The following is a 115933-nucleotide window of genomic DNA, read 5'->3' as shown; positions in this document are numbered from 1 at the left end:
TATTCTCTTCTCACCCTTATAGGAATTCAAAAGGACCCCAGGGAGATGTATGTGTGTGTATATTATATATATGTACATATATGTGTGCTTGTATGTATGTATGAGAACTGATGATTCAATATATCCATTCTATTATTCTACTGGTTTTGGGGAAAATCAGTTCCCATGGTCCCGAGGAAGCAGATCGACTCAGACCCTCTGGTTTAAATATTTTGTAGGACTATAAATTCATATTTGTTTTTTAAAATAATTCTCCCATTTGTACTTAAGAATGATACATACGATTTGAATAGCTGAATATTGGCAGCTTGGATGGTCTCTGTTGGGCATTCTGTGGTAAGATGATAAATACACAGCACAATAAAAGAAATGAATTCTGCTTGAGGCATAAGGTTAGAGGGAGATCAGTTACCACACTCTCATGTCTCCCATGGTTACTATCAAATGCCATTCTCCCAATTACACAAGGACTCAGTTTACCTTCTGCATTCCAAAAGTATCAAGGGGGTGGCCTAAAGTGCTACATATTTCCAGAGCATCATAAGAAGAAACATGTATCCTTTTATTGCATATTTGAAATGAATAAATCCCATATATCTCCTCACTCTTCCAGGCATAAGGATCATTTATCAGTTAAGCTAGCTCACCTGATAGAATTAGAGGCCCCCCTTTGCCTAACTTAGATAAATGGGGGTCCTTAACATTTTTTTGTGTCTTAGACCCTTTTGGCAGCCTGGTGAAGTCTGGGGACCCTTCTCAGAGTCATATTTTGGTAAGCATAAAATAAAATAAGATTACAAAGCAAATTGGTTATATTGAAACACTCATCAAAATATTTTTAGAAAAACATTTGTGGATCTCCTGAAAGCTACCAATGGGTCCCTTGAGGTTTTGTGTACAACAGGTTCAGCATTCTTGTTCTTGAATGTCCCTATAAACATCAACTCTTTTCCCTGATGATGTGATCCGGGTTGCTTCAATTTATCCCTTGGACTTCTGCCTCCAACATCAAACTTGCTCTATCCAAGGTGACAGTTACTTGGTGGTGTTCTTCCCTCTACCTGAGATTAAAGTAGATACTACTAACTACTTGGTAACAGTAATAGCAGTTACCATTTAGTGGGAGATTGAAGGCTTCATAGGTGATTTATATACATTATATCACGTGTTTCTTGCAACCTGGGAGGGAGGCACTACAATCATTTCTATTTTACAGATTAAGAAATTGAGATTCCATGGGCATACAGCTGGTAAATGTCAGGAAATCTTTGCTTCACTTTTCCCACTACTTAGATCAAGAGTTTGCTTTGTTCAGCTCATGTACCATAACAATGTGTGATGTAATGGGGAGGGTGGGAATTGGGGTTAGGAAGACTTGGGTTTGAATCCTGCCTCTGACACTAGCCGTGGGACATTGGCCATCTCATTTCCTCTTTGGCCAACGTATTTTTGGAGCCTGTTTCCTAATCTTCAAAGTATGGATAATATGAGTAGTATCTACCTCATGGTATTGTTAATGAGGTTCCAAAAATGTTAGGTGCTTGGAAAGCCTTAACTCACTATACTGATTTCAGTTATATCTAGCAGCTTGTTAACAAAGGTGGAGCTTCCTTGAAGTGGAATTTGTAACGTTTTCATGGGTTCCACTGTCACGAACACAGGCTCCCCTACATTCTTGATTTCTAATAATCCCAAACCTGGAGTATAAATTAATTATATTGGGAACAATTGGGGAAAAATTCCATCGAGTTTCCAATTATATTCAATTGACCTTTAAGGTGTAATTTGTCCAGTCTGGATCTCCTAGGACTTCTGATCTGACACAAGAACAACTCTGGGACTTGGTGAATCTACAGGGAATAATGGATACATTTTGTTGTGGTACATATTGATACTGGTGGGTGATCCATCATGCAGATAATAGAATTGGAGTTGGAAGGGACCTCAAGAGGCCATTTAGCCTAATGTCCTTATTTTACAGACCAAGAAACTGAGACCTGGGGAGTGACTTTTCCTGAGGTCACACAGGCAGTAGGCATGAGAGCATCTGACTACAGAGCTCATTTTCTTCCCACTGTATACTGTCTTCCAACAGGAGCCACTAGAAACATCAAAGTGTTAGTAAGCTGAAACATTTATTGTCATACAAGGCACATTGGAATTGGTCTGAGCATAAGTTATCAGGGCAAACATCTTTGCTTGTTTATATGAAATGTGATGTAGACACCCCCCCCCCCCCCAGTTTAATTCCCCTTTCTTCCCCTACCTCTTTCTTAGAATGACTAGTAGTTTCCATGCATTTCAGAATTTTTCACCAATCCTTAGAATCACAGAATTCTAATAGATTTCTAACATTTTCCATCACATTCAATCAGGTAGAATCCTTCACTATCCTTTCCAAGGAGAGCCAAGGAGTTGTATCATGACCTCCCCTTCAATAGTCCCAAAGCATTTACAGCAGCCACATTCTCCTTTAGAGTCAGTAAGAACAGGTCAGGCATCTTGAAACATCAGGTTGAATGTATAAACCAGGTCATCACCTCAACTCTCATCAGTGCTGTTCAAGCAAATGATGGCAGAACTCCTCTAAGTATTTTTTCTTTTTTAAAAAGTTATTTATTTTAAGTTTTCAACATTCATTCCCACAAAATTTTGAAAATTCCAAATTTTTCCCTATCTCTAACCTCCCCCCACCCCAAAACACTATGCATTCTGATTACCCCTTCCCCCAATCTGCCTTCCCTTCTATCATACCCCTCCCTTCCCTTATCCTCATCTTCTCTGGATCTCTCTCTTGTCCTTTTCTTGTAGGACAAGATAGATTTCTATACCCCATTATCTGTATTTCTTATTTCCCAGTTGCATGCAAAAATAATCCTCAACATTCATTCTTAAAACTTTGAGTTTCAACTTCTCTCCCTTCCTCCCTCCCCACCTATGCCCATTGAGAAGGTAAGCAATTCAATATAGGCTATATATGTGTAGCTTTGCAAAAGACTTCCATAATAGTCATGCTGTGTAACACTAACTATATTTCCCTCCATCCTATCCTGCCCCCTATTTATTCTATTCTCTCTTTTGACCTTGTCCCTCCTCAAAAGTGTTTACTTCTAATTACTCCCTCTTCCCATTTGCCTTCTCTTCTATTATTCCCCCATCCCACTTCTCCCCTTCTCCCCTACTTTCCTGTAGTGTAAGATAGATTTTCATACCAAATTGAGTGTGCATATTATTCCCTCCTTAAGCCAAATGTGATGAGAGTAAGCTTCACTTTTTCCCCTCTCACTTCACCCCTTTTCCCCTCCACTGAAAAAGCTTTTTCTTGCCTCTGTTATGAGAGATAGTTTGCCTTATTCCATTTTTCCCTTTCTCCTCCTAATATATTACTCTGTCACCCCTTAATTTTATTTTTTTAGATATCATTCCTTCCTATTCAACTCACCCTGTGCCCTCTGTCTATATATATGTGTATAATCCCTCCAACTACCCAAATACTCAGAAAAGTTTGAAGAGTTACAAATATGATCTTTCCATGTAGGAATGTAGACAGTTCAACTCTAGTAAGTCCCTTAGGATTTCTCTTTTCTGTTTACCTTTTCATGCTTCTCTTGATTCTTGTGTTTGAAAGTCAAATTTTCTATTCAGCTCTGGTCTTTTCATCAAGAATGCTTGAAAGTCCTCTATTTCATTGAATGACCATCTTTTCCCCTGAAGTATTATACTCAGTTTTGCTGAGTAGGTGATTCTTCATCTTGATCCTAATACCTTTAACTTCTGGAATATCATATTCCAAGCCCTTTGATCCCTTAATGTAGAAGCTGCTGGATCTTGTGTTATTCTGATTGTATTTCCACAGTACTTGAATTATTTCTTTCTACCTGCCTGCAATATTTTCTCCTTGACCAGGGAATTCTGGAATTTGGTTACAATATTTCTAGGAGTTTTTCCTTTTGGATCTCTTTCAGGAAGTGATGAGTGGATTCTTTCAATATTTATTTTACCCTCTGGTTCTAGAATATCAGGGCAATTTTCCTTGATAATTTTATGAAAGATGATGTCTAGGCTCTTTTTTTGATCATGGCTTTCAGGTAGTCCCATAATTTTTTAAATTGTCTTTCCTGGATCTATTTTCCAGGTCAGTTGTGTTTCCAAAGCGATTTTTAATGTTATCTTCTATTTTTTCATTCTTTTGGTTTTGTTTCGCAATTTCTTGGTTTTTCATAAAGTCATTAGCTTTCATTTGCTCCATTCTAATTTTTAAAGAACTATTTTCCTCAGTGAGCTTTTGAACCTCCTTTTCCATTTGGCTAATTCTGCTTTTTTAAAGTATTCTTCTCCTCATCAGTTTTTTGGACCTTTTTTGCCAATTGAGTTAGCCTATTTTCAAAGGTGTTATTTTCTTCAATATTTTTTTGGGGTCTCCTTTAGCAAGCTGTTGACTGATTTTTCATGATTTTCTTGCATTACCCTCATTTCTCTTCCCAGTTTTTCCTCCACCTCTCTTACTTGATTTTCAAAATCCTTTTTGAGCCCTTCTATGGCCTGAGACCATTGCATATTTATTTTGGAGGCTGTGGATGCAGAAGCCTTGACTTTTATGTCTTTTTCTAATAGTATGCATTGTTCTTCCTCATCCAAAAGGATGGGAGAAAACACCTATTCACCAAGAAAGTAACCTTATATAGTCTTATTTTTTCCCCCTTTTTTGGGCATTTTCCCAGCCAGTTACTTGACTTTTGAGTCCTTTGTCAAGAGGAGGGTATACTCTAGGGACCTGTAAGTTTGCAGTTCCTCCAAGGTGGCACAATCAAGGGCCTGTGCACTGGTCTGGGAGCAACCAAAAACTTTTCTGCCCAGGATCTGTAAGTAGAATTCCCTCTTCACAACTGCCTCCAGCTCCACCATGTCAATGCTCCTCCTCACCCCAGGGCAACCACTCAGGGCTGAGACCCAGATCAGCTGCTCAATTCCTCCAGAGTCTTTAGGCAGAGGGCTCCAAAATGGATGCTGCTGCTGCAGTGTTTACTGCCAGTGGGGCCAGATGGTGTTCCCTTCTCACCCAGGTGAAAGAGTTTTCTCACTGACCTTTGAAGCTATCTTTGATGTTTGTGGGTTGAGTAATCTGAGAACTACAGCTACTGCCCAGGATTCCACCCCCTGAGATCTGCTCCAGTCCTGTAGTCCTGCAGCGCCACGTGGCCAAGGCTGGGCTGTGCTCCACACTGCGCCCTGTGCGATAGACCTTTCCTGTCAGCCTTCCAGGCTCTGTTCTCCTCTAAGTATTAATGAAAAATGAGATGAAATCGGCATGGCCACTGTCAGGAAGCCCAAGATTATACAGTATAAAATCAAAGCAAATTATGTAACCTCTCCAAGGGGACCAAAAGAGAATTCAGATAGTTTGGAGATAGTTAAGGTCACAATCCCTGTGTCACAAATGGGGATATTAAAGCCACTGAGAACTCCCCATGGGACCCACTCAATCCATGTTATCCTCCCTTTAAATCATAATATCTGCAGGAAAACAGCATTTCCTCTGGAGATCCAAACTCTACTGAGCCCCTGCTTGGGTCAGAATGAGGTTCTCTGTTAACCATTAGGTGCTGTGGTAGTATCAGGAACTGTCCTGACTGGTGAAGAAAGCAGGGTGGACATTTGTGAATTACTTTATATATCAATGTCAGTTACAAAATCAGGTATGAGGAATCAATCACTGGGTTAACCGAAGATCCCAATGGGCCAATATCTTGTTTACAGAATCAAAGGGAACTGTAGTTAGTTGCTCCCCTGTATTAGTCTGAGGGTTCAGGGGTTTGTTGGAGGGAGGTGAGGTAATCAGATTCTTTTGTCCGTTTCCCCCACTCTATAGCTGTGACAGGAAGAAGGGACTACTAAAATGTCCATTTTACAGATTAGAGAATTGAGGTTCAAGGAACTAAGGCTTTCTCAATGGATGTTTTTGTGGTAAGCCAGTGGCTGCACTAGAGAGATAGAAGATAACTCAAGCACAAAATGTATCTTAGCAGAGTTTATTAAAGGTTACAAAGTAACAGATGACCTGGAAACAGATGGCAAACAAAGCTAAGAACAGGCTGCTGTTTCTTTGTGCTTCCTTCAATGAGGATTCCTTAACCTGCCTGCAGATTTCCCAAGTCCTATCCAACTAGACATGCCTGGCACATTGGATGAGAACAGCAAAACTCCCTCCTGGACTCTCCCTTATTGACAACTTGCAGTATCCTAGCAATCTCCACCAAAGGGTCATTTTCCAACGTGGGCTCAAAGCCCAACTTTGACTTTAGAATTCAAGGGCAGTGAGAATAAAGGGATTTTTGGAAGACTGAACAGAAATAAGGTATTAAAATCATCCAATGCACGTGGTTCCTAATTCTGCTATTCAAATGCCTCATTAAAAATACAGAAGCTTGTCCATTTAATAACTTTGCAAATTTCCTTTATCTACTTTAGCAGTTTCACATTAGTCAGAAAGCAGGGAGAAAGAAACTTTTGAGCAAGGAAGGTACTATTTCAGGAGAAATGAATAAAGACACTTTTAACTTTCATAAAGATTTATAATATTAATATAAAATTTATAGATATATGCATTTTATTATATAAACCTATATATATCCACAGATGTATGAATATATTTGTACACACTTATTTTCTAACTCATAATGATGCCCCCATTTTACTTTTGAAAATCAAGCAAAAAGATAATTTTTAAAAATTCTTCTGTCTTGTAGGAAATGTTGTGTTTTCACCCCCCTTCTATAAGGCAAGGGTTTTCCGTGGAAATAAACATCTCAGAGAAGACAGAACAGGCACAGGGGCTTAGAACTTGCTCCCTTTTCAATAAATCTGTGCTTGTAATAAGGAAGGCTACTTGGGCAAGCCATCTATATACCTCTGTATTAACCAATTCACAATGATGCCTCACAATTCTATTTGGAGTGGGTAACTGGTACAAGTATTATCTGGGGGAAAGATGTCTCTTCTGTGTAGTCATAGAGAACCATGGTTTCTTCAAAGTATGACAGGGTGCTGGAAATATAGCAGCAGGTCTCATGTTAATATAGAGCTGCTTCTCATCTTGAGAAAAATTTCCCCTGAAATGGAGGGTAAACAATAATGGAGAGAGGGAAGGAGTCCTTGACATGTAATACACTCAAAGGACAAAGGAACCACTGCAATGAGAACAAAAACCTAGAGAGCCTTTATTTCCCTGCTCTGCAAAAATGATCAGCTCCTTCACTTTTATCCCCTGTTTTCCAAAGCCATTTCCTGAGTTCTGAGGTAGGGAATGATAGGCTTTGCTCAGTAAAAAGAAGTAAACACTTTCACATTAAAGCACGCTGTGTTTGTGAAGTGGGCTAACCAGATACATAACATGAAGCACAATAGGCACCTCAATGTACTCATATGCCTCAGTTTACCAGCATATTCCTGAAATAGCATTGACCTTCCTGGAATAAAGACAATTTCTGATTCAGTGGTTGGCTGACCGTGAAAGGCAGCACGATTGTCTTGCCTCATATAGAGTTATTGGAATAAATAACCACTGATCCATTAGGGAATTAGAAGGAGGAAAAAATTGACCACCTATACATATGCCTCTATTTCCCCAGAGGGTTAACAGCCATCCTGCTAATAAGTGGGCTCAGCTTCTTCAATTAGCTCAAATTAAGATATTTCCCCTCCCCCCCAGGTTGCCTGAAACAGTTCCTACTTACACCCTTTGTTTTTTGATGATACAGATCTAAAGGTCTTTCCTTGGTACTGTAATATCCTTAGAAACTCCAAGATTAAAGAAGCTACCAATCATTTATTAAGCCATTATGATGTGCCAGATACTTGGCTAAGAGCTGGGAATAACAAATACAAAGAGAATGTTGACTCCGGTCCTCAAGGAACTAGCATTCTAATGGGGGATGACAATATACGTGTGTGTTTGTCCATTGTTGCCGAAGAAGACCATGCCATCAGAGAAATGATGACATGACTTGCACTTGACTTTGTTTTGAGTGAGGAAGGACTGTGCAGGTCACCAGCCTTACTTCTCCTCCAGAGCCATCTGAATCCAATGACCAGATATTCATCAGGATGACTGGGGATGATCCAGAATGAGGCAGTTGGGGTTAAGTGACTTGCCCAAGGTCATGCAGCTAGTGAGTGTCAAGTGTCTGAGATGAGATTTGAACTCAGGTCCTCCTAACTCCTGCACTGGTGCTATCCACTGCACCACCTAGCTGCCCTGACAATACACAAAAGGAAGCTGAAAATTGGAGGTGGGCTGGGGAGAGGTTGGACCCAAAGGGACAGATCTCTAGGAGTCATTTGAGATTCCTCTGCAAGAGTTTGAGGCCCTTCTTTCCATCTATCCTGACCCCTCACTGGTCCACAATAACCCTATTTCCAACCTGTTTGGATTCTCTGAAGTCAAAGCAAGTCAGCCTCTTCATCTGGGGACAGCCCACTGTCCTTTCTGGGAAAACTGAGGCCAACTCCATTTTCAGTTGATCAGGGGCTCCTCTAGTTACCCTTCTTTCTATGCAGCAACTGGCCAGTCAGTCAATAAGTATCTTCTAGTAAGCCAGGCATATTACTAAGTGCTGGGGATACATAAGGGAGAGGAATATGTGCTTGACATGCTCCTATTATCACTGGAAAGGGAATTTGGAGGAATATGATTATATACAAGTAGCCATTCAATTTCCCTCATAAGGAACTGCAAAATTTAGCTACTCTATGATCCTGCATTAATAGAATATGAAACACAATACTGAAACTATTAGCTTTTGTTATATAGCTATATATCAGAATATATACATAAGAGCATAATAGACTATGGGAGCCACTTGCTGCTAGACATATGAAGGAGAAAAGTAAATATGCCATCTGTCATTCCAAACAATGATTTACTGGTCACTTTCTCATAAGACCCAAGGGACAGGATAAAAATTAGTCCTCCTAAGACTTCTTTATTTTGTTATTCTATTTATATTATAGCATTAGGGGATACTTCCTGGAAGGAGATGAGCTCAGGGAAAAGAAGAAAGAATTGGGATGGTTGGTTGGGCAAGTGGCAGTGGCCTGGGATTTATTGATGGGAAAACATTCCCCAATTCCTTCTCCCAGATAGCATCGTCATCTATCACAAATATCTTCCTCACAACCCCCACACTTAGCAGAACCTTCATTCCAGGGAACGGTGCTTTAGAATCACATTCTCCCTAAATACTTGTGCTTCTGTCTCTGTCTCTGTCTCTGTCTCTCTTCCCCCGCTCCCAGCTTTGATAAGATATTACAAGGCAACGCAGGAATGAAAGACATATTTCGGTGCAGTAACAGCGAGCCAGCGAAGGTCTGTGCATCCTTGGTGACAATTTGCACATGAATGTACAACCTTCTTTCAAGTTTGGAAACAATTTGAGGTCGAATTGAGAAATGGAAAGAATATGTTGCACATAGTCCCTCCAAAAGGACTACATGTTTGACTATAGGGCAGCTAGGTGGTGCAGCCAAGTCAGGAGTCAGGAGGACCTGAGTTCAAATCTCATCTCAGACACTTGACATTCACTAGTTGTGTGACCTTGGGCAAGTCACTTAACCCCAATTGCCTCATCCTGGGTCATCTCCAGTCATCCTGATGAATATCTAGTCACTGGGTTCAGATGGCTCTGGAGGAGAAGTGAGGCTGGTGACCTTCACAGCCCTTCCTCACTCCAAACAAAGTCAAGTGCAAGTCATGTCATTATTTCTGTCATGGCATGGTCTTCTTCGGCAACGAAGGACGAACACAGATCCCCTCCCAGCAATAATCATCCCTCCCTAATCATAATTTGGGGTAGATGCACAGGAGCTGGACACAGGGTCATCAACCCTGGAGGAAGAGAAAAGGTCTTATTATCTTGCGGCCTCCAGGGTTGGAATAAGTAAGGAAAGATGTAACCAAAGCCCCGGAGGGACAGGTCAGAGGAGGGCAATAAGAACTTCCGAGTGCTGGATGACCCAGAAGACCCGGTTCACCTGACCGGCACCTTCTTTGCCTCGAACGTAAAGTTCAGTCCCCACATCTATAATGGTCAGTGACTGCAGGAATACTCCCCCCAATTTTTGTTTTCTTCAACCAGCATTTATTTTCTCTCCCTTCCATCCACCTCCCACTGGGGGAAAGGAGGAAAAGCCAACGCTGGTGAAGAAGGCAGAAAGCAGCGCACGCCCCGTGCTACATCCTGAACCCCTCCCTTTCGTGCGGGGGGGGGGGGGGGGGAGGCGGGGTGGGGGAGGGGGAGGCTTCACCCCGGCCCCCCGGCCCCGCCTTGGGGCACGTGCCTGACGTCACCGCATCCGTTCAGCACCGGCGGGCTCTGATGGGGACGAACAAAGCCGGCCGTCTGTCCGTCCGCTCTTTCTCGGATCTCTCCAGGGCTCGAAGGCCGGAGAGCCGCTCGTTAAACATGACGTCACGGTGCGAGGAGGGGCAGCCCCGCTTCTCCCCCTTCCGTCTGTCCCTATGGCCGTCACTCCCGCGTCTTCCTGTATTTCTGCCTCCCTGTTTTCGGCCTCTTTCCCCACCTTTGGGCTCCGCCTCCACGTGTACGTCTTCGGCTGCATTTCTCGGCTTTGGGCCTGTTTTTTTCTTCCACCTTTGAAAGTTTCTCTCTGTTTTCCTGCTTCTGCTCCCCTCCCCCTCCATCACGTGATCGCGAGAGACGTCACGTGGGCTTCTAAAAAAAAGGTCGTTGTGCGCATGCCCTGGCCCCGCCTCCAGGCTCTCCCAGACTGGCAGTCTCTCCGTCGTCTCCAGGTGTCTCTTCTCTCCTCGGCCTCGCCCCTCCTGGGCCAGGCTAGAATCACCGTTATCTCCGGAAGCTTCGTTGTAGAGAGGCTACGTCATCGCGCGGCGTGGTCACGCAAGTCAAGGGGCGGGGCTCTCCTCCTCCGAGCCCCAGGGCTTCCTGGGAAATGAAGTCTTGGCACCGTATCCCTTAGTGACTCTCTGAGGAGGGGGGCGTGGCCTGGGAGCTGATGTCGGACGCTAGGATTGGTGGGGAAACGTGCCCCACGTGATTACCGAACTCCGCCCCCAGTAGGAGAGCCCAGGCAGTGATGTGCTGGGCTTGGAGCCTGAAGACCTGGGTTCAAATTCTGCTTCTGACGCTGGTTGCGTGACCCTGGGTGATTCATTTAACCTTTCTGAGGCTTGGTTGAAATACTATGGCTACTACTTCTACTACTACTACTACTACTACTACTACTACTACTAGCGGCTAGCACTTATATAGCATTTTAAGATTTGCAAAATGTTTTATAAATATTTGATTCTAAGAACCCTGCTTGTCATCCTTATTTTATAGAGGAATAAACTGAATCAGGCAGAAGTTAAGTGACTTGCCCAGGGTCACACTGCTGGTAACCATCTCAGGCTAGATTTGAACTCGGATCCAGAGGGATCCGGTGTCAGATGGCACAGTAGATAGTGCACTGGGTTTGGAATCAGGAAGACTCATCTTGAGGAGTTCAGATGTAGTCTCAGACACTTCCTAGCTGTGTGACCCTGGGCAGGTCACTCAACCCTGTTTGCCTCAGTTTCCCCATCTGTAAAATGAGCTGGAGAAGGAGATGGCAAACCACTCCAATATCTTTGCCAAGAAAATTTTAAAATGGGGTCACAGAGTTGAATCAACAGCTAAAAAGTGCTCCCAATGTGCCCATACCTGCTTCAGACTTAGAAGAAATTATTTGTAGGTATGATTATTACCCAGGGCTCAGGAGGCCCCTTTCCAAAAGGAACTTGGCTCTGCACTCAGACCAGCTTCGGTTCCAGGAGAGGGCTACCCTCCCCCAAAAAAGAAAGGGGTCCCGTAATTTCTGGGTCAGCATACCCTACTGTCTCAGGGACAATTTGTATGTAAAACTTAGATTTGACTCCTGTCCCGGGGTCCCTTTCAGGAAAGTCACCAATAACTTGTAATAGGTATCAGGTATGGGGCAGCTATTTATTTCTTCCACTATGGAAGAAATTACTCAAGAATATTTTGGAATACGACCCGAGTTTCCAGTTAAGCTTGTAGTGTTTTCATGTTTTTTCTAGTTGTGGAGAGAATGCTGACTCATGATATGCTTGTTTGAGTGGCAGAGAGTCATTCTTCTTTCCTTCTTGGAGACTGAACACATAGTTCCAGACTCTTCAGTACTAATTTCAAGGAGGAGAAAGAAAAAAACTCTGGAATTGGCAAACATGTAGGGGAAATCAGTGCTTTAACATGTCCAGGATTTGGGGGATTTTTCCCTTGAGTGAGATTGGGTCCTTTCTCTCTCTTGATTGAGTGAGATCTCAGCTCTCTTCTATGTAAACAGCTTACTTTTGTGCATATTCTGGTATATTCTAATCTGTAGAATTTAGCAGATATTTGTTTGCTATCTACTTGGACAAATGGTTATACTTCTCTCTGTCTCTACTTGTGATGATCTTTTGTGTATTTGGTAGGAAGGAGTCAAGTGGGTAGGAAGGAATAAGCTTAATATGCCTTCTTTCTATAAGAAATAGTGTCTAGGAAACAGGCTTGAACTTAAAAATCTGCATTTTTTAGGAGGTTGAGTGAAGATAGTTATAATGATAGTCTGCTATCCCTTTTTCTCTGAGAAGAACCAAGCAGCCACCCTTGTGGCACCTGATCCTGCTCCTCTCCAGGCGGAAATCATAGTATCTCTTGGAGAGCATCAGGAAAGATGCGTATCTATGTCTGTCCTTGCGTCCCTGGTCTGTTTCTGTTTAGACTTCTCATTTGGACATAGGCATATCTAATGCAGGCAGAACACACCCTATGCACAAATACTGAACATGTAAAACAGTAACACTTTCCTTCTATTGTACTCTCCTAGGAGTTAAAGATTCCCAGGACTCTTGTGAAACTACTAAATAGATATTTCACCTTCACTTGGGATCTGTATTGTCTGGGCAGCAACTCAAAGTCCGTATCTTTTGGCTAGACAGCCGTGCCTGCAGGCATTTTCCTGAAATGGTAGGGTGTAGTAGCAACAAGTCTGTCCTGGGGCAACCAGCCTCTGATACAAGGATCCAATAGATGCTTGACTTCAGAGACTAGGAGCTGGGGCTAGAAGCAGCCATCTCTGGACTGAAGTTCAGTGAGTCACTTGTTCTTATGGAAAGAAATATGAATAGTTCCTGCTCACACTAAGTGCTTAAATGCGTCTTGACTTAAATCTTGGTCTTACGGTCCAGTTTAGGGATCGCCTGGGTCAACATATACATTTATCGCCTTGTTCATATACATGCTATAGTGGGGGTTGAGAGGGAAAGAAATCACCTCCTTACCCCTTCACTGTAAGACCAAGAACCGATGGTGACCTGTCCCAACAATGAGACTGCTTTGAAAGAAGGAGGAACATTCTTTCCTCAATCTTTTATCTCTCCTGCTTGGAGGGTGCTTCTTCCTTGCATGGCCATCATTTGCTTTCAGCACAGCACTGCCTCAACCATCCTAGGGACCAAGGTGAGCCTTGATGAAGCTAGCCAAGAGGCTGAGAGGCTTGTTAAGAGTCATCTAGTTTAGAATGTCTGGTATAGGCAACAGTGAGTGGGCCAGTTGGCTTGGAATGTAGAGGCTGTGACAGGGAGTTGTAAGTGATAAGGCTGGAAAGGAAAGCTGGAGGCAGCCTTTTATTTCAGGGGCAATGGGGAGTCATTGGGGCTTCTTGAGCCCCAGTGTGGAAAGGATCAGTGTGGCAGCGGTGGGGAGAATGGGTTGGAGTGGGGAGGGACTTGAGGCAGAGGCTCTTGTAGCCATCCAGAAGAGAGGTGAAGATTCCCTTAACTGGAGTCATGGTGGAGAGAAGGTGATGGAGATGAGAAATAGGGAGGTGAAGCTGATCAGATGTGGAGAAGGGAGCAGGGAGGAAAGAGAAGAGCTGAGCTTGGCTCCATGACTGTGAGCCTCAGGGAAATGTAGGATGAGCATTTTGGAGGAAAGAAAGTGAATTCTGCTTTGCACATGTGGTGTTTGAGATGCCTCTGTGACACCTGTTAGAAATGTCCACTAGGCAGTGAGTGAAGTAAGATTGAAGCTCAGGAGAGAGACCAGGGCTAGATAGATAGACCTTGGAGTCATCTGCATCCAGATGGTAATTGAACCCATGGGAGGTGATGAGCTCACTAGCAGAGTGGGTAGAAAGAGAAGAAAAGATGCCATGACTGGAACCTTGGTGAGTACCCAGAGCTAGTGAGTATGACAGGGCTGATGACACAGGAAAGGAAGGAGTGGACCAGCAGGTAAGTGGAGAACTAAGAGAGATCAGGGTCAGGAAAATTTAGGAGGAGAGGGTCTATCAGATATTGTACAGAGGTCAAGAAGGATGAGGATTGAGCAAAGACCCTTAGATCTGGTGATTCAAAGATTATGGTAATTCTGGGGTTGAATGATGAGGTCAAGAGCCATACTGTAGAGGATTTGGAAGAGAGTGAGATAGAAGTGGAGGGAACGTGTATAATCAGCTTTTTCTAGGACTTTGATGGAGAAAGCTAGGGGAGATACAAGAAGATAGCTGAAGGGGATTTTTTTAAAAAAACGTGCCCATGACTTGGGCATGTTTATGGTGACCAGGATAGAATCACCAGATAAGAAGAGACTGAAAATTAAAGCTGGGGATGATTGTGGGAGATGATGTCTGGAAGAGAAGGGAAAGGATGGAATGGTCTCTCTGTCTACTGACTGCTTCTCCATTACCTACAGACATATTCCTATCTCTCTTGTCCTTGCAGATCCCTCCCTTGGTCTTCCATCCTCATTAGCTGTCATCTTGTATCCCTTTTTCCTTTCAGAGCTAAGCTCCTTGAATTCTATATTTACATCTACAAAACCCTCCATAATTAGTGCCTCCACTTCCTTTCCTGTGTTGTTGGGCTCAAAATCTGCATGGGTGTGGGTGTTTTCCATCATCGCCATATTTAGCCCCACTTTGGAAGAACTTGGGAAGCTATTGTTACAAGTGTTTCACGAGGTGTGCCATATTTCATACGGAGTGATAATATGATCACAGGATTTTAAGCTGGAAGGGACCTTAGAGGCAATCAAGTTCATGTTCCTGAGAGAAAACTGAGGCCCAGAGAAGGGGCATGCCTTACTCAGAGGCCGCTTACTAGTCACTTACTAAATAAGTGACTCTTACCCATGAATTGGGCAGTGCTACCAACTGGGCTAAATAGATAAACAGCAGTAACATTATCTCCCCAGTGCAGCCAGAGCCAATGGCACCTCTTCCCATAACCATCCTCTGCTTAGTTAAATTTCATCTGCTTTTGAGTTAACCAAACAGTGGAACTAGGCAAGAAATTTTGAAATAGAATAGTATGTGTTGGGTGATTAAACTACCAGGTCCAATCTGGGACTCCCAAAGTGGTGATTGACGGAATGGACACAAAAGAGGAGTGTTCACATTTTCTAGAATTCTGTCTCCCTATAGTCCTTCTGTCAGGTCCGGGCTTTCTTTTGGGGAGTGGTCATTTAAGAATCTTTGGGTTGGTGATAAGCTTCAGTTCTTCAGGATGAGGTGTCAGGGTCTAAAAATAATGCAAAGGCATATGCACATTCAGAGCATTAGAAATACAAGAAGTTGAGTCTTTTCCACCCCTGCATTCCTTATCACTGGATTTGGGGAAGGAATCATCATAAGATGTTGGTGTTCCTCCTGCCCCAGTCAGACAAATTTGCTGTTAAAGGAGGTTCATAGAGGTTATAACATTAAAATTGTTCTGTCAGGCCTGTACCTGAAAGTCACGGATGGACCTTCATATCATGCATAGGATGGCTCAAGAGGCAGGCAGACAACAGGCATTTATTAAGCACTTAGCAGGAGCCAGAAATAACAGAAATACAAACAGGGCTCTGCCCTGGAGGAGCGTACAGTCTGACAGGGGAAGGACTGAGCTGTCATGGGGTGAGGTCCAAGGGTCAAAAGGTCATCTGGGAAGAGGATGGAGCTCGGTGAGCCTGGGCCCAGCCCCAGTGTAGAGGCCCTTGGAAGGAGCTTAACCGTGGGAGAAGGGGGCTGGCTTGGCACAGGGACAAGTTTCCAGGAAGATGTTTTAGACACTTTCTGCAATGGTCACTTCATACATCACAGTGCCATGTCTTTTAAGGGGTGTCATTGCTAATTGCACATTCTAACAGGTGGGAAATTTTCTCAGTTAAAAGTCACAATAGAGAAATGGATTCAGGAAGATACTATTACCTCCATACAATCAGCTTCTCAACTTTTTTGACAACTGATGCCTGCCTGCCTCCCACCTTTCCAATCTTCTTATACCCTAAACTCCCCTCCCCTGTCACCCTCTAGTCTTCAGTCCAGTGACACTGGCCTCCTGGCTGCTCTTTGCATCAGACCTCCAGCTTTTGGCTCCAGGCATTTTCTCTAGCGGCCATCATGCCTGGAATGCTCTCCCTCCTCATGGTTGCCTCTTGGCCTCCCTGGCTTCCTTGAAGACCTGGTTAAAATCCCTTCTTCTACAAGATGCTTTTCCCGAACCCCCTTGAGGTGGATTATTGATTCAGCAGCATAAGTGCTTTTACCTACATCCAATCAGAAATCAGATCAGTCCTGTGGTATCAAGAGTTTCTACTTCATGGAGTAAATGCCACTGCTTGTCGTCTCTCAAGTTAGTACCAAGAAGTTCATAGCTGTAGCATAACACAAGGCAGTCTTTGAAGACATCTAGATCTTATATCCATCAAGCCTCTCTTCCTCCTTAGCTCATTGGGATGCAGATCATAATGGTACAGATTAATAGGGCCAGGGACTGAAGCTGTGATTTTATTAGCCTGGGGAATTTCCAGGCTCGGAATCTGCTTCCCAATGGAGGTTGGCATGGGATGAGAACCTTCTCACGTGTCTCATGGCAGTTGTGAAACTTATTATACAGAAAGATGTAAAGTGAATTTGCCACTTCATATGGCATTGAGGAATGGGTATGGGAAGTAAGAGACTTTGGAGTGTAACAGTCATTTTACAATTTGTGATGTGAAAAGAGGAAAATAGTGATCTCCAATGCCCAATGAGTACACCATAACTGTCTGGTTATTCTCCAAGGTTCTACAACCTGTAACTGATAATAGTGTTTGTGAGGGGCATGGTTTTCAATCATTGTTCAGAGTAAACTGCTGCAGAATTTACCAAACAATATTTGTCAGGATAAGGAGAGCTGGGCTCTGGGTAGGTGAGGGGCACGTTAATTCTTCTCTATGGAGAGAAATACGCAAATTTATAAATTTCATTTAGCATGCTATCATATAACATGCCAATGTGCAGCTTTAAAAATCCAAAGGCCAAATGCCTAAGGACTGTGTTTTTTATTAATCAGGGCTGATCAGACCAAGAGAAGTCAAGGTATCCTGCCCAAATCAGCAAACACAAGGTACAAACAAATTTCTGACAGCATATACTTGCCCTGCGTGAAGAAGTCAAAATTTCCTCCTTAGGAAAGAATCAGAGCAGCAGATTAAAGGGTTCAGTTCTTGTTTCAAAAGCACTGGGAGTGCTTTTGACTTCTGTGTTGGGGGTCAGTGTGGGGATATTGGGAGTGAGGGGGACATTAATACTAAAAGTAAATGAAGGAAAGAAGAAAAGAAGTCCAGAAAAAAAAGAGTCCAATGAATCATTAAAAATAAATTGAGGAAAGAAGAAGGAAATTCAGATGGGTAAGGACAATTTGGACAGTAGTAAAACTGCCACAGAAAATTGGAATTATCCCTGTCCCCAAACCCCACTAAACTGTATATAGCAGAAAAAAAAAACTGTACATAAAAGAAATTCAGTTTCAGTTAAAGTCCCCCTTTTCTGTGTATATTGAAATGATTATATTTGTTGAGGCTTAGTAAGTTTGTAATAAAAAAGATAGAAATTTTAAAAAGATTCTAAGGAAAGAGAGGGTCCCAGCTTGGGGCATCCCCAGAATCAAGGGATTCTAGATTCGGAGTAGAAGGAAGCTTTGAGGCCATCTGGTCCCCTTCTTTATTTTATAGAGGAGCAAACGAAGACCACGAGAGACTAAATGATAGGAATATAGATCTTCTCTGAACTAAAGGAAATTTACTGTCAGCAGATGTTTGCTGGTGGGTCTCATTGTCTTTGGAGCAGCTGTTGGAAGGGGCGTGATGAAGGTTGAGAGGATTGCTGTCTGACTGGGAGATGCTGGATAGCAGGAAGGTGGTGCCCCTTAGCATGGCTTCCTGCCATCCTGCAGCAGCAGTCAGAGGCTGTACATTGGAAGGGGAATGGGGGAGGCGGGGGCCCAAAGTTGGGGACTGGTGGAGTTGTAACTTCTAAACGACAAGGGGATGTCATGTTAAGGTGGGAGGGCAGTATTTTGTCGAATTGCTTAATTAGAGGGAGAACATTTGGAAGGGAAAAAAGTATGGGATGGACCAGGAAAACAGGAAGAACTTAGAATACGTTTAGAAGGCAGGACTTGTTTAGGAGAAATGATAGGACAAGAGACTGTGAGTTTCAGAGTCCTGATTTTTGGAGCAGTTTCACCTGATGCTAAAATGTAAAGCATACTTTCAAGACCTGGGTTGCACTGACCCTGTCTGGGACTCAGTTTCCTTTTCTGTAAATATAGGGAGTTGGATTGTTCATTAATAGAGCTTCTTACAGCTATGAAGTTCTATGGTTCCATGATTTTGAGACTGTGGGATAGAGCCACTGTCCCTGCCCTCAGGTCTGAGCCTGTCCTTCTCCAGAAGCTGCTGGGGCCCCAGTTTCTTCCTTACCCACCTTCCATCTAAATCTCAGATCTACTTTCAGATTTGCTTACTTCCCCAAGGTGGCAAACCCCATGGGAAAGTCCCCAGCACAGTGACCTTTCATGTCCTGGGACTTATTCACTTACCGTGAAATAACCTTTCAGAGATTGGGTTATTGAAGAGTGGATGAATGGATTGAGGCAGGTGGGGTATGTGTGTGTGTGTGTGTGTGTGTGTATGTGTGTGTGTGAGAGAGAGAGACAGACAGACAGACAGACAGAGGGATAGACAGACTAATGAAACCTCCCATGTGAATCCAGAAGTCTGAGGCCAGTCTTAGGATGCTGCTTTGGAGACTGTGGTCCAGAAGTTTGAATTAACGCAACAACAAAGAGTGTGGGTCTGTGGGGCTTGGCTAGTAAGGGCATATAATGAGGTCCAGGCAGAGAAACTGAGGCATGAACAGGAGATGGTATTGTCCCTGATTTGTGGGTAGGACCTTTTTCTATGAACAGGGTTTAGGTACAGTGAAAAGAACCTTGGATTTGGAACTGAGGACCTGAATTCAAATCTCAACTCTGTTTATAAGTGGTGTGACCTTAGCCAAGTCCCATCACTTTCCATCTCTGGGATTCAAGATCTTTTCTTTTTAAAATGACCAACTTGACAAGCATCAACAGACTTGAATGTTTCCATATACGTAGATCAGGACAAGAGGATTGTAGGTCAAACATAAATCTTCTTTATGTATGGCGTGGGTTTTTTTTTTTAAGACTATATTAAATTTGACATGGAGTACTCACATTGCCCTGCTTGCAGTGTTAGTTAGAGCAACACCTTCTGTTCTACTCTTTCCATTTTAAAATATTTCATTAATATTCTTTTCTTTTTCTTTTTAGCATCATTATCATTTCCTTCCCTAGTCAGGAAGACCCTCACTGGGGTTCCATGTGCTATTGACATCCTAGGTCTGGTTCAAATAAGAGGGAAAGGGGTAAGACAGGCTTGGGTCCCTGGTCATCGAGGAGCGTTTGGGGGGCTCAGAGCCTTTCTCAGCTGGAGCCTTGCCCAAACGATTTTTTGGGGACCTTGTCCTGACTTGGAGGGACTGGATGGAGCTTCTCTCTATCTTGCTCTCAGAGTTTCAGGACATTTGGTGTGTGTCTCTGTTCCTTAGTGAACTCTCCTTCCTCCTCCCCTGTGGTGTTCTGGCCAGAGGAGGAGAAGGCAGCTTCTGTCTTCAGTGCCCTTCCCTTCCACTTCTGTCTCAGTCTCTGGGACCTACTCTGGGTCACAGATTAGAGGCTCCTCACCATCCTGGTGGATCCTGTGGATACGTCGGCTTATCAATATCCTCCTTAGACTGTGGGGCCCAAACTGGACACAATATTCCAGCATCTACAACTGTCACCCTGGTTCAGACTCTCACAACAGGACTAGTGTAGTGCTGCTTGGTGGGTCAGCCTGCCTCATGCCTCTTTCCACTCCAGTCTGTCTACCTAGCTGCTAAAATGATCTAAAAGTGCAGCTCTGACTATGACACCCCTTTCCTTAATAAACTCTGGTGGTTCCCCATTGCCTCTCCTCTTTGTCATTCAAAGTTCATCATAACCTGGTCCCTCTTACCCTTTCAGTCGTTTTATATCAAGTGCCATTCCATTCTACCAATTACAGGAGGCGTTGATCTGCCCTCTGAATTCTGTGTTTATCAGAGGTGCCAGTCCAACACTTTATGTTTCCTGAAGACAGCAAGAGTAAACAGGTCCTTATCTATTTCGTTCTTGGAATGAGCCAAATCCCACATTGCTGGGTTTTCCATATATATTCATCATGTTGGTAATTTCACTTGTTAGAAATAGAAGCCATGTTTTTATCCAATTCAGCCCCTGGCCTGGGGATTCTTCAACTGTTTTGTCCTGCATGCCTTGGGTAGTCAGTCTGGTGGACACCTTCCATCTCAGACTTATGTTTTCAAACCCATAAAATAAAATGCTTACTATTACAAAGGAAACAAACCAGAAGTTAGACAGAATGTGTAGCTATGGAAACAAAAGTGACTCACTCAGTTGTCAGTGAGCTAATGGGTGTCAGTGCCTGGATTTCGACTCAAGCCTTTTCTGGTTTCAGGTTCCCCTTCACCTTTCCCATGACTCAGACACCGAGTAGCATTATATTAGATAGTAGGATGGGAGAGTGGACAGAGTGTTCATTTTAGAGTCAAGGAGGCCTAGGTTCAAATCCTGCTTCTCACATTTAACCAGCTCTGTGACTGCAGGCAAGTCACTAAACTTTTCCAAACCTACATTTCCTCATCTGCAAAGCTGAAACAATAAAATCTTCAGGATTTAAGCTTGAAAGATGGTTGTGATGAGACACTCATTACCACCAGCTTCCCCCCTCTCCCCAAAGGCTCAACCTTTTTAATTGAGATCATTCCACTGACTTCATTAACTGTTTATTAGACCAGCCTCTCCCCGTCCCAGTCGTGCTTTCTGATAGTTCCATACCTGCAGGGTAGGCCAAACATGTTGAGAACAAATGGGGAGAATGCTGTCAAATTTCCACCTACGTTTATTGACCTTTAAGGCATGCCACCCAGGCATGCCACCCAGTTTTGAGCCTCCTAGCTGTCTCATACTTGATCCAAGAAGAACTCCAGGAGATTAGTCCCCAGGATGTGGCATTTTGCTGATGTATAAATTTGTCCTTGAAGGGGAGGCCCATTGTGGGAAGACCAACAGGACCCAACAGAAACACAAGTATTCAGAAGCTGAATGTAGGAGATGTTTTCCTAGACATTGAGGCACAAGTGAATTGATAGGAACACAGGTGCCAGAATCTCTACATTTCCAAATAATGGCTAAGGAACAAGGCACATAATGAAGCTTTTTCCCTTATTGATCTGAAGTGTGTTGCCACAGAGACTTCTAGGGTCAATCAGAGTTCTCTTCCTCTTTCTTCTCCTACCTCTATCTGGTACAGGTTGGTGATCTCCATGAATTTCAGTGTTTCCCACCAATCGTTATTGAGTTGCAGACCACAGATACTTCCCATCCCATTCAAACTAGAGGAATCTTCTACCATCAATCATCTGAAAATGGCCATGGTGAGTTGTGCTGTGAACTCCACTCTTGATTGTCTTGAAACATTTGTAACACTCACAAATCCAGTTTTGTCAGCGTGAACACCTATGTTATCTCAAAAGGCAAAGTTAGAGGCATAAAGATCAGCATTCCCCCAACCCCCAACCACCATGGGATAGTCCAAGGAATTAGCAGCAAAACTGCTGCAAGGGTCACTGGAGAATGAGACAACACCAGCACAGCCACCATCCTTGCTCAGTTCATCACAGAAAAGAAATAAGAACAGGAAAACATGCTTACATAGCATAAAATATGAATATGTATATCTTTTTAATCAGAAGTCAAGCTCTGAGGTCCCTGTTTGAATTTTGAAAAGTGAATAAAGACATAGTGTTATTAATTGAAGGTGAGGTTGTTGTTTTTTCCTTTTTGTTAAGCAGGCATCTTCAAGAAAACCATTTTTCTCAGAAGGGAAAAGGAGATATGGACTTGAACAAAGGGGTTTTTAAAATACTTGCTTCCTCACTAATAATTCTGTGCACATAATAGGGGAGGCTACTTGGAAAGCCAGGGCACATAGGTGCATTTTAAATGATACCTTCCAGAGAGCAGTAAGTGATAGAAGCAGGGGTGTGCTGGTAAATGTTTAACAACCAGTCTTTCCCTTTCCCAGTGTATCACTGTATACTTTTCAGTTTAATCAGCATTATTAAAACATTATCACTTTCTTAAGAATAGACAGTCAACAAAACATCAAGCTCTGTGTTTGTAGTGTTTGCTGATTTATGAGGTGTAAATGCTTATATGAAAAGAAATCTGCTCCTGAGAATTTCCCTGGCACAGGTCTGGTAAAAGTCATGTGGGAGGAGAGGGGGATGGCAGCCTCCTTTCCCACAGATTTAAGGGTAGAGCTGAAAATAAAGTAGATGCCTCTTTAGTAGGACAGGACACTAGAAGTTTGGCATCAAGAGGGTTAAAGTTATTTGTTGGGGGCTCAGACTTGAAGTGTTTGCCATGGAAGCTTGGAGACCTTGGGCTCTGATGGCGCAGAATTCGGAGAACCCAGTCGATTCCATGCGGTGATGCGATGACTACATATGACAGGTGTTTAGTAACTTCGTCAGTGAAAAAAAGAGAATGTCCTTGCCTGGAGAGACACCTCAAGCACTTAATGACTCCCCTTATTTTCTTCTAACTACTCCCCCTCCCCATCCTCACTCCTTAACTTGCACTTTCATTTCCCCCAAATTAAGGAAAGGGGGAGTCTGGAGCTCCTAGAGAATTAGGGTTTGTAAGTGGTCTAAGATTCAGATGCAAATGAGCACTAGGAGAACCCTGGCAAACAGGAGTATAGATAGGTTTGCACGTTATTTCTCCCATTATTTTAAGTTGCTTGAAGCCAGGGCCTGTTTTTTCCCCTCTTTTTGTATCCCCAGCACTAAGCACAATGCCTGGTACTTAGGAGGTGATTACTAAACATTCATTGATTGATTTGCCAAGCTTCACACACCTGTGTACTCTCCTTAAGCAATAGGATTTTTAATAAAAGATAGTAGCTGAAGTTAGCCGGGTAGGGAACTCTTCTCTGACATCTTTCTTCTCCATTTTCCCCTCCCTGCTGGTAACCAAGGGAAAAGAGGGAGAGACTTGGCCTCTAGGGAAGCTAGCTCCAGCTTTCCTTATTTGTCGGAAGGAGAGGAAGTGAAGTGGAGGGGAGGGGGAACAGAAGTCTGGGGGTAGAGCTACCCAAAGCGATTGGCTGGAGGGAGATGCAGGTGGAGTTTAGAAAGGGTGGTGGTGGCCATCAGTGTGTGGTCCTAGAACTAGGGCTAGGGAGAGGTCAGTGGAGGGAGCGGTGCTTGGGTATAAAGCGTGGTCCCACCGAGGTGTCAGTGCTGAGGGTGGGGTCCAGGTGCAACCCTAGAGCAGCGAGTCCGAGGTGTCAGAGGCGTCAGTCGGGCCTGGGCTGGGGGGCGGGGCCTGGTGCAAGGTCTCTCGGGGGTAGAACTCTTCTATGACGCTCTGAGGGATCCGTTTGAGCATCTCTTTGGGGAAGATCCGCAGCAGCTGCCAGCCGAGGTCCAGGGACTCAAACACGCTGCGGTTTTCGTAGGGGCCTGGGGAAGAGAAGGAGAAACCGAGAAAGGGGCTGACCCAGGCTCAGGCAGATGTTCCCTCTCCTTGTGATCAATCCTTCCTCCCCCCGTGTCTTCCTACCCTGGTTGATGAAATTCTTCTCAAACTTCTGCAGAAACTCAAGGTACAGCAGGTCCTCTGAGGTCAAAGCCTCCTCCCCCACCACCGCCTTCATGGCTTGAACGTCCTTCCCAATGGCGTAGCAAGCGTACTGTGGGGAAGGAGCAGATGGATGGGATTTGGGGGTTGGGCTCCAGCCTCTTAGGGAGGCTTGGACACTGGCTTCAGTGCTTTGGCTGTTCTCCTTCCCCATTCCCAACATCCTACCCTCCCTGTAACCTCACCTTAGGTTTCATAGAATTTCAGAATTTGATCTCCCCTCATGAGTCATCTAATCACAGGACTGAGAGCTGGAAGGAGCCTTGGAGAGGTGCCATCCTGCAGTCAGGAAAACCTGGTTTCCAATCTTGCCTCAGACACTAGCTTGTGTGACCCCTGGGCCAGTCACAGACTCTCTAGGTCTCATATGTCAAATGGGGGATTGGATTCCATGACATCTAAGGATCCTTCCAGCTCTAACTCAATGTTCCTGGCTGATCTAGCCCAACTCACCTGAATTTTCAGATGAAAAAGTTGAGACCCAGAGAACAGAACAGCTCAGAGTCAACAAACATTTAAGTATTTAAGTTGTGCTAAGCCCTGGAGTTATGAAGAAAGGTATGTACCTTGAACAACGTATTTCAGCTCGGGGGCTACGTAATTTAAGTTAATCATTATCCCCAGCTTACAGAAGATGAAACTAAAGCTCCAAGAAGTCGGTCATTTACTCAATAAACACTTATTGTGATGCCCAGGCTTACACGGTGACCAAGCACTGGAATAGTCAAGTCCCCTGACTTTGTGTTCTGGGAATCTTTCCATTACACTGTGTGGTCTTTCCCTTCTGTTCTATTCTATCCAGTCAAGGATAGAATCATTTCTATGATCATATGCTCATTTGCCTATGATCATATGCATCATGTGCTCAAATGATCATAGCTCATTTACCTCACCAGAGAATATTACCAACTCTACAGAGTTGGAGGTGAGTTGGCCCAACTTTCAATGTGCCCTAAGTCATCCATACACGTGTCTATGTGTATGTCCTCCATGGAGGTATCCTAGATGCATGCATTCCTGGCAAGAGTCCATCAGTCACACAGTAAGTCAATAAGTATGAGGTGCCGGGCAGGTGTGCGCCCTGTCTATTTTCAGGTCACAGGTGCTTATGTAAATACCTTCCATCCATATTCCCTGGCAATATATGTACTCTGCATACATGATGGTAGGTTCTAGGTGTGGAATGAATGACTTCTATTATCTGCAGACCTAGTCAGTTTATTGGTTTGTTGAACTTAACCAAACTTGTGTTAGAAGAGAAGGTTTTATTTGGGTTAGTTATTGGGAAGAGATAGTGATGTTTTAAAAAAGATCATCAGTCAAACATTGTTTTTAAAAAAGAAAAGATAGAGGTCTATCTCTATAGATACACCCATTTTGCCTGGGGGTGGAATTGACTGAAAGGGGAAGTGATTTGCTTATGCTCACCCAGGTACTTAGAAGCAAATCTGATATTCAAATCTAGTTTCTTAAAAAAGAAATGATTTCAAATGAGAGTTGTAGAGGAGTAGGAGGAGTAGGAGGTGGAGAGCTGGCCTCAAGGACAGGAAGACTTGGGTTTAAGTCATGTTTCTAATACATACTAGCTGTGTAATCCTGGACAGGTCACAGCCTCTCAGTGCTCTGGGCAGGTGTCTTAGATTGTAAGTTGAAGAGAAGGTGCTAAGGGGCACTGACAGGGGAAATTTGTTCACATGGGAATTCCTTAGACCAGTGAAATCATAGGTCTGGTCCTTATCCTCTCTGTATGAAAAGGGGGCACATAAGTAACACATAGGACATGGCTCCATTTCCTTTGAAACCTCATTGTAGTGATGGTGGTGGTGGGGTCACCCTGGGACTTCAAAATCTATTCCAGCAAAGCACAAATCTCAGCAGATACAATTGAACAGAAAAGACCTCTTGTCCAGTCTTTGGGTCTGTCACCCCCTTGCCATCCTTGTTAGGTTCCATGGGCAGCTTGCCACCAAAGGGCCCCATTTGTTAAATTGTGGAGAGTTCATGATTGACTCAGTGGAGGGAATGCCCACGCTGATGAAATATCATGTCTTTCTTGGGATTTTCTTGGCAAAGTTGCTAGAGAGGTTTGCCATCTCCTTCTGCAGCTCATTTTACAGGTGAGGAAATGGAGGCAAACAGGGTGAAATGACTTGCCCAGGGTCACATAGCTAGTAAGAGCCTGAGTTTGGGTTTGAACTCAGGAGGATGAGTCTTCTTGACCTTTGTCCCCACACTGGCACTCTATTCAGTATCCACTTAGCTGCCCCTACTGACCCTCTTAGCCAGTCCCATTTATGAATATCATGGCTGACCTCTGAGATGGCTGATGGGGTTAGATGTGCTCCTTCATCATTTTTCAGTCATGGATCCCTTCAACAGACTTGTCTTTTCAGAATAGTGCATAAAATTCATTAAATGCATTAAATACATAGGAATATAAAAGAAACCAATTATGTTGACATGTGATGTGTCAAAATATTGACAAAACAAGTTCAAGGAGCCCAGGGTTAAGAATACATGAGCTAGGGGGGTCAGTCTTGCCCTTGTGAGTCCCTGGTTTCCAATATTTAATGGATCTGTAATAAAGTCACTGTGTGAGTAGTCCCTCTACTGAGCTAGATTGCAGCTCTTCTATAGATTAGCAGATGGTCTAAAAGCAGTAGTTTGAGCTAATCTGGTGGTTTAAAAATTTTAACAAGCATTTATTAAATAGCTACTATATGCTGAGAGTTTTATAAATATTATTTCATCCTCACAACTATTTTGTGCAGTAGGTGCTATTACTATCCCCATCTTACAGATGAGGAAACTGAGGCACACAGAGAATAAGTGACTTGCCCAGGGTCATACAGCTAGTAAGTGTCTGAGGCAGGATTTGAATTGAAGTCTCCCTGACTCTAAGTATTGGACTCTCCCCTTCACTACCTCTCTGCCCTTGACCAGTCTTTCTGAAGTTAGCTGGGCTGATGCTTGGACACATGCTCTTTTTCCAGGTCAGTATTAGAGGCTAGTCCAGATTGTGTTGTGCTGGTGCAGCCTTTAAGAACTCAGAGTCACCACCAGAGCGATAGCCATGATGGGATCTCAGAGGAAGAAGGCATCAGTGAAGGGTCAACTCCACATCCTAAACAAATGGATGACTTTGGAAAGGGGCTGAACAGGTAGTGGAGCTGAGCTTCCTGTACTCTGAAAAATGTAATCAATGACTCTGCACCTGGCCCACTCCCCAGCATCCTTTCCTTACCAGCTGGTTTGAGACATCACCGTGGTCCTTCCTTGTCATGCCCTCACCTATGGCTGACTTCATCAGACGGGAGAGGGAGGGAAGCACGTTGATGGGAGGATAGATCTGAGGAAGTAGAAAGGGATAACAGGAGTTAGGGGAGGGAAGAAAAGGAAGTGGGGAAAAATGTTCAGCACCAGTGAGCAGGGGTCACCCTCCTGGGTCCTCCAGGTCTGGTGATGCCACTGCTGGTTCCTCCTCTATCCACTCTGGATAGATCCTGAGTGTACAATGTTGTTGACATGCCATCTCCCCCTTTAGAAGAGGGGAGCTCCTTGAGTCTGACCCTGGTTTTGCCATTCTTTTTATTTCCAGAATTTAGCACAGCTAGTGGCATACAGTCAGTGCTTAATGAATGCTTATTGATTGGCTGATAGCTCTATGAATGCCTTCTCTCCATTAGTCAAAGATAAAAAACCAACAGGACAGATTATAACTGTTTTTTTTTTTTTTGTTTCAGGATTCTCTTTTTTCTAATCAGGATGAGGTTGGGAAGGTGAGGAAAAAGAGAAAGGAAATCCGGCTTTATTCCTAGATTCTAATCTATTAAAACACATTGATGTTTCTGGGAGCTAGGAGAAGGCCATTTTCAGGAGTAGAGGAAGTGCTGGATTTGAAGTCAGAGGCCCTGGGTTTGAATTCCAACTCTGCTATTTACTAACTGTGGCCTCAGTTTCTCCACTTGTAAAAGGAGAGAGTGTCAAGTCCTCCCTATTACTGCATGCAATCTCTTAACTGACTGTGGAAATGAGGCAGCTATTTGTATTTCTCTGTTTGAGATCTGGGCTGGGAGAGAAAGTAGCATTGAGCAGGAAGAATGAAGGGGAGGGAAAATGGCGGTACCTGTCTGTTGTGCAGTTGTCTGTCCACATAGATCTGTCCCTCTGTAATGAAGCCAGTCAGGTCAGGGATGGGGTGGGTGATATCTGGAATAGAGAGTTTGGACTTGAATGGGACTGAGAACCCATCAGACCAAAAAACCACATGAATATCAGAGGATCATAGATTCATGAGAATCATCACAAATGAGAAACCAATGCACAAAATGGTTAAGGGACTTCTCAGTGGTCATGTAGATGCTCAGGCATTCTTGGAGACATTTGACTCTGAGTAGGAGTGGGGGATGGGACTGAAGCAAGGGGAGAGATGGCAAGGGAAGTTGTTGGGGGTGGGGAGGAAGCTTGCAGGGGAATCCTCACCATCATTGGGCATCGTGAGAATGGGGATCTGTGTGATGGAACCTGCCCGGCCTTCCACTCGGCCTGCCCGCTCATAGATGGTGGCTAGATCCGTGTACATGTACCCAGGGAAACCTCGTCGGCCAGGTACTTCTTCCCTGGCGGCTGAGACCTGGGTGTGCCCACCAGGGGCATCAGGGAAAGAAATAGAGACTCAGAGAGAGTCACCCAGAAACAAAGCAGACAGAAATTGCAGTAGAGACACAGGAAGATAGACCAAGGCAGATACAAAAGAAAAGTAGAAAGAGAACCAGGGATAGAAAAATTCATCATAGGCATTGAGGTCCACCATCTCTCTTTTCCCAGAGTTCCTGAGTCCAAGGATGGATTGGAATGGTTTACTGCCTCCCTGCCCATTCCCTTCCCCCCATCCCTGGTCTTTCCCCTGGCCCCCAGCCATACCTCTCTCAGGGCCTCTGCATAGGAACTCATGTCTGTTAGTATGACTAACACATGCTTCTCACACTGATAGGCAAGGAACTCAGCTGTAGTCAGGGCTAGGCGGGGTGTAATGATCCGTTCAATCCTGGGGGTATAAGGGATGGAGAAAGGAGTTAATGAACCCAGGTTTAACCTGAGCTTCTGGGCATGTGCAGTTCAGGTCAGAGAACTGGGTGAAGTTACCTTCTTAGTTCTAATTCGATTCAATTCAGTTGAACAGAATAAGCACCTACTATGTTCCAGGCACAGGACACATAGACAAAAACATAACTGACTTAAAGAACGTTGCCTTGGTGGTGGGGATACAACATTGCAAAGAAATGTTTTTCTCCATTGGATGGGATTTTCTTTTGCATATGTTTTCATTGGTGGAGGACCATGTTAACTGGCCTCTGCTCTGCAGCGTACAATCTTAGCAAGCTGCTTGAGCCATTGAGAGTTTGGGTGATGTGTGTGGAGTCACACAGCCTTCTCTATCAGAAGTGGAACTTGAACCCAGGTGGGCAGCTAAGTGGATAGAGTGCTGGATTTGGAGTTAGACCTGAGTTAAAATCCCACTTACTAGCTGTGTGACCCTGGGCAAGTTACTTAACCTCTGTCTGTTTCAGTTTCCTCATCTCTAAAATGGGGACATAATAGTACCTACCTCCCAGGGTTTTTGTGAGATCAATAAAGTAATATACGTAAAACCTTTTGTGAACCTTAAAGTATTTATATAAGTGGTAGCCATCACTGTTTCTTGTTCTGGGTTGGCTCTGTTCCTTTTGCCATGGTGACTCTCTAGATAAAGAAAGGCTCCATGTAGGAAGAGGGAAGAAAGGGGGGGATATGCTGCAGACATGGGGGCCCATCTGAGTCAGGACATGGAGTTTGATGATGGAGTCTTATATGGGCTAAAGGTCAGCTTGATGGTTTGAACATGCCCTTTCCCCAACCCCCAAATTGGGGTATCTGAGAAATGGGAAGTTGGTTGAAATATAGTGTTCCCCTCACAGTGAAGCATGCTACCACCTCCAGATAGGGAGCTGAGGCACTCATCAGACAGACTGAAGCAGATTTTCTTCCTTTTTCTCCCTCCTTCCCTTTTCTGGACATGGCTAATGCAGGAATTTGTTTTTCAGGATTGTACATATAGGTAATGGCCTTTGTTTTTCTTGCCTCTCCAATGGGTGAAGGAGGGTGAGGGAGGAAGAGAGAATTTGGAACTAAAAATAAAAATGAATCTATAGTAGAGCAAGGCACAGAGGTTTTGTGGCTTGCTCCAGCAGCATTCAGAGCCTCGGGAGTAATAATGATGCCTGGAACTTACAACTTTATACATTTGACTTCATTCCAGCCTCACAATAACCCTGTGAGGCAGGGCTGTACTACTGCCCCCACTTTACAGATAAGAGAATGGAGGCTTAGTCACTGTGTCACACTGCCTGTCACCAATAGATGGTGGAGAGTGGGGATGACGTAGAGTTGAGGATCAGCAAGGCTAGAAGGTCCAAAGGACAAGGAAACTCGTATTCAGAGGTGAGGAGGAGTGTCTTTTCTGACTGTCAAGGGAGGGGAGAAACGAGACAAGCATTTATATGGTGCCTACTGTGTGCCGGGCACTGTACTGTATACATAGGATCTCACAGTAGCTCTGGGAAGTAGGTGTTTTAGTATTCTCATTTTAGGACACTGAAGCTGACAGAGGTTAAGTGACTCTCCCGGGGTTACACAGTTAGTAAGGATCTGGGAATGGATTTGAACTTGTCCTCCTGATTCAAGGGCCAGCTTAATAAATGCTTGTTTGGTTGACAGGAAATTGTAATCAAAGAAGGACATTTAAGAGTTCTGGATAGTAACAACTCACATTTATACAGTATTTTAAGGTTTGCAAAATGCTTTCCATATATTAAATCATTTGCTCCTTAACCTTGTTATTATTGTAGCACAATGGATGATACTATTAATGGAATTTCATAGATAAGGAAGCTTAGGCTGAGAGAGGCTGTGACTTGCCCAGCGACACAGTCACTAAATGACTGACTCTGGGGCTTCAGCCATCATTCCATCTGGGAGCTACTTCAGGTGCTGGTAGCACAGCTAAGTCACGGCCACTTGCAGGACCTGGGCTTGAGTCTAGCTTTGTCCCTGACTCAATGGATGATTTGGGGGCCTCATTTTTCTCCTGTGTAAAATGAGAGACTTCAACTTGATGGCATCTGATGTTCCTACCAGCTCTCCATCTGTCATCCTATGATCCCTGGAGGCAGCGCCATGTCATGGAAGGAGAGCCAGCCTCAGTGTCAGAAAGACCCAGATCCAAGGTCTACCTCTGACCCATGCAGATGGGGGTGGTGGTGGGGAACCCTTGGCAAGACTCGTTCTCTCTCAATGGTCTGGGCAGTTCTCTGAGACAACAAGCTTCTCTACAATTGTAGAGGGACTTTTCTCATCTGGGACTTCCCTTTGTCGATGCTTCAGTCCTAAGCCCAGACTCTCTCACTACCTAGGGTCTCTAAGGTTCCCTCTAACATGTACATGCTATGGTTCCGTGATGCACATGATGCTCGTGGACACCAGAATTCATAGCCCAAGTCTTGTCTTTGGAAGCGACTTCTCCCTCCTCCAGCCTCCCTCAAAAGGAAAGTGCTAACCTCCTCAGGAAATGCCTCCTGGCATTTTCAACTTGACTTTGTATGTCGGTCTTAGTTCTGTCAAGGGATTTTTAGCTCCTGAGGACAGGGACCCAGTCTTCTTTAAATTTTGTATTCCTTTGTTGTGCTGAGAGCATAGGAGACATTAAATGAATGGATTTTGAGAGAGAGAGAGAGAGAGAGAGAGAGAGAGAGAGAGAGAGAGAGAGAGACAGACAGACAGACAGACAGACAGACAGACAGACAGACAAAGTGAGAGACAGAGACAGACAGAGACAGACACACAGGCATACACAGACAGGCAGATACAGACAGGCAGACAGACAGACACAGACACAGACAGAGACAAGACACCAAAGACACAGAGACCAAGACACATACACACACACACACACGAAGACAGAGAGAGAGAGACAGAGAGACAGAGAGACAGAGAAACAAACAGAGAGAGAAACAGAGACAGAGATACAGAGACAGACAGAGATAGAGACAGAGACAGACAGAGAGACAGACAGAGAGAAGAAACAGAGAGATGAGAGAGAGAAAGCATCAGAATGTGGAAGACCAAGTTCCATTCTAAGAGACTTCAGAGAGCCAGAGTCTTTTAATACGCGTGGGCAAGGTGGGAGAAAGGGTTCCAAGGAGCTAGGGGGCTCACGTGGGATCATTGGCCAGATTCAGGAACAGGCAGACATTGCCCATGGTGCCATTCTGCTCAAAGTCGGACTTGAAGAATCGAGCTGTCTCCATGTTTACCTGGTCATTGAGTGGGGAAAGGTCGCAAGTGAGGTGAAGACATGAGAGTCAATAGCTCCCTCCCTCCTCACTGGATGGAAAGAAAGAGAGAATGTCTTTTTTCAACTGGGACTGTTAAGCTAAGATGATGATTTTCTGAAGGTCAGGGGCTGGATCTGCATTTTCCTCTGGTTTCGTCAGAGGGAAGCTGAACCTGCCTTGAAGCAGATGTGGGGTTTGGAAGGTGAGAAAGGAGCTGGGGTGTGTGAAGTGGGGGTGGGGCAGTGCTTGCCCAGCTATCCCCCTGGTCCTTAGCCAAGCCTTGGTGTTTAAACTGAGAGCTCGAGCTATAATGTCACCCAGGGACCCTTGCCCACCAATTTTCCTTGCTGATTAGATGCTAAACTCTGTGGTTTCTGTGCTGCCGAAGGAAGCCATTCCCAGCTAACTTCCCTGAGCTCCAAGACCTTTCCTCCTCCCTTTTTCTCTTTCCTTCTAAACAGTCTGGAGCCATCCATCACAGAGCCTCCCTCCCCACTGATCCCTCCAGGCATCCCACCCTTATTCCTATCCTGTCCCATGAAAGTCTCAGACCCAGTTTCTGATTTGCTCACCCCCATGGCTGCAAACACAATGGCAAAGTTATCCTCATGATAATCAATGACATCCTTGGACTTTTTCACCAGCCCCGCCTGGCGGCAAATCTGTGCAGCGATCTATTAGGGAGGAGAGAGAGAGAGAGAGAGAATTAGCATCACAATGTTGGAAGTCCGAGTTCCATCCTAAGAGATTTCAGAGTTCAGAGTCCTTTTTGTATCATGTCCCTTCACCTTTGGTGGGAAGACTGAAGCTTAGGGTGAAGTCAAGGGTCATAAACAACACAATAAAACACGTGTGTGTGTTGGCATTTGGGAAATAAGAATGACTAAATGATCAGATGGAGAAACTGAGGCACACCCAAAGGGTGGAATGGATCCTGCCTTGTGGGAAGTTAAAGAACCAGCTGCTAGTGGGGGAGGGGAGAGTGAGCTCTGGCTTAGAGCTGAGGACCTGGACCCAAACCTTAGCTCTACTACATATGAGGTATATGATCTCGGGAAGGTCACTTTTCCTCTCTGAGTTTCAATCTGTACATTGAGAGATTAGGTCCTTAAAAATAGTAGGTAAAACTCATAGGGAGCTAGGTGGCAGAGTGGGTATCTGCTGGAGTTGGAGTTGGGAAGACCTGAGTTAAAATCCTGCCTTAGACACTTACTAGCTGTGTGACCCTGGGCAAGTCACTTAACTTCTGCCTATCTCAGTTTCCCCCTCTGTAAAGTGGCAGAAAATAATAACACCAACTTCACAGCATGCTGTTTCAAGGATCAAATGAAGTGACATAAAGTGCTTCGCCAACCTTGAAGCACAGTATAAATATGAGTTATAATTACAATAGCAAATAATAATAATAAAAAGTTAGTTATGATAGTAATTGCTTCCTGACTCCTGGCCAGCTCTCTAGCCACAGTAATATAAGATACAGGTTATTATGTGATGTAAAGTAATACATTTAATACATGTAAAACATGCTATAGTAATGCTAGCTCTTATTATGTGGCATTTTAAAGCTCATCAAATGCTTCTGTGCATTTTCTCAGTTTATTTTCACAGTAACCCAGTTAGGTCAGTACCATAGGTATTATTGTACCCACTTCATATATGTGGAAACAGGATGAAAGAGAATAGATGACCTCCACAGAATCACTCAGGTAAAAGGAGTGGGAGGCAGGATTTGAACCCAGGTCTTCCAGGCTCTCAACAACCTATTTTTCACTGTGCAGCATGTATACATGGGTAAACCTAAGGACCTGTATTGGAACTCAGGAAGCATCCAGGGCTCTTGTGCATCCTAGAGGACAGGGAGGTGAAGACACCAGTCTTGGCCAGGATCAGACAGGCTGTACCAGCCTTTGGGTTCCCCCAGCAGTGCCAGGCTTGCCCAAATGGACACTAGTCCAGCTCTTTTCTTCTTACCTCATTGTGGGGGAGTCCAGCTGCAGAGAAGATGGGGATCTTCTGGCCACGGGCAATGCTGTTCATGATGTCAATGGGTGAGATGCCTGTCTGGATCATCTCCTCAGGGTAGATTCGGTTATGGGGGTTGATTGGCTGACCTGGGGTGAGAAGGAGGGGGAACACAGGGAGGGGGAACACATTATGAGATTGGTTTCGGATGGGACTTGCTATGTCTACAAGGCTCTGAACCTCCCATTTCCTTAAAACTAAAGTCCCCAGACCCATGAGTGAGGGTAGGAAAAGCAAAGGAAGGGAGGCCAGCCTGAAGATGATGAAATAATCCCTAGAAGACACTCACATATCTGGGGATGCAGTCGTTTGATACACATTGGTTTAGTAACAGAAATGTCATTGCCTTGCACTGGGCTTGTATCATTAACTCATCGTACAATACTGGAAAAATATTTCCTCTTTCTCAGCCTCCTCATTTGTAAAATGGTGTTATAAAGACCTGTTCGGCTCCAACATTGTGTTTAAGACCCCTTTCAGCCCCGATGTGTTCTCAGATCTCTCCTCAATCTGACATCTTATGTTCTAAGGCCCCTCCTAAATCTGACATTTTATGTTCTAAGATCTGTCCTCTGATGTTCTGTTCTAAGGTCCTTCACAGATAGACTTGACATTCTCAGGACCTTTCTTGATCTGACAGTCTATATTCTAAGGTCTCCTTCAGTATTGACATTTTATATTCTAAGGCCCTTCTGTGTCTGGATTCAATATTTTGCTGTGTTGTTATAAACACCAATGATAGTCCTAGAGAAGAGTGAAAGAATGATTCCCCCTCCCTTCTTTGCCAAGGTTGGAGGTGGGGAGATCTATGGTGAGACTGGAACAACAGACTCTGTATGAATGACCACATTTTAATCTGCATTGTTAATGGTTTCTCCATCACTCTCTTAAATCTGGACCAGGAGTGGGGAACCTGCAGCCTCAAGGCCACATGTGACCCTCTAGGTCCTCAAGTGCTTCCCTTTGACTGAATTCAAACTTCACAGAATAAATCTCCTTCATAAAAGGATTTGTTCTGTAAAATTTCGACTCAGTCTAAAGGCTGCAAATGTGGAATCTAGGTTGCAGGTTCCCCACCCCTGATCTAGACAATCAACAGAACAAAGTTCTAAGGTATAAAAGCTCACACCTAGAACTGAACAACTGACTCTGACAAGCTGGTGTAAACTGGCTCCAGCACATCCTGAATGCTTCTAGACATGGCTGATACTTCAGAGTGCTGAACTGACCTTTTTTCTCTCTTCCTTTCCTATTTTATGTTACAGTGATAGATTGTTGGGCAGAGAGAGATATTTGGATATGAAGAGGATCTAGAGGGCTGTTGGATATAGTAACTAGGGATGAGAAAAGGGGTCCTGAAGCCCACTCACAGTCACTGGTCACTCACCATTGATGTCCAGAAAGTCTTCAGCCATAACCTCTGGCCCTTGGTCAATGGGTTTGCCGGAACCATTGAAAACTCGACCTAAGAGGAAGGAAGTAGGAAAAAGTCAGGGAATAAGAGATATGTTTGAATCTCAGAAAAAATTAGGGCATAAGTTAATTGTTAGTTAACTGTTATTTATTTAATTAAAACAGTTAATTAACTGTTAATTATTTAATTGTCCATTGCCCTGTCTTGACACCCTCCAGCTATCCAGAGATTGTTCCAATAGTTTTCTCTCCCAATCCCTGTCCCATTTTCTACAGGGGCTTCTGAGGACAATGTTCTCACCTTTGCCATCTAAACCAAGGAAACCAACTCTGACAGAGAGGAATTCCTGGCTATGGAAGAGGAAAAGATGGGGCCATGGAAGGGTGGTAGAGAAGTCCTCTGGGAAGAAATAAAGTCTTGAGGTGCCTTTCATAAGAGGCATCTTATGAGAGTGAGAAGAGCACATGACTCAAATTCAGAAGACTTGGATTCTAAACCCAGCTCTGCTAATTACTAGCTGGGTGATCTTAGGTAAGTCACTTTCTCTATGAGCATGTTTCCTTATCTATTAAATGGGAAATAGTGATGGTCTTGGTTCTTCTAGCTCTAACATTTTATATTCTAAGGTTCTTCCTTATATTTGTATACAAATATATTTGTATATTAGTGTTCCAAGGGACCTTCCAGTTCTGACATTCTGTATTCTAAGGTCCTTCCTCAATTTGACATTCTAGGTTGGAAGGGACCTTAGAGGTCATCTAGTTCTTCAATTTACAGATGAGGAAGCAGGACCAGAGAAATTAGGTGAATTTCCCAAGGTGATGCAGGTCATGAGTGTGAGATTTGAAACCATGTCCTCAGCCTCCAATTCTGACTTTCTTTCCACCAAACTATGATGTCTTTACAGCATCTTATGAGATGATTGACAATTTTGCTAGGTGTGGAGTTGTCCTTTCCTCACCCCATTCCTTACCTAGCATGTCTTCTGATACAGGAGTTCGGAGGATGTCACCAGTAAACTCACAGGTTGTCTTTTGGGCATCTATTCCTGAAGTCCCTTCAAATACCTGCAGTGACAAGAAGGTTATGATGAGTGGGGTGGTGGTGGTGATGGTGATAACTGACAGTTATACAGGCTGTCCCCAAAGTCATTGTACAGTTTTAAGCTATAAAAGCTTAAATGTCAAATATAGCTTTAATAGCTTAAAACTGCACCATAGTACTTTGGAACGCCCTGTATAACTGTCAGTTATCATCATCACCACTACGATATGTATTTCATATATTTGTATATTGTTGTATAGATATAGTATTATCATAGCTTTAACCTTTCCCAGTTGCTTCTGATACATTTTCCCATTTGATCTTCAAACAACCCTGTGAGATGCCTGTTCTAGGTACTGTACCTCCCATTTTATAGATGAGAGAACTGAGGCTGGGAGAGATTAAGTCACTTGGTCAAGGTTGAACAATGAGGAAGTATCTAGGCTGGACTTTGAACCCAGCTGTGTCAAAGGCAGGACCCAAACCCAGGTGTCTCCTGATTCTGGGGCTAGTATTCTTTCTGGTAGTGTCATTGGTCAAAATGTCAAGGGTCCATGATTTTCTGAGGTGGGGGCTCTTTTCACTCGTGAAGATCTCAAATTGTTCTATGTCTGTTACTCAATAGAAAGGTCCTAAGAGTTGCTGTGGGACCAGAGAGATTAAGGGATGTTTTTTGGTTATCCAGTGGCTGACTGTGAGAACCAGGATCCAATTCAGTCATTTCATCCCATAAATATTTATTAATTGGTTCCTCTATCCAATACTGGGGGGCTAGAAAGACAAAAATGAAGCTCCTTCCTCAAGGAGCTTTGCAATCTGACTCCAGCCTACCTTTCCAGCCTTATAACTATGCATGCTTCATGTTCATGAAGTCCGTGGTCCAGTCAAACTGGTCATCTTACTCTTCTTCATACATGATATTCCATTTCCTACCTCTGGGCCTTTGCCCAAGCTGTGCCCCCAGCCGGGAATGCTCTCTGTCCTTACCTCTGCCTCTTAGAATTCTTAATTTGTTTCAGAGCTCAGCTGAAATGTCACCTTCACTAATCCTCTAGCCACTAGTCCTTCCATAATTGTCTTTTATTAATTTTGTATGTATGTTTAAGGGTTTATGTTGTCACTCCTTATAGAATGCTGTGTGGTGAGACAAGGGAAAAATATATAGTTCCTCCCCTTGGGAAACTCACTTTCTGGTTGGTGGGATATTATTCACACCAATGAAACCATTTGAGAGCCAGCTCAGACCAATTTAGACAAAGGTTGGATGTCAGGGTAGACTTTAGGTGCTCCTGTTGATAGAATCTGGGAAGTCATTCTGGAGGAAGTGGAAATTGAGCTGGGCCTTGAAGAGAGGAAGGAGGAGGGTGTTTTGGGGGGAGGAACCCCAGTGAGGAGCAGAGATGCAGAATACTAACCCTCTCTCTCTACCAACACAGAGTCTGCCTTCTTACCTGAACAATGGCCTTGGTGCCAGCCACCTCCAGGACCTGCCCACTTCTCTGAGTGCCATTTGGGAGGGTGAAGTTGACAATTTCAGCATATTGGGCAAACTAGAGAGAATGCAGAACGTCCAGGAAAAAGATGTGAGAGCAAGGAGGGCAAAGGCGGGCACTGATCAGTCACTCCCTTCTTCCCATGATATGTGTAGGAAGAGGAGTCTGGAGTTAGGATTCTGGCACTGACTTACTTGGTCAAGTCATCTACCTCTGTGAGCTGTGGTTTCTTCACTCACAAATGTCATCTGATTAGAGCTAACAGGCGCCCAGGAGTATGTGGGAGCCAGCTCATTAACTTTGCTACAAATCAAGGATTGATTTACTGATTTGTTGTTGACTGTTGAGACTTAAGAAAATGAGTTAACAACGACAATAATAACAAAAAATGATGATGATGATGTGAAGTCAGAAGAGATGTGCGTTGTTCCTACATTTCCTCCCCTAGAGAGCTGGCTGTTAAACATTTACCAGCACACCCATGAAAGCTCTTTGGAAGTCATCTAGTTCTCCTACATTAAACAGTGTTTTGGGGAGGGATGGGGTGGGATGGATTGTGATTGGTGGTGTCATTGGAGAGAATATCCAAACTGATGAGATCACAGACTTCTCTTGAGTCCCCAATGTTACTGTCATCTTCTTCCACAGAATTTAAATCTCCTGCCCCTGCAATCCCACCCACTCCTCATAATTTGGGGTCAAGACTCCTTCCTTTTAAAATTAAGTTTTATTTTTATCAGAGAAGATTCACTTTCTCTTCCTTTTGTCATCCCTTCCTAATTGAGAAAGAAAGAAAAATAAAACCCTAATTACATACATGTATGGTTCTGATTCCTTCGTTTTATAGAAGAAGAAATATGACCAAAGAAATGTGACTTGCCAAAGTCACACAGCAAGGAAGACGGCTGGAGTTGGAGCTGAAGTTGTTTGCCTCAAGTGTCTCCCCTGCTCTGTGGAGCATCTATTTCTCCCAAGGGACCCCGTGTTGGAGAAAAGCAGAAGCAAGAAGGGTTTTAGATCCCCGCTGAGGCTCTGAGGGGTGTCTAGGGAATTTAGGACATGTCAGTGCTGTAAGGATGATGAGGAGTGTGTGTGTGTGTGTGTGTGTGTGTGAGAGAGAGAGAGAGAGAGAGAGAGAGAGAGAGAGAGAGAGAGAGAGAGAGAGAGAGAGACAGAGACAGAGAGACAGAGAGACAGAGAGACAGAGAGACAGAGAGACAGAGACAGAGACAGACAGACAGAGACAGCGAGACAGAGACAGAAAGACAGAGGGCGAGAGAGAGTCACTGATCCCCCTCAAAACCTTGGCTTTTGCCCTGAAGTGAGGGGCTGTTTCTTATTCTAATCATCCCTTCCCCTGCTCCCAGTGGTCTTGCTCTTGGCCATAAGAGGGTAGACAAGATCAAGGACAAGCAGGCAAGGCAGAAATCCTGAAGTCAAAGGACTTTTCCAGCACTTTACTCTTACTCTGCCTCTGCCACTGTTTTTGCCCCTACCCCTGCCCCTACTCCCTATCTGTCCATATCTCCATCTTTGTATCTATCCCTTTCTCTGCCCTGTCTCCCTCCCTGCTTCTGTACCCGATACTTTCTCTTCCCCACACCAGGATTTCAGACTTGAAAGTTAGAAGGGAAACTAAGGGTCATCAAGGCCAACCCCTTCATTTTTACAAATGAAGGATCAGAGACATAGATAGATTAAGCAACTTGCCTAGTGCCACACAACTAATACATTTCAGAGGTGGAGTTTATATATGGGTCTTCCTGACTTCAGGTCCCCCCATATCTATGCTGCCTCAATGTCCCTGTCTTCTTCCTTGCTGTTTTCTATCTTTGTGTCTCTGTCTCACCTACCCCCCCTCTCTTTCTCTCTATCTTTCTCTGTCTGTCTGTGTTTCTCTGTGTCTCTCTCTTTCTCTTTCCCTCCCTCATTTTCTCTCTCCATTTCTCTTCCTTCTTTGCTGTTGTTCCTGTTCCGTTTTTGTTTATTTCTGGCTTCCCTGTCTCCATCTCCCTTTCAGTTCCTACCCCCATTTCTCTCCCTGCTCCTGTCTTTGACCATCCTTGTCCTTTCCCCCCTCTTTGCCCCTGTCCCTGTCTCTCTGTTCCTTTCTCTTGTCGTTCCTGTCTTCCTCTCTTTCCATCTCTCTCTCTCTCTCTCTCTCTCTCTCTCTCTCTCTCTCTCTCATCTTGTCTCTCTTTCTCTCCCTGCTCCTATCTTTCTCCCTGCTTCTGTCTGCCCCCCTTGTTCCTTCCACTGTAAAAACTTGTGCTTCTTCCACCATCCTTTACTGATAAATGGAGTGAAATCGAGGCTCGGAGCTTGGGCTGGGAGGACAGCGCCATTTTGAGCATACTTCCCTAAGGATGTTTTCTCCCTATTAGGGAATGGATGCTCTCTAGGGACTGAGATCTTTCTACAGTGTAGGGGCTGTCAGGAGATGGCGCTGTGGGGACAAACATGAAGAACCCAGAGTTTGGAAATGAAAGGGCAATGGATTCTGGGGCATGGATGGGGAAAGGTCCCCATGCCCACATCTTAGCATTGCCCTTACTTGCTCCCACGCCCAACTCTAGCTGATCTAGGTTTGGCTTGCTACTTTTTACCAAGCTGTGGTCTCATAGGACCTTAGACTTGGAAGTTGCTTTCAATTTTACAGATGAGGAAACTTAGGGCCAGAGAAAAGAGATTTTCCCAAGGCCACACAGCAAGTTAGTAGCAGAGCTAGACAGGACTGGAACGTGGTTCTCTTGCCTCTCCATGCCACAAAGAGTTCCTTCTATATTATATCACATACAACATTCCACTGTCTCTGTGTCTTTGCTCTGATCGCCCCAAAGCCTTCTTCACCTCCATCTTAGTCACTTGCCTCTCTATGCTAGAAAGAGCTCCTTTGATATTATACCAATACAACATTCACTGTCTGTCTCTGTGTGTTTGCACTGATCACCCCAAAGCCTTCTTCACTTCCATCTCATAGAAACCCTTCCTCTCCCCCCACTTCCTTCAATACTCAGTTCAACCTACTCAAAACCTTACTGGACTTCCTCAACTACTTATGCCTTCCCTCAATTACCTTGTACTTATTCTGTATATAAATATGTATGAATGTGTTGTCAACTCTGATTGAATGTAATCTGCCTGAGGGTAGATACTACTTCTTTTGTCTTCAGATTTCTAGTGCCTAGTACAGAGCCTAGCACATAGGCATTCAATAAATGCTTGCTGATTGATTAATTGATACATTCCAATGAGGTGACCTCATGAGGACAGTACCTGCCCTCAAGAAACATACTGTCTATTGTATTGGGGGGAAAACAATGTAATAATATGAACACAGAAAAGTAAAAGTAAAGCGCATACAAATTAATTTGGGGGTGAGTGGGGTGCAAGGTGGGTAATGGAGTTGGGTTATCCTTGATTAGATATGACTATTTCCTATGAGCTTGGTGGTGAGATTTATTTGCTTCCCAAGTCAAGGGTTCCTCAGATCTAGTGGTATTGTTCCTTTGAATTACATCGGTACAGACTATTATAATCATCCTAATAATCCTTGGAATATATGATGCCAGGCCTTGTCCACTTACTATTACACTTCATCCCTCACAGGACCTGAGGAGATTGTCAGTACTGACTCAACTTTTATAGGGGAGAAGATGGAGGTCCATAGAAGGTTACCCATGGAGTCAGCGTCAGATCAGTGAATAGAAATCCTGACCCTTCCCCTACCCCTCAGCCTGGGCTCTTTCTTCTATACTGTAACAGACATATTCACTGTGATAGGTTTATTCATCATGATGTGTTACCTTGGCATCAAATGGAGGTATTTTGCGTGTTTGTCAGAGACTGTGGAGGAAAGATGTCTTGCCCTAGAATGTGGTTTTATGGGTTGGGGGATAGGGAGGCAGGGTTTTGTAGCAGCAGTAACAGGAGTTGGGGGTAGAATAAAGAATGGGGAGACTGAGTTTGGGGAAGTGCATTGTGGGTCAGGAATAAGTGAGAGGGATGTAGCTTCAGGTCATGGTTCAAATTCTCCTTCCATGGTCACTCCTCCATCTTCCTACCTTTACATTATCCAGAACAACCAAGGGCCCGTTGACGCTGCACACAGTCTTGTAGGCTGAGGAAGAAGACAGAAGATAGATGAATTGGCCTCAAAACCCACATAAATTAATCAACCAATAAGCATTTAAAAAGTGTCTACTATGTATCAGGCAGTGTGCTAGCAGCTGGATATGGAAAGACAAAAATGAAATGAGTCTCTGGTCTCAAGGCACTTTTATTTTATTAAAGGAAACGCAATTATGATCAATGTAAGTGATATTCCTGACTCCAGACCCAGTGCACTATCTATTGCATCAATAATGTGACCTTCAGAAAGGTCAAGGAGATGATGAGGACTGAAAAAAGGTCATGAGATTTGGTAAAGGGTGATTTCTGAGATAGCAGTTTTTGGAGCATCATGGGGCTAGAAGGTTGGATTGTAGTGGGTTGAAGTCAGAGTGGATAGTGAAGGAGAGGAAGCTTCAGGTATAAATAGATTTTTCAAGATTAGCTACAAAGACTAGTTAAGTCAGAGGACAATTGTTATTCAGAGTAGAATGGTTAATGGAAGGCTTCTTAAGGAATTGAGGAGCTTAAGCATATTTATATTCAGATGAGAGGAAGCCAGTGGAGAAGGAGAGGATGAAGATGCACAAGAGCGAGGGGATGATGGACAGACCAAGTTTCTAGAGGAGGAATGAAAGTCCAAGTGCAGAGGAAACTCAGGTTCAGTTAGGAATTTTATGCGCATTAGGTCAAGGACTCCCACCCACTGACCTCCCTCAGAACCCTCAGACTCTCACCTCCTTTCCTTTCCCCTCCCTCAACTCCAGCTTTCTCTGCCTCTCATTTCATAGAATCTTGGGTCTAGAGCTGGAAGGGAGCTTTGTGAATATCTAATCTACCACTCATTTTACAGATGAGGAAATCAAGGACCAGAGCACTAAAGTGACCTGCCAAGATCACACAGGTATTAAGCAACAAATCCAGGATTTGGACCCATTTCTTCTGATGCCAAATCTAGACAGTCCTTCCACCACATCATGCTGTAGTTCTCTCCTTCCTTCTCTACCCTTTTCATATCTCTTCTTCTCCCCTCCCCTCCTCCCTTCCCTTTCCCTCCCCTCCCCTCCTCCCCTCCTCTCCTCTTCTCCCCTCCCTTTCCCTCCCCATCCCTCTCTTTTCCTATCCTCTCCTCTCCTCTCCTCCCCTCCCCTCTTCCCCTCCCCTCCCCTCTCCTCTTCTCTTCTCCCCTCCCCTCCCCTCTCCTCTTCTCCCCTCCCTTCCCCTCTCCTCCCCTCTCCTCTCCTCTCCTCCCCTCCCCTCTTCCCCTCCCCTTTCCTCCCCTCCCCTCTTCCCCTCCCCTTTCCTCCCCTCCCCTCCCCTCCCCTCTCCTCTCCTCTCCTCCCCTCTCCTCCTCTTCCCTTCCCTCCCCTCCCCTTCCCTCCCATCTCCTCTCTTTTCTCTTGTCCTTTCTTTTCTTTCCTCTCCTCTTCTTTCCTTTTCTCAGTCATGTTCCCTTCCTTTCCTTCTCCTCCTCACTGCTCTCTCACTTTCCCTTTCTCTTCCCTCTTTCCCCTCCTTCTGCCCCCTCGCTCCCTCAGTTCTTCCTTCCCTGGCCATCCTCCTCCTGACAGCTCGGGTGCATCCAGGCCATTAGCTATGACAGGGGCAGCCACCATTGCTGTAAAGGTCATGCCCCTGACCAGGGCCCCTCCTCACCCTGAACACCTGCGGGAGGCTGGGGGAAGGGGGACAAGGTCTCCCATAGCTCTCATTGGCTGGGCCCTTCACAGCTCACCACTTCCAGAATTAGAGAGGGCTTTTTAATCCCCAGGGGGTTGCTTCCTCTCTTGCCCTCCCTTGCCCTCTCTAGCCTCAGCAGCCATAGCCGACTCCTCCTCCCTCTCTGCACTGTGGGAATGACTCAGGCTCTCAGCCCTGCCCAGCCCAACCCAGACGACCTCAGCCTCTGACACTGGACTTGGGCATTTCATTCGTAATTGTTTGGCTATTGTCCGTATACCCAGCACCTACCACGGAGCCAGCCTGGCATGGTGTAGTCCTTTTCCAAATGCGCTCTGAATCAAAGTGACTAATAATGAGACTGAAGTAGCGCACGGAAAGTCGACATGGTATAAAAGACAAGAATTGTCCTCCAGACTGGGGAAACCTTGGTTCAAATCTTGCCTTTGACTTATACTGACTGTGTGACCAAGGGCAAATCACTTAACCCCTCTGTGCTGCCAGACAACTTTCTGATGTCATACATTGTCGGCAAGTGGCAGATCAGTGTCCGTGGGAAGGAGTTTTCACACTGGAAGTTACTTCTGTCAATCACAGCACAGGTTGAGACCTATTAATTACAGAGGATACTTACAACCTCAAAACGGGTTGCACCAGTTATTTCTTTGGAATCTCACAAAATGCTGAGATGTGCTAGAGAGAGGAAGTGTTCTTTGATCCATTTTATAGATGAGGAGAGCTGGATGATATGGATAATAGACAGGTAGGTAGATGATAGGCTAATAAATAGAGATGGATAGATAGATAGTCAGATAGATAGATAGGCAGGTAGGTCGATGGATGATATAGATGATGGATGTTTCCTCATCTGTAAAATGAGCTGGAGAAGGAAATGGCAAACCACTCCAGTGTCTCTGCCAAGAAAACCCCAAATGGGGACGTGAAGAGTTGGACCCCACTGAAACAACTGAGCAATAACCATAGTTGATGGATGGTAGATGGATTATGGATTGATAGATAGGTAAACAAATAGATGATATAGGTGATAGGTAGACAGATGATAGATTGATAAGGATAGGCAAATAGATAAATGGATGGATAGGTAGTAGGGAGACAGATAAGCAGATAACATTATGTATTAAGCCCCTACTATGGGCTAAGTGCTGGGGCAAGCAAGATCATCTCTTCCTTCAAGGAGAATACATTCTAATGGGGGAAGATGATTCCTAAAAGGGAAAGAGGAGCTGGAGAGGGGTGTGGGGGGTGTGTGCTTCCAGGTCCCAAGGTGTGGCAGGGAGTGATGCGGAGGTAAAAGCTTACTTAAACAGATCCCAGCTCCCGGGGCAGTCCATGATTCCAATATGGGGTGGGGAGAGAGAAGTACAGGCAAAATTATATGAAGAAGTGAGGAAATTGAGGCTTAGACAGATGAAGTAATTTATCCATAGTCACACAGTTAGGTAGAGGATAGAAAGCCTTCTTCTTGGCCAAGAAGACTCTGTGATACATATAGGCTGTGTGACCCTGGGCAAGTCATTTTGTTTTTCAGTGCCCCCAACAGCTCTTTAAGACTGGGAATTTTAGAGAAAATGCAGACTTCCTTGGTAGAGGGAACTTTGTCTTCCCAGAATTCCCTATGCCAATGAAATCAGGCTTGAGTGCTAAGAAAAAAATAGGAAAAAGAAGGGAGAGGCATTGAACAGCTATCACACAGAAGAGGAATGAGTCTTGTTCTGCCCAGCCCCAGAAGGGAGAGCTAGGAGCCAGGAGTGGAAGCTACAAAGAGATATATTTAGACTTGATGTCAGAAGGAAAATGAACTATGGGCTGGAGCTGTCCAAAGGTGCAGTGGGATGTCTAATAAGGTAATGAGTTCCCTGTCAATAGAGATATTCAAGTAATGACTTGCTGACTAGCAAGGGATTCTTTTTATGTATGGATCACACTGGAGGCTCTCTGAGGTCCCTTATGCCACCAAGAGTTTACAATTATGTGTGATTCCTGAGTCAGGAGACCTAGATTCTAGATTCTGGACCCAAGTTAGATGTGTGACCTTGGGTAAGTGCAATGCTTTCTCAGAGTTCCCGTTTCCTCACCAATAAAATGAGGGGTTGGACTGCCCTGATGTTTCTCAAACTGTTGTGTATGTCTGAGGGGTTCTGCTTTGCTATATATGATGGCTCCATTTAGTGAGTATATTAAGTGGATACAGAGAAAACATTCATTAGCATCAGTCACGTGATCAAGACTATGCCTCCTCATTGATCTAGAATAGTGCTGCTGAACCTCCTTACCATCACCCTTGAATCCCACATGACCCCATCCCCCACACCAGGTTTAATAATCAATGAGCTGTAACTTCCTTATTGTCGAAACAGCTCTGGATTTAGAGTCAAAAGTCTTGAGTCCAAATCCCGGCTCTTCTGAACACTAACCTGTGTGGCCTTGGGTAGGTCTCTTCCCCTCACTGGGTAAAATGAAGGGGTTGAATGACATGATATGTGAGGTCCTTTTTACATCTAAATCTTATGACTTAAAAAGATTTCCTTTATAAAAACAGTACTTGGCCAAGGTAATTTAAGGACTTCACCCCACATTCACTGGAAAGAAAAAAAGTAGGGTTGTAGCTAGGTGGTATGGTAGATGGAGTGCTGCATTTTGAATCAGGAAGTTCTGAGTATGAATCCTGCCTGGACAAGTCAGTTAATCTCTGCCTGTTCATCTCTAAATAGGGATAATAATAGTACCTATTTTGCAGAGTTGTTGAGAGGCTCAATTGAGAAAACATATGAAAGGAGTTTTGTGAATCTTAAAGTGATATGTAAATACTAGCTATTATTAAAATATGTCACAATGAGAAAGGATATGGGGGCTATGAATGCACAAATGGAAACAGAATCTGGTCCTAGATAATTCAAAAGCAAGGGATAGTAAGAAAAAAATTCCCTTTTTTACCCAACATGTGATTTACCCATTTGTGTGGGTGAATATGAAACCCTTTATCATGAAGCCTAGAGATGACATTATCATGGAAGTTTGTCTACTAGCAAAACTAGATTACAGATTGGATTCTATGCCAAGACCAAGGAGCTGCAATACTTGGATCATCTGCTTTTCCTGGATCTGACTTTTCCTTCCATCTGGTAACTATGGTCACTTTCCAGGCCTCCAGCAGCTCAACTTAGTAGTTGGAGCTAAGACTGAATGAGCCAGAGGTTGGGGATTTGCACTGTGTATGAGTCACTGAGCAATATTATGTCCCTAGCCTGAGCCCTAAGCCTAGACACAACCACAACCAAAGGCTTAACATCAACCCTCACCTCTCTGGTCACAAACTACCTGCTGCCCTGGTCAATACAATAGTCACTAATTTTGTTTATAGGTCTACCAACAATCTTGGCCGTAAACTCATCCCTCTTCTGGCCATAGACTGGCCCTTGACCTCAGCCACACTGATCCCAAACTACCACTACAGACTGACTCTTAACCTTGGCTTTAGGGATTAACCCAGGCCCTACACGGATCCCAGACCCTGGTCACCACCAGAACCCTAACCCTGACCTGAGCGAAAGAATATGGGGAGCTCAATAACTCAGTGCTGCTAATCTTTATTCTTAGGAAACATCCATGAGGAAATGCAAAAAGGCCCTTATTTATCACGCCCCACTCTCAATAGAAAATATATTTTCTCAAAGATGACAAAAGATAGTAATAACCAATGTTGGAAGGGTTATGGAAAAACAAGCACAGTAATGCATTTTTCGTGGATCTGTCAGAGTAAGTGTATTCATTTTGGAAAGCAGTTTGGAATTATGAGAATAAAGTGACTAAATTGCCCATACCCTCTGGCCCAGAGATTACACTGGATTCTAACCCTAACCCTAACCCCAAGGAGGTCAAAGAAAAGCTCCTTATAACTTGTGGTAGCTAAGAACTGGAAACAAAGCAAAGGTGCCTCATTTGGGAAATGTCTGAACAAATGGAGGTACATGAGTAAAATGGACTACTGATGTATTGTCAGAAATGACGATTGTGATCAGGACAGAAGCATGGGAAGGGAAGGGTCAACGCAAACTGATGCAGAGTGAAGGGAGCAGCAAGAGAGATATCATGACTGCAACAATGTAAATGGAAAGAATGACCACAAAACAATCAATAGTGAATGTTACAATGTTACAGAGAAGACACCTCTCTCTACTGTTTCACAGAAGTGGGGGAGGGGGTCCACAGATATGAAAAATCACATATGGTAAAAAATGTTTTTGGTATTAATCAGTTCTACTGTTCTTCCTCTTAAATTTTCTTTCTTTTAAACAAGAGTTAGCTCTCTGGGAAAGAGATAGAGAGATACGCAAAGGGGAATTTTAGGATGTAAAAACAAATATTGACAGAAATTTAATAATTTTTTTTTTTTGCCAATATTATCAACCATGTGGAATTAGGGAAAGAAGAGGTGTGTGTGGGGGGGGGAAGGAAGGGATAGAGAGATACTCAGACACAGAGAGTAAAAAAGTAATAGATATAGAGAGAGACAAATTGGGAGAAGGGAGAAAAATAGGGGCAAGAGAATTATAGTCAGAGACAAAAAGGCAATGGGGAGGGGGAGAGAGACAGAAACAGAGACGGAGAGACAGAGACAAAGAGACAGAGAGAGGCATAGAGAGAGATGTCAGCATCTACGAACAGAGAGAGACAGAGCAAGGCAAAGAGATTCATTTAGAGCTGGCCAGAGAAAGGCCGGTGCCAGCCTATCGGAAAACTCCAGCGCCATCATCATTAAGCTGCTGGTCGAGAAGAAAGCCTTGAACTCCGCAGTGGAAAGACTCGGGGTGGGTGGGCTGGGGAAGGGTAGGGAGCGGAGGGAGAGAAATCGCCAATTCTTGTCCCAGAAGAAAAGTCTTTCAACTTCGCCCCCGCCTGGACTGCCCCCCACCCCCCATTTCACAGCTCCTGTCACATGAAATCCCCATTAAGCCTGACAATCAGCCGCTATTACCTCCCATGGGTGGGTGGGTGGGGGCCAGGAGGAGAAAAGGAGGGATTGGGCAGAGGACAAAGACAAAAAACAGCCATCCGTGGCCCCCCACCCCCAGCCCCGGGGGAGGGGCTTCCTTCAGTGGGGGATCGTGGCCAGGGAAACTTAGGGGCTCACTGCAAAGAGTCTGTCCTTGGCAAAAAAAATTCCTTCGCTTTGTGTTTGAGACTCAGGATTCCAGAATGACAGCCCACCTTCCCCCACCTGCCTCCATCATGGATCTTAGGACCTCGGGGGCCATGTGGCCCAGCCAACTTATTCTGCAGTGGGAGAAAACAAGCTTGAGGAGTTAGAGTGCTCTGGGTCACGTAGATAGCAAATGACAGAAACAAGATCTGAATTCAGATTTTCGGGGAAAGAGCCAGTGCACTTTCCTTTTCATCATCCTCTTCAAGTCCCCTTTTGTCTGAGAAATCACCCAGAGGTCCTGCACCAAATGTTTGCGGGTGGTGCAGTGAACTGAGTATGGGACCTGGAGTCAGAAAGACCTGAGTTATAGCTGGCCACAGGCACTTGCTGGCTGTGACCCTGGGCAAATCACTTCCCCCTGTTGGCCTCAGTTTCCTCATCTGTAAGATGAGTGGGAGAAGGAAATGGCCAACTGCTCCAGTGTCTTTGCCAACAAAACCCAAGAAGGGGCCACGGAGTCAGACATGACTGGAAATGAATAAAAGACTAAATCCTTGGGAATACAAATTTAAATTAAAAGAGAGACAGCCCCTATCAGAAGGAACTTACATTCTACCAGAGGAAGACAGCACACAAAAGGGAATGAGCCTGCAAGGCGCTATGGTGTCTGAGTTAGGAGAATCAGAATCAGGGCTGGAGCTGAAGGAACAGTGGCAGTCCTAGACCCTTCCTCAAAACGGAGGTCATAGGAGCATCTCGACAATGGGAGAAATGGGAGAAGGAGCCAGCGTGGTGGGGAGATGGTCCAGGGTTCCATGTTCTAGGCAGCAGGGGTCAGGTCAGGATGACCTGAATTCAAATCAAACTGCAGACACTAGCTGGAGGACCTTGGGCAAGTCACCTAACTTCTGTTTGCCTCAATCTTCTCAACTGTCAAATAGGGATAATAATAGTGCCTCTGTGCCAGAGCTGTGAGGATGAAACGAAAGAACATTTGTGAAGTGCTTAGTGCAGCATCTGGTATTTAACATGTGCTTGTTTTCTTCCTTCTGAGCCTGGCACTCAAGGCTTTTGATCACCTCTCCTCTCCATCCTCCTGGATACCTCACTCCAATAGAATTTCCTCCATGAATTTTCTCTCTTCCTTCTGAGCTTTCACTTTCTTCAAGGTCCTTCTGGGAAGCTTTCCATGACTTCTCACACTCAGGATCTTGACCTTCTTTGCCACCTAGGTCACATAAAAAATCTAGCATTTGAATTTCTAGTGTTACCCCAAGCATCCTAGAGATTCGGACTGGAAGGGTCTTAGATGTCATTTAGTCTAACCTACTCAGGTCACAGTGAGGAAAGCGAGGCCCAGAAAAGCATGCAGTGGCCTTGACAGGATTCGAATCCAGGTCTTCTGATGTCTGCCTCCCACAAAGCTTGTTGTGGATCACAGTGCACTCGGCTGCAAGCCTATGGCTTCCCCATCAGACTTAGAGCTTGCTGGGGTTATGGGCACTTTGTCTCCTCCAGATTTAGCAAGGAGGATATGGAAGGACTCGGATTGAATGGCCTCCCCTGGCCAGTCATTGAGTCTTTGAGAGAGGAGCATGGTTGCTTCAGTATTCCCATAGCTTGAGGGGGTGGGCTGAGCCTCAGAGCTGGGCACTTTGGTTACAGGGCTCTTGGGGGCCACGGGAGACAGGACTCAGAGGCTCGGCCCCTGCTTGTCTGTCACAATAGTTTGTGGTTCCCTCAGAGAAAAAGAGCATGGGCTCTGTTCTCCGATGTTGGGGCTGAGGTTAGGAGGGAGGCAGGGTGCTGGCTCCGATGACCTCTGCGGGGTCTGGAGCAGGACTTCTCCGATCTTTTTAGACGCTCCCTCAAGGAGCCCCTGAGCTCCTCCAGCCTCCATCCCCCCCTTCTTCTCTTGTGGAACCTGCTCATTGTACTATCTGACAGTTTTTACGTGGCTGTCAGTCCGAGGCAAGCCCCCCCCTTCCTAACCCCCAACCCCTACCCCTCTCTGACCCCCTGCTGGCTCCCCTGTCAAAGGCCCAGCAGGGGATCCCCCACCAGCCCACTAATTAGGGCCTGGGGACCAGCAGAGCAGGCACACCTGCAGCATCATGTGAGGGGATGGCAGAGAAAGGCTGGGGTCGCCCATGCGTGAGGCTGTGGGATGGGAGGGGGGCACAGGAGACATCGCTGTGGTGTGGGCCCTGTTACCTCTTGGCCAGATTATGGATGCTAGATTGTAATAGGGAAGAAAGGCTGGTAAGGGAGGGTGATAATAGTAAAGAGGGAGGAGGAGGAATGGGGGTGACAGCACAGAGATTGGGGAGCAGGAAAGGACTGGGAATGACACACTTACAAAATAGTAGAGCTTGAAGGGACCTCACTGAGCCCAACCCTCTCATCTTGTAGAGGGGGAAACTGAGTCACAGAGAGGGAGGGAGGGTGGAAGAAAGGGGAAAGAGCCTTAGTCTGGCATTCAAGACCTGTTCTGTTCCAGTGGTCCAGACCTGTCTTCCCAGCCTCCTCTATAACTAATGAACATAGATGTAGTCTACAGATTAACTTTGTCTCAGATGTTTCCTGAGCCTGAAGTGTTACCATCACTGCCCCATCCTCACATTCTCCATATGTGGCCATCCTAGCCATCCTTCAGGAGGTACAATGGACCACTAACTATTGAAGAGCCAGGATTCCTGAGTTCTGTTGCCAGTTCTGCTCCAGTTTTTCCAGGGGATCAGAAAACCCTGCCTCTAATTTTCCTCTTCCATACCTTCCATGATCCTGTCTCTCTGGCACAGAACCCTGGGATCATGGATCTAGAGCTGGGAAGGACCTGAGAGGCTGGCCAACTAGTCCAAACCCCTCCTTTTACAGAGGAGAAAACTGAGGTAGGTTAAGAGATTTGCCCCAGAACACACAGGCAATAACAGAGCAGAGATTTGAATCCAGGTCCTCTGATTCACTTCAGCCCCTTTCCCATTGTACCATGCAGCTTTAGAATTGGAAAGAACCTGACACATCACCAAGTCCCCTTTACTCCCCTCCCCCCATTATGACACTTCTCTGTCTGAACTACTTGGGCTCTCCCAGTGATTGGGTGCTGATTCATCCCAAAGGTGTCCTAGGCTACTTGGCTTCCTCCTACATTTTCAGGCTTATTTCCTGTTACCCTTTCTACGTACCCTACTTTCCAGTCAAATTGGTCTGGGTGCCATACACAACATTCCATCTCCTGCTTCCAAGGCTTTGCCCAGGCTGGACCTCACGCCTAAAAATGCTCTCCCTCTTCATTTCCAACTCCATTCAAAGCTCACTTCAAGCATTACCTGTTACATGAGGATTTTCCTGATTTTTCCAAGTATTACACTCTATATCCCATCCCCAGATAGCTTCTTGTGATTTGTATTATTATGTACATTGTTATTTCACCCCAGTAGAACGTAAACTCCTTAGGCGGGAATTCTGTTCATCTTTGTCTTTGTATCTCCGGCATCCAACATCCTGTCTAACACAGGGTAGGTGTGAAGTAAACACCCAATGAACTGAATCAGGTGGAAATGGATGGCTTGGATAATTGCTAGGAAGTTCTGTTGACCGGAAATTTGACTCGTTTAACTTTAACGTGTTTGTTACTTCTCTATTTTTGTGATGCAGAAAGGGAGGTCTTTGAGGGAAGGGGAGGGAGGGTTCTGTACCTTGGGCATTATGTACCATCTGATCAATCAATGTCCACCCCAGCCACTCCCCTCCTCTCCCCTCAGTTAGAACCTTGGGTTCTGCGCCTGAGACAGCAGGTTCAGATGGGGGGCTTTTTCCTTATCTTGCCCAGAACCAGATCTCTTGGCAGCAGGCACAATCCTCTCCTTTCTAGCACCACTTAAATTGTTGACTCCCCTGTTAGAATATAAACTCATTGAGGGCTGAGACTATGTTATTTGCTTGTCTACTCTATCCCTGGTGCTTAACACAATGCCTGGCACATAGTAAGCACTTAATAAATGCTCCACTGACCTCTCTTTCTCTCTCTCTTCACTTACCTATCAATCTATCTATCAATCTATCAGTCTATCAATCTATCTATCTATCTATCTATCATCTATCTATCATCTATCTATCTATCTATCTATCTATCTACATCCATCTACATAATCTGTTTCTCTATCTACCTTATTGTTCTGCTTGAAGGGCTGCCCCCCACTTCATCCCAGGGAGTGGCAGGGACATTGTTTAACCAGATGACATTTAAGAAGGAGGGTGAGGCTGATTACTCTATACTGGGTTATCAAGAAACTTCCTGATTGGCTGACTTAGCCTTGCATTTGCCACCAGTTGGAAATGAACTTCACCCACAGCAGCTGCTAGACCAGTCCCAAATCAGAGAGGTACATTCTTGAGGGACAGATAGAAGGCAGCATGTGCTAGTCAGGTCCAACAATGCTTCCATCTTGACTATTACCTCTTTCTGGACCCTGGTAGAGACAGCTAGGACCCAGATTGCTGTGCTCTCCTGACTATGGTCCTATTTCCAACTTGGCCCCCACAGCCATCATAGAGGAGAACAATTCTTGGGGAGAAGGGACTCAATATCCCTGCATGACCATCACCATTAACCAGAGACCAACTGTCACCAATAGATAAGCCCAACAGTCCTAGAAATAGCAATGCCTTCAAGAACACTAACCTTACCAACAAAAACACTAACCCTTCCACCAGCCTGGTCTTTAGAGTCATCATCTGGCTCTATATAGTGGAGTTTCAGCCTGGTAACTTTTATGGGTACTGCAACTGTAGCTACTGAACACCCAGAAAATAAAAGTCTTACCACTGAAGTCCTTTGCATTGTCAAACAGTTCAATATCAGAAAGAATTTTGTCAATGGAAATTCCATTACAGAATAGGTGTAACCATCTGCACTGCTGTTTCACCCTAAGGAACATGGGAACTCTCCATCTGATTTAAAGCTGGACTCTCCTGTATGTTGTCTCTCCTGGGGGCCCCATGAGGGCAGACTCTTTCTTTTTCTATTGGTACCCCCAGTTACTTAGCTCAGTGTTTTGCACATAGTAAGTTCTTTTTCATTCATACATTTATTCATGACTTTAGAGGAAAGCTGGAAGGGCCCTGAGATCATTTAGACCAATTCACTTATTTTCCAGATGAGGAAAGTGAGGACCAAGAAGGGAAGAGTTTTGATAATTAATGGCCTTAGAAGCAATCCTGGTGGATGAGAAAAGTATGGTAGAAGACTTGAGGAAGTTTGTGAGAAATCCAGTATATGCAGGGGGAAGATTCTTTCAGATAGAGACACAAGGCTTTCTTTAATGGGGAAAATAAAATTCTTGGACCCACAGCAAAGGACCCAATATAAGTTCAAAGGAGTTAATTCCCAGGAAGACTCAAACTCTTGGCAAATTCTTTAGAGTAATATATAGTTTACTTACAAATGTTATATCTGGTTTTATAATGTATAAAAATACCCTTTATTCATAGATAGATGGATATCTTTCTGTCTATCTATCTTTCTATATTTAAATGTATTGTCTCCCCTCATGGAGGGGAGTTTATCTTAGTGTCTTTAACACTTAGCATAGTGGCTGGCCCATAGTAGGTGTTTAATGAATGCTTGGTGATTGACTCGGTGGTGGTTTTCTCATCAAGCACTAAGCAGAACACTTTCAAATGAAAGCACATTAAATATTGAAAATCTTCTCATTGCCCTTCCCCTCATTCTGTCACTGCCTGTTTTTAGGCAAAATACCTCCGGTTCCTTCAGCAGATCCCCTGTGACATAGTCTCTTGACCTCTTGGTTCCTGATTGCTGTCCTTTCAATGTGCCTTTGCAGTGGTTGTCTGGAGTTTACAGTACATCCCATCTCTGGCCTCTCTAAGAGCTGATATACACAGGATCTGACCCTCTTAGCCTATGCCCTCCAAGACTAAAAGGACCTCTGGGTTGTAGCTTTCCATGGATGCCCCTACTGCTTCCTTCCAGCTCCAGCCCCTGGCCTTTGTGAAAGGTGTTTCTCCTAATGAGCCTCCCTGACTAATTGGCTTCTCCTCCCACCTCCCTCTTGTGAAGGCCCTGCCCTGCCCTTCACACTAGGCAGAGCCAGGGGTCAGAGGTGAAGAGCAAGGGGCCAGAGAGAGGAAAGGAAAGGGATTAGGGTAAGACAGCAGGGGTAAGAGAAGGCAAGAAGGGAGCAGGGAATCCAGAGATTGTTCTTATGGAAGGAGCTGACCCCTGGGTTCCTCAGAGGCTGGGGACCACACCATCAGGAGCCCTCTACCTCATGTTCCTTACTACCCCACTGCACACTCACCTTGCATTCTAAATGCCTTCAAAAAATACATCACACAGCCTGCAGGAAAGGGATTAGCCCTCAAGGACTAAGAATAGATGGGGAGGGTGTGATGAGACCTCTATCTAAAGACCTAGGGGTATTAGTGGATGGCAAGCTCAATATGAGTCTAATGTGATAAATGAGAAAGGCTGATGGGATCTCAGGCTGCATTGAGAGAAACGTTGTTTAGGATGAAGGAAATTTCCCTCGTTCCACTTGATTCATCCTGGTCAGACTGGCTGGGGCACTGTGTTCGATTCTGGGCACATTTTATAACGTTACATGAACATTAGTTGAAGAAACTGGGAATGTTTAGCCTGGAGAAGAGATTTAGGGGGATACAAGAGGGGGATACATTCACATGGGAGAGGGGTCAGAGTGTTCTGGAGGGCAGAAGGAGGAGCAAAGGGTGAAAATCCAATAGGAAGTAAGCTTCTTGAGGACAGGGCTTTTTTTTTTTCTTTCAGTTTTGCTTTTGTAACCCTAGTACTTGGCACATGGTAGCCAGTTAATCAATGCTGAATAAATGAATAACCAGATGATTCAGAGGAGATCTAGTGCTGATGTGAGAGAAAAGCTAATAGTTGGAACTGTCTCAGAGTGCATGGGTCGCCTAAGAGGAGGTAGATTTTGTTTCCTCAAGGCTCTTCAATGTTATATGACCACTTGTAAGGTTGTAGAGGGAGTGTTGAACCAGACCGGGCTGGGCTGTGTGCTCCAGGAGGTGCCTTCTAGCTCTGAGTCTGTGGTATGCTGTTAGAGCATGAATGTTCACTGTCTTTCTCCTCTGTCTCTCTCTGTCTCCATCTCTCTCCCTGTCTCTCTGTCTCTTTCTGTCCCTCCCTCCCTCCCTCCCTCTCTCTCTCTGTCTCTCTGTCTCTGTCTCTGTCTCTGTCTCTTCCCTCTTGTTTTTGTGGTATGGAGAGGGGCAGCAGGGTCTAGTGGATAGAGTGCTAGACTTGGAGTCAAAAAACCTTAGTTTGACCCTGCCTCTGAAATTCCTAGCTGTATTACCATGGGAAATTCGTGAAATTTCTCTGTACCTCAGTTTCCTCATGAAAAATGGGGATAATAATTCTCATAATGCCTATAACCTTGTGTTGTGGTTGAGGAATGGCTTAGAGGGTTAGAACTAACTAGAGAACAATGGTCAGGTTACCAAAATCAAGACTTAATTCCACCCCTCCATCCCCCGCAGAAATCATAACACAAGATATCACAGGACCTTAGGTCTCAAGCTGGAAATGCCTTTGAAGGTCACATGGTCCAACCCTCCATGAGGACACCAAGGGTTAGGGAACTTTAATGTCCTGCCCAAGGTCACACAGGTCATCAGGCAGAGCTAGGATTGCAATCCAAGTGCCTGGCTTCCATTTGAACTGTGCCATGCAGCAGAGATTTTCCAGGATAAAAGTCTCATAAAACACTAGTCATTCCGGTAGAAAAAAAAAGGCCATTTGACAACTGTACCTAATCAAGGTTGGGGTCTTCCAGCTAGCTGAGTCCTGGGCAGTGCCCCCCTAAAACTCCGGTGCATAGCAGCTCTCTTCTGGTTACTTTATACACCGTTACTTTATAGGTTGTTCCAAGACTCCATGACCACAAAGGAGTCAGGAGCACAGCTATAGCTCTTGTGGTAGGCAAAGATGACATGACATGAGACTGAAAATGACAGGAGGGATGGCTAGGTGGCGCTGCAGTGGATAAAGAGCCACAACTGGAGTCAAAAAGACCTGAGTTCAAACTTGACCTCAAATGTTTACTAGCTGAGTGACCTGGGCAAGTCACTTAACCCTTCATTTCCTCATCTGTAAAATGAGCTGGAGAAGGAAATGGTAAACCATTCCAGTATCTTTGGGGATAGAAAATCCTGAATGGAGTTGAACATGACTGAAAACAACTAAACAAAGTGTGGTATAGTGAAAAGATTGCACCTGGAGTCAGGAGACCTGAGTTCAAATCACAGATCAGGCACACATGAACTGGGTGAACATGGGCATGTTATTCTCCTCTCTGACTCAGTTTTTGTTCTGTCAAGTCAACAAACATTTATTAAAGGCCCATTTTGTGCCAGACACTGGGTTAGGCACTAGGGATACAAAAGTCACCCCCACCCCTCAGAAAAATCCCAAAACAAAAAAGGAATTCACAGTCTAATGGAAATATAGGGGAGATGGGAAAGTCAGGGTCATAAGGTGCATGTAGGGCCTCTCTGGGAGTCAAGAAGACCTGAGGTCAAGTCCTTTTTCTGACACCTACTAGATGTAGGTGACACTGAGCAAATAATTTAATGAGGAGGGCAGCTAAGTGACAGAAGATTTGCTGAGTTGCCTTGCACCAATGAAACCACAGGTTCAGACCAAAAAAAAAATGGTTATAATAAGAATTTTGCTTCCCACTTCATAGAGGTGCCTTGAGTAAAGCACTGTAGAAACCTTAATTGTTCATAAATGTAAGTTGGTAGTAATCTGTGTGGTATACTTTAATGCCACTTCCCCATGGGTCATGGCCATGTTCACCCCATTATTAGCCACACCAGGCCCCACCAGACCCTAGGAATGTGACATTACTGCATCAGAAGCAGAATGTCCCTTGGCTTCTCCTGGGATAGAAAAGCTCATGACCTTGACTCAGTATCAGGACAGCCCCTTCCCTGACTGTTGACAGTAAACTGTGTTGGGAGGTCGGTTGTGATCAGAAAGAAGCTGGATTGGGCTCACCCAGCTAAGTAAGGCTATGGGTGTGCCTTGGAGCCAAGTGGTTGAGGAGGTAGAAGTAGAGAGGATATCACCTTTCCTTGTCCATTCTGTCTGGGGGTGGGGATGCAGGGAGCAGCAGGTCCTGGACATTGAACCCAATGATGACCAGACCTCCTGGTCACTTAGCTCTCCCGACACCTTCCTCTACCATCCCAGTACTAGTCTATGATTCCAGCTCAGTCCTTGTCTGTATATGTTCTTTCTCAGCTCTATCAGATCTCTAGGATTCCTGGAGGGGCAGGATCTCACGAGGACCCCTAGCTTCTTAGAGGATGGGGGTCCCTCTTTGTGGATCATCCCCAGGACAGGGACTACATCTCCTGTATCAGACTAGGGGATCTTCATCTGCTCCTTTAACTCTCTTCTCACCATTTCCTGCCCTCCCTGGTCTCAGGATCCCATATTAGAGCTGATGGGGACCTAAGAGACCATCTCATTTAAACCCCTCATTTCAAGATGAGGTAAATGACTTCTAGATTGGTGAGGGGATTTACCCAGAACCCCACAGTTTAGTGTGTGAAGCAGTATCTGAACCTAGGTCTCCCTGACTCTAAAACAAAAACTCTCTTTTCTTTCAAAGTCAACTCTAGTATCATAATCTTCATTAAGCTTTCTTTGGACTTGTTCTCCACCTCACTCCAATCTTAACTCAAAATAAGAAGTGTGTAAAGAACATGGGAATTGGAGTCTGGGCCCCTAAGCCCAAATCCTCCTTCTTCTACTGACAGTGAGACCTTGGAGGAAATCATATAACCTTTCTCCGGACTTTAGATTGGGAATCTGTAAAATGAGGTGGTCAGACCAGGTGGCTTCTAAAAGTCTATTCCTCCTGGAATGCATATCTGAAACCAAAATGGAATCCTTCCTTCCTTCCTTCCTTCCTTGCTTCCTTCCTTCCTTTCTTCCTTCCTTCCTTTCTTCCTTTCTTCCTCACTTCAGTGCTTCCTCCCTTCTCTGTCTCTGTCTCTCTTTCATTTTTGATGCTATTTTTCTAACCCTAATACCCCTCTGTGGGAACATGTCTCACATAGCTGCCTGGAACTATCCTTTCTAACTCTAATTCCCTTTTCTAACACTTTTAGGAATTGGAGCCTTCTCTCTGAGATTCTCTCCCCTTTTCACAACATAAATTTTGTTTGTGCATAGCTGATGGCTCATTGTCCCCCCATTGGTATGGGAGTTTTCAAGGGCAGGGACTCAATTGTTGTTTCTTCATTTGTAAAATGGGGATAGTAATAACACCTACCTCTCAGGGTTGTTGTGAGGTTCAGATCAGATGATAGTAATGTGCTTAGCACATCGTGGCTCTATATGAATACTAGCTATTCTTACTAATGTCAGCTACTGTCCTTGTGTCCTCTGCACTCATCACAGAGCCAGGTGTATAATAGATACTTGACTAATGTTTGAGAATTGTAAATTCTCCCTGGGAGGTGAGGGGTTAGATTGGATGACTTTCAAGGTCTCCCTGACCTCTAAATCTTTCCTTTCTCAAATTTCTCATGGTATATGGTGTCTCTCCTATGCCTCTCTCACATTTTGGCTTTTATCATAGACCTCCATATTTTACGCTTTCCCTTCCCAGACCATAAGGTCCTGGAGAGTAGGGACAATGCTTTGTCTCATCTGTATGCCTAGTCCTTAGCCCAATCACTTGAATATAGTGAACATTTAACAGAATTTTGCTGAATTTAGTTGAATCTAAGTCTCCCACGTGGTTAGCAAGGGCTCTCCCCTTCCTGGGGCATTCAGGAGGTGTGGAGGCCAAGCCACCCCCTCATCTTTCTGCTCCTTCCTCTCCAGGGCTGGCCAGGGCTGACTTCTGTCTCTATCTGGCCAGCTCTCAGTCAGAGCCGGCTCCAGTGAGTTCTGAACCCTTAAGGGCTGAGGGGAGGGGCTTGATCTGTCTGTTCACTCTCCAGGAAGAAGGTGATCCAAGCCAGCTGAATGGCAGGTGTGACCTTGGTAAAGGTGAGGTAAGTTGTGTGTGTGTGTGTGTGTGTGTGTGTGTGTGTGTGTGTGTGTGTGTGTGTGTGTCTGTGTGTGTGTCTGTGTGTGTGTGTGTGACCAAGAGAGGGGGATGGATCTGGGCCAAGCAGGAAAAGGGGGACTTGAAGGGGAAGGTTGTCTGCTATCCAATCCTTAGGATCATAGTCACCCTGAAATCTCTGGAACTGGGAACACCCATAAATAGACACACAGTGCTGCTTGCATGCTTGCCCCTTCTGAGTACCCTCCACAGTGGGCACAGCTGATACTCACATCGGCACACTCTGCACACTCTGGCACCCAAACCCATGGTTTGCAGGACTGGCCCCCGCCTGATATGTTTGTGGGGAGCCCAGAATGGGTCTATTGTTTCAGTAGGAGCTGGCTGTGACTGTGGCTGTGGGTGTGGTTGAGGGAGCAGCCCAGAGGACACAGAAAACCCTTCTTTGTTCCAGGGTCCTTGCTAGTTTGGTGGGGGCTAGTTTGGTGGGGGGAAGGACAGAGGGAGACTCAGAGTCAGAATAGATGGCAGCCAGATGGAAAAGGGAGAGGGAGAGTGGATAACTTGGAGATATGCCCCCTCCCCAATCCCACCTCCTACTGCCCTGTAATCTAGGGCTTTGAGCAAAGGTGTCCCTCGACTTTTGACAGCAAAGCACCTAATCCTGCCAGTCTCTCACCTGCCATTCCCATCCCACAGTCAGGTCTGTAAAGTGCTATCTTATTCCATGCCATGAAAACAGGCACAGAAACAGGATAGACATACAGGAGGATCACAGTTGGCATGAGGGACATTTCCTCTCTTCAGCCCTCCACCCCCATCTTGTCCTCAAAGTACTGAGGCATCCTAGCCATCCAATAGTCTCCCTCTCCTCTGATAGGGGCCAGGGAAGTAGGATGCTGAATAGCAGGGAACCCTCCCAGGAGAGCCCTCTCATGCCATGGGGGAATGACTCACTGATTCGGGGATGGGTGATGTAGTTTCGTGTGACCACCTGGATGTGCTCCCGAACTGCAGCTGTTGCTCCAAAGGTGCCCAGGATGTCATTTGGCCTAGACTCTACCTCGGTTGCCATTTCCCAGTCTATACTCTCAGAGGTGGAGATGGATGAAGCCAGGGCAGTCAGCTCTTAAGCTAAGAGACTGGGCTGGAGCTGGAGAGGGCTGCCTCCTGCTTGCCTAGCTCAGCCCCTTCCTCCACCTCTTTTCCACGCTTGTTGACAGTAAATAGGAAATTCTAGGCTTTCAGAAGTCAGCTGTTCTCTGTAACCCAGAGGAATCTCTTATCTCCTCCCCTGTGCCTAGCTCTTAAGAGCTAGCCCTTAGGATAAGACCCCAGGATCATAGATGTACCCCTGGCAGGCACTTTAAAGGTCATCTTGTCCAATTCCCTTATTTAACAGATGAGGAAACTGAAGCCCAGGGAGGTGAGGCAATTTCCCTGAAATCACAAAGATCTCCACAAGGCGAGGATCTAAACCCAGGATAAACTTAGCTAGAGAAAGGGAAAAGGAAAAATGTAGGCAGGGGGACAGTTTGGAGGCTATTCCCAGGTGCTCCTTTAGGGAGAGCAGGATGAGCCCAGAGGAGATGGGTGTGAGACACTGATTGAGAAGGTTTGATCCATTGGAGTGGAGATTGTCTCCTTCTTTAGTCATGTTATGAAGTGTGATCCCCATCACCGTCATCCCCACCATCATTACTGTCAGCACCACCATCATTACCATAAATATACCACCACCATCATCATCAACAGTAGATGTTTTGTCTCTCTACTAGATTTTGAGGTCCCCCAGGGGCTGGGACCTCCTCTGCTGAATTGGAGCCCTCCTAAGGTGTGTGTCAGGAAGGCTGTATCCCCTTCTCAGAGCTGAAGAGTTCTGTCTTCCCTTTCCTCCTAACTTTCCCTGTGCCCTACAGAGGGTTGTGGTTGTGGGGGTGGTGACACTAGCAGCTTACAGTGATGACGATGCTGGGAGTGATGATGAGGACTGTGAAAGCTATGGGCTTTATCAGCATGGGCTGTGACAGTGGTGACAGAGATTCTGACATCAATAATTGATGGGCATGGAGATATGTGGATGGTGAGGATATTGACAATGACAAGGGTGATAGTGTTTCTAATAATGATAAGAAGAATGGGGATGAAGGCAGTAACGATGAAAGTGACAGTAGTAGTGATGAAGATAATGGTACTGTTGATGATGGTGGTGGTGGTTTATTTATGGTAATGATGGTGGTGCTGACCGTAATGGTGGTGGGGATGACAGTGATGGGGATCGCACTTCATAATGTTAGTGTTTATGCTGACTGTGTTATTGATGAAGGAAATGGGGATGATAACTTGTGGTGGTGGAGACAGAGTGTCAGTGAGGGTGATGTCATGATAGAGGGGAGGATAGTGGTGATGGCGAGTGAAGACACAATATTTTGACCCCAGGGATTCTTGTGACTCCTCCCTTACCAGAGTATATCCACATTATCTTTAATGGAAGGTACACTCTGAAAGGCAGAGAATGATGTGATGATGATCTCTCCCTTTCCCTGAGGTTGAGACCCATCTCCCAGGATTCTAGATCCATGGTACACCAAGGACTAGTTTCAGCCACTTATTTTTGGTTTTGCCATCTGTACTTTTCTTTTCAGTTCTTAGATCCTTCCATGTAATGTACAGCATTGCAAAGCAATTTCCCTTGCCACACTCCCGACCATACCCCCACCCCACTTATCACCATATCAGTGCCCTGGGAACACTTTGACAGGTCTGGTCTCCTGCCTAGAATGGAGGAATAAAAGTGAGGAATCTCTCATTGCCCACTTCTGGAGGATCCTGACTTGCGCCAGTTGATAGGTAGGTTCAGGAAAGGCGTCCACACTGTGGGTCTATTTCCCCAAACATAGAATGTATTGGCAAAACCTGTGCCAACCAAAACTTTAAAATTAGTAAATTTTGTCCTTGCTGCCTCCATCCTTCCATTTCTGAGCTCATTTCTACTATTTTATCACCCTTACCACCCACATTAACTTAGGGACTGGATGCATTCCTCTCCACCCTACTTTCCTAGGTAGTTATCATTATAACAGAGAAAGAGTAATGATGCACCCACAGGGATTATGTGCTAATGGTGGAATTTCAGGCACAGTGTTACCCAGATTGGGGAGATATTTTTGGAGAAGAGGAACCTTCCTTCATATCACCTTGTGTAAGCAACCACATCATCTGTAGGGGGAGGCCAGCTTAGGCATCTACATGTTAAGAGGAGCCCTGAACAGACAGAAGCCACCCTCCAGCAATACAGGAAGTCCAGCATTCTGACCCTACTTCCAACCATTAACCCTCTCACTCCTCCCAGGCCTCCTGGCTCTCAGTTCAGCTCCTACTAAAAGGGCCTGGAGAGGATGAGGAGAATGAGGAAGGAAGGCCTGAGGACTGAAAGTCTGGTGGAAAGGGCAGGGCAATTTTTTTTATCTCTTTCATTCTTGTGCCTTTCCTTTTATTTGTGTGAGAGATGCACACTGGCACACTTACTGGAGTGAGCACATGCGCACGTGCACACCCATACCCATACACACACACACACACACACACACACACACACACACACACACACACACACACACACACAAACTGCCCAGACATTTGGTTGATGAGTTTTTTCAGCTGGGAGAGAGAGACTAACAGAGAGTGGGAAAGTCTTTCTCTTCTTCCTCCAAGGCTGGTGTGATGGGGTGGAGAGACAAATGGACATGTGATGGGGAGGGAGTGTCAGTGTGGGGTAGGAGGTGGTTAAGTTGTGCTGGCCTTCTTGTTGCTAGAGCCACTGCTTTTCCTTTCCAGTCGACTGTATGGTTCAAAGGCTGAAGTGCCCAATTCATACCCACTGGGCAAGTCCAGGAGTGAGGTTGTAGTGAAACATAGAGGAGGTGGTGGGGGTGGGAGCCGAGGAGAAGTTGAGGCTGAGGCCATCTGGGGCCCAATTAGGCCAAAGGGGGCTCCTGCTTTGGGGGGGCTCTCAGTTGGGCTGTTCCCAGTGAGGTTTGAAGAGGAGTTCCGGGGGAGCCCCAGGGTGGTGGCCCCATTGCTGGTGGTCAGGCCTGGTGGTGAGGAGGTCAGGGCCAGAAAACTAGAGGCCCCAGGGACTGAGAGAAGACGTCCCTGCTCCAACAGTCGCAAGATGTTGGATGTGGCGAAAGCCTCAGAAGTGGAAGTAGATGAGTGCTTCTCCGAGTCCCGGCTCTGGTCCTTCTTTTGCTTTGTCCGGCGGTTCTGGAACCAGACCTTGACCTTGGTGAGGTGGAAGGCAGAGTAGAGGGAGAGAGAGAAGATGGGAGTTGGGAACAGAAGGAAATAGGGAGGAGACAAAGGAGAGGGAGAAATGAGGGCAGTTAAAGAAGAGAAGTAATGGTTTTGGCCAAGCCAGTGAGAAGATGGGGAAGTACGGGATGGTAAAAGGTGGTGGGGGAAGCAAGAATGGGGGATCAGGAAAGGAAGGGAGGAAGAAGAGAGATAGATTCTATTAAACAGGCAACCAATGACCCTTTTAGGGTAGAGCATCCAGAGGTCTCCCTAACTCCTATCCCCCTCCTTTCCTCTGCCAGTCCATACATCCTACCTATCTTTATTTTTAAAAATTTCTTCAATGGAAAAGGTAGGTAGATACCAGAACTGCCAAGCTGCTTTGAATCTCTTATGTCTGTGGGGGCAGAGATTCAAAGGGCCATAGAATCCAGGGCTGGAAAAGACCTTAGAATTCATCTAGTCCAGCCCCACCATTTAATGAATGAGAAAAAGAGGCCTACAGAAGGGACAGGATCCATCTGACAACATACAGATAGTTGTCTCCCAGAGGTCTCATCCTAAACCTGTCCTTAACCTTAATGTCATCATAGTGTCCTAGAAATCATGTTGGTTTGGGAGTTAGCTCAAATTTTGTTTCAGCTTCTTGCTACCTTGTGTGGCCTGGGACAAGTCACATAACTTTCTGGGACTCAGTTTCCTCATCTGGAAAAGGAGGGTGCTGGAATGAGTGTTCCCTAAAGTTCCTTCCAGCTCTCACTCTGTAATCCTGTGACCAACTCCATCCCATCCCTCTCTGGGCTTCCTTCCAAAAAGCTGAGAATTGTGTGGTTCTGGCCTCCTGCTTTCCAGTCTGAGGGACCTCAAGAACAGGACACCATAATTAGTAGAGGCTCTCTCTGCTGACCATTCTCTAGAAAGGCATCTGGCCTTGAGGATTGTAGATGTAGGTAGACAGCCTAGAGCTCTTGTCCCAGGAGGATACATATATAAAGGAATCCAGATCCAAGTTGTATCCTGAAAGTGCCACACATCTTCATTACCATTATCATCATCATCGTCATCACCCTTCTCACCATATCCATCATCATGGTTCCCAATCATTATCATTCAGACTTCCTAAGGGTAAAAACCTTTGTTTTTCCTCATCTCCTTTTCTCCCTGATAGCATTGCCTAGCACAGGGCTAGGCACATGAGAGGTGCTCAGGACCACAGAATCTGAAAGCTAGAAGTAGTCATGTTATAGGATCCACAGCCAGAAGATAGCTTGGAGATCATTTACTTCAACTCCCTCATTTTACGGAAGAAGAAACAGTCTCCTGAAATGAAGCAACTTGCCCAAGGTCAGACAGGCATCAAGGGGAAAAGGTAGGATCTGAACCTATGTTCTTTGATTTCAGGTCTCTGCCTTTCTATTCATCTAGTTTTAACTCTTTCATGAACAAAGATCCCCTTTACATCATAACCACCATGTGGTTATCCAACCTTCACCCCAAAACCTCCAGTGAAGGGAAACACCCTACTGCCTAAGGCACACCAATCCGTTTGGATCGTCATCATTGGTAAGATGATTCTGCTTACATTCAACCTTAGTTTAGTACGGTGCCTGGCACATCATTTCAATGTTGTTCCGTTGTTTCAGTTGAGTCTGACTTTTTGTGATTCCCTTTGGGGTTTTCTTGGAAGAGAGTGATTTGCCATTTCTTTCTCTTATTTTATAGATGAGGAAACTGAGGCAAATAGGGTGAAGAGATTTGCCCAGGGTGTTTGAGGCGAGATTTGAACTCAGGAAGATGAGATTTCCTGACCCTCAGGTGTGGTGCTCTGTGCATGATGGCACCACCTAGCGTCCCCAAGACTACAGCTATTTGTTTAATTTCACCTTATTAGGGTCAACTGAAAGGCCTTCTGGGTACAAAGAACATACAAAGACAAAACCTTGGGAACTAGGTTGTACTTTGAGAAAACAACATGTCCACAGAAAATAATAATAGTAATAACACTTTAACAAAGTAAGAGCTTTACAAACATCATCTCATTAGAACCTTACGACAATCTTACGAGGTAGATGCTGTTATTGCCCTCCATTTTGTAGATGAAGAAACTAAGGGAGACAGAGATTAAATGACTGGCCCAGGGTCAACACAGCTAGTAAGTGTCTGAGACTGGATTTGAACTCAGGTCTTTGGGATGTCTCTTTCAATCCACTGTATCTCCTAGATGCCTCCAGACAAAATGTACACAAAATAATCCACAGTAATTTCAAAAGGGAAATCATATCATAACTAGGGACAGGGGTAGAGTTTCTGGAAAGACCCTCTATAGGTGGAAATACCTGAACTGTGTCTGGAAGGAAGCTAGGAGATGAGGAGGGAGGGCATTCTTGATAAAGGGTACCACCTGTGCAAAGGCTGCAGGTGGGAGGGACAATATCTGGTGTAGGGGAGCCTACAGGTCAATTTGACTATCACAGAGAGAGTGTTTGAAGAGAAAGAATGTGAAAGTCACAAATGAAAAGCTAAGGACTGTGCATTTCAGCCTAAAGTCAATAGGAAGCCTTTGCAGACTTTTGGGTATAGAAATTCAAATGAGAACAACCTCCTCAAACCTATCAGATTGGAGACCTTAACAGAAAGGGACAATGCTCTTTGTTGGAGGGGCAGTAGGAAGACAGGCATTGTACTGGAGATTGAGATGGTGGACTCTTGCGGGCAATCCCAAGCTTATTTAGCCATAACTTTCCTAAAAGTAATGAAGACCCAAGAATACACTGAAGATGAAGTTGAAGATAGTTTAGCCATACCAAAAAGCAATTTGTAACTATATCCAACTAAACTAAACTGGACATACTTTGACCCAGGGATACCAGTCCTGGGCACATATCCCACAAAGACCAAAGAACTGCTAAAAAGATAAAGACCCCAGATATTTGCAGCAGTGCTTTTTATTGTGGCAAGGGACTGGAAGCAAAGGGATTTCTATTAAGTGGAAAATAGCTAAATAAATGGTGGAATCTAAATGTAATGGAATAATTTTGTTGTTCTTATTCAGTTGTTTCAGGTGATTCAGTTCAGAATCACTCTTTGAGATTCCCTTTTGGGGTTTTTTTGGTAAAGATACTGGAGTGATTTGCTCTTTCCTGCTCCAGCTCATTTTACAGATGAGGAAACTGAAGCAAACAGGATTAAATGACTTGCCAGTGTCACACAGCTAGTAAGTGTCTGAGGCTGGGATTTGAATTCAGGTCTTCCTGATTTCAGGCTGGGCACTCTATCCTATTGCGCTACCTAGTTTCCCTAATGGAATGTTACTGCACTATTTTTAAAAAATGATAAAGAAGATGGTTTCAGAGAAACCTGGGAAGACTTGTATGAACTGATGCAGAGTGAAGTGAGCAGAACCAGGAAAGCCACTAATATAGTCTCAACATTGTAAAGATGAATGACTTTGACCAATCATGATTCCAGAGCATTTCCCTCTTCACAGAGGAATGGTGGATTCCAGGTGCTAAAAGAGACATACATTTTGAGACTTGGTCAATGTGTGAATTTTTTCCTCAACTATTTATTTGTTCCCAGGCAAGGCTTTTACATTTAGGGAAGAGAGAAAAGATGTTGGGGGTGGGAGAGATGAGCAGTGGTACTGATGTAAAAAAAAAAAACAGGGAGAAAAAAAGGGCTTCAATAAAATATTAAAAATACCCAGATGTAAGCAGAAGAGAGTTCAGAATGGAACACAGACACAAAGAGCAGGGTTGCTACTTTAGTGTTAAACTGAATATATACTTAGAAAAAACCTCAGATGAATGTAGTAGAGAGTCAAGGATTCATGTGTAATCCCCTTTTTATGTTTTTCTTTTCATAACAGAAATTTTCACATTTGTTTACATTTGTTAAGTTCAGAATTTTTAAAAATAATTTTTTAAAGAAGAATTGGGTCAGAAGCCAGGATTAGATCCTCACAACACCAGACGCTTATTTTGCTTCATCTCTGCTTCTTCATGTGTAAAATGAGAATGATGCTAATTAGTAATTGCTAGCATTTATGTAATGCTCTTTGCTTTGCAAAACAGTTTAAAACATTATTTTTTTATTCTCAAAACAACCTTGAGAGGTGGGTGCTATTATTATCTCCCCCATTTTACAATTGAGGAAACTGCCATTTGGGAAGATTGTGACTTACTCGGGGTCACTAGTAAGTGTCTAAAACTGAGGTCTTCCTGATTCTTAGTCCAGTTTGCCCTATAGCTGCCTTCTGGGGTTGTTGTGAGGGAAGTATATTGTATTCCTTAAATGTGAGTTCTGATGGTGATGGCAGTGACGGAAGCATGGGTCATAAATAAGGACATGTGGAGAGTACAACAATTTGGACTGCTGCTGGGAAATTGAACAAAGGTCTCCAGTTCCATTGCATCCTTCTACAGGCATTAATTTGTGTGGCAACCAGAGGCATTATGGAGAATGGAAAAAATATCCTTCAGTTCAGCTTTACTCAGTTTCTCATCAGTTTTGCTAAGTGAAGCCCCAAAATTCGGCACAGAGATATGATAGCAATGAACCCTAACTAGGAAAAGAGTTTAGACTGAGGGAGCTTAAGCAGTAAACTGATGAAAAGAATCATCTATTTAATGTTTAATAAGAATGTATGTAGAGCCTATATTGGATTTCACGCCATCTTGGGGAGAGGAGAGGAGAGGGTGGCAAAGAAAATTTAAAACTTATGGAAGTGAATGTTGAAAACTAAAAATAACTAAATTAATTTATAAAAAAAGAATAATATATTTAGAACTGGAAGTGACCCTAGAGGTTATCAGAGTAAAGCCTGCATTTTACATATGAGGCAACTGAGGATCACAAAGGTTGAGTGATATGCTTAAGGCCATGCAAGTGGCTTCAAACAGACATTTTTTATTCTTATTCTATATTCACATATATACACATACATATATATCTTATTCTTATTATAAAAACCCACTGTTTTTTCCTTTGTACTGTCTTTCAAATTTAAAGAATAGTCTCAACCCACCCCCCCTGCAAAAAAAAACCAACCCCTCAACAAAACAAAAACAACGCTCCAAAAAACCAAGGGTTTTTCCAAGTAGGTAGCCTGCTGCATTCTTCTTCCTGGGGTCTACACCCCAAAGAACTGAAATATTTCCCTATATTAAGGAGCTGGTCATTCCCCCCCCCCCCTTGGGAAGAAATTCTAGCATTAGGCACAGAGCAGTCCAAAATCAGTGGATTTGAGCAGAGAACAGCAGTGGAGATGCAGAGAAGTAATTGGAGATGCCCAGGTGAGAGCAGAAGAAAGCTGCTAATTCAGTGAGAACACATCCAGTCCTACAGCCTTGTGGCACAGAAGTTACTCTAGCCACACAAATTTCCCCAAACGTCATAGCCTACCAGCCTCACCTTCCACAAAGCTCCTCCCAATCTGCACTGACTAGAACTGACTGAGCACAGGACCAGGAGGCTTAGTCATTTAAGGTCTTTAGTGGTCTTGGCCAGTTTCCACAAGCTCTCCATTCAATTCAATCAAAGAACTTGTTCTACCTTCATAAAGTTTCACAGGCTATGGTTACATGCTTTCGGTTAAACACCTCACTACCTCTGTTTCATCTGCCCTTTGTTTTCTGTTTTTATTCAAGGTAGGAGGGGCAGTGTGGAAATCAATGACTTAAAGACCCTTCTATACAGGCTACATTTCCCTTCAGCCTGCTCCCCAAAGAAGAATATGTGGGAAGGGAAAGAATCTATTTTTCATTCACACTGGATGAGGGAGAATGGGAGATGTGCTAGGCAAGAAGCAAGAAGTGTGTCCTGAACAGTTGCTTTGGATGTCATCAGCAGATATAATGCAGGGGAACACAAAGGAATGAATAAAGTGAAAACAACTTCACATCTCTCTCATCTTCCCGTTCTCCTGCCCTATATAAGCAAAGACGAGGACTTGAAGTGAGAGAGAGGGTGATGAATTCAATTCAACATATTAATATTATTACATTATTTATCAGTCAGTATTTATTAAGTGCCTACTATGTTCCAGGTACTTTGCTAAGCACACATTAGTAATAATGAGTAATAATAACGCAATGATTGTGAGGATAAATCAATAAGTCAGTGAAGATTTACCCAGGATCTCCTATGTGCTCAGCCTGGTGCTGTGTGTGGTGGGAGAGAGAGAAGACACAGTCTCTGGTCTTCTCAAGACACACACAAATGGAGGAAGCAGAGGATGGTGTAGAATAATGGTGGTGGTGATGATGATAGTTAAAATTTGAATAGTACGTTAATTTGAAAAATGCTTTACATACCTACACAAACACACACATACACATATTTTCATTTGATCTTCACAACAATGCTGGGAATAGAGAGTGTTATTATCCTCATTTTACAACTGAGGAAAGTGAGAACAAAGGAGGTTAAGTGACTTGACCAGGGTCTCAATCTAGTAAATGTCTGAGGGAGGATTTGAACTCAGGTCTTCCTGACTCCAAGTCCATGAATGTGTGAAATTTTCTGCAGGATGATGGAGAAAGACTGCATCTATGTGGGCTGGCATGATCAGAGAAAGCTCCCTAGAGGAGGGGAGGATTTGATGTTTCTTTGGTGACTGAAGAGTAGGAGGACGACTGAGAAGTGGTTATTGGATTTAATGATTTAACTATTGTGAGGAACAGTTTAGAAGATGAGTGGAACCAGGAATCAAGAAACCTGGATCTGCCACTGATTCTCCATCTGACACAGGGCAAAACATTTCCCTTCTCTTAGCTTCATTTTCTCCTCTCTAAAAGGCATGATCTGAAGATGACTTACAGTTTGGAGAATCAGTGATGTTTGCCTCCTCCTAGAAGTTAGTTTCAGCAACATTGTGCTTGCAGAATTGAGAAAAGGGAAGTTCTGGGAAAGATTCGGGGCCTAAGGTTGCTCACCTGTACTAACTCTCCCCAAGGTCCTGAGTTTGAAGACCCTGGCCTTCGGGTAACTCTGCCCTCCCACCTCTGGCATCCTTTGGACCCATAGGTCAGGGCTGGCTTCTTAGCTGCTAAGGCTGGGCCAGTCAGCTGAAGAACAGTGGAGACTCATGAGCCCAGGTGCATCTGCCTGGATTATTTTAGGCTCTCTGGGAGCAATCAGGGAAAACAAACAGTCATTTCTGAAGCCTGATCAGTGACAGCTATTTTGAAGGAGAAAAAGAGCTTTCCAATCAGACTGAATCACTTCCTTCCTGTCTTACTCTCCCCTCCTTATCTATGTTTCCTCTTTGCTTCTCTTTCCCCTTCCTAATTTGTCTTTCTACTCTTTTCTTTTCCTTTCTTTTTCTCTTCCTTTCCTTTTCCTTCTTGCCCTACTGTATCTATAATATTGACTCCTGTGACTTGTCCCCTGGAGAAAGCAATGTGATAAAATGGAAAGTGCCTTGAATTAAGAGTCAGATAGGGGTTTGAATCCACTCCCCTTCTAGAGGACTCTTAGTGCCTTTTAAATCTGAAACACTATTTTTGGCATCGTGAGTCAAAGGTCTGAACACCTAACCCTAGTTGTGGTTTTGAGATCTATGGTCCTCTTCCCAACTGGGGGCTCTTTGAGGATGAAGACTGAAATTTCATCACTCAGGGAAACCAGACCTGGAACCCTGTATTTGTCTCTGAGGACTATTTTTTTTTTGGAAATAACAAAGATAAGCTGGAGAACATGCCAAAGAGAGTAACAAGAAAAATAAAAGGACTGGTGACTATGCCATAGAGCCCTAGGTGAAGGAATTGTGGAAGTCAGATGGAAAGGGTATTTATTTAGGTTCTTCTGCTTGACTCCAAAGGTCAGAACAAGGAGCAATGGGTAGACGTTTTGGAGAGGAGGATTTGACTTCACCGTAATGGAAAACTTCCTAACAATCCAAGTTGTTCAAAAGTCTAATGGATTGCCTCTAAGGGAGTGGGTTCCCAAGGATCATTACTTGTTGGGACGTTGTCCACAAGATTCTTGGTCATTTAGATCTCTGGGACTTTCTCATCAGACTAGGATCTTTGAGAAGAACCAGGCAGACTATGTATTCAGAATATCGGTCAATGAAACTAAAGGGGAGGATGGAGAAGAAGAGTGTTACTTGGGGACTCTTACCTGGGTTTCTGAGAGGTTCAGCTGACGGGCCAACTCAGTCCGTTCTCTCCCCACCACATACTGACACCTCTGGAACTCCATCTCCAAACGGTACAGCTGCTCAGCTGTGAAGGATGTCCTAGTCCTCTTTGGTCGATCCAGGTCGAGACCCTTGGGGAGGACAATTTCCCGGATGGTTCCCTTGGCATCTGCAGGAAGCATGAAGGAGGGCAGGTTAATTAGCTGACAAGTACATTTGGAGACTATCTGATTCATGGATAGGAACCCAAGATAGGAGGTCTAAGATCAGGTTGCCAAAGAGCTTAATATGGGAGTCAAAATGACAAAGCGGAGACCGAAGCTCTCAGGAGAACACTCTGGGGGAATTCCCAACATGCCTTTGAGCCAAACATCTGGAAGAAGAGCTCTCAAGGGTCATGCTGGTGGAGGAAGAATGATCACTTTGTGAGAGATGCCTCTTGCTACCTGTGTGACCTTGGACAAGTCATTTGGATTCTGTATTAGCTTTGTAATCTCTAAAATGTTGGACTAAAAGACCTGAAAGATGCCTTCTTGCTCTACAAATAAGTTCTTATGAGCCTAGGATGCTGAAGAACAGTCCTGGTTGAGTGGGAGGGTTGACTCAATGCCCAGGCAGAAGCAGAAATTTTGGCTCCTGGCTTGAATACCACAAACTATCCCTAGTTGAGGAGTGGGGGCAGCCAGTTTGAGGCTGCTGCAAAGTAGGGGCTAAGCACTATTGTTTCCATGCCAGGGGGGAATGCCTTCTAACATTTATACCCTTTAAAGTTGACACCCTGGGACAAAGCTCTCTTTACTCCACCCTTGTTCTTATCCTCTTATTGGATAAACCTTAGATTCCTGCCTGAGTCTAAATTCCTGTATGACGACTGGCTCTATCTCCATAGTATTATTTAGGGGGTTAATAGAGCTGAGACGCTGCCTGCCCCATTCGAATCAAAAGAGACAGATTTATATATGGATTGACAGGCAAATATCTCCAGCACTAGGTAATGGAATCTCCTTCCCTCCAATTCTCCTACTTGGTGGAGTAGCCAGGGATGAGTCAGTAGCTTGATTTTTGCTAAATAGCAGTAGCAGCAAAAAGACAAACAAGCAAGAAATCCCCAAGCAATTCCGGAATAACAATTTCTTTGGCAGGAAGTATGGTGCAGTGGGTAAAACAATGAATTTTAGAGTCTGAAGACCTAGTTTCAAAGCCTGATCTGACATTTAACTTCCTAGATGATTTAGGGCAAGTCATTTAACCTCTATGGGCTTCAGTTTCCCCATCTGTGAAATGATGGGGTGGTACTAGAAGACCTCTAAGTTCACTTCCTGCTTTAGATCTATGCTCCATTTTTCATAGGGTTTCTTGGCTGGTAAACTTAGTGTATCTGTATTTTGACAAGGCATTTAACAATCTTAAACTCACAAGAGCATTTCAATTTTCCAAAGCACTTTCCAGCTAACACTCTGGGAAATCATGCAAGTATCATTAAAGTTCCTTCTTTCTCAGAATCTTATAATTATGTATTGTCTCCCTTTTACAGATGAAGAAGTAGAGGCTTGGAGAACTTGAGTGACTTGCCAAAGGTCATACATTGTAGAAGGGATAAAGATGAGACACAAACCTAGGTGTTCTAACCCAAGAACAGTGGTCTTTCCTGTACACCATCCAGAGTGTCTCTTCCAAGATTCATTTGGACAAATGGATTTGAGCAGGCTTGAGGATAGTACAGATTAAGTGGATTCATAGTAGGTTAATAGACTGCTTCAATTCAATTCAATTCATAATATCATAGATCTAAAGCTGGAAGAAATTTCAGAGGCCCCTTAGTACAACTCCCTTATTTTACAGATGAAGTACTCAAAATCCAGGGATGTTAAGTGAATTTGTCTAAGTATGGTAAGTCTCATAGCTAGAATTTGAATCCAGAACCTCTGAATCTTAGAGTCCATACTCTTTCCTATGCCAAAAGCCTCTCAATTTGATTAGATTTATAGATATTGAGAACTCTCAACCATGCACAACACTGCTAGACTCTGGGAATTTAGAGATTAAAAATTATACACTTCCTTCCCTCATGAGGATTATAGTCCAAGAGGGAAGAGATAACATGTGAGCTGCCCTATGTTTAAAGAGTGTTCATTTTTGAATCATTTGCCAATAGAAAATGGAGGAGGGGAGTGGTATGGTAAGGAGTGGGAACAGGCTCAAGATGCATTCCCCAGACTCTATCCTCAAACAGTCCTGTTTGATATATTTACAGATTACTTGGATGATGAAAAAGAAAGTATGTTTATTGAATCTTCAGGTTACAGAAAACCAGGAAAAATAGCTAATTCACTAGATGACCAAATTCAAATTTAAAAAAGATTCCTTAAAATGTCAGAACTGGAAAAGTCTTGGGAAATCATCTAATTGGAAAATTGCCTAATAGGATTGATGATGAAGCATACAACATACTTCTTGACAGAGAAGTAATGGAGTCAGGGTGCAGAATGAACATTTTGGGACGTATTTGAATGTATTGCTTGACTATGCATATGTGCTACAAGGATCTGGGTTTTCTTTTTTCCCAGTGGATGTGTGTGTGTATGTGAGTGTGTATAAGAGGTGTGAGAGAGATGATTGCTAATTGAAAAAAAAAATGAAAAGTTAAATTAATTATTATAACTTGTAAATAAATTAAATTAAAACAAAAGATATCCTATACAAAAATATTTGTAGCAGTTTTGTGATAGCAAAGAACTGAATATGAAATGAGTGCCCAGTGATTAGGGAATGACTGAGCAAATGGTGGTATATGAACATAATGGAAAATTATTGTGTCACAAGAAATGATGAATATGAGACATTTAGAGAAACTTTGGAAGATATTTATGCAAGACAGAGAAAAATAAGGAGAAGAGCAACAGTTTACGCAATGATCAAAATAATGCAAAGGAGAACAACTTCAAATGACACCAGGAATCTGACCAACATAGTGACCAGTTTTGATTTCAGATGATTAATGAGCACACATGCCTCCTCCTCTTATCAGAGGTGCTGAACATGTGCAATGAAGCATGCCCTGTTGGTATGACCAGTATGTTGGGGGTATTTTGCTGATCTCTATCTCTTTGTTGCTTGTTACCTCTATTGAGTGGTGATTTGGGAAATCATTGGGGGAATAAGCAGGGAAGGAATGAGCATTTATGTATGAGCCTACACATATCAGGCACTGGGCTGTTTTACAAATAGTATCTTATTTGATCTTGACAACAACAAATCGGCAAACATTTATTAAGTGCCTATCATGTGCCAGGCCCTATGCATTGTGAGCTACCTTGCTGTTATGATCCCCATTTTACAGTTGAGGGAACTGAGGCAAAAAGGTTAAGTGATTTGTCCAGGGTCTACAGCTAGTAAGAGTTTCAGGCTGGATTTGAACTCAGGTCTTTCTGACTCCAGGCCCAGTTTCTTTTCACTTTTGAAACCTCTATGTCATTGGGAAGTCATATTAAAAAAAGGCATCAATAATACCTTTAAAAAAGTAAGTCACTTTGAAGGGAGAGGAACTGAGGAAATAGTGGTCATTGAGCTAAGGGACCTGAGAGGTCTTCTGGTCTAATCCCCTTATTTGACAGAAAAGGAAACTGAGGTCTAGAAGGGTTTGGCGGCTTGTCCAATATCACACAGTAGCAGAATCTGTTCTTGAATTCTGGTCCTTTGCCTCCAGTTCAGGACCTTCCCTTGGAGATTAGCTCGCATTTACACCATCAGTATCTTGCGCAAACTTAGTTATTTGCACGTTGTCTCCCCCAGTAGAATGTTAGTTCCCTGAAGGCAGGGAGCGTCTTTTTGCCGTTCTTTGTACCCTCAGCTTGACACACTATTGGGCACATAGTAAGTGCTTAATAAATGTTTGAAACAGACACATATCTCACCTAGGCTGGGGTTACATTTATTGCAAAGAACTACAAGTGCATTTGGGTTTTTTCCAGTCGGGAGCTGGCGAGTGCCTCTCCCCAGATTTTAATTCGTTAGAAGAAAAGGGCCCGAGAGTGCTCCCTCCCGGTCGGGGCTTGCTCTGAGCATTTGTAGGAGAATTCTGGCAAACGCAGACTTCCTCCTACTCCGAATTAAGTTTTTTTTCTCCCTAGCTGTGATTTGCTAGGAGGATTACCAGCTTTACCAGGTGTAGACGGAGGGCACCGACTAAAGCGGCTGAAAAGTTAGGACGTCGCCTCCCTTCCCCAAATCGATCTTCCCCGGAGATTTCAGCCTGAATTTTAGGGCATCTGGCATGCCTCCAGTCTGCCTCCAGTCAGTGGGGGAAAGGAGGTCAAGGAGAAAGGATATCTATGAGGGGCGGGAGGGTAAGGCAAAGAGGGAAGCGCTCGTCTGACGGAGCTGAAGGAGCCCTGGGGTGGCACACGCGGAGAGAGGAAGATGAGGGATTCTCGGACCCCCACAGCGAACTCTTTGCTGGGAGATCGGAGAGGAAGGGAGATCCAATCGCAGAGGCCCGGGCTTTGAGCCTGGGTGAAAAAGCGGTTTCGGAGTGGGCAACTTTGCACCCAGGCTCCAACGACTCGACTTTGCCTGAAATCGCTGAAATTGGGAGACTTTTGTTTCTTGCTTTTCTCTCCCCGGCTGACATCTTGTAATCTCCTCTTGGAACCATTTTCTCAGTGAAGGGTGAAAGGAGACCCGGACTCCCCCGCAGTCCGTGACAAGACACGGAACCCTGGTATCGCTGACCCACACCACTCGGATTGGACACTACAGTCCAAGAAAAGAATAACGATTGATGAGGACACCGCAAGAAAAGCGCTCGAGTTCTCGGGGAGGAAAATATCTGGCCCAGTGCGAGAGGACCGTCTCCCTCACTAACTATCCAGACCCTCTGGGTAGATACAAAAACACAGAAATGGATCCCCATGTCTCTGGCCACGAATCAATAGCTATCATTTCTCTGTGCCTCTCTCAGTCGGGAAACTGAGAGAAACTATAGAAAACTGCCAGTAAGAAAAAGAGTACAAAGCAGCACCTCGTCCGCAATTGTTAATTTTAGTTGCCTGGAGGAACCGAGAGTTCAAGTGACTAGAATAGGGTTGCACAGCATTTCAGCAGCCAAACCTGAACCCAGGTCCTCCAAAACCCAAGGCGGGTTCTCTGTGAAACAGACTGCCTCGGATTTGCGCCTTTTTCTATAACCCTATAAATCAGGAGGACTTCATTTGGGGTTCGTGTCTATGCCTACCTACCTAACCTACATACCTCTCTCTCTCTCTCTCTCTCTCTCTCTCTCTCTCTCTCTCTCCATATACACATACACAGTTAACATTTTTCTTTTACAAAGGGATATTTATTGAGAAGATACAGTACATCTTCTATATAAAAAAAGTTGAAACATTTTTTTACAGAAAACCGAAGGAAGACTCTTCCCTTATGCTACATTGGTCCTTGGGGGGAGTGTTCTTTAAATTAAAGCAGTTTCTACAAAACATTTGCCCTGTCAAGTTTACTTTTGACTATGGCATAGCCAGTACAGTACCACTTTCTTGTATGACTTGGCATCTTGGCTGCAGGATCAATCCACAAATAATAAAGTTAATTTGAAATATAATTGATTTTTTTTTGTAATTCTATAAGGCGTTCATCGGCTTCATCTGGGTTCCTGAAGCTCTCTGTCTGTCTCTCCGCCTCTGTGTGTCTCAGGCTTTCTCTCTTCTTCTCTCTCATTTCTGAATGGGAGGCAGTGCTTAGAATTTCAAATCTAGTGCTTTTTTGTTTTGTTTGCCAATGAAACACTGTCTTCCACAAGAGCTATTTGGACCTCTATTCAGATTGCTACCCATATTCAAATATGCCTATTTTTATATCGTCAAGAATTAAGGTTCTGGCTTTGGAGCTCAGGGCCCCTTCTGAACTCCAACTCCTGGTTTGCATTTCACTACCAGATAAAATGACTTTTGCCTGCTTTTTTCCTAGAAGGAGGGGTAGGTGCTAATACCTTTTGGTTATTCCTCTTTCTCTAATACACAACATATCAGTGGATTTTCTATTTTTGTAATAAATTAGTAGAAACTAAAATAATAATGATAATTAACAGTGACTGAGAGGAAATGAAGCATCATGGAAAGACAGCTAGGAGGCCCAGATTCAGATTGAGATTCAAGGTTCCAATCTGCCTCTGACATATACTGATTGAAAGTCTAGGAGAGTCACTGAGTTTCTCAGTGTCCCTAGGTAACTCTATGGAACCTTAAGATAAGGACAGGAGCCAGACTGCCTTTATGGAAGGGGTTTCTGCGCCAAGAGATGCCCACACATGTGAAATCACAGGTCCAGAATCTTCTCTACCCCCATTGCAAAGGGTCTGATCTACACATAAAACAACTAAAACAGAAGGAATCAGCTTCCTGTATAGTTTGGACAGGCAGCTGACTTCAGAGTCAGGAAGACCTGAGTTCACCTCTAACACATACTGGCTGTGTGACCCTAGTCCAGTCACTTAACCTTTTAGTAAGTTTCAGAAAAGGTACCGACATGCTTTGATAAAGGGAATTTCCTCACCTAGAGGTTCCCTTAATCAATGATGTCACAGGTCAGGTCCCTATCCCTTTAGTAAGTTATAGTTGGGTCTTCTCTCCCAGGTCCTCGAATTCTGGAGCACAGTTCTCTCTTCAGCTTGATCCCCACATCACTCTTTTCCTTTAGTCAAGTCCTCTGTGAGAACCGGAGCTGACTCAGGGCTACCTGGTCTCTTGAAGGAGATTCCAGAAGAGGGCCTGCAGTGGTAAGTCCTCCTTCAAAGCTGCCAATAAGAACTCTCTGGTCCAAGGGGTTGCTGGTTGATGGGAGATCATATATATATATTTATAAAGTGATATCAACAGATCTCAATTTATTATACAAGGTGACTACATACAAAGTAAATAGGGTGCTGGCCCTGGAGTTAGGCAGACCTGAATTCAACATAGGCTTAGCCATTCACTAGCTGTAGGACCCTGGGCAAATTTCTTCACCTCTGTCTGCCTCAGTTTTCTCATCTGTAAAATTGGGTTAATAATAGTGCCAATTCTCAGTGTTGTTTTGAGGATGAATCGAGGTAATATTTGTAAAGTGCTTTAGCTATAGAAATACTAGCTATTATCATTGTAATCAGATATTTGGAGCCTTTTCTACATTCACAGATCCGAAGCCATAATGTTCTGTTTCTACATGCTAATATCAATTAACCGACAAGCATTTATTAAGCTTCTACTTCCTCCCAGGGAAAACAAAAACACACAAAAAATGTGTCCTTCTCCTATGGTATACTTGTCATACTGTTAAGAACCGTCAACAGATTTAATGAAATATGAGTCCAGAAGACTTCTGCACCCTTCTAGGTGCACACTGAACCTATATGCACCAAATACTATAGCATCTAAAATTTTTAAAAGAAAAGTTAATTAAATATAAAATATAAACGAGGTAATCTGGGTGGCGGCTGTAGCATCTTGGGTCAGGAGAAGCCTAGTGTAGATGTCGGCGTTTGAGCTGAGTTTTGAAGGAGGCTAGAGAGGCTAAGAAGAGTGAATACATATCAGGCACAGACACAGACCTGTACAAAGGCATGGAGACAGGAATGCCAGACTGAGGAGATCGACTGAATTTGGCTCTCCAGGTGATGGACGTGAGCTGGATCTAGGTCTATAACTAATTCGAATGCATCCCTCATGGATCCACCTCAAAGGCGGGTAATTTATGCGAGGGCACAGAAGGATGGCCTGCTTTCTGGCTCATTGAAAGGATTATCCACATCAGTGAGATCAAGCATCTACTTGGATAAGAGCACCAACTAAATATAAACTCCATGAGACGAGGGATAATCTTTGCCTAACAAGTTCTAGAGTGTAACATGATTCTAGACATACAACAGGGGCTTTATCAATGCTTGTTGATTGAGTCAGCAATTATTACATATTTTCAACTCTTCAAGAAGGATTCCAGTTTTTGTCCTCATAGGTCCTCCTTCCCCTAGCACAGTTTGAACAGCAGCCCAGTATACTTTTGCCTTCCAGAGCAGTAGCGACCCTATCCCCCAAAAATCCACTAGCCTGCACTCAACCTGGGAAGAGTCTCTCCACCTTTAGTTGGATGGCCCCGAGACAGCAGATGCACAGCCCACCATGCCTTCCCCTCCTAAGCCTTTCTAACGTTCCTATCAGGGACTGCATTCCATGCTGCAGCCATCGACAACCCAGGCTTACCTCTACCATGGCACAAGGGAGAGGAAGCTAGCTGGGAGGAGTTGTGGTTCAGCAGACAGAGAGCTGGCCTCAGAATCATCAAGAGAGTTGTTATTGTTCAGCTGGGTCTGTCTCTTCTGGACCCTCTCTGGGATTTCCTTGGCAAAGAGAGTGGGGTGGTTTGTCATTTCCTTTTCCAGTTTGTTTTACGGATGAGAAAACTGAGGCAAACATGAGTAATGACTTGTCCAGGGTCATACAGCTAGTGAGTATTTGAGGCCACATGCAAACCCTGGTCGTCCAGACTCCAAGTCCTGTGCTCTTTCCACTTCAGCACTACTTTGGTGAGAGACATATGTTCAAGTCCTGATACTGGCGACAAGGCCTGCACTTAATCTTTCACTACCCCAGCTGGGGAGGTCTTCCATCAGGGCACAGGAGAGATACATGTCTTTAGCTTGACCATTTTTAAAAATAATATCGCAGATCCAGAATTGGAAGGGTCTTCTAGTCCAATTCCTTTGATTTTACAGAAGAAGAAACTGAGGCCCAGGGGAGTGAAGTCATTTGCCCCAGGTCACACAGGTTGTGCATTTGCTAAAATAATTTATTTTCTCCAAGTGCAATAATAAATACATAAATGCATAATAAATACACAAAAGTGTGCAGAGAATATATGATATCCTGTATATAATTCTATAGAATTCATAGCATAGGTATACTTTAGCACATTATATTAGCTTACTGAATATGTATTACACATAGGGCACACATATGCCCAGCTCATCTGGAGGTTCGGAGTATATGGTACTAGCTGCCCCACACCCTTGGCAGAAAGATTCTCTCCCTGGGGCCACACGTTTGACTCATAAGAGGAAGCATAACCGATGCTATCTGACGAGGAGAGGAGGGCAGCACTTCTGGGTAAGAACAAGGATATGGAAAGGACAGCTAGGGGCAGGTGCGACACAAGGTTTAAAACAAAATAAAGGAAGGTTCCTGGGGCTTGGGGTAGGGGCGGAATTCTCTCTTGAAGATTGTTGGAAGCACATGGGCGGAGGGATTGCCATCTCTACTGTGAAGGCCTGGTCCACGGAGATGAGAACAGGGAGCCTTGTGGTGGGGTTCTACACTTCTCTCGGGCTGTAGAAAGGCCTGGGAGGCTTACCCACTGTTATATTAGCTTATCGAACTGCCTTTAAGATCACCACTTTACAGGTGAAGCCGCTGAGTCTCCGAAGGTGAAAAGTTGCCCAGGGCCACACTACTTCGCAATAACGGTTAGCTGCAGTATAGGAACTTAGATGTAGGCTGACTCCCGGTTCCCCACTCTCCGCCGCGGTGTGGGGTGACGCTCAAACACCGCTCCCCTAGATCCTGAGTATTCGAGGCATCTAAATAGAGACCTCCAAGGGCCTCCTCTTCTAGTCAGTGACCTCTAGAGACTTGGCCAGGAAAGGATTAGGCAGGCAATGACTCATGTGGGCACCAGTTCAGCAAGCACGCAGTACAGGGAGCGCTGGTGGGTGGTCTCTGAGGACAGAAGGGTCGGGTGGTAGTTATGGAACTCTCCAGAACCCAGGAAGACAGTGAGAGAAGCTACCGCTGCCCTCTCGAACCCCGGGCTCACGTGCGGGCCGCTCCCAGGGTCCAGATCCTTCGGACTGGCACAGTAGCGGTCTGTGACAACCAGACTCCCCCTCCCGCCGCCGCAGCGGGCGCCGCCGTTTCCATACCTGTCAAGAGGCTCAGTAAACATGTTTCCCGCTCGGGAGACAGCGTGTCATTATTCCGCGCGTGAGCCTGGCATTATCAGCCCCGCCCGCGCCACCCCTCCCCACCAGCCGCCGGAGCTCGGCGGAGGCGGAGTAGGGGAACGGGAAACAGGCCTAACCTGGCCCAGTCAGCCCTGTCCTTCAGCCCAGGGGCGCCCAGCTACGCCGAGCTGGGCCACGAGCCGAGGTCTCTGCCGCCCAGATCCCTCCCAGGCTGTTATAGACTACCGGGATGCTAGTTATCCGATTCAGTACCTAGCCTTGAGGCATGGGTGATTCAGGCCCAGACACGCGTATGCCCGTGGGAGTGCTATGAGGTGTTATGTGTTCGTGGGTGCTTCAGATGCTTGTGTGTGCACATGCGTGAATCTTATGTGTATGTATGATGTGTGTGGTACGGGTGTGCATGGCGTGTGTTCGTGATCCATAGATCAGTGTGAGGCAAAGGTGCATGCGTGGGCTATTTGTGTGGCTTGGAATGTGTTATGCAAGTGTGTGCTTGTGTGACGCGCGAGCAGACGTGTGTTTGTGTATATTTGTGTATCTGTCGGGAAAGCAAGAGGCTGCGGGAGAAGAGACAAAGCTCAGACAGACAAAGCTCAGAATGTCACTGGGGATAAAAGCAGAGGTCTGTGGCTACCTTTGGCGGGGTTCAGTGCAGAGCTCTGGGCGGATACACCTACGGAGAGAGGGATAGAGAGCAGCCGACGTCTCTGGACCAGCGAGCGGGACGCACTGGACTTAGGCTTTAAACTAGAGGCTGGGAAGGGGTGGGGGGGAGGATGCTGAGTAGGATTGTTTAAAAAAAAAATAGGGCGCACACACACACCCAATACACACACGCACACATGCAAATGCACATTCACAGCCGTAGAGAAAGAGACCGATTAAAAAGACTGAAACAAAGAATGAGGAGAAAAGAGATAGGGCCGAGACAGAGGAGTTGATGGTCGGTAGTCGTAGGCTTGTGTTCTTAGAGACGCTTTGACGTCAATAAATATGACCCGATATCCGGAGGCTGCCCAGCAGCTGCCACAGATCTAAGCCAAAACAACAAACAAACACTCCGCCCTCCTCCCCCGCCCCCATAACAACATTATAAAATAAAACCGAAAGGAATCTCCTAATCGGGCCTGCATTTATGGGAGGTGGGGGAAATTCCTTTGTATGTGATTGTGTGCATGTGCATGTGAGACGCTTGTATGTGGGGGCTTCTAATGTGTATTTTGTGTGAATTTGAATATGCGTGTAAGAGGATGTGCTATATGTTTGCCCGTTTTTGTGTACGTGTGTTTGTCTTTAGGTTATGAGACGATATTTTGTGGGTGAGTGTATATGTACATTTGTAGCTTTGTCAGAGATTGGATGTGCTTGAAGAAGGTGTATTTGAGTTCGTATGTTGTATGATGAGATTATGCTGCGGGCGCCCACCGGCATGTTCAAATGTATTTCTGCTGGTATTTATTTGTGTCTGTATTTATGGAGAACAATATATTCTGTGGGTAGGTGTATACATATGTGTCTGCCCCTGTTAGTGTAGGTGAGAATATGCATTTGATTGTATATGTGAGAATATACTGTGGATATTTGTATTTGAGTTTGAGAATGTAACGATTTCATGACAGTGTGTGTGATATGATGGGGCCCTTATCTCTACCCAAATAGAGGTTCTGTTTGTTTGGTCCTCCAGTAGCCCAATGCTCAGCCACAATGACACAGCTCCAGTAACTAAAAGGTTAGATCTAAATGGCTGGGAGGCCTCCTTTCTCAGCTACCTCTTTCCTGGAAGGCTGCTGGGATCATCATCATCATCATCATCACCACTACCACCACCACCACCATCATCCTAAAAATTAACGCTTTACTCTAATTTCCCTTTCTCCCACCCCAGTGAGGGGAATCCAAGGATCAAATTCATACCTATTGTCTCCAGATGTCAGAGCTGGGGGACAGGAGAACCATTGGGATGGGGGTGGGAGGGTAGGGTAGGGGCAGGTGCTCAGGTAAGAGAGGCTACTTTACTAACTTTTAAAGATGCTACTCTACCATGAAGCTGTAGGGACTCAGGAATGGAGCCAGATTTTGGGGTAAGGAGAGTTGTCTTTTTATGCCACAGAAAAGAGACTGATTATTTTTCTTGACTACAGCTCCTCAAAGTCCTCCTCACGTCTTACCTGGCAAGCAGGACTTTCTCTGAGGCTTCCTCTCCCCACCTCTCCAGTAAATTACCTATTTGTCCTTTAAAAAAATCCAGTCTCCAGGCAGCTTGATGGAAGGCGGACAACCAAGGATTGGCTGCGGATTTAGGATCATTTAAAAATAAACAAATCTTCCTTCCCATCCCCCCCTTTCCCTGGAAAGGGTTCAGGAGGGAGTGTGATGTGCATGTCTGATAGGAAGCTGTGAGATTCGTGATTTGTAGGTGTGGTAGATGAGTACATGTAACTGGGTGCTGTGTGTGTGAGGGTGAGATATGGGTGATGTGCATGTATGTTCTTTCTCTCTGTGCACCACCATTTTGTGGGGGGAGGGGAGATATGCAGCAAAATGGTGTCCCCTTTTGGATCTGAGCTCACCGTTCTTGTATTCCATTTGCCCTGTTTGAAGAGCTGCTGGGAGGAGACCAAGAATGATGTTCCTAATTCTTAGCTTTCTCCTCTTGGGCCTTAGCCTCATCTTGCCTCTTCTCCAAAAGAGTCAGTCTTAGTCTCAGGGGTTACTTCTGTGTATGTGTGTATGTATGTGTGTATGTGTATGGTAAGAAGTGAGGGGAGGGAGGGGCAGAATATTTGGGTGAATTTCTGGGGGTACACTTCCCTCCTCAAGAAGGAGATTTACTGACCTAAAAATGCCCTTACATGCTAGTTTCTTGGAAAAATGAATGGTCTCAGACCCATTTACCCATCCTCTAGGCTTTGGAGAAGCCCTCATAAACTAGAGAGGAGTGGGGATGACCTATGCAGCCCCTTCTTCTCTCTTGCAAGCTTGGTGCACCCCAGAGGATCTGGAGGATTACCAAAGGATGGGATTTTCCCTGAGACAGGCTGGATGCTAAAGGGTGACCTGGGAGCTGAATTAAAAGACTCCAGTGTAACTTTAGAGAATGAGGTGCTCAGGAGAATAGTGCCAGAATGCTGCTATACCTCATCTAGACTTCATTCTTTTGGCATCCTGCAAAGACTTTGAAGAATCCAAAAATACATGCAGAAAGCTAAACCAGGTCTGAGACTTTCTGTGCTGGGAACTGGTCAATTATGGGAGCATGCCTGCTTTTGGAAGGTCTAGGATACTGACTAATCCAGGGTCTTCCCAGAGTCCTTGGGTTGTTTTAAAAATCAATAATGTCTCCCCTTCCATACAACAATACTTGGGTATAAGTCGTGAAAGAAAAAACCCTGAAAAGGGCAAATATAGGGAATCTGACTTCCTTTCACCCCATACTGCCTTTTGTTCTGCTGAGACCAATAGAGCTTACAATCTCTATAGAAACCCCACTTCCCCATTGTGCTAGGATATGAAATAAAATGAATATATTTAGACAGTCTGTAATGTAATCTGTCTGTCTCCAGTTTGAAGAATTGCTTTTAGCACAAGGTGCAGTGGATTTCTATCCAAGTTACACCCAAATTTCTATAATAAAATTGTGCAATAGGATCTTAGCAACTAATCACCACTAATAAGAAAAATGCAAATTAAAATAACTTTGAGGTTCCATGTAGTACCTATCAGATTATTAAAGATGACGCTAAAGGGGAGTAATATGATGGAGAGACTTCGAGAGGGCAGTGGTCCAGGCAGTCTAGAAAGCAATTTAAAACTCTACCCAAGAAGTCATTAAACTGTTTTCAAAAGTCACTTTTGATCATATCATCAATACCACTCTGAGACATAGACCCCAAAGGGAGAGAGAGAGAAGACAAAGGGAAAGGACTCATGTATAAACATATTTATAGCAGCACTTTTCATTGTAGCAAAAAACGGGAAACTAAGGTGGGGCTCATCAATTTCAGAATGACTGTACAAATTAGAATACAGGAATATAATAGGATATTAGTGTGCCATAAGAAATGAAGAAAAGGGTGGTTTAAGAGAAATGTGAAGATACATGAAAAATTGTGTATGAATGGATACAGGATGAAGTAAACAGAACCACTAGAACAATGTATGTATGTATATATATAGTGACTACAATATTGTAAAGAACAACAACTATGAAAACCACTTGGACCCTAGAGTTTGTGATCAATTCAATGACTAAGGACTCAGAGGACTGATGATGAGGCAAACTACCCACCTAATGATAGCCATGAGGTACAGAATTTCACACACACACACACACACACACATTTGTCATTGTGTAAATTAGTTTTACTTAGATATGCTTATTTGACACCAAAGAACTGTTTTTGATATTGATTGGGGGATTTGGGGCAGAAGTGGATGGGTGATATTAATGTTTGTCAAGTGCAGAATAACAAAAACACCCAAGGATAAAGTTCTTGTTAAGGTAAGACCATGTTATATTCACAGATTACTAATTATATTGCCAGTCAATCAAGAATATATAAAGGGTCAGGTATGGTGTGAAGATGCTAGGGATATAAAGAAAGACAAAAACAGTCTCTGATTTCAAAGATCATACATACATTCTAATGAACATTTAAACAAGTAGGCACATGACATGATACAAATAGAATTGAAGGAAGGCAATCTGAGAAGAGAAGACATTGTACGAAAGGGTTTTTAACCTAAAGCCTGTGAATGGATTTCTGGGGATCTGTGAACTTGAAAAAAATTACATTTTCATTTCAATAAATTGGTTTCCATTGCAATCCCATGTACTTTATTTTATGTATTTAAAAGCCATATTCTAAGAAGGGGTTCATAGGCTTCACCAGACTGCCAAAGTAGTCCATCACACATGCGTGCGTGCACACACACACACACACACACACACACACACACATCCCGCAGCCCAAGTCCTATGATATTTCATCATAGTTTGACTGCCAAAACGTATTTTTAAAAATTTCCCTATTTCTGTCTAGGGCACCACCATCCTTCCAAACACCTACCCAAGCCCTAAATCTACAAGTCAAGCTCTCCTCCTCCTTCTTCCTCTTCCCACTTTCCATGTTTTGGTAATTCTGATATTTTTCTCTTCCATCCCCTTACGTCTCCTAACTCGGGTCATCACTCTGGGGCCTGAAGTATCTATGGTCTGCATTACTGCAATAGCCTCCTAATCAATCTCTGCTTCCAGTCTTTCCCCTCTCTGATCCATTCTCCACACAGCTGCCAAAATGATTTTCCTAATGCACTGGTCTGATCATTGCATTCCCCTGCTCAATAAAGTCCAATGGGAGGGTTCCTTTGATGGTTACAGGAAGGTGAGGGAGACACACACACACACACACACACATACACACACACTATGTATATATGTATATATATATACATATACATATATATATACATATATATATATATGAAAGTCATGTAAAAAAAGGGAATCAGTTTAAAGGAAAAAAAAGCTCCACTGTCTCCCTACCACTTCTAGGGTAAAGTACAAACTCTTCCAGGATTTAGAGTCCTTTACGATCTGGTTGCAGTGTACTTTTTCTGATTTATTACACATCACTTCCAACTAAATCCTCAAACTGAGGGTTGGTGTTCCTACCACAGGAATCCCATCTCTCAGCCACCTCTTCCCCACCTCCCCTCTTCTCTCTTTCTCCCTCTCTCTTTCTCTCATTTTCCTCTCTCTCTCTCTCTCTCTCTCTCTCTCTCTCTCTCTCTCTCTCTCTCTCTCTCTCTCTCTCTCTCTCTCTCTCCTCCCAATTACTGGTACCTTTCCCTTCAATTAGTTAACTTCTATTTACTTTGTTTATGGTATGTTTTTATTTGTAGGATTATGTTGTATTTCCCCTCTCCCTAGGAATATAAGCCTTTTGAGGAGATGAACTATTTTCATCTCCCCGCCTTTTTTGGTATTTGTAGCTCCAATACTTAATACATCTGCCTGGAAACTTGAAGGAGCTTAATGCATGTTTTTGGCTGTTTGATTCCAGTTCTAGATTTACTATCCTGTGATCTGCCCACGGCTTGCTGTCTGGTTTGATGGGGGGAGTTCTCCCATGGAGAGGTCGCCAACCTGATGAAATCATAGCCACATTCTTAAAGAAGGGTGAACCCTCTGTGGAAGACTTTGAGAAGAGGGATTGGAATAGAGTGAGATGACCTTCCACACAGGAGGTATTCAATAAAAATTTTTTTAGGTGAAAAAGTATATGGAATACAATCCACCTCATCCTTTGGAGCGAGTACTCCATGGATGCAATCAGAGATGCTTCAAAGGATCTTGTCAGACATATAGACATCTTTTTTCAAAGATGCCTGATTTAATCCATGTGGATCATCCTTTCATATACCCAGGTGATTCTCCTGGGTAATCCACCTTGCTCTGCCTAGTCTTGAGTTTAGCCAGTTTGATGCCCCCATAACAGACACACAGTCCATCACTAGGGCCCTACTCGAATGAAGGCTTCCAGCCTGGCAGAACATCCCTGAGCTTTCTCTTTGCTGACACAATCATCTCAAAACACCTCTCTTCTTCTTCAGGCCACTGGAAGTCATTGGAGGAGAAAGTGAGTGGATGTGAGCACCTTATAAAATTTAAGGCACTATATAAATGTCTCCTATTTTCTGTCTTTATTTCCCATAATATAAATCATGACTCATAAATTAAATTTATGTGTCTTTAGAAATATGATGGCCATATGCCATAGAGAAAGAGAGCTGGCCTCAGAAGCTGAGGTTGGCTGTGTGACTCTGGGAAAGTCACTTAACTCTCATAACTCACTTAACTTTCTAAGACTTAAGTCATAGAGAAGGTGCTGATCTATCACAGGTCCAGTTACTGAATGGAATATATGCTCAGATGCCTTGAGGGGTATATATTCAATTGAGCTATATATGTGTGTGTGTGTGTGTGTGTGTGTGAGTGTATGCATATTTACATAATTTTATAATGGACAGAAAACCACCCACAGAGTCCAAACTTGCCTTTGATAAATACTGGGTATGTGACCCTGAGCAAGGCACTTAATCAGGCAACACTAGTAATATATATTGCAAATCATTTTACAATAATAGCAAAAGTTAGCATTTATGTAGCAACAACGAGCCAGGTATTGTGCTAAGGACTTTGTAAATATTATCTCATTTGATCCTTACAGCAACCCAGGGAGGGAGGTGCTATTATTATCTCTATTTTTCAGACCAGAAAACAGGTAAATGATTTGCCCAGGGTCATACTGCTAGTAAGTTTGCAGCTGGAGTTCAACTCAGCTCCTCGAGTCTAAGCATGGTGTACTATCCATTGTGCTACCAGAGGAGCTGCATAATTTAAAACAATAAAGTTACCCTGGGCAAGTCTAAGATAAATTGTAGAGCAGGTGTTGATTTATAATTGATAAGAGCTTTGTCACTGGGAGATCCCTATACTAATGAAATAACAAACAAAAAATATCAACATTTTCTTAGACAGAGCTCTGCGTTCTTGATATGTATATATAGTTTTTAGATCTCTAGATGCACTGTGGTATTTATATACTTGTAAATATTGTGCACAGACACACTAAAGTGTGTATCTCTGTACACAGGAGTGTCGTTTAGAGATATGTCCTATCTGAACCCCAGGGTTCGTGGGCCCCCTACACAGTTCATTGGAATTCTGATTGTCTGAACTGGTGTCCATCTTATGCTGCACCATTTCTGTGCAAAAACCTGAATCCTTTCAGAAGATAGCTGCTCTTTCATCTTGCTCCCTTCATCCCTCTGGATGCTCATGTTTACAAAGGGACATATTCACTCACATGTGACCACCTTCAAGCAACATGTCTGTGGGTGACTTCTGTTAAATGCAATTGTTAAAGAAGGTAACTTGGGTTCATTTGAGGTTTATGCATCAGCCTCCCAGAATCTAACCATATCCAACTCCACCCTGTTTCCCTAGGGCTCAGTGCTGATAATCTGCAGTCCTGTTTTGATGGAATGAAACTTTTGCCACCCAACTCAGCAGGTCCCTCTGGCCACAGGAACAACAGCCCCCTTGGAGTAAGACTGGCTGAATTCTAGGCTTTCTCCATTGAGATTTTGTGGGAGGATAGTAAGGCTGTCTTCTTATCTCTACCCACCTAACGTTTCCTCTAGTTATCTTATGGTCTATTGGTTACACCATATCTCCTTCCTTCCCTTGCATTCCCCATGAGCAAGGTCTTTTATGTCTATTCATTTATCTAACTATATAAACACTTTATTCACCTATCCACAAAACCATATCTATCTATCCATCTATCCTATGGCTATGGAGCCTTCCATCTTTATTTATCTACCCATCCATTTTAGTTGTCTGTTCATCCACCAACTTATTACTCTCTCAAGACTATCTCTCTCTCCATTTTTATCTCATCTAATCTCCCTGGCTCTCAAATCAAAGGGAGCAGGCAGTAGCAGATTGGAGTGATTGTGGCTTTGTTAGTTGGCGGAGAATTGATCACTGGGGCTTTCCCCGCATTTTCCGAAATGGAACATGTTGATACTAGGTATGAGGAGAAAATTTAGGAAAATTCCATGCATATTATGCATTCCATTATTTTAAAATAAATATAAGTGCAAACTATCTCTAGGTGCATTTCGTCTAAGATCTAATAGAGAGCAACTCTTTCCTACCTCTCAGTAAATCCAGGCATTGTATCTAAATTTAGACTAGACACGCAAATTCTGAGGTACACATCCGTACACGTCTCATTTCTTCCTCCCCCTCCCCCTCACCGCCCTCTTCTCCGGATCCCCAGCCCTGTTTGTGCAAATATAAATGTGGCCGAGAATTTCATTTAAGCAGTCCACGTCCCGTTTGGGACAAACATCGTAGGGCAGACTGGCATAGTTTTCTTCCCAGGGTTACAACCTACTCACGATTTGGCCCAAATCACTCCCAAGTCCCCACCGTCCCCTTAACCTGTCCTACTCTTGGGACTCACAGCCTAACCACACATGGGTGTTAGGGGGTTAGGGTGAGGTGGGGGGAGGGGGAAGCAAGAAAATAGCCCGAGACGGATATGCAGAAGGGGCCCCGAAGTCTTCCCGGGAAATTCAGGCATCCGAGAGTAGGAGCTAGCACTTCATCAGGGAGGGAATGGATGAAGGATAGAAACGTGGATAGAAGGAGAGAAGGAGGGGGAAGAGAAAGAGAGACAAAATAAAAAAGAGAGAAGAGAAAAAGTAAAGAAAGAACAGAAAAGAGAAAATAGAAAAAAGGAATGGAAGGAAGGAAATGATCAGAAAGAAAGAGCGGAAAAGTCCAACAGAAAAGAGACAGAAAGAAAAGACAAAACATCGTCAAGTCTGGCACAGATGGCGCAGATCGGAGAGAGGGTTCGGAAGAGCCGAAGTTGTTGTTTGGGAGTTGATTTTTTTCTTAGTTGAATAAACCAGGGTCTGACCGATGGGCCTTCATCAGGTGTTAAAAAGGGTGAGAAAAGGTCTTTACACTTGTTTCTGCTCGCCTCCCAACTTCTCCCACCTTGCGCTCTTAAACTAATTGTGGTTCCCTCACCTCCCACCTCAAGCTGGGACGGGAACCCGAGCGGCTTCCATTGCTGAGCTCGGAGGGGGTGGGAGAGTGAGATTCACCCAAAGGTGATGGGAGGAGGGTTTGGGTCATTGCATGGACTTCTTCGATTTGGACCCCGGCTTGGGGGATAAGAGGGAGGGTCAGAGAAAAAGAGAAAGAGGGGGAAGGATGGAGAGAAAGAGACCGAGATACAGTGAGGAAGGAAGGGAGAGTAAAGGAAAAGAAACAGAGAACCGAGGAGATGAGAGATGAAGGCAAGGAGGAAGGAGATCGAAGAAGAAAGAAAAGAGGGAAGGAAAGAAGTGGAGAAAGAGCGGCTGAATAGAGTGAGCTAGGAAGAGTCCTTCGGAAAGGAAAGAATGAGGGGTGGGGGGTTTGTTGGGTTGTTTTCTTTTTGCTCAAGTTGATATGTCCAGCTACAATCATAATCCCCCGCCGGCCTGAGAACTGAGCGGGCCTGGAAGCCGAGACCGAGCTTGAACCCGAGCTGGGGTCCCAGACGCTGCAGCCTGAAGCCCCGGCAGGCCTAGGAGTGGAGGGCTCCTGTGTTTTGGGGGGGTATTGGGGAACATTTTTTTCTTTTTTCAATCTAAGCAGTTGCAGACCCCTCGTCCCTCCCCACGGCCCGAAACCCCTTCAGTGATGCTTGCGTGACGCTCTTCCTCCGCGACAACCCCGGCGGGGTGCGTGTGCTTGTGCGTGTGTGCGCGCCTGTGTGTGTTTGTGTGTGTGTATCTGTGTGTGTGTGTGTGCGTGTGCGTGAGACAGACAGACAGACAGAGACAGAGAGAGACAGAGAGACAGAGAGAGACAGAGAAGGAGGAGGAGGAGGAGGAGAGGAGAAAGAATCTACCATCACAATAACCCCAGCAGTCTGGGACTCCCAGCTTCCTAAGCAGGGGGCTCAGGGCCAGGAGAGGGAGTGGACTTTGACAGTGGTAGGAAACAGTCAACATCTCTGAAAGCTCTCAACTCCTAGCCCTCGGACCCCGACCCTCCAGGGAGAACAGAGAAGAAAGGGGAGCCAAACTAGGGATGGGGGAAGCCCTGGACACCGACTCCTCGTTAGCTTCCCCTATATCTGATCTTGGAGCGACCTCAGTATCGAGGCAGAGAGGCTGGGAGGGATTTGTGGAGCATATCAGAGGGCATTGGAGACAGGGTCAGAAGAGCTTTGGTGATAAGGGATGAGGAGACACCTGGCTGGGTTTAGAGAGGCTTACAGGGTTAGCGGGGAGTGGTTGAGAGAGTTAGTGGGAAAATCCACAAGGCCTGGGGTGTTACAATTTGAAAAAGACGGTGAAGTGTTTTGGGAAGGAAAGAGGGTTGGTCAGATGATGAAGGGATGAACAGAGAGAATGAAGGCGAGAGGCTGTTGGCAGGGGAAACCCTTAGGGGTTGGTGGGACCAGAAGCGAGGAAAGCGGGGGGAAGGTTGGAATAGGGTTAGGGAATTGAGGAGAAGGTGAAAAGGGTAATCTGGGTTGGACAAAGAGAATGCCTCCGGGTCAGAGGGTGATAAGGTTGACCGGAGATAGCTTGGGTGATGCGAGGTGAGGAAAGAAGGTGACCGATTTGAGGAGAGTAAGAGCAGGTTAGAGGGTGTTACGGGAAGGGCAGATAACGGGGATGGGAGAAAGAGTTAGGGTGGAGGGGCTTCATAGATTTAGGGTTATTAAGCAGTAGAACGGGTTGAGAGTGGGGACCGCATGGGACAAGGAGAGAATGTAGAAGATCTGGGTACAAGGGAGCCGTGAGTCTACCTATCGCCTTACCTCGGACAAGGATCCGGCGGCAATAATCCGCTTCGTTGGCTCTGGCCTGGCGCTCACTCTCAGGGCAGGTTGCCTTAGATCCAGCTGGAGGGCTGGTGGCGGAGGTTCCCGCTACGTCCTTGAACCCGAGGCTACTTCCTCCTCCTCCTCCTCTTCCTCCTCCTCCTCCTCTTCTTCCTCCTCCTTCTCTTCCTCCTCCTCCTCCTTCTGTTGACCCACCACGGGCCCAGTCTCCCGCGCGTCCTGTGCTCCCCAGCTCCTCCCGGCTCCCCAGCTCCCGCATTCGCTCGGCTGCCGCCAACCCGATGGGGCCGCGTCCCTGTTCAGCTCCTCCATCGCCCATGCCGCTGGCAGCAGCCGCAGCGGCTGGTGCTAGCATCGAGCGAGAGAAGATCCCCGCCCCCTCCTCCTCCCCACCCCCGCCGGCACCTCCCCTCGGCTCCTCCTCTCCCCCTCTTTCCCCACAGCGAAGCCAGCAGGGAGGGGCCGCGGACGAGCCCAGAGACTCGGGTCTTAGCTCCTAGAGAGCCCGCTGTTCTGCACCGGGACCGGGTGGGAGGGGTGGGCAGGCGCACTTGAAGCTGGGGAGGGGGGAGCCGGGGACGGCAGGACCGGAGCAGAAGTCTGGGGGAGGCATGATGGGGAAAAGAAGGAAGGATAGAGACGAGGCCGGGGCGGGGGTCGAGAACACAGGGCGGGTAAACAGGGAGGGGAGATGGAGAAGCTAGGTACTGGATATAGGACTGGAGGTCAAAGATCTGAGCCCGGAAGGGGCCAAGCGTCGGAGAGTGTTATTTAATTTTAAAAAGTAGGGGGATGGTAAGAGACCTCTCCACTCCCAAGCCACGGTCTCTCCCGAGAAGGTGGAGGAGTCCAGCAGCTGCAAGAGGAAAAGCAAACGTGCAGGGGGATGGAACACTTCTCCTCTACCCTCGGGAAGTCCGAGAGTTCGGAGATAGCCGGCATTTCCCAACTTCGCCATCCCCCTCCTGTAATGGTGTTTTTTGTTTGTTTTGTTTTGGTCTCCACTGTCCAACTGAGGGGCTCAAGTGGCCCAGTGACGGGCCTGGGGCTTCAACGAGGCGTTGCCTTTGGTCTGGTCCAAGATCAATAGCTTGAATGTGTGGGGGCGGGGCGGAGGTGGGGGAGGAACACACACAGAGACCATCAGAGACACAGAGAGATAACGCGTGTGTGTGTGTGTGTGTGTGTGTGTGTGTGTGTGTGTGTGTGTGTGTGTGTGTGTGTCCAGGAAGGGAAAGGGAGGGGAGGGGGAGGAAAGGGAAGGAATGGACAGAAGTTGGGTCTATAACATCAGGAGAAAGGGTAAACAGCGAGGAAAAGAGGGGGGAAGGAAAAAGAAGGGGCAAAGAGAAAAAAGAAATCTTAGTAGTAATAAAAGGTGTCACTCCTCGCCTCCCCCCTTTCCTCTGCCCACCTTGGAGAGAGGGAGATGGGAATGAATAAAGGGAAGAAAAGGAGGTATTCATGAATGATGAGTCTGTAGCTCCCTGGTTTCCTATATGTCTGCCCTCGTGCTCTGGACTTACAAACACACACAAAGCGGTATCTACGAGGCTGGAAGGGGCCTGGGGTGGCTGAATTCATGAGAATCAGGAGAATTTGGTTCATGTAGACAGTAAATCTGGTGTACTTCATTCAGTACCATGACTCCCTAGACCTATGTGTCTCCACCTCCGCCTCCCCTCCTCCCCCCTCCCCCCCCCCCCCATCAAACTCTTTCTTATCCGAGGGGGAGATAACTCCTGGCCACCTCTGCCGCGGGAGCAAAGGCTCCCTAGGCCCAGCCCTCCCCCCTCCCCCCTGCCCTTCTCTCTCCCTGTCTCTAGCCCCTATCCCAGGCCCCTGCCCAGTCCCGCCCCTGCTCAGCTCCAAAGGGCGAATATAAGCGGTGGAGAAGGTTTGGATCCTCCAGGTCTAGTTTCTAAGTTGCAGGTTGTTGGGGTGGGGGAGTGCTATGAACTTACAGACCTGCACATTCCGAAGCCCAGGGGTCGGCATGAAGCTGAGGGGGCCTGCAAACCCTCGTTCCTTAACTGCATGATTGACGTCTGGCCACAGCCCATCTGGCAGTGTGGGGGGCTGCACGGGTTGGGGGCTGCCCGGCTGGAGGACCTATTGAAGGAACCCGAGCAACTAGAGAAGAAAGAAAGAAAAGAAGGGGGGGAAAGGATGCTTTCTCTCCTTGAGTGGGTGGGTGGGAGGCATCGGCCTCGCTCTTTCCTAATCAGCTTGGGAGAAGGCTATTTGGTAAGCACTGGGCTCGAGTCTCCTGGCTCTGTGTATGTGTGTGCATATGTGTGTGTGCGTGTGTGGATATGAGCGTCAGAGCTAGTTGGGCTTGGGGTTATTCTCTGTGAGTCAGTGGTGGCTGTGAACGTGGGGTTTGTGTAGTTGTGTAACTGTGGGGATGTTAAGATTCGTGGTGTTACTGTATGGGTGCCTCCCAGTGTCTTTTATGTGTTTGTATGGATTTTGTTTTGAGTGTTTTATATGTGTGGATTGTATTCTACTATCTTCTCTCCTCCTCTCCACCCCACCCCCTTCCATGACAACACCGATGGATTTGGAAGTATGCTCCCCAGGACTCCTGGGACTCTTTTCCTCACCACTTCCTCTGGGACTAAGGCATTTGACTTTTGTAAATTAAAAAGAGGTAAGTGACAATTTTTCTTCATCCATTCCTGCCCTTCCTCCCCCAGTTTTGGGGGAAGGGCCTTGGAATTTTCCTCCTCTCAGAACAAGATTGTTATAGCAACTTTGGGCCCCTTCGGGATGGGGGTGGGGAGGGGACTGGGCTTATTCTTTGGCCCTCAGCTGCTTAGAACTTTAGCCCTCAAACCCTTCAGTCTAATAATAATACTAATTATAATTATAATAGTAACAGTTTACAATGTACTTTTCTCACAGCCTCTAGACCCCTAGTCTCCCAGGCCTGTAAACCTTTAGTCTCTCTCTTAAATTTTCAGGCCTTCAGCACAGCCCCTGCCCCCATTTCTCAATCTCTCAGTTTCTTAAACCCTCAGTCAACTAGTGTTCTAGTTGCTCAGTTGCTCCGTCCCCAACGCCAATCCTATAGACCTTCAGTGCCCAGCCTATTGGTCCTACGGCCCTCTAAATCTTCCATTATCCCTTGATTGCTTAAACTAAATTCTTCTCTCCCTTCAATCTCTCAGCCACTAGAAACTCCAGTCTTTCAGTTTTCTAATTCCGTCAGATGTCAGTCCCCTAACCCTAGTTTCTACAGAGACAATAAGGCCCCTAGATCCTCTCCTAAATATTTAATCCCCTAGTCCCCATTCCCTATACCTTCTCCATGAACACAGCTTTTTTTGCCCTGAACTTGTCAGCTTTAAAAAGCGATTTGGTATGTGATCCTTATGCTCTTGGCTCTGAGTAGGGGTGGAGGTTGGAGAATAGAGCAGTTAATCAAAGGGAAAGGGGAGAAGGAGAAAGTTTGTTTCATTTAGCCTTGACACCAGTGAGGAGCACCTTCATTTTGATCTTATTTTCTCGGTAGAAAGATGCCTATATCCAACCACCTTGAGGGAATTTGGCTTGACTGCTAGTGTTATTATCATATTTTTATTTAAAGGAAAAGTTTGGAAACACTGGGAGCTCTCAGAGATTCTGAAAATAAAGTTTCTGCCTTAGATTTGAATTGGAGAAGAGAGAAATTGTTGGGGGGGGGGAGGGAGGCATTACCTCTGGGGCTAGGCAAAGAATCCTCTTCTATCCAACAGCTCTCAGACAGTAGGTAGTGAAAAAGAGAGATGTGGCAGAGGATGGGGTGGGAAGGGGCATCCTTCTCCAAGATTCAGGTTTCAACCTCGGACTATGGAGCCCCTTTTGCTGGCTAGAGGGAGGGAAGACAAGGTCAAGTTCTAATGACTCTTAGTCAGAAATGCTTTCCCAGGGTTTAAGGAAAGACAAGAGAGAGGAAAAAGACAAGAGTTTTGGGGTCCTTCCTCCCCTCCCCCCAACATCGGATCTTATACTCTTTTTGCTGGCTCTTGTTAGGGGAATCTGATCCTTTCTAGAGTTTGCAGGGTGGACTTTTTAAGTGTATCTAGGGTCTAGAAGAGTGAAGCAGAAAATGGGACACAGGAGTGAAGAATGGGAAATGAACTCTAGCGTCTTCGGCAATAAAAGAGAATGCCACTCCCATCCTAGTTTCCCCAGCCCCAACCTCTTTCATGCTTGCTTCAGCTCTCATTAATTCCCTTCTCTACTTTTCGCCCCAAGCGGGAAAAGGCATAGTTGTCTCCTGAAACCAGATAGGGAAACAGATACAAAGAGATGTTACTCTCCCCTCCTCCCCAAAACAGAAAGATGAAGGAAGAGCAGACACAAGGAAACAGATAAAATTGCAGACAAATAGAGAGACCTAGAAAATTCTGTGCAGTTTTGGATTCTATTTAAGGTGTGATAGGATAACAGATCGAACATGCAGGTTCCAGGGCCTCCTGTTAGATCAGCCATTTATCTTCCAAGGTACTTAAATTCTAGCGGATAGTTTGGAGGGCTCTACAGACAAATTTGGTTAAATTGCTTTACATAATAGAGTTCTTCAATAGAAAGGCAGATGGTTGGGTAGGTAGTAGTTAAGAATCAGTATTTACCACTACCAGATGATAGAGAACATCTTTCTAAGATGTATTTCTAAAAATACTGATTTTGTTTTTATGCCTTCATTCCTAATATATCCTCTCTGTTCTCCTTTACCTGGGGAGAAACTGCCTGTAGTAACCAAGTCAACAACAACAGAAATTCAAAGTTCTGGCCCCTGCTTGTGTATATCTCTGCTTAGATCCTCTTTGCCTTTCCATCTTCACTTCCGTCTTCTCTTTGGTCTTGACTCGGCTTCTCAACCTGAATTTCTTTTACTTCCATCTCGATTCAGTTTAATCCAACCAGTATTTATTAAGCACCTACTCTGTGCCGGGATACAAAACCAAAAGAAATAATGCCTGCCTTCAGGGAGCTTATGTTTCACTGGGGAGGAGGTGAGGCTAGAGTGCACACAGAAAAATAAATATTTAAAAAGTTACACGAATTATCGCTAGTCCGATCTAATCTCCCTCTCATTTGTTTCTTTCTGTAATTATGTCTCTGCCTGTATCTGTCTCTGACCAACAGAAACTTTTTATGGCTGGTGTGTGTGTGTGTGTGTGTGTGTGTGTGTGTGTGTGTGTGTGTGTGTGTGTGTGTGTGTGCGCGCGCGCGCGCGTGCTGTAGAGGCCCAGCTAACTAATTCCTTTCGGTTTGATCCTATCTAGTTTTCCTTCTCGAATTTCCTGCGAAGCTTAGCCTCTTGCTGGGCCAGGCCCCAGACGCGTCCGGTGCATTCAAAGCGGGAGGGCCTGGATGAGTCTCAGTAGGACGAATTCGACCAAGAATTTGATGCTTCGCGAAGGGGCCGGCGGTAGGCAAATGTGTACTTGTGTGAGGGGAAGCAGAGCGGCTTGCTGCTGGTGGTGTAACGATGTGTGTGTGTGTGTGTGTGTGTGTGTGTGTGTGTGTGTGTGTGTGTATTCGCGTGTGCGCGCGTGCATGTATGAAGGTAAACACACCTAAATACCTAACTGCAATGGAGTGAAAGAGCTAGACCCAAAGCCGGGCACTCGACCTGCCCGGCGACTTTGGACTCTTTGGGCCTTTTCCCTCATCTATAAAACAGGTGTTATGCAGAAATAGTACTGAGTGAGGCGCTGGGGATGCAAAGATCAAATAAACCGAGTCCGGCCCTCCAGGCGCTTACATTCTGCTGGAGTAGAGATGGAGGGACCACTTGGCCTCGGCTAAGTACGTGCATCTACGTAGGCATTTGGAGTGTGCATGTGTGTGTCTGTTTGCGCTCGCGCACGGCCTCCGGGTTTGCAGCCTCCACAGAAGGTTCTTTCACCATTCGATGGTTTTGACGTTTCTCTCATTCGGATTATAGAAGACCTGTTTTCGCGTTGAGCTCCGCTTTGCCTCTGAGGACGCAGTTCTCGTTGGATCGATTTGCCTCTGAGCTCGGAAACTTGCTCCACAGCACAGGAAAATATCTTCACTTCTGCCAGTCTCTGGATTTGAAGTATTTGCTAAGAATATGAACAAAAGCCAAACCTCGCTCAGGGACCAGCCCCGGCTCTCTCCCGCCCTGGATCCCAGACCGCTATGGCAGAGACATCTAGATCCGATCACAGGATTTAGAGCCCGAAGAGAGCTTAGGAATCTGCTCCCGCAACGCGTCCAGTTTATTTTATTTTTCATTAGGGTTTTATGGATGCCTTTTGCGATAGTATAATCATTTCCGGTTACATCACCCTCCCACCCCCCACCCCTACCCCCTAGGGAACCTTCTCTGGTAGCAAAGAAGACCAGTTTAAGTAAAACCAATCGACTTAGCCGCTCTGCGGGACGGCGTAGGCAACGCTCTGCAACCATAATCTTTCCTCTCCAAGAAAATAGTCGCTTCATTTTATAGCTGGGAAAACCGAGGCCCAGAGAGCGAGAGGATTTGTTCAAACTTCCCCGTCCCCCCTCCCCCGCGGTTGGGAAGTCGAGGGGCTAGTCCAGGAGGTCCGAATCCACACCCAAGGCTCTTTCTCGGGACCCCCTGCAGCTATGGTTTGCACAAGGCCCTGGTCACCCTTCCTACTTGCTCACAGCGCAAGAACCAATCTCAAATCCTGCGAACAACTTTCAGACAGTCGAGAGATCCATCCTCCACAGGGATTTTCCTCATCCCTCCATTACCGCGATTCTCTTCCTGTCCTGGGTTCCCTATCGGGAAAGGGTGTGGGGTGGGCGGGAGGAGACCTCCACTCACAGTTTTCTTGGGGAAAGAAGGGTCATTTCTGAGAGTAATTCTCTTCGTGACCCTTTCCCCCTTCCCTCAGGGCTTCTCCTACTTAGCGCCCAGGGGTTGGGAATGATACTGGGTCTTCCTCACCATTCTCAGTCTCAGTTTGTAAGCTCGAAGCTTGGTCCTCTATGCCTACGACCCTCTGCATCCCTTCGTTCCCACTCTGCTGCCATTCTGGATGTGTGCCCTTCACCGTGGTGATCACCTTCATTTCCAGATTTCTTCCCATTTCTACTACACTTTCAGGGGTTCACACTCTAGAGAACCGTTAGCCTTAATTTATTCATTAAGCTCTGCCTTCTAAACTACTCCCACAGGGCCTGGGACAGTGAGTAGTGCATGAGAGTCTCTGTATTGTGTACACATGGGTTTGAGTGTGAGTCAGGGTTAGGTAGGTACATCACAGTGTCATTGTGACCTGGAATGTCTCTCACAGGAACACATGTTCCTATTCTTTGGAAACAGCTCCAAGGACTTGGCTGGTTCTTATATTTATCTGGGTTAGATCCCTTCAGGATTGTGTGTATGCAATTGTACATGTCTGTGGGCTGTATATGATTAGCCTTGTGCATATGGTATGTGTGGGACTATGTGCTGGTATGCCTCAGTGTGAGTGAATATTGTGTGTGTGTGTGTGTGTTGGACTTGAACTTGGACTTCTTGTCTGTAGTCTATTCTTGGGTGTATTTGCACATGTGATGCCAATGTGTGTGTAGGGGGCTAATATCTGACTATATAAGTGGTTGGCTATTTTTTTCTTTGTGTCAGACTCTACTCAAGTCCTCCTGTAATGCCACACCAGAGCTTGGGTGACCATAGGCTTTCTGACAGTGTGTCTGGGCATTGGGGAGTTTTGACTTATTTTTTTGGATCTCTTTCCTAGGATGGGATAGGAAAATAGAAGCCCTCGTTAACTTTGGATGGAGAGGACCTGAGTTCAAATCACAGCTGTGCCACTTGCTTCTAGTGTGACTTTGAATAAGTAATTTCTTTTCTTTAGTCCTTAGTCTCCTCCTCTGTAAAGTGAAGGCACTGGACAGCCCTTTTCCAATCTAGGATCATGTTCTGGAAAGGATTCAAAAATGAAAAGGAGGAAAGGAAACAAACATTTATTAAGCATCTACAACTGTACCATGTGCTTTACACATATTATCTCATTTGATCCTCACAGCAAATGTGGGACAGAGGGGATTTTTCCCCTCATTTTATATTTGAGGAAACTGAGGTAAATAGACGTGAAGTTAATTGATTGAGGTCACACAGCTAGTAAGTGGATGAATATGATTTAAATTCACATCTTTTGACTTGGGATCCAGTGCTCTACTGTCTATACCGCCAGTTGCAGCTGCCACCCAGGTACTCCAAGATAAGCCCCCCATTTGCTGTTTTGAGAGGCTTGTCATCAGGTTGTCAGAGGATGAGGGAGAATGAATTTTTTCAACCACAGACACTGATGAACTTCTTTTAAGTCATAGAAGCACTGTAATTTGTATTCTTAGATGAAACTATTACACCAAGGAAAACCAGGGATACTGGTTGAAAAGGGGTTGAAAAATGTTGAAGAAACATGTGCCTCCGGTTGTAATGAGCAATCCTGTAATTGTGTGTGTGTATGTATAGCCATGATTATGCCATACGTGCAGTACCTGGCTGCTTGCTTCTTTGTGCAATAGTCTGCCTGGTCTTTTCCTCTCTCTGGGTCAGAGGAGGATGGGTAGGTTTGTATATGGTATAGGTTTGTATATGTGTGGAGAAAGGGCAACAGGGATTCTTTTCCCCTCTGACCTACTTTCTAAAACTTGAGATCTCTACCTGCCCATCCCTATCTTTTGCATTCTGGGGATTCCATAGCAAAATCTATCTGCTCCGCAAAAGGCACCAACTTGACCAGTTTTTCCTGCATTAATCTGCTTTTCAGCTTCCCCCTCCCTCAGTTTCAAGTGCCAGCTTCCAATGCCTGGTCATCCCTCTGTTTACCATTCATCCATTCCCCAGATAGCTAGACAGTCAGCTATGCATTTAACTGGCCATCTGTTATCTGGCTCTCTGTCTTCAGGATTTAGCATTCTATTCAGGTTTTTCCTTCCTCTTTGCCTTTTTTTTTTTCATATCCATCATACACACTGCCATGTTGTCTCTGTCCTTCATTTGTTTTACATCCCCTCTGCTTGTCTGCTACTCCAGACCAGGAAATAATTATCTCTTTTCAGCTCTCTTCTCAGGTTCATCTGGCTTCCAGAAACAACTTCATCTTGCCTCAGCGGCTTAGCCTCTTTCAGTGTCTGCCTCTCTCCCCAAAGTTCTTTTACATTCACATATAGATCCTGAATGTTTTCTGCAAGGTCCATAGTTGTACAATTGGTTAGTCTCAAAAGTCCCATATAGCTCTGATAACCTGGGCTTCTAGGATTTTATTGTTATCCATAGTCTGTCCTTATTTTCCTTACCCTCTCTGAAGTGTCTTCTCCCATCCCTCTTCTTCCCATGGTGCTTCCCTTCTGCTCTACCCCAGTGATCTCCTGTGGGGAAGCACAGACAGACTTAGAGAAGGAAAGGAACTCTGAGACCAGGCAGTCCAACCTCAGACCTGAACAGTGCTGGATACAGTACCTAACACACAGGAGGACCTTAATAAATGTTTAATGACTCAACAACCTCCCAACCGGCATCCAGGTGCCACCTGAACACTTCCAGTTATGTGGAACTTAGTAAACCAAGGCATCTATTTCTATTTTGGAGGAGCTAATTTTTTGGATCCTTTCTTGCTGTATCAGAGGGGAAATATGACCTTTTTTTTCTCCCAACTTTCATTTTTTCCCAACTTCCTTGTTCTGTTTTCTGGGGCTTGGTAGAACAAACTCAGTCCCTTCCAGGAGACAGCTAGGATAACTTCGTTGTCTCCTCTTAGAGACAGTTAGGTGGCTTAGTGGATAGACCGCTGGGCTTGGGGTCAAGAAGACCTGAGGTAGCATCTGGCCTCAAACATTTACTAGCTTTGTGATCCCAGGCAAGTTACTTAACTTTGTCTGGCTCAGTTTCCTTGACTGTAAAATAAAGATATTAATAGCACCTGCCTCCTAGCATAGTTGTGAGAATTGAAATGAGATAATATTTGTTAAATGTTTAGCCAGTGCTGGCAAAGTAGGCACTTAATGAAGGCTTATTCTCCTTTTCTCCTCTATGGATTGTTTTTGTTCAGTCATGTCTGAGTCTTTCTGTCCCCATTTGAGGTTTTCTTGGCAAAAGTACTGGAGTGGTTTGCCATTTCCTTCTCAAGTTCGTATTACAGATGGTTTAAGTGACTTGCTCAGGATCACACAGCTAGTAAGTGTCTGAGGTCAAATTTGAACTCAGGAAGATGAGTCTTCCTACCTCCAGACCAGGAACTCTGTGCACTCTATACCACCTAGCTGTCCCATTGTTATGGATGCCCATCCCCTATTTCTTCATCTTAGTATCACATGGTCTGTAGTCATCTTCTCATGGTGAGCATTGTTTTCTGGACAGAGTCGAGCTTGCCAGTGACTTTCCTAAAAGGCTAGTTCAATGTAACTCTAACCTGCCTCGTTCTGGACACCATGCTTCCATTAATTCATCCTGAGACTGGATTCTCCCTTGAAAGTTCTCAGATGCCTATCTTAGCCTGAGGGTGATGGTGGTTTTGCTGAGGCTTGGCCAAGTCCTTCCAGCTGGGACAGCTGACCAACATGGTCGCCCTAGTAACAGATCAATAATGGATTAACCACTTGATGTGGAGTCAGGAAGAATGTGGGTTCAAACCCCTGCCCTGCAGCTTTTAGTCCTATTTGACCTTGTGCTGATCTGTGGCGCACTGACTCAAGTTTAAAATGGGAGGGGGTGGTATTGGACTTGATGACTTTGAATGTCCTTCCCATCTCTGAATCTATGATCCTATGAAGAGCCTCTTCAACAGGAGGGGGTGAAAGGCATATGATTTGTTCAGCTATTGCAACATTCAAGGACCATCTCCTAAGTGGCAAAGGGGTCTGTATCTTCCTCAAAGCCCCCACAGAAATGAAATCAGAATTGTCAATGTATTAAACTATGTGCACTATAATAGTTGTTTCTTGGGGTAGGAGTGAGGGGAGGCTGCCATTCTTTGCAAGTCTCTTTCTGTCTCCCTCCTCTAAATCTCTGTGCTTTTTTCCTCCAGCCTGGTCCTCCATTCCCCCTTCCACATCACCTTTCAGTCTGTTCCTATCCTCTTTGTTGTCCAACCCTCAAGCTGACTTGGACTGAATTCTCTCTCCTCCCTCCCTTGCAGTCCCATTATCCCCTCCCATCTCTACCTCACCTCCACTCTACCATTCATTGCCCTTTGCCCAGAGAGCCTAAGCCTTCAATTCCTTTTCTCCAGATGATTCCACGGAACAGTGAGAGCTTCTTGGAAGGGAGGGAGGCCTTCACCTTGTGATCCTTACCCAGAGACAGACTGGGGATTGGTCAGGATAGAGATGGATGTGGAGAGATGGACAGACTCAGAGAAACACCCAGATGCATAGGTTTGCTCACTGTCAGCTGCTGGGAACAGTGCAAAGTCAGTGAAGATTGTCTTTTGAGACTCTGCTTCCTTTTTCTGACCCCTGCCCTAAACTAGAATATTCATGGTACTCTGAGCCCTTCTTTCAGAGAATATTGAAAAAAGGCCCTGGATTTAGGTACAAGAGACAGAGGACCTGGATCCAAATCCTGTAGCCTCTACTATATAGAGATAGCTGTTGGCTAAGCAGTTAGAGGACTGTGCCTGAAGTCAGGAAGACTGGAGTTCAAATATGACCTCAAACACTAGGCCTGGAGCAAGTCACTTAACCTATTTTTGCCTCAGTTTCCTCAACTGTAGAATAGGGATGATATTGGTGATGATGATAGCTAACATTGTGGGGTGCTTCCTATGTGTCAGGTCCCATGCTAAGTGCTTTACAATTATTTTCTTATTTGATCCTCAAAACAACCTTGGGAGCTTATAGCTCCATTTTACAGGTGAGGAAACTGAAGCAAACAGTGGATCATGCAGCTAGTAAATGTCTCAGGCCAGATTTGAACTCAGATCTTCCTGATTCCAGGCTTGGCTCTTCTATCCATTTCCAGACTTGTGGCTTTTCAGGGTTATTGTGTGGATCAAAACTGAGCTAATAGTAGCAACAAAAATACAACAACAAATACTTAGCACACTGCTAGGCACATAGTAGGTGCTATATAAATGCTTATTCCTCTCTTTGACCTTGATCAGGGTACAGTCTCTCTGGGTCTCAGTTTCTCCAATCCGCTTTCTTACTTTGTTTTGTATTTGCTCATCTATGCTTCTTGTTTTCCTTCTGTAGGATGTAAGTTCCTTGAAGGCAAAAAAATTTCAATTTAGTCTTTGTATTCTCAGCAACTAGCTCCATACCTGGCACACAGTAGTAGCTTAATAAATGTTTATTGAATTGATTTGAATCTCTAAAGGGAGTAAGTTGGACCAGATAACCTTTAAAGTCTTTTTTAGCTCTCAAACAGCTTTTTCTTATGAAGAAAGGTGTGATATTGAGAGTCTGTGACAAAGATTACTCATATGAAGGGGTCTCCCCCCTACCCCGTTGTTTGCATTTTAATAGAAAGAGGACAATGTTTAACCCAAAAGATTAAAAGGCTAATGGTGGAATTTGAGGCAGAGTGATTGACCAGAAGGAGATCATTTTAGGTAGGGGTGCCCTCACATTATGCCCATATATTACTCCAGCAAAAGTTGGTTCCCCTACAGACAGAAAGATATTCAATAACCCATTCCCAAATGCTTACCAAATGCAGACTCATTTCCTCCAAATCTTGTCCTTTCTGCTTCCAGTCCACTTTTTGAATATTTCCCCACTGAGACACTCACCATGTTAGTTCAGGTTCTCATCACCTCTTGCCTAAGACTATTTTAATAGTCTCCCTCTTGGTCTCCCTGCCTCAGATCTTCCCCCACTTCGGTTCCTCTTCCAAACAGTAGCCAAAATGATTTTCCTAAAGTACAGATCTGACCATAATACTTGACATGTGCTGACTATAGGATCCTGGAGTCAATCTCTCGTTTCTCTAGGCCAGGGGCCTAGTTCTTCAAACTGTCTAGAGCAGGGGTGGGGAACCTATGGTCTTAAGGCCACATGTGGCCCTCTAGGTCCTCAAGTGTGGCCTTTTGACTGAATTCAAACTTCACAGAACAATTCCCCTTCATAAAAGGATTTGTTCTGTAAAACTTGGACTCAAAAGGCTGCCCCCAAGGACCTAGATGGCCACATGTAACCTCAAGGCTGCAGGTTCCTACCCCTGCTCTAGACAGTTTGAAGGCTATAAATTGCAAAGAAAGTGCTGATCTGTATCAGTAAAGAGACTCTCATGATGTGCTTCTGATGAAATCATGTATCCAGTTCCTTTTCCTATGAAGAAGGTGTCTTTGCTGTCAGAATGTGAACTCCCTTAGGGTGGGGCTGTTGAATTTTTGTCTTTGCATCTTTGGGCAAACATTTGGCACTTAATAAATGCTTGCTACTTGATAGATTCATGGCATTCCATAACCTGGATTCTACCCATTCTCCAATCCCCTGTCTCACTATAGTCCCTATCTCCAACCATAGTGGTTCACTCAGGGGATTATGAATTTAGAGTTGAAAGAGACCCCAAAGACCAGAGAGTGAGATCCTTTCATTTTAAAGATGAGGAAAGGGAGGCCCGGAGGACTTCAGTAAGCTGTCTAAGGTCATATGGGTAATAAGGAAATAAGTGAGGTTTTAATTAGACTGCTAACACAAATCTAGAGTTATTTCCCACATATCACACTCCTACTACCCATTGGGATTCATACCTCTTTTCAGTCTATTTCCACAGTCTGAAATGCCTTCCTGTGCCCTTCCCTCCCTCCATTCTTCTTGTCTCTTTCAGGAAGCGTTCCCTGATCACCCCAGCTCACAGAGCTCTTCCTGCCTCGCTTCCCCCCACCTCTTTCTCTCCCTTTCTGTCTCTGTCTCCTTTTTCTTCTCCCCCCCTTCCTTCTCTCTACCTCTCGATCTCTCTGATTCTGTGTCTCTCTCTGTGTCTCTTTCCTTTCTTCTCCCTCCCCTTCTCTAAATAGCTACCTCACTTACTGTCTGATTCATCCATTTGACATTTGGCAACACTGACTTGTATGGTTCTCTGGCTGTTTCATATTTGTCTCTCCAAGGTGACAGTGAGCTTCTCAACAGAAAGACATTTGTTCTCTCATCACACAGGGCTGAGTCAGGTTGGCAGTAGGTAGTCAATAAATACTTTTTGAATCAGAATTGAACAATTTTGTGCTCTAGACTCTTTTTGGAATCTTACCAGTCCCCTAGGCCTGGACAAAACCTGAGGTTTCTACTCTGAACTGAAAAACTCCTCTCTCTTCATTTCAGGGAAATCTGACTGGTGAGTTGTAAAGTATATTCCTCCCTTCCCCAATTCCTGGAGTCCTCAGGCCGTCTTGCTCTCTGGTTTCACTCTCAAACCAGGCAGATTGAGGTTTTAAAGTCAAAACACTCATTTTTCAAATCAAGAAACAGATCCAGAGGAGTTTCTCTGTGTGATGGTTGGGTTTTGGTTAGGTCAATAGGTCAGACACATGGGGCTTGAGGTAGATGAAGGAGGCAGTATGGAAAGGTGAAAAGAACGTTAGCTTTGGAATTGGAGGACCTGAGTTTGAATCCTCAATCTATCACTTATGATCTGAGTGACCTTGGTCCAGTCATGAGGACTCTGAAGTTCCTTCCCCCTCTATATCTATGATTCTATGAGGTATAAACTCAAGGACACATACACACATGAGATTCACACAGAGGAACAGTCTATGTATATATGAAAACCTAGGTTGTCTAGGTATGAAACTGAATATGTTGTCTCCAAGTTAGAATTATAGTCATTGAAAGCAGGGGTTGCTTTTTTTTGGGGGGGGGGTGCAGTGCAGGAGGGAGAAAGTGTCTTTCTTTGTATCATTAACACTTAGTGTCTGGAACATAGTTAGAACTTAATAAATGCTTGTGGATACATTTCATCCCACATAGACACAGTCATAGACAGAAAAATACTTACATTCACAGATAAGCAGATGTGCACACAAACACCCCACATATGCTGATGCATTCCCATCCATGCAGAACAGCAGCAATATATACCCATTTCACAGATGCATACATATACTTCCAAACCAAACACACTGAATTATACAGACATTCACAGAGGCCTCTCATGAGATCTGCCTTTCTGCTGGCTCTCTTCTCTCAGCCCAGGGTAAACTAGTGCCTAAGAATAGAAAAGGAGTTGGTTGGGCAGCTGGCTTTAGCCTAGAAAGCAAAGGAAACAGAGGAGGCCTGAGGAGCTCTTGAAAATAACCGTCATCACTGAACCACATGGAGGAACACCATTGGTCTATTGCCTGATCTTTGGTTATAACATTTTGAAATGAGAGTAGATACAAATGAATTATGAATAGCAGTCTCCACCGAGAGAGGATGATGGAGATATCCAGTAGGAAAACTGACAGTAGTGGAAGTGTATGGGAGGGGTAGAGATGGAAGGGATGGAGCCTCTTTTTATGGGGGATGGAGCAAAATGGGGCCCAAGTCTCCATCTTTCCCCATTCCACATCATGCCTCCTTTCCAGCATTCCTTTTCTTCTATTCATTTTGTTTTTATTCTTTTCTCTTTTTTCTCTCTTAATCTGTTTTCTTTCTGTTTTGCACTTACATTTCTTTCTATTTTTCTCTTAAAAATGTCTACATTTCTTAATTCTTTTTCTTTCATTTTCTGTCCTTGTTGTTTTATATTAATTATCTCTCCTTTTGCATTGTTCTATTTCTATTCCCCTCTTTTACTCTTTTTCTTACATATCTTACCTCACTTAATAGATGAGGAACTGAGGGAAGCAGAGTTAAATTACTCACCAAGGTCACAGCTAGTCAGTGTCTGAGGCCAGCTAGTCAGTGTCTGAGGCCAGATTTGAACTCGGGAAGATGAATCTTCCTGCCTCCAGGCCAGGCACTCTATCCACTGCAGCTCCCCCTACCTACCCTGAGATTTAATTGGCACTTGAAGGAAGCCAGGGAAGTCAGAAGACATTCCAGGCATGAGAGACAGAGAAAAAAAGTGTCTTGTTCATTGAACATTAAGGAGGCCAGTGTTTGGACATCAATGAGTACATGCCAGGGAGCAAGGTATAAGAAGACTGGAAAGATGGGAGGGAGCTATGTGTTTGCCTCAGCTTCTTCATTTGTAAATGCACTGGAGAAGGAAAGGGCAAACCACTCCAGTATCTTTCCAAGAAAACTCTCCAATAGGGTCACAAGGAGTCAGACATGACTGAAAAATGACTCAACAAAAAATGTTATGAAGAACTTTGAACAACATAATATTTTATATTTGGTTCTGGAGATGATAGGGATCCACTTGAACTTATTGAGTAGGAGAGTGACATGATTGAACCTATATTTTAGGAAAATTACTTTGGTGACAGAATGGAGGATGGATTATAGTTGGGAGAGACTCGAGGGCTAGGAGATCTCCATCAAGCTATTAAAATAGTCCAGGCTTGAGATGATGAGGGCCTGCTAGTGACTATGTCAGAGGATGGAAGTGGGATGTATTAGAGAGATGTTTCACGGGTGAAATTGGCAGGCCTTGCCAAGAGATGCTTTTGAAGCAACTCCATTCTGGGATTCTTATTTGAAGTGTATCTCCCCTGTTAGTCCAGCTTTGCATCTGGGCTGAATTTTGAGTGTTTGAGACTGGGTTTTAGAAAATGTAGAATCAGGAATTATCTGAGCAGTTTTTCTCTCTTGGTACAGTGGAAAGAGTCAGAGGACCTGGGCTGTAGTCTTATCTCTGCCACTTGCTAGTTGTGTGACTTTGAGTAAGTCACTTAACATTTTTGGAGTCTCCTTTTCTCCATCCATAAAAAAAAGAGAGTTGGACTAGATTCCCTCTGAAATCCTTTCCAACTCATTATCTGTGATCCTTGTGTACCAAACCACAAAAAAATCCATCCACCAGAACAATTCCTTTTAAAGACCAACATGATTGTATGAATTCTCCTTTTCTCTCTAGAGGTAGAGACTCTTCTCTAGCTTCAAGCTTCTTTCCTCCTTCTCCCAAAATGTAGTGATTTCCACTTATGTTTGTGGGAATTCCTTATATTGAGGCAGATCAGAGCCCATCTAAAGATTTAGCAGATTATGTCTTGCCTAGAGTCACACAGCTAGTCAGTTTTCAAAGCAGTTTGAATCTAGGTTTTTCTAATTCCACGTTTTTGTTTCTTTTTTTCCTGGTCAACTATGCAGCTCCAGAGAAAAGTTTAAAAAGGAAAAGTAGAATTTTCCTCTGGGCCAAACTCTAAAATCTGTAATTTTTCCCCAACTAGAATATAAATTCCTTGAAGGTAGGGACGGTTCAATGTGTTCCCGTCAACTCATGGGCTGTCTCCAACCTTTGCTCTTATTGGTTACCGGCTGGAGTGTCCACCCTCCCTTTTTTCTCTTCCTCTGACACTTTTCTACCCAACTTTTCAATCTTGATTCAAACACCACTTTCTCTGGGAAGCTTTCCCCACTCTTGGTAGCAACCCGTAGGACATGAGATCACAGATTTGGGGCTGGAAGGGACCTTAGGCGCCATCCAGGCCAAATGCCTCTTTTTGTAGCGGAGAAACCTGAGGCCCAATGACTTACCGAGGGTCACATAGAAGTGTCTGTGGCAGGATTTGAACTCAGGTCTTCCCCCTTCTCTAGCTCACTTAGCACAGTGCACACTGCTCTAACGCATCTGCCACGCAATAATGTGTATGAAAGTCATGCCTACGTGTCTTTTAAATATATGTTTATATTGGTTATTTTTTTGGTTTTGCATCATCTTCTTTTCTGAATATCTGTCTTCCAATTCTCTGAGTAACCCCAGCTTACTTGCTTTCACTGCATCTTCAGCGGGGGGCAATCGAAGCCGTTGTTACATTGGGGACAAAGATTTAAAAGTTTTTTTTAGCAAATTACTATTACCTTACTCCCATTACCTTGTGACACTGAAGTTACATGAAGACAGAGATGGTCTCATCTAGGAATTAAATCTGCCGTACCCTAGCATCGTGCTTTTCACTCAGTAAGCAGTCGGAAAATGTTTGTGGAAATACGTTCATTTGAATTGAATTGATGAGGGGAAGCTTAGTGAGGAAAAACCATTATTGAATTGGTACCATAACTCAGCCCCGGTCTACACTCGCCATGGAGGATAAGGCTTTGGGGTGGGGGTAGGGGTGGCCGGGATGAAATGGGTACGTTTCTTTGACGTGAATGGTGGCGATCTTGGCAGAGAGTATAGTATGCCGTCGCCCCCTAAATGGAATCAGTAGGAATTTGCTATTTCAGACCCACAGGTTTATTGTGGGCAGCAAAGACGCAGCCACACCAAGGCTAGTCACCAGCTGCGATCTCACGAGAGACTGAGAAGTTCGGTATAACCAGCGGGCATCACCCGCCTGCCCTTCTGCTTTCCCTATTGCCTTGAAGTAGGGTGGGGAAACATTCCATTTCAGTCACAGAAAATGCCCACCCTCCTCATCTATCAGTCTTCTCCGGTGCTTCCCCCTCTACCACACGTTTCCAGCCTCCCACTGCTACTAGAGTAACGAAATCTGCGATGGAGGAGAGGGAGGTAAAGCTTGGGGGTGGAGACCGGGAGGGCTGGCCGTGAGCCAGCCCCCTGGCCGAGGGCTGGGAGAGCAGGAGGGAGCTGGCTTTGCCCAGGGCGCCTCAAATCAAGGAACCGAGGTCGGCCGCTGCTGGAGCCGAGAATTTTCCCCATCCATAGCTAGAGCCCAACTAAGTGTGGGAGAAGAGACAGAAGGAAAAGACCGAAGAGAAGAAGGCAGTGGACGTACCCAGGGAATAACACAAGAGACCAGAAACCAGACAAAGAGAAGAAACCAGAGAGCAGAGACAAAGGAAACAGACGGGCAGGATGGGCAGACAGAACGGAGGTCAGGGCATTCGGGGGCGGACAGACAGACAAGGCAGCAGGACAAGAGTGACGAAGGGAACAGAAAGGCAGAAAGGAGAGGAAGACAAAAGAGAGAGCCCAGACAAGATAGACTGATAAAGAGAGGCGGACCAAAGAATGACTAGGCCCATGAGACTTGGAGCTAGAAAGGACCTTAGAGGTCATTGAGTCCAAGCTTCTTATTTTACAGATGAGGAAACTAAGACTCTAGTAGGGTAAATTTCTTAACCCTCTTCACACAGTGCGGAGACAGGATTCGAACCCAGGTTTTCCTCACTCTAAGTGCAGTTTACAGGGAAAAAAAGAAAATGCAATTCAAAATTTGCCTAGAGCTTTTAGTGGAAGTAAGGGAATTGAGTGTGTGAGATCTCTGTCCATGTCTCTGGGCTTCAGTTTCCTGATTTCTAAAACTAGGGAACTGGAGTACGTAAACTCCACGCTGACATGTTGGGGTTCGGATTCTTTCAAGGGAAGAATAAATAAGGGACCTGGCTTCTTCCCAGAGCCCCCTCCCATTCGGCACCCTTACTCCCCTACCTCACTTGCCCCGTGGTAGAACAAGCCTTGGTCTCCTTCCATCACCGCCTTGGACTAGGGGCCCCAGGTGAGGAAGCAATTAGACCTTGAGGAAGCTTCTCTTCCACCCCCTGAAGTTTGTTCAGACTTCCCCTTGTCCCTCTCAGAAGATCCCATTGTGGCCCCCAGACCTCTGCCAATGGACTCTTTCCTAAAATTTCGTGACTGAGCTGTGTATGAGTGCGAAGAAAGAATTCCGGCCTTCCCCAATTCCCACGCTGATGCCTCTGGCAAATATCGCAACGTTAGTGGTTGCGTCTATGCCCCAAAGGGAAAAAGGGACGGATCCCGGCAATGACCCGAAATCACCCTCATTCTCAGATGGTCAGAGAAAGGAGGCCAAAACCAGTGTCGAATTTTATAGTCGAATTATTCAGCTCCGTAAATGACGGAGATCGAACGAGATAGAGATAACCTTTAGGGGCCGCATCCATTCGAATATGCCATACTGACCTTAGACTACGTAGAATTGGTTTGTGAGCCTTGAGAAAGAGAGGGCCAACCGAAGTCCCTCGGGGTCTTGTTCTCTCCCCTCCTTCTACCCCAAAGCAGAGGCTACCAGAGGTGGCTGAGGGAAGGTGGAGAGCGAGTTAGGACGTGCCGGGTTTTCTGCATTACGGCGGGGCGCCTTGCCCAAGTCCAGTAAAGATGTGGAGGGCGGCGTGGGCCGAAGGTGTCCCCTGGCCATTTGTTGCAGCCTCTCTGGTTGGCTCTCCGTTGTGCTTTTCCATTTTAATCCATGCAGGTTCTGGAGAGCGGCTGGCAGAAGAAAAGGGACAAGAACTGCTGTGTGATATAAGCAAGCAGATGCTAGGATTTCCTTCCCCATTCCCCTAGCTCCCTACCTATTTTACAGCAACATACTCTGGTTTTTCATACCAAAAATGATAGCGTGAATTTCTCAAGTTCTTTCTTCTAGGAAGGCTGGAGGGCAAGGATTCCCATTTGAAGGAGGAAAGTTCAGAGAAAGACAAAAAATGACTTTTCCAAGGTCTCAGAGCTAGGTAATATCGGAGCCGAGATTCGAATATGGGCCCCTTGAGTCCAATACTTTGTCTCGAGTCACTCCCTTCTCTGGAGTTTCCAGTCCTACAGCGGGAACAAAATCTGACCCTAGTCTGTGGGGCGTTGGGATGCCTGTTTAACATTCTGGGAGAAAAAGACCTGCGATGTCACAATGGCCCAGAGTCATTTTCTGTATCCCCTTTTGTTATTCTCGGTAAAATAATTAAATATTTAAAAAGTCAATTCACTTATTCCAATTGCGACCGTCCTTTTTGATCTTCACTATTCTTGCCCTCTTCTTTCCTCCCCCGAAAAACCCTAACACTTGAAAAAACCTTTCTTAAGCTGACTGCCCACGGACTTGTCCCCCTCCTAACTCTGTATCCATTCAAAGACCTAAAGTTACCACCTTTCCCCGAAATAGCGGGGGCCAGTGCCTAGATAAGAGGGTAAAGTCTGGTGGTGGTGGTGGTGTTAGGCGTTAGGGGAACCAGAGATCCAAAGAGGGAGTGAAGAGAAAGACAGTCTGAGAGAGAGAGAGCCAGAAACAGACATAGGAGAACAGCCAAGCACACAGTGATAGGAATGAGAGGAGACGCTGTAAGAGAGATAGAGACACAGAAAATGGCAAACGTAAAAAACGACAAAGGAAGACATTAAGTCAAGAGAGAAAAAGATCAGCAGAAATGGAGACAAGTACTCACAAAGCAAGGAGAGAAAAGGCAACAACAGAAAGAAAGAGGCAGACAGACATAAAAGGAGACCGAAGGAAACACCCAAAGTCCACACTCCAAGGAAGGGAGATGAAGAACGCGAGGAGATGCCGAACTTGTTCTGGGCCCTTCTCCCACTCCCAGTGTGCCAGAATAGAGAGCCAGGGAGCCCTGCTCTCCGAGCAGGAGGATAATTTCTTTCCCATTTTGATTTTTATGATGGCTGAAACTTGGGATTTTTCACGTGTGGTTTGTAATGAGGTTTCCTCTAACGATTATTTAGCGCGCTAGTTCTTTGGAGACACAATAGCACAGAAAGGGTCGGGCTTTCTTTTTGTCTGAAGTAGTTACAGAGGTTAC

General features: G+C 44.9%; 2 protein-coding genes and 1 long non-coding RNA gene across 3 annotated transcripts; 1 reads left to right on the top strand and 2 right to left on the bottom strand.

Moving 5' to 3' along the window:
* Positions 1-22160: 22160 nt before the first annotated feature.
* ATP6V1B1 (ATPase H+ transporting V1 subunit B1) lies at positions 22161-61708 on the bottom strand. The gene is made up of 14 exons (XM_072599571.1): positions 61492-61708; positions 42552-42607; positions 38446-38544; positions 36924-37017; positions 35924-36001; positions 34486-34625; positions 33087-33188; positions 32396-32493; positions 29066-29189; positions 28625-28775; positions 28269-28351; positions 27387-27491; positions 24065-24194; positions 22161-23964 (listed from the first exon to the last, which is right to left on the bottom strand). The coding sequence occupies exons 1-14, from the start codon at positions 61607-61609 to the stop codon at positions 23768-23770; spliced, it is 1575 nt and encodes a 524-aa protein (XP_072455672.1). The 5' UTR covers positions 61610-61708; the 3' UTR covers positions 22161-23767.
* Positions 23861-39303, top strand: LOC140502827 (uncharacterized). The gene is made up of 3 exons (XR_011967295.1): positions 23861-24107; positions 36226-36481; positions 38431-39303. It is a non-coding gene; the product is annotated as an uncharacterized lncRNA (long non-coding RNA).
* Positions 61709-64172: 2464 nt separating the features above from the next.
* Positions 64173-94748, bottom strand: VAX2 (ventral anterior homeobox 2). Its single transcript, XM_072649622.1, has 3 exons — positions 94370-94748; positions 72955-73142; positions 64173-64818 (listed from the first exon to the last, which is right to left on the bottom strand). Exons 1-3 carry the CDS (start codon positions 94746-94748, stop codon positions 64321-64323), a joined length of 1065 nt encoding a protein of 354 aa, XP_072505723.1. The 3' UTR covers positions 64173-64320.
* Between the last annotated feature and the right edge of the window lie 21185 nt (positions 94749-115933).

The sequence above is a fragment of the Notamacropus eugenii genome, chromosome 1, assembly GCF_028372415.1.
Source record: "Notamacropus eugenii isolate mMacEug1 chromosome 1, mMacEug1.pri_v2, whole genome shotgun sequence".
In the NCBI taxonomy this organism is placed as follows: domain Eukaryota; kingdom Metazoa; phylum Chordata; class Mammalia; order Diprotodontia; family Macropodidae; genus Notamacropus; species Notamacropus eugenii.
Note: the sequence above shows the minus strand (reverse complement) of the source record. Positions and strands in the feature narration are given on the sequence as shown.

What these genes read in the sequence shown, in the direction of transcription:
- ATP6V1B1 (XM_072599571.1), bottom strand. Translation starts at nt 61,609, where the DNA reads ATGGCAACCGAGGTAGAGTCTAGGCCAAATGACATCCTGGGCACCTTT. An exon ending in AGACTTTCTGGACATCAATG is followed by an intron (nt 34,626 to 35,923) that starts GTGAGTGACCAG and finishes TTCTCACCCCAG; the next exon opens with GTCAGCCAATCAACCCCCAT. An exon ending in GTGATGTCTCAAACCAGCTG is followed by an intron (nt 24,195 to 27,386) that starts GTAAGGAAAGGA and finishes CCTTCCCCACAG; the next exon opens with TACGCTTGCTACGCCATTGG.
- VAX2 (XM_072649622.1), bottom strand. Translation starts at nt 94,748, where the DNA reads ATGCTAGCACCAGCCGCTGCGGCTGCTGCCAGCGGCATGGGCGATGGA. An exon ending in CCGCCGGATCCTTGTCCGAG is followed by an intron (nt 73,143 to 94,369) that starts GTAAGGCGATAG and finishes TGCTTCCTGCAG; the next exon opens with ATGCCAAGGGAACCATCCGG. An exon ending in TGAACCTCTCAGAAACCCAG is followed by an intron (nt 64,819 to 72,954) that starts GTAAGAGTCCCC and finishes CACCTCACCAAG; the next exon opens with GTCAAGGTCTGGTTCCAGAA.